Source organism: Nelusetta ayraudi, unplaced genomic scaffold, assembly GCF_046127955.1.
Source record: "Nelusetta ayraudi isolate G7.1 ecotype Tasmania unplaced genomic scaffold, CSIRO-AGI_Nayr_v1 ptg000041l, whole genome shotgun sequence".
In the NCBI taxonomy this organism is placed as follows: Eukaryota; Metazoa; Chordata; class Actinopteri; order Tetraodontiformes; family Monacanthidae; genus Nelusetta; species Nelusetta ayraudi.
Genome location: NW_027466091.1, coordinates 798,994 through 920,889, shown reverse-complemented (window position 1 = coordinate 920,889; position 121,896 = coordinate 798,994). Strand labels below are relative to the sequence as shown.

General features: G+C 45.8%; 11 protein-coding genes and 2 long non-coding RNA genes across 20 annotated transcripts; 6 read left to right on the top strand and 7 right to left on the bottom strand.

The window, feature by feature from the left end:
• Positions 1–3,236: 3,236 nt before the first annotated feature.
• hic2 (hypermethylated in cancer 2) lies at positions 3,237–15,032 on the bottom strand. Its single transcript, XM_076033272.1, has 2 exons — positions 14,709–15,032; positions 3,237–5,282 (listed from the first exon to the last, which is right to left on the bottom strand). The coding sequence occupies exon 2, from the start codon at positions 5,180–5,182 to the stop codon at positions 3,365–3,367; it is 1,818 nt and encodes a 605-aa protein (XP_075889387.1). The 5' UTR covers positions 5,183–5,282; positions 14,709–15,032; the 3' UTR covers positions 3,237–3,364.
• A 5,953-nt stretch (positions 15,033–20,985) lies between these two features.
• LOC142893121 (beta-2 adrenergic receptor) lies at positions 20,986–21,852 on the bottom strand. Its single transcript, XM_076033400.1, has one exon. It carries the CDS (start codon positions 21,850–21,852, stop codon positions 20,986–20,988), a length of 867 nt encoding a protein of 288 aa, XP_075889515.1.
• Positions 21,853–25,197: 3,345 nt separating this feature from the next.
• Positions 25,198–26,064, top strand: LOC142893120 (uncharacterized). The gene has a single exon (XM_076033399.1). The coding sequence runs from the start codon at positions 25,198–25,200 to the stop codon at positions 26,062–26,064; it is 867 nt and encodes a 288-aa protein (XP_075889514.1).
• Positions 26,065–28,581: 2,517 nt separating this feature from the next.
• il12b2 (interleukin 12B 2) lies at positions 28,582–32,869 on the bottom strand. The gene is made up of 8 exons (XM_076033268.1): positions 32,030–32,869; positions 31,482–31,563; positions 31,131–31,391; positions 30,951–31,053; positions 30,639–30,832; positions 30,325–30,473; positions 30,107–30,217; positions 28,582–28,885 (listed from the first exon to the last, which is right to left on the bottom strand). The coding sequence occupies exons 1-8, from the start codon at positions 32,036–32,038 to the stop codon at positions 28,793–28,795; spliced, it is 1,002 nt and encodes a 333-aa protein (XP_075889383.1). The 5' UTR covers positions 32,039–32,869; the 3' UTR covers positions 28,582–28,792.
• A 137-nt stretch (positions 32,870–33,006) lies between these two features.
• Positions 33,007–35,522, bottom strand: LOC142893041 (transcription factor BTF3 homolog 4-like). Of its 2 annotated transcripts, none has more exons than XM_076033269.1 (6): positions 35,404–35,522; positions 34,550–34,618; positions 34,156–34,269; positions 33,718–33,919; positions 33,569–33,625; positions 33,007–33,376 (listed from the first exon to the last, which is right to left on the bottom strand). In XM_076033269.1, exons 1-6 carry the CDS (start codon positions 35,500–35,502, stop codon positions 33,330–33,332), a joined length of 588 nt encoding a protein of 195 aa, XP_075889384.1. In that variant the 5' UTR covers positions 35,503–35,522; the 3' UTR covers positions 33,007–33,329. The 2 variants fall into 2 exon arrangements, with proteins under 2 accessions (XP_075889384.1, XP_075889385.1); XM_076033270.1 differs by having other exon boundaries at positions 33,569–33,622.
• A 308-nt stretch (positions 35,523–35,830) lies between these two features.
• Positions 35,831–39,993, top strand: utp15 (UTP15 small subunit processome component). Its single transcript, XM_076033266.1, has 12 exons — positions 35,831–35,997; positions 36,229–36,339; positions 36,482–36,574; positions 36,679–36,863; positions 37,215–37,393; positions 37,739–37,864; positions 38,209–38,344; positions 38,468–38,552; positions 38,743–38,898; positions 39,016–39,117; positions 39,201–39,334; positions 39,441–39,993. Exons 2-12 carry the CDS (start codon positions 36,250–36,252, stop codon positions 39,739–39,741), a joined length of 1,587 nt encoding a protein of 528 aa, XP_075889381.1. The 5' UTR covers positions 35,831–35,997; positions 36,229–36,249; the 3' UTR covers positions 39,742–39,993.
• A 163-nt stretch (positions 39,994–40,156) lies between these two features.
• LOC142893036 (rho guanine nucleotide exchange factor 28-like) lies at positions 40,157–75,648 on the top strand. Of its 6 annotated transcripts, XM_076033260.1 has the most exons (40): positions 40,157–40,644; positions 41,447–41,479; positions 43,233–43,374; positions 44,041–44,150; positions 44,475–44,661; positions 46,547–46,733; positions 48,045–48,246; positions 48,536–48,611; positions 49,847–49,893; positions 50,398–50,470; positions 58,956–59,077; positions 59,153–59,523; positions 59,993–60,167; positions 60,784–60,895; positions 61,160–61,255; positions 61,984–62,026; positions 62,926–63,015; positions 63,631–63,754; positions 64,950–65,094; positions 65,368–65,423; positions 66,468–66,525; positions 67,188–67,314; positions 67,736–67,866; positions 67,963–68,103; positions 68,574–68,824; positions 68,917–69,042; positions 69,133–69,250; positions 69,548–69,802; positions 70,337–70,413; positions 70,532–70,710; positions 70,807–70,901; positions 71,009–71,200; positions 71,454–71,585; positions 71,723–71,856; positions 71,957–72,004; positions 72,224–72,310; positions 72,453–72,617; positions 73,183–73,434; positions 74,008–74,350; positions 74,623–75,648. In XM_076033260.1, exons 2-40 carry the CDS (start codon positions 41,447–41,449, stop codon positions 74,808–74,810), a joined length of 5,490 nt encoding a protein of 1,829 aa, XP_075889375.1. In that variant the 5' UTR covers positions 40,157–40,644; the 3' UTR covers positions 74,811–75,648. The 6 variants fall into 6 exon arrangements, with proteins under 6 accessions (XP_075889375.1, XP_075889377.1, XP_075889376.1 ...); XM_076033262.1 differs by lacking the exon at positions 61,160–61,255 and having other exon boundaries at positions 40,160–40,644; XM_076033261.1 differs by lacking the exon at positions 62,926–63,015 and having other exon boundaries at positions 40,160–40,644.
• LOC142893042 (uncharacterized) lies at positions 50,477–52,207 on the top strand. Its single transcript, XR_012927638.1, has 2 exons — positions 50,477–51,118; positions 51,233–52,207. It is a non-coding gene; the product is annotated as an uncharacterized LOC142893042 (long non-coding RNA).
• Positions 75,649–76,161: 513 nt separating the features above from the next.
• On the top strand, positions 76,162–79,759 carry LOC142893034 (uncharacterized). The gene is made up of 5 exons (XM_076033258.1): positions 76,162–76,416; positions 76,939–76,996; positions 78,077–78,133; positions 78,990–79,074; positions 79,170–79,759. Exons 1-5 carry the CDS (start codon positions 76,348–76,350, stop codon positions 79,216–79,218), a joined length of 318 nt encoding a protein of 105 aa, XP_075889373.1. The 5' UTR covers positions 76,162–76,347; the 3' UTR covers positions 79,219–79,759.
• A 123-nt stretch (positions 79,760–79,882) lies between these two features.
• On the bottom strand, positions 79,883–84,055 carry ykt6 (YKT6 v-SNARE homolog (S. cerevisiae)). The gene is made up of 8 exons (XM_076033257.1): positions 83,818–84,055; positions 83,249–83,421; positions 83,075–83,157; positions 82,678–82,778; positions 82,481–82,585; positions 82,122–82,187; positions 81,701–81,802; positions 79,883–81,532 (listed from the first exon to the last, which is right to left on the bottom strand). The coding sequence occupies exons 2-8, from the start codon at positions 83,350–83,352 to the stop codon at positions 81,497–81,499; spliced, it is 597 nt and encodes a 198-aa protein (XP_075889372.1). The 5' UTR covers positions 83,353–83,421; positions 83,818–84,055; the 3' UTR covers positions 79,883–81,496.
• A 2,540-nt stretch (positions 84,056–86,595) lies between these two features.
• On the top strand, positions 86,596–96,798 carry LOC142893031 (LHFPL tetraspan subfamily member 2a protein-like). Of its 2 annotated transcripts, XM_076033256.1 has the most exons (4): positions 86,596–87,066; positions 88,919–89,000; positions 94,561–95,153; positions 95,641–96,798. In XM_076033256.1, exons 3-4 carry the CDS (start codon positions 94,772–94,774, stop codon positions 95,895–95,897), a joined length of 639 nt encoding a protein of 212 aa, XP_075889371.1. In that variant the 5' UTR covers positions 86,596–87,066; positions 88,919–89,000; positions 94,561–94,771; the 3' UTR covers positions 95,898–96,798. The 2 variants fall into 2 exon arrangements, with proteins under 2 accessions (XP_075889371.1, XP_075889370.1); XM_076033255.1 differs by lacking the exon at positions 88,919–89,000.
• Positions 89,790–91,084, bottom strand: LOC142893035 (uncharacterized). Its single transcript, XR_012927637.1, has 2 exons — positions 90,466–91,084; positions 89,790–90,319 (listed from the first exon to the last, which is right to left on the bottom strand). It is a non-coding gene; the product is annotated as an uncharacterized LOC142893035 (long non-coding RNA).
• A 704-nt stretch (positions 96,799–97,502) lies between the features above and the next one.
• LOC142893038 (secretory carrier-associated membrane protein 1-like) lies at positions 97,503–104,508 on the bottom strand. Its single transcript, XM_076033267.1, has 9 exons — positions 104,299–104,508; positions 103,321–103,401; positions 102,867–102,977; positions 102,312–102,420; positions 101,423–101,551; positions 101,170–101,329; positions 100,780–100,881; positions 100,549–100,666; positions 97,503–100,355 (listed from the first exon to the last, which is right to left on the bottom strand). The coding sequence occupies exons 1-9, from the start codon at positions 104,353–104,355 to the stop codon at positions 100,200–100,202; spliced, it is 1,023 nt and encodes a 340-aa protein (XP_075889382.1). The 5' UTR covers positions 104,356–104,508; the 3' UTR covers positions 97,503–100,199.
• Positions 104,509–121,896: the final 17,388 nt, after the last annotated feature.

The following is a 121,896-nucleotide window of genomic DNA, read 5'->3' as shown; positions in this document are numbered from 1 at the left end:
TTTTTTTCAGAGCCACACATGGTTCCATAATCATTCAAATGTGCTTTGGTTTAAAAAATAGTTTGTGGATTTTGGGTATGAGCTTTTTCTTTTCTTATTATTTCTTTGTACAACTTTGCAACTAGTTCTTAACATACTGTGTTACTCACTAAAATGTAGACTTGTTTTTTCGAGCTGCCCTCGCCTTTTGTCAAGGCTTTTTGTGTTAGTTGAAAAAAGTACCCCCCATTTGTCTTAAATATGAAACTAGTGATTTGCTTTTCCCATGATTAAAATACAGAAATTGATACAATACCATGTCTTACAAATGTAGCTGAGAGCCTGCATACACAGATGCAGAACAATCCCTGAAGTATTTGAATAGTAGTAGTAGTAGTACTAGTAGTAATAGTAGTATGGTCACAGTTTGGAGTTCGTAGGTTTCGCTTTTTTTTTTCTTCTCTCTTTGTTACGTCAAACAAGCATTCAAATGCCGCTGCAAACTCTCTTGCAGAGATGGCTAGAGATGTCGTACAAAAAACACCTTTTTGCGTGACAGACATTACGCTGTACTGCAGTTAAGTGCTGACGAGTACAATAACGTTTGAAGGCAATGCATTGTGGACTCCCTCTCGGGCTGGAAGAGGTCACAAGCAACAAATGGATCACACGATGGAGAACGTGTTTGAGGTTTTCTCAGGGGGTCGGGAGTGTGAGAAATTTCATCGACGTACCATGCAATCACTAAAAAAGAAAAACCGAAAAAAAAACAAAAAAACCCAGCAACTGCTTTGACAGCAAAGACGCCAACATCCAGCAGAAACTAAGTAACACCTTGGGAGTCCAGGACGCAGGTACCTTGAAACGGCAGGTGTAATGTTTTGTGTAACTGTAGCTGCATCCCTGTTTCAACACACGTGTCACAGACCATAACATGAGGACGAAGGAGGAATAGAATGAAAAACAGAAGACAATTTAAACACAATAGAGGAATGCCTATACCAAAAACTTGTAGTGAAGGGTTTACGTGCCACAGTGTCACTGTTGAGATACACTGGACAGGTTCCAGCTCCCATCTTCAGACAACAGAGCTGCTGCTGCTGCTGCTGCTGCTGCTGCTACCGACACGCAATTTGCTTACGACGAGCGAAAACTTCCGAGGTACGAAATAATTTAAAAATTGTTCAGTGATGGATTCTGAAGATCATCAGAAAGGGCCGCTGCAGTTGTCCAGCGCATCTCTGCCTCTCCCTTCTTTGTACAAGTTTTCACAAGTCTGGCTCAAAAAACAAGAAACTAACAAGCAACTCGAACTTCACATTAAAATTCCGATTATAGTTCCTAGATTTTTTTCTTTTTTCTTTTTTGGTCTTAACAGAACACATACAAGGTCATCAAGTCCTGTTTTGTTTTTGTTTTTTTTTTCAAAAAAAAAAAAAAAAGGTCAGGAAATATAAAGTGATAGAGGACTCTGGGTAAGAACAAATGAGAGAATACAAGCAAACATGTTTTGAGAACATGTTTTTCAAAACTTACCAGTTCGTTAAGTGGTAAAGCTCACATTATACCAGCCCACCAATCAGCACAAGCTTTACTTGCGAACCATAGGAACCTTCCTCAGTGTCAAGAGTCATTGGCCAAAACTCCATCAAGAGTGGACTTCTTTTGGACATAGAATATAAGTAATAATTTGTTTTATACAGCAAAAAGAAACTCAAAGTGAAATAATTTAGTATGCTATATATCTTAAGTACATCTTTTTTTAAACTTTGGTTATGAACTTGTCTAGCAATATTTGTTAGTTAGCTCTGTTCTCCTCAACATTCATAAGATCTTTGGAACACTATACACCTAGACTAACTAACCACTATTTGCTCCAGGCTGGAAGCTACAGTACACTTTGAAGTGGGGCCACACTGAGCAGGGCACCCGAAAAGCTATGTGTGACGAGTAAAAACGACCGCTAGGAAAACAATATTAATGCGCAAAAATCTTTGAGCATTAAAAACCTGTGTTGAGAGATGGGCAGGTTAAAGCATCGGGTGAAGAGTTACCATAATCTACACACTTTTTACAATTAATTACATAAGAACCTTTAAACTAATCAACATAGAGTTTGTAAGAGTAATTAGAGGTAGCAAGGTCACAAGCCTATAGAAATAGGCTCTTCTTTTTTTTTTTTGAGGGGAGGAAAGCTATACAGACAAAAATCAAAAGTACCCCACTGAACTGTAATGTTCAGTCTAAACCAACCTTTTCTCACCCACCCACCCCAATCAGACTACAAGCCCCGGTCCAAACCCCCTCCCCTCCACAAGAAAAATCCCAAGACTTCCAGTTTAAAACATTCACTTAAGCATTACAAGTTCTTGAAGTAAAACACGTACCTCGAAAGGGTTTCTCTCGCCTGCCAGGATTCTCTCCTGGGAGCACAAGCAAGCAAAACCACCTTAAAAAAAAAAAACCCAATGTAAATCCACCCCACATTGACGTGAGCAGCTGAATTTGTTGTCTCCAAAAGTAAAACTTGATCCAATGTCATCCCAGCATAAATCATCTTTTTTTGGGACTTTGACATAAAGCATGACCCCAGTTACTGCTCCTCCAACAAACGACATCCCAGTCACCAACATAAAGGATATAAAGCTGTCAGGGTAGAAATCATCTTCTGCTGAATTATTATTGCCAGTATTGTTTGCACAGGATTTTGGTTAAAATAGCGTTGTAGTACAAATGGGAGTCGTGACTTTCAGTTTGAGAAACAATTTTGGAAAAAAGAAAACGACAACCAAAAGATTCAACGCTCAAAAGGTCGATAGAAAAGGTTGAAAGAGGCCAAGACTCCCGAGGGGGGGTAGCTGCTGAGGAGCTTTAACTTTACATCAGTACCCACATTCACATTTGACAGACTTGCAGCCCAAACCAGAAGCCCGTGCCACTTCGCAATGGCTTTGTGACTTTGGAGAGAGACAGGAGCCGTTGTCCCTCCGGAACTCCTGAGAGGTGAGCAGATGTCGCACCGTACAAACGGCGAGTCGATCCTCGCAAACAACAAGATTCCAAGAAAAAAAAAAAACAAAACACCAAGAGCCCGCCGTGGCTTTCAGCTACATCATTCACTTTGAAAAAGGGGGGTTTCATAAGTCTGGAATTAGCATGTTGAACTGTGCGACGCCTGTGTGTGAACGTGTACATGTTGCCCGAACTTGCTGCCGAGATGGAGACTAGAGAGAGAGTGAGAGACAGAGAGAGAGAGAGAGAGAGAGAGAAAAAAAAAACTGAAAATGCGGAGACTTTTTTTTTTTTTTTCTTTCTTGTATTCCCAGAGTTCTTTGGCTTGATGCGTGGTGTGTGTGTGTGTGTGTTTTCCTCATTCTTTCTTTTCCTAAGAGGGCGACGTGTGCATTCTCAGGTGGCTGATGAGGTTGCGTTGCTGGGTGAACTTGCCGCCGCACAGCTGGCACTCGTAGGGCTTCTCCCCGGAGTGGACGCGCATGTGCTCGGTCAGGCGGTACTGCCGCGTGAAGCGCATGCCGCACTCCTCGCACGCGAAGGGCTTGAGGCCGAGGTGGCTGCGCATGTGGCGCGTCATGGTCCCGCGCTGGGTGAACATCTTGCCGCAGATGTTGCAGGGGAAGGGCCGGGTCAGCCAGTGGCTCTTCTCGTGCTGCCGCAGCGTGGCCGGGTCCTTGTAGCTCTTGCTGCACACCGAGCACTTGAAGGGCCGCGACTCGGCGGCGAAGGGCCCAGACGGGCCCATGGAGGCCGAGAGGTCCTCGGCCTCGGCCGCCGCCGCCGCCACCTCCTCCTCGTCCTCCTCCTTGACGAAGGCGCCGCCCTCCTCCTTGATGTACAGCTCGTCCTCGGTGTGCGTCTCCACGTGCGCGTTGAGCTGCTCCGAGCTGGGGAAGCCCTTGCCGCAGGGGATGCACACGTAGAGGTTGTCGCCGAACGCCGGCTCGAAGCCCTCCTGGCGGTACACGTAGTTGGCGCCGTGTCCTCTCTCTCCGCCTCCTCTTCCTCCTCCTCCTCCTCCTCCTCCTCCTCCTCCTCCGCCACCGCCGCTGTCTCCGTCGCTCTGCCCGCTCTCGTCGCTGTGCTCCTGGCCGTTCTCGCCGCCGTCTTCCTCGTCCGCCTTGCAGCCGCCGCCCGTCACCCCGACGGCGGAAGAGGAAGAGGAGGAGCGGCCGTCTTTGGGGACCACGATCACCCCGTTGACGAGGGGTCGCTCGTGATCGTCGCACTTCAGCCCCGACAGCTCCTTCTTGGGCCACTCGCTCTTGCGGGCGCCCTGCCGGGACTTCTTCTGGGGCGGGGGCCCGTCGGCCGGGTTGTGGGCCTCCTCCGGCGGCTTGGCGGAGGAGCCCAGCTCGGCGCTCTCCGAGCCGCAGTTGTCTAAGCCGGGCAGGGTGGTGGAGGAGTCGTCCAGCGAGGCACTGTTGGTCGTGGATACTGAGGCAGATTGGGGGGACTCCTGGGAGTTGCTGTGCGGGCTGAGGGCGTCGGTGGCCGTGCCGGCTGAAGGCGGGCTCTTTTTGGACAGGTCCAGGCCGAGGTCCGGTTCCCCGGCGCTGCCGCCGCTGCTGAGGTTGCCGTTGCTGCCGCCGCCGCCGCCGTTCCCCGCGCTGCCGTTCCTTGCAGAGCTGCCCACGTACATCTCGTCGTCCGAGAGCTTGTCCCGGAGGCCGTCGTCCGGCTGCGACTGGTCGGCGTCCGACGGGGTCGGCGGGTAGTGGTTTTTAGGCCCGGAGGGGGTGGAAGAGGAAAGGCGCTGGTTGGCGAGGCGTAAGCGACTGATGGGGCCTGGAGTGGAGGGTTTGCCCGGCTGGGGTTTCCCGCCGCCGCGCTTGAGCTTTTTCCTGCAGAGAGCAGCGAGGTCGTGGAGCTGGAGGTAGCTGGCTGCGGTTAAGAGGGCACTGAAATTCTGCTCGCTGCTCTGGTCCGACGAGGACAGCAGCTTGCCGGTGTAGATGAAGTCCAGGACTTGTCTGAAGACGGAGGGGTTGACCATCTCCGTGTCGAGGTTAATGAGGTTGTCGTGGAGGACCAGAGATTTGAAGTAGATGCTGCTCGCCGCCAGGATGTTCTTGTGCGCACGGAAGAGAGCGTTCTCCACCACGATGATGACGTCACACAGGAAGCCCTTGGCTCTCTGCTGGTTGAGTTGCAGCAGCAGTTGTTTGGCATGATTTGGCAGTTCCATTTCCACCTTCCTTGGTACCTTCTCTCTCGCTCCCTCTCTCTCTCTCTCTCTTTCTCTCGCTTGCGCTCTCTCTCTCTTCCGACACGAACACCGCCTGGATCTGAAAGAAAGGAAGCAAAGGGGGAGGGGAAAGAATCATGAGATGAAATATGTAAATTCTGGGATTCAGTCTCTGGAAAAAAAAAAAAAAAAAAATCAGTCTTGGGGCGCACGCAGCCCATTAGGTATTTCGTTTGCACAATGCAAATTTTTTTTTTTTTTTTTTTTACTTAATTCAGTATGGTCACAGGGTAATGAAACGCTTGAGAGCGGGTTTCAGAGCGAAACCTTCAGATAAAGGTGCCAGCCAAACCGGCTGAGCAAACCGACAGAGTGGAGAACCTGACAACATGCGTCTGCACATTACATTTACAGTCACACGACGCTGCGAGAACAGAGGGACGACAAAACAATAGTGGGTTAACAAGATGTGTTTGTGGTTCTGACAGTTTTCTACGGAAGAGAATCAGGGCCACAAGAAGAGAAATAAAACTGGAGGTCTTGACTGGCATATATACTACAGCAGTCTTTTTGAAAAAATATTTAATAAATGAGTTTAAATAAATAAATATTTAAATTAAACATTTCTGTGACTATACCAGAGTTAACCAGAAGTCTTCTTTTTAATCCGCAGTCCCTATTCCAGGTGCTATAAATGTCTTTCTAAGACTTCAAGATGTCAGATCCAGTAAGTCTAAAGGTGGCCTTAGTTTCAAATTTATAGTAAGTTACAACACAAAGAAGTAGGGAACACGTGCAATTTTGCCACCTCACTGGCACATCAACCATTTTTTCCAAACTTTTTTTAGAAACCACAACTACACAAGTACACACATCAGAGACTTTTAACTTAAACAGAAAAAAAAACAATGACAAAAAAGCACACCACGCCACACCATCACAATTTGCTTTGATCTTTCCATTTCCTCTCAAACCAACTGCTACCCAACATAGATCAAGTTCTGATTGAACACTTTTTTTGTGGCACAAAAGCCAAAGGGCGGAGGAGGCCGAAGGCTAGAGTAACAGCTTTTATTCAAAAAAAAAGAAGAGTTGCCCGCCCTTCGCTCTTCCTCCCCGTCTCTGTTTAGTAACTCCAGTTTCGATGGGGTGCCCTCTTTGGAAACCCGGCTCATTCTCGTCTCCATTAGGTCATGGTAATGTCAGCTCTGCCCTATTGTCTGGGGGTGGGGGTTGATGGCACAGCAGGGCCAGGGGAAGGGATTAGGTGACACCTGAGCAGGTAAAACTACACAGCAGCCAGTACAGAAGGAAGGAGAGGGGGTGGGGTGGGGTGGGTGTGGCCCAGATACGAAGACAGCAACACCTGATTCTCTCGACAGGCCCGTATTTATGGAACTGGGACAGATGAAAATTAGGAGCGACGGTGACGGCAGCACGGTTGAAGTTTGAGCAGACCGGCAGCGCCAAAGGCCGACGTCGAGCGCGTTTTAAAGCCAAAGGCAAGCCGGGAGAACGAACATGAATCTTTAATGCCCCCGATGAGAGCATGGTATACCGCATTATAGGAGATTATATAGTAATGCTTGATTCGGGCCATAAATACATGCGGAAATGTGCCATTTCAACTAAGTGCCAACCAAGGAGATTTAGCTACAACCGTGTTTCAGAATAAGTACCAGGAAAAGGGGAGTGGCTCCGACAACAACCACTGAGTGCCAGAGGCAGAGTCACCAAATAGACACTGACGGGAGGGGGGAAGAAAAAAAAACAAACATAAAATAAAAGGCCCTGACAACCACCAATGAAGGTGACAACACATGAAGGTAATTGGTAGGTGTGGACGGTGGAGACGACCCACAGCTGCAGATGAAAAAAGAAGAGAAAAAGAACGGGAAAAGAGGAGAAAAAAATAGCTAAAGAGCAAAAAATAGGAGAGATGTGTTGGGTTAAGACACGTGGTCGTGGTGTATCAAAATCAGCTGGAGTGATCATTACTCGCTGGTCCAGCTCCAGGCTCGCCTCCTCTGCTCTGCTCTGCTCTGCTCCAACACTGCCTTCCATCCCCCTCCTTTATCTCCAGTTCCCCACCTCCACCGGTCTCGCTGGGCACACCGCAGTCGCAGAAAATGGTTTTCGGTGGCGTCCCCAGGTGTGAATTATAACCACATATTCCGGAATGCATATCCGAGACCAGTTAATTGTGGTTCGTACCACCGGCACTCAGGGCCCGCGGACAGGACGAGGGTGGCTGGAGGAAGAATGGCCTCGGCTACGATGCCAGCCAGGAAGCCATATATCAGTCAAGTCTGCCTCTTAACACACACACACGCACGCACACACACGCACACCTCTGCAGGCTTTATGGGGGGATTCAAGAGGCTTTTCCAGCAGACCGACATAAAAAGGGGGCTGGGCTCTGAGTGGAGAAGCCTGCTCTGCTCTGAAGGAAAAAAAGAGAGAGAGAGAGAGAGAGAGAGAGAGAGAGAGAGAGAGCGAGCCCTCCCCTACCCCCTACTCTTCTCATCCCTCATTCCCCCCACCCCACCCCACCTCTCTCTCTCTCTCTCTCTCTCTCTCTCTCTCTCTCTCTCTCTCTCTCTCTCTCTCTCTCTCTCCCCCTCTCTCTCTCCTCCCCCATCACCCACTAACCTCTCCCCCTGGCCCCTCCAGTGCTGCGCTGTGCCGGCTGGATTCCAGGGAGCTGCTAATGGATTACGGCTGATCTATATGCAGCCAGGGTGGGACACGTGTAGGCCCAGCTCCCCTTCCAATGGTTCTACCCAGGAAAGCACGCTTAATACCACAGGGGAGGAGGAAGAGAGAGAAAAAAAAAAAGGGTCTGGAACCGTCATGACATCATCGCAACGCTCACGTTCTGGACCGTGCCAAAAGGTCGGTCGTCTGCACCGAGGTGGTGCGAAAGCCCCAGAACGGGCGGACAATTAGAAAGACGAGCCAACTGGAATGAAGTTTCCAGCTTTTGCGAGATCGACTAGGTCATTGGGATAGTGTTACGTGTCGGGCGCGGGCCGCGTTTCGTGCCGGGGGTCGGAAAACCCGTTGCTTTCGGGCCCTCTGTGGAGGCTGACGTGGAAGGTTTGCGAGATGGCGAGATAGCGTGTTGGGGAAGGCCGTGAGAAACAGCACTGGCTCTGACCAAATATGGCGTCAACGCAACCAAGCGGCCTTGGTGCCGGAGGGCAGACCAGGGTGGAGGTTGGTAGTTGAGCAGAGGCAAGGGGTCAGCGGACACCGTTAGCCGTGTTAACCATTTCTGTTAACCACAAGAAAGAAAAAAACACGTCTGTGGCTTGTTGATAGAGGAACCAGCCTAATTATTGTGGGAAAAAACACAAACACGGGTCTCAGTGGCTTTCAAACGTCTGACAAGAGGTTGGGCACGGCACGCGGTGCGGCGACGGTGGTGGTGGTGGAGGGGGAGGTCTTTAAACGAACATTACAGACAGGAGCGAGACAATGCTTTGGGGTGGTGTTGAAAACAAATGCGTATCAGCGGCCCCTGCAGTGAGTGAACAGCAGCCTGCTTTACATTAAGACGGCCACACCTGAGATCTGGATTAGTAGGGCGCTGGCTCCCTGGACCTCTTTTCTGGTCATGCATACCTTTTCCCAAGGAGTTTTTTTTTTTTTTTTTTTTTTTAATGGATTAAACAGTGATTGAGTAAACCTGTTTGGAGCCAGCGTTCCCGCAGCAAAGAGGTGACAGAGAGCAGCGGGCTGTGGCACTAATCTCCAGAACAGCGGTGGAGAGGCAGGGGAGAGGGCAAGAGGTGAGGCAAAGTCCTGTGGCGCAATAACAAAACACACCCTACCACTGTTAAAGGTCATCAGCCAAACAGCCCACTGAAAAACAAGGCGGCGCAAGATTTTTTATTTTTTCATTTCTAAATAAAATATTCAACCATGGCATATCGCCGTGGGTTTTATCGGGCGCAGGGCCGATTTAGACGCTACAAAAGTCAAAGAGGTCCCGACTGTGCCGGGCCACGACGGGCTCAGGGTCACAGTAGCGACTGTGAAAAAGACAAGAGAAAGGCAGCCAATCACATTACATGAGCAAAAAAAAAAAAAAAAAAAGGCCTCGCTGTGAGAATGTACTTATGGAGACAGTGCACTTAAACGCAGGCACATAGCACACACTTAAGTACACACAGCCAGAGAGTACGCCGGTGGGCAGGGGGGAGCTGGGGGAGGGGTTACAGGGAGGGGGGATGGTACAAAGCCAGTTTGAAATGCACCAAGCAACCACCTCCAACATGGCCGCTTCACGCTGCTCCGTGGGTAAGGCCCGTCTGCGGAGGAGCTGTGGGCACTGCACTCATCCAGGGTTTTCACGTCTAGTGACAGGATAGTGCGCGATACAGTGAAGAGATCGACAGCAACTGCTGCTGCTGCTGCCGTCATCGACGACCTGAAATGCCTTGATATGGAAAATGGAAAATGCAACTTCATGAATGTGCGGTAATATTTTAGACGCGTGGGGTTTGTGTTAAAATGCACTAGTGGAAAAAAAAAAAAAGCTTTACTGGCACAAATGTTGGACATTAGAGAACGTGTATGTATGCGCTGCAGTTCAATCAGAGTCGTCTCCCACGATTATGTACTTCTGTAAGCAAGCCACTGATTTTAATATTAATCAGTGTGATTATTGTACACTTGATTTCCATCAAACATGCAGATAAATGGGAGTTTTTTGAATGACGGAAATGATTCTTTCATTTCATAAACTGAACTGAAAACTGTTCAATGCTGAACTTGATGGATGTGTGAAACAGATTCAATTCTTTAATATCTTTATCTGAAGCAGGATTTCTTTCTTTCTTTCGATTGCACTGTGAAGAATTTTGTGTGAATGTTTTGAAAAGCATCGAATGACGCATCAGCCACGAGTTGTGAAGCCACGACTGGCACAACATATAATAGGTTGTCGTAGTTACTAAAAGCACGAGATGAAAAGGCGATTCTTGAAAAGAAAGGCTGCCAGAAACTGTATCTCTGTGACAAACAGTTGAATGGCTTTGATTCACAGCATCTGCTGCAAAGAATCCAGTGGAGTTCTGGGTTGCGAAACCTTCTTGGTTGCAATCTTTTCAGAAAAGCTGCAGGGGAGACGCCTCATGGCACAAAAGCAGAGAGAAATTTGGGCAATACAAAGACTAGTTTAAGTTATCGACACAGATTTTTATTTCATTTTTTTACTCCTTAATGCTACAGAACTGGTGTCTGACCCTTCAGTTGCACCGGTGAGATGGAAAAATACAAGAATCAGTGTCCCTACTCAGGTCGGGGTAGAACCTTCCAATTATGTCTCATTTACTGTCAGGCGGCTCAGCCTTGTTGCAGACAAACAAGTCCTGCCAAGGGTGCAGTGGAATGAAAGAGCTGCGTCCATTTCATCACAAGAGGGGGGCCAATGGTCACTACATACCCCAGATGTGCCAGTGCTGTGCAGCTCGGAATAAAAAAAAGGCACAGCTCTCTCTCTCACAAGCAGACAAATCCCCCAATATGTGCACAAAATCACCTGGTAAACAAGACCTTTATTATTACTTATCTCACCACGAGAATTACCTTTTCATTTTTTTAATGACGTCATAGAATCCAAACCTATTTTTAATAAGATCTAAACTGATAATACGTGATGAATCATTAAGATGATCCAGTAGGAGAATATAATAAAACAACATAATGGGGAAGAACACACTACTTTCCCAAGCATGTTCAAATCACCATCATTTAACTTCTGCTTTTTAAAGTCAGTGGGAGAATTCAGAAAAAAAATGCATCCAATTCAATGTGAAATGCATTATGCTATATTTTAGTTTTATCAATTTATTTGTTTACTCTCTTAACAACTTTACTGACTACTGAAACATTTACAGAAAAAGGCAAGTGAAAACAAATCAACCTTTCAGGTGCTTCATTGAATTAATGTCATTTTGTATTTTAACTGTTAAAGGTTAAAAGTAACAATCATTGAACGAAGAAACTGAAATGTAAAGGTATAAATCACAGGAGGAACTGAGAAGTGAACTGCTGCACAAAATGAAGATTTGATGATAAAAGTCTATTTGTGTTGGAATCTGTGGGCTGTAATGGTTTTAGGCACTAAAACAAGTCCATAGTAATGAATGGCAATTGTCAAAACCCTCTTGGCTGGCACAGAATTAGATCTACGATCCTTCAGCATCTGTACTCCCACCCGTCTTCGCTGTGTTGCCTTTTTCTTGGTCTTTCAAATTGGTCCCTGGAGAAATTAGATAACGGCTCAAATTAGACTTTCAGTGTTAGCAGTTAGATATTAAAAACGCCCTAAATCTGGCCGCTCACCCATGCCAGGGGTGAAGCAATCAGCCAGCTCACCAACAAGACTGCATCTTGTAAGATTAGCAAAATAGAGACCTTTGTCTTAAGAGAGTGAACTTAGTTGACAAGATAACCCCCCCCCCCCCCCGCCCCCCCGCAGCTCTACCAAACATCTGAGCAGCAGATCCACATGACCTGGAGCCTAACGCTGAGGCTGAGGACAAGAGGGCACGTTGGGTAAGGAAAGATCCTTCATACGGTCCAATGTTTTACAGAGACCCCACCCTCTACCACCTCCTCCTCCGCCTCCTTCAGCCTTTAAACACTACATAACCTTCTGGCTATCAGCACAGCATTCCACAGACCGTTTCTTCTTCTTTGTAGAGAACAACAAGCCTGCCCCGAGGTGCTGCGGCCACTTAACTAACCAAACTGAGCCAAAAAACAGGCCAGACAGAATAGCTGGATCCATATAGATCCCACGGCCTAGCACCATCCATAAGTCCTTGTCTCACATGTCAGCAGAACATATAGGCCTAAGTAGCCTTACTGCATTGTGCTGCCCACACACACCCATGTATAAGCTGCTATCACAATGTACACAGGATACAGTGCGTGTGTTTATGCTGAGGAGGGGAAGGCACAAGTAGGCTGAGGCAAGACCAACTGGCCGATCATGAGGATCATGAGGCGTGCGCACGGGTCTCGAGTTACCCTCCAGGTCCACTTTGTAGTTTATCGTGATCAATGAAAGCAGTCACACTCATCTGCTTGCTTGACATGTTTGTCTGAAGACTCACAATTAACTTGTTCTTCACCGACTATGAAACCAGTCGCCGCATGAGTTACACTTGACAGCAGAGATAGCTCGACTATCAAAAAACAAAACAAGTCTAATGGGTATTATTCATTTATTTGTTTATATAGATTTTTGGCCAGTGTATTCTGACCAGGGTAAAGCCTTGTTTTAAATCTTCCATAACGACTTTAATCATCATTCTAGAAGGAAAATTATAATTTTAAAAAAAGGGCTCCAGTAAACAAGTATTTCCTGATCGTTGATGGTGATTTCAGACTGCAAAGCTCGTAGATGTCGCGGAAGGAGATTGTAAAGCGCATTCATTGGCAGCGCAGCCACAACATTCTTCATCTTTACAATTTTTTTTAAAGGAGATTATGTTTAGAATGTAGAACATAATTCAGAATGCAGTGATCATCAAAAGTCCTACTGTGTGGTTATCATGCTAGACTTTGATCATTTTCACACTTTGGGCCTGCAGACTGAGTGACTGCAACCAGTTGGGTAAATGCAGGGAAAATATACAGGAGTTCTTTCATCTACATATAGAGTCCAGACACCCAGAGGGCTGAGAAGGACAAGAGGGTGTGACCAAACTGTTGCAAAGTGTCTCAGTATTGTTATTATTTTTCTTAAAATGGCAACTCCATGGATGGTTTATACTCTTAGGTTTCTTCAGTAAAATCATTTTTACACAGATGACATAAATGTTGTAAAATTGGATGAAGGCTTGGAGAGCGAACGCCACTGACGTGTGCTACGACAACATCAAAACACCGTCACTGACACACAATTCCTGTTATTAATCACACTATATTAAAGCACAGTTTTACATACACAGTGATGTACAACATTGGGGGGGCGGGGGGGAACAGGGGGCGGGGTGGGGGTCTAAAATGTACGTGCTTTCATTGCGTGCCGTTTCAAAACAAATCTAGTTAACCTCTTTTTAACATAAACTGATGATAGAAACTAATCACAGAAAAACAGCGACTGGGAAAGTGGCACATTACTGACATTCCTGTGTCTCCTTTCGTCTCCGCGGCCCTCGCTATTCCAGCGACACTAATTACCTGAGGAGCCAAGCTGCCTCCACACCTGAGAGAACGCACACCGTTCCGGGGGTAATGACAATTCGCAGTTGGGCCTGGGACGCAGAGTTTTAACGCAACCAAACGTTTGGGTTCCGAATTGAAATGCACACCGGAGACACTCAATTTTTACGTGACAGTGTCCCTGCAGAAAAAACAACAACAACAACACCCCAGCACGGCACTTCGGGTCTGGGTCACCGTGTAACGCTACACCCACCCACCCACCCACACACACACACACACACACACACACACACACTGTTAGGCGATCACAAAGATAGTCGATGTATGGCAAAACATAGCCCACCTACAGGAGGCAGAGACTCGGGGGGGGGGGAGAGATGCCCTGCTTCAAAACACCGAAACTACAAGACATCCGGAATGTGGATACTCGGTTCTGCTTCAAGCCGGTTCAGCCGTTCAGAAACGTTTTCCTCTGGTCAATGTGGCTCAGAGCTGCATCCGAAACAATGCAGCTCATAACACTGATACGTGGAGAGCAATTTATTTTTGGATTTAAAAATATATATATATATATATATATATATATGAAACAAACAAAAAAAGAGGCCGTGTTGTGATTAACGAATGAATAAACCAAACGCACCCAGGGTACCAAACCCAACACAAGTTGGTACTGGCAAGGTAACCATGTCGCAGATACGTAATTACGTCAAATGAATCCGCCCTTCAATTAATGAATTGATAAGTAAGCACGCGGGGTTGTTTCGCGAGAGGGGTGAAGAAAAAAAAAAAACAGACGCAGCACGTTCTGATTGCTTTTCGAGCTGCAGCGCATCCGAGCCGTTTGTGCTTGTGGACCCCTTGTGTGTCGTTGCCTTATTGGCTTTGCCAGCCTGCTTGTTATCACACACATACACACCGAAGGGGCATCGCTCGCAAGGCAAAAAAAAAAAAAAAAAAATGAACGAACGAGCGAACGAACGAACGAACGCACAACATTTTTCAAACAACCTCGCGTGGGAACGACCGCGAGCCGCACTCGAGCACACTGGAAATGGAGATCTCCCAGTTGGCCAGGCTGTCTGCTAGAGCCACGACAGGCACCGACGAAGCCCCCTTTTTTTGTTGGCACGCCGAGGAAAAACACACTCTCATACACACACACACCACCAGTATCAGCACCGTAGTAGTGCTGGTGGTGCCGAAAACCCCTGCGAGCCCCGCAGCAGCAGCGGCGGCGGCGGCGGCGGAGAGCAAAAGCAACCCGAAACAAAGCCGAATCGAGCCGCGTACGCGCTCACAATTGACGGGAAAGAAGGAAATAGTTTGGCGGAATTACCTCAATACATGGGTAGGCTCGTTCTCAGGCGTTCTTTACCATCCTCCTGCTCATCTCACAGCCTTCGGGACGCCATGTTGCAAGCTTATGACGTTAGGCTTCCTCACCCCTGACCCACATTTGAATAGAAAGCAGCCCACAGCGCTGCGCAGAAAACATCCCACTGTGGGAGGGTTTGGCCACTTTCTCAGCCCCTGGCAACTTTACCTGCAAGATGGCAGAGAGAGAGAGAGAGAGAGAGAGACGAGGAGAGAGAAAAGGAGAGGGGAGGCAGGCAGGCAGACGGACGGAGGCAGGGACATGCCTCGTTCACACTGCGCGTTTAAGGCCTCCTGCTCACAGCAGCAGCAGCAGCGGCTCACTGTCCTGTGCTGCTGTCCATGCAGGTCTACACTGCAAGAAATTACTGCAGCTGACGTTTAACGTCGAAGCGCGGTTGCTCATGATAATAATAATAATAATAATAATAATAATAATAATAATAATAATAATAATAATGTTGTTTGGGCGAATCCAAAAATCCAGTTTTACCATAGATAGATAGATAGAGACTTTATTGATCCCTTTGGGATGACTCCCTCAGTCTAGAAATAAAGATCAAGCTTCAAGGGTAGGAAATCAAAAGAAATGAGGAGCCCACTGTGTCACATCCCAAAACAATTGTACTGGCATGGAATTGAATCGAAAGACAATACACACGCGTCGCTTTAGTTGGATAAATAATAATATCTGCTCTCGTTGGCCAATGTAAACAATTGTGTTTCTGTAGTGAGTGGCTCTACTTGGAAAGGCGACGGCCATACTATGCCACCATTTATTTACAGTACAGTAGCGTTAGTTGCCCAGTATATGGATTCTTACGCTGCCATGACAGCTGGTATGAGAAAGACGTGAAATGAGGCAGGACACCAAAAAAATAGCTAAGATGCACATGAACAATAACACTGTTGTTGTGTAACAGTGGTTTGTTTGTTTGTTTGTTTTAGCATTTGGTGCCTCTAAAACACCCTGATAGGGCCTTTAAATGAACATGTGAGGCAAAGTTAAATTAGAAATGCTGCTTGCACCATTGTAGATGTACTTTTTACAGTGTAGCCCCCTCGAGTGGTCCTTTGTAAACTCGATAATTCTGATAGGTTGATTTTTAACGTTCAAAATGCAATGTAAAGCGTTTAATGAAATTGCGTTAGAACGTAAAATAGGCCTACAATGCAAAATAATAGAATATTCGATTCTAGAAATTGATTAATTGGTTGCACTGACAGCAATGACCGCTCAATGAATCATCAGTGTTTGACTAAAAGTGAAAAATTAACACATAGGAGACAGATTTTTGAGATGTAATATTAAAATAAAATGTTTTGGTTTTGTAAATTGGCCACCGGAAGTACGGCGATCACCTGACTCCTCCTCCTGTACCGCCTCCTCCACTTCCAAAACGGGGTCCCACCTGCATTGGCTGCTGTTCGTATCTTTGACAACCACCTAAGATTAAGTTGAAACTGAAGTTGGGGATTGAAATCCTTGTTTGTTACTTTCAAACTGCATCGGAAGTGCAAACTCAGCACGACGTTGAGTGACTTTAGTGTCGCGTGCTGCTTGCTGGCCATGGTGGTCAACGCTGCATGACTGCCGAAAGAGTGGTGCTTTGCCAAAGTGCTCTTCTGCCTCTCTGTGTTGTCCGAGAAAACTGCACCCAATCCCGGCAGGCTCGCCACGGAGTTACATTATCAAAGTGGTTTGCCATTTCAAGTGTTTCTGCATTGTTGGCTGTGCCCCCCCTGCAAAAATCAGGAAACGAAAGGTTTTTACTATCGCTGTCCGATTCCATGAGACCAGAAATGTTGGCTATCTATTTCATGTTTAAAATATTATAAATGGAGTTAAATGTAGTACTTTTCTTCACTTAACTTCCAAACTGTAGTGAGGCTGGATATTAGTACAGATGATGCATGCAGCGCAGCGCATAGTTGTGCTTGTACTGTCATGTACAGTAGATTAAAAGTGCCTATGGATTCAACTTTGTCACATGCATTATAGCCAAAGGGACAACAGTGTGAGAGACAAATGGAGTTAGCAGGTTCAGTGACGGTGTTGCCTGCAGTTTGCAGTTTAAATTGAGCTGATCTCTGTTTCATGGCATTTCTTTTTTAAGTATAGTAGAATGATTATTACTGTAAATCACCTTGCATGATAAACTGTTGCACTCACGTCAGCCATAAGCAATAATTCTATAATGTTATGGTTAACTTCTAATTCCACTGTTCTCTAACAAATATGACACCTGAGGATAAACTGTCAACCACTGACAAGATATGTTTTGTCTAACTTTTCCTGTCAGTCTTACGTGCTTCGTACATCTACATTACAAAACAACTCAACTTAGATGGATCTTTTAAACATTGTCACTCTTGACACCGACTGACATTTTATTTGTGCTTTTTCAGACAGAAATAATATTCAATGAAGATAAAAATATATATACATATATATATATATGTATATATATATACATATATATATATATATATATATATATATATATATATATATATATATATATATATATATATATATATATATACATATATATATATATACGTTTGTTGGGGGATACAGAACTACATTCTGCTACTTGTTGCATACATTTGTTCGTGACACAGTTTGTAATGACTTTTAGAAGTGTAGTTGCTCAGAAATGTGTTAAAGAAAGATTAAAATTTTGGTTTGTATGAAGAATATTTACATCCATTCATCGATCCATCTTCTATACCCGTTTACTCCTGCACTCAGGTTCGTGGGGATCTGCTGGAGCCTATCCCAGCTTTCATGGGGCAAAGGCAGGTTACACCCTGGACAAGTTGCCAGTTCAACAATATTTACAAGTTATTCTAATTATTTTTCCTAGTAGGAATAAGATTCCATGACAATATATATTTCCCAAAAAACATTGACTACTGTTATATGAATTTTTACTGTTTAACAGCAAAAATCCGGAAAGTGGAGGTGAAAATTAGCTGAATGGACGTAGATAGAAAAGGTACCTCTGGCTTCTGCTGTGTGCTTTCATTCATGTGTGTTATATTTATGTCTCAGTTATTCATATTTCTTGGCTTCATCATCGATTTTTATACAAAAAAAAATACACAGTATATTACGACGTTTACACAACATTTATCACCCTGGCACAATCAGATTTCATGTACACATACCAAATACAGCCGCTTGGCACTCACGTCACACATTCTTATTATTTCAAGTGACTTTGGCATGACTTCAATGCAGCGTTCATGTAGAAATCCTGCGAACTTGGACACTGCGTTTCGGTTTCCCGGTCCCTTTTGAGTTTGGGTTAAGCCGTCCAGTGTGCAGACTGATGAGGAAGAAAGAGAGAGAAATGAGAGAGATTAGACAGCACTAAATGGCAGCAATAAGCAGCACCTGTATGCAATGCATGAACCGCATTTGTAATCATTATCAAATCATAGTTTAAATTTCCCCTTCACAGTATACACTTCATAACAATAAATTGCATTGATATTAAAGGACAGTCATGACAATAGACATAACAAAAAGTCAAAATAATGTTTTTGTTTTGTCTGAGCCACAAGAAAGAAATCAAAATTTCTTCACCACAGAAGATGTTTTAGCTCCGAATGTGGCCAAAACTTGATTGTCCTCAACCTCACACCCTCACCTTCTGCACTTGCAGCACCATACTTTTGCGAGCAGCGTCGCTCTGATCGCTGCGCAGCCCCTGATGTACAGGATGGGCGTCAGGGTCGCGTTTATTCTGGGCAAAATGCGAACAGGGTCGGTGCCTTCGTTCCTGAAGCTGTGACAGTCTGACTGAAGAAAATCACACATAGTGACGTGAGTGTATAATGGGAGCCACGTCACCAGAAAAGACGCAGCCACCACTAAAATGAGACGCACGGAGGCGCGCTTGCCATCTCTCTCCTCGGAAGGAGGCTCCTTATCAAGCTGGTACTTGGCTATAATAAACAGTTTAATATTCAAGCCGATCATGACAATAAACATGAGTATGCTGCCCATAAATGAACTGACGGTGGTGATCCTTCTGGCTATCCCGGCCTTCAGCATGTTGTTCAGAGCCACAATGAAAAAGGCGTAGATCCAGTAGCCAAAGATGACCAGGAGTGTCCTGTTTCGGTTCATCCGCTGCGAGTATTTAAAAGGTGAAACCACCGCATGGTACCTGTCAGCCTGCGCTGCCACGATGGCCACGAACGACAAACCAAGAAATGTGGGAACAATGAATAAAGTTCTCGTTGGGGAGTCAGGAGCATCGCGTGCATCCAGCACGCCCACGTAATAGTAGGACACGCCGGTGCAGATGTCACTGCAGCAGGTGCTCAGCATGTACATGAAGCGGTTCTGACTGCGAAGCGCCTTGTTCATCACAATGGAACACAACACGGACACGTTGAGGAAAATGATGGATGCGGCTAAGAGGACGCTGAACAGGACGATCAGAACATTGCCGAAGCTGGTGAGGGGCATCACCAGGGACAAAGCCTGGCTGCCGTTCCTCATCTGTGCCGAGACGAGGCGTGTTGCTCCACCACAGCAACAAGGCTGAGGGGCTTTACATCCGCACTGATTTATGAAGGGAGCATAATCAAGTTGGCAGGTCGACCTGTGTGACTTCAGTCCCCCTGGAAAACAAGTCAACAAACTTTGGCAAAAACAAGTAGAGGTCAATGACCTAAAGAAGTGCTGCAATTAGCCCCAATTGTGATGTTAAGCCCTAGTCCTTTGAGATGTGCTGCAAAAATTAGCTGACAAACTAATCAGTCTGGAGTACTTATCAAAAGTCAAATAAAACAAAGTTAAACTTTTTTTTTTCCAATTTTTCTTTTTAAATGCGCTGCTCTGATTTTTATTTGTTTATTCATAAATGTATTTGTTTCGTTCATTAATTGGGGGTACTCAAGTACCACTCTGACCGAAAACACCAAGGAGAGTCTTCTCTCCCGGGCCATCACCCTTCTCATTTATGTGACACTTTTTAGGCTCTAAAACTAAAAACCTTTTCAGATTCATTTATACCGAAGAGTTGATTTGTGGTTTACAAAAGTAAAATCAAGACTGAGCGTTTCTCAGTGGTTCTGTCTTGTTGACTGTACCCATTATATCGCCTTTGCATATATTTGACAACTTTGATCAATACAGCACCGTCCTATTAATAGAAAAATAGCATGTCTTTGTAAATCATTGCAAAAAAAATGCATTTCTTTTCAGTTGGTGGTGCTTCTTTCGTTAATTTTATAAAAGAGAAACATTTGGTTTAACGTTTTACTCACAACAACCTGCGACTGAAAATGCGCAATACGGCCTTTGTCTTCAAACCAGAGAGCTGTGTGATGGTTGTGTTGTGTTCTGTTGAATTCTGCACACCTGCTGAGACATGCATGCACCTTGCTGGAGTGCTGTCTGCTGTAGTTCCAAGCACTTCAGCAACAGAGAAACAGCATTGAATGCAAAGTGCGGTCTGCTGTAGTTCCAAGCACTTCAGCAACAGAGAGACAGCATTGAATGCAATATATCATCTAGTTCTTTGTCTGTAGGTATTCTTGGCAGGATCAAAACAACGGTTGCTGAGAAATCCATGCACCCATTATACTTATTCTGTGACACTTTATGGTGAAAATCTGTTTCTGGCTGATATTTTGTGCACCTCTGACTGGACCGTTTGGTACTGATTTAATTCTACCATAAACACAAATTCAGCATGGACATTTGAAATCAACCAGATACACATAAAATGATGTAATGAGCAGATGCGTTTATTTTATAACAGGTCATATAGGAAACATTGAGGTCATCTCTGTTTATTTGAAAACACGTCATCCTCAGCAGCATAGTGTAATGAGACACTGATGACTAACTATTGCGACATCGTTATATGCCGATTATGGCGGGCCTGCAGAACTCGGCCTGATACCCGTTAATGACTAGCCTATATTATGTCAAACATCAAGACAGAAAGATACAATGTTTTCAAGTAAAGCACACACACAAAAAAAAACCAAATCATAATAATAATTTTTACTGTGTAAATAAGTTTCACAATATTTCTATATTTTCGTCACAGTCATGAGAAATGAATCAGTTCTTTTAGAGGCAAGAGGGTTTTTTCCCGCAAAGCTTTAAGGTAACCAACTTCAGACACTTAAAAGTGACTTCTATTATAATAACCAAAGTGAGATTGTCCTTGACCGCATGTTTGAATTTGACAGCAGCACTCACACTTTCACCCCCTCCTGCAGTTGCAGCGCCACACTTTAGTGAGCAGCGTCACTCTGATCGCTGCGCAGCCCCTGATGTACAGGATGGGCGTCAGGGTCGCGTTTATTCTGGGCAAAATGCGAAGAGGGTCGGTGCCTTCGTTCCTGAAGGTGTAACAGTCTGAGCTGACAAAATTACACACAGTGACGTGACCAAGTATCGGGAGCCACGTCACCAGAAAAGACGCAGCCACCACTAAAATGAGACGCACGGAGGCGCGCTTGCCGTCTCTCTCCTCGGATGGAGGCTCCTTATCCAGCTGGTACTTGGCTATAATAAACAGTTTAATATTCAAGCCGATCATGACAATTACCAAGAGCACGCTGCCCATGAACGAGCCAATGCTCGCGATCTTTGTGGCTACCCCGACCGTGACCAAGTTCTGCAGAGCCACGACCAGAAATGCGTAGATCCAGTAGCCACAGATGACCAGGAGTGTCCTGTTTCGGTTCATCCGCTGCGAGTACTTAAAAGGTGAAATCACCGCATGGTACCTGTCAGCCTGCGCTGCCACGATGGCCAGGAACGACAAACCAAGAAATGTGGGAACAATGAAAAAAGTTCTCGTTGGGGAGTTGAAGGCATCTCGCACGTCCAGCAAGCCGACGTAATAGTAGGACACGCCGGTGCAGATGTCACTGCAGCAGGTGCTCAGCATGTACATGAAGCGGTTCTGACTGCGCAGCGCCTTGTTCGCCAGAATGGAACACAACACGGACACGTTGAGGAAAATGATGGATGCGGCTAAGAGGACGCTGAACAGGACGAACAAACCATTGCCGAAGCTGGTGAGGGGCATCACCAGGGACAAAGCCTGGCTGCCGTTCCTCATCTGTGCCGAGACGAGTCGTGTTGCTCCACCACAGCAACAAGGCAGAGGGGCTTTACATCCGCACTGACTTATGAAGGGAGCACAATACAAGTCGACCTGAGTTCAATTCCCCAGGACAGCAAGTCAACAAACAATGGGCATAACGGTCAAGGGCCTAATGAGGGTGCACTAATTGGCCCCAAAGGTTATGACAAAGTGAGTTAGTTTATAGATCATTAGATCTTATTCAAAGTCAGATTTGTACGTTTTTGTATTTTCTGCCCTTTTTTTTTAAGACGCTGCACATAAAATTATTAATTTACGCAATGTCTCCCCTAACTCATCATTTATCAAAATTCAAATAATTTGGTTAATTGAAGGAGTCACCAGTTGTATAGAAAGCAAGAATCATGCAGTAGGAGTATTTATAGATTTTTTTCAAAAGAATTTGATACAATAGACAACTTATAAATTAATCAAATGGAGAAGTATGGTATCAGAGGGGTTGGACTGATCTGGATAAAAAGTTACATAAGTAATAGACAACAATTTGTACAGATATGCAAAAGCAGATCAACATACTCAGAAATTACCCGTGGAGTCCCACAGGGGTCAGGATTGGGTCCCAAATTATTTATTTTATACATCAACGATCTATGTAAGGTTTCAAAGAGCTTAAGATTTGTGTTATTTGCAGATGACACTAATATTTATTGTTCTGGAGAAAATTTGCAGCAGGTTTTGAAGAGGGTCACATCAGAAATGGGTAAAATAAAAGTTTGGTTTGACTTCAATAAATTATCATTACATTTGAACAAAACCAAGATTATGAAAGGACCAAATATACTGAACATAACAATGAAAGGACCATGACGTCGCCCGGTATGGCGCAGCCGGGGCCCCACCCTGAAGCGATGCCCGGGTTTGGGGCTCGCATGTTAGCACCTGGTGGCCGGGCCTTTGCCCACGGGGCCCGGCCAAGCCCAGCCCGAACGAGCGACGTGGGTCCTACCTCCTGTGGGCTCACCACCCGCAGAGGAAGCCGTAAGGGTCGGGTGGCAGTCGAGGCGGAGGGCCTCGACGACCCGGGCCTCGGAAGCAGCCTCTGGCTGTAGGGACATGGAATGTCACCTTGCTGGGGGGGAAGGAGCTCGAGCTTGTGCAGAAGGTTGAGAGGTACCGGCTAGATATAGTCGGGCTCACCTCCACGCACAGCATGGGCTCTGGAACCCAGCTCCTCGAGAGAGGCTGGACTCTCCATTTTTCTGGCGGTGCCCATGGTGAGCGGCAGCGGGCGGGTGTGGGCGTGCTTATTGCCCCACAGCTTAGCCGCCACGTGTTGGAGTTCATCCCGGTGAACGAGAGGGTCGCGTCCCTGCGCCTTCGGGTTGGGGACAGGTCTCTCACTGTCATTTCAGCCTATGGCCCGAATGGCAGTGCAGAGTACCCGGCCTTCTTGGAGTCCTTGGGTGGGGTGCTGGATGGTGCTCCGACTGGGGACTCCGTTGTTCTGCTGGGGGACTTCAACGCATATGTGGGCAGCGACAGTGCGACCTGGATATGCGTGGTTTGGAGAAACGGCCTCCCTGATCTGAACCCGAATGGTGTTCTGTTGCTGGACTTCTGTGCTAGTCACAGTTTGTCCGTGACGAATACCATGTTCGAGCACAAGGGTGTCCACCGGTGCACTTGGCATCAGGATGCCCTGGGGCGGAGGTCGATGATCGACTTGGTCGTTGTGTCGTCTGACCTCCGTCCCTGTGTCTTGGACACTCGGGTTAAGAGAGCTGTCAACTGATCACTACCTGGTGGTGAGCTGGATCTGCTGGTGGGGGAGGAGACCGGAAAGACCCGGTAGGCCCAAACGTATTGTGAGGGTCTGTTGGGAACATCTGGTTGAGCCCTCTGTCAGTGCAGTCTTCAACTCCCACCTCCAGGAGAGCTTCTCCCAGATCCCGGGGGAGGTTGGAGACATTGAGTCCGAATGGACCATGTTTTCCTCCTCTATTGTTAACGCAGCAAGACGAGGCGTGTTGCTCCAACACAGCAACGAGGCAGAGGGGATTTCCATCCGCACTGATTTATGAAGAGAGCATAATCAAGTTGGCAGGTCGACCTGTGTGACTTCAGTCCCCCTGGAAAACAAGTCAACAAACTTTGGCAAAAACAAGCAGAGGTTAATGACCTAACAAGGGTGCGGTAATAGGCCCTCTAAGGTGCATCCATCAATGACAGTTGTATTAAAATGAACAATGATTATAACACTTATAATGTATTCACATTGTATTATATACTCTACAATCAGAGATGTGGTAGACACTTAACTGTTTTGACTTTTGTGTCAGAGATTAATAAAATTTAACAAGATTTTAAATTAATCTTAAATTAATATTTTCCTCTGCCATGCTCATTCCAATAATGAACACCAGAGAAAACATTATCACACTTGAAATAATGTTTAAAGAAGAAGAATATAACCACTATGTCATCCATCCATCATGAACTAATGTTGGTTTGTTTTCGTTTTTTCTTAGATATTTTGTAAGTATACGTAAAACTCGAGGGGGCAACAGCAAAGTGTAGCGTTGATGTCACGTACTGTCTCCCGGCCCACCTTGTACGACAGTTGGCCATGGCTCACTGAGCCGCGGTCTACACCACCATCTGGTGGTAGATAAGTGCATAACCTTCATCAAGCCGTGCAGGATAGATCGAGAACAAACCCTGCAGTCCGCCATCCACCTTTAAGTGCATGTGAAAGAAGGCCTCTCTTATTTAAAAAAAAAAAAAAATATATATATATATATATATATATATATATATATATATATATATATACATATATATATATATATATATATATATATATATATATATATACATATATATATATATATATATATATATATATATATATATATATATATATATATATATACATATGTATATATATATATATATATATATATATATATATATATATATTGTTAAATGATCAGCAATTTTAAACGGAGAAGTGTTTGGAACTATACGTTCATTTGACTTAAGCAAACGAACACGTAATAGTTGCAAGTTTAAAGTTGACTTAAGTTTGTAACTATAAGCCTCCACCCCTCATCCTCCAAAAGAGTGTTCTATGGAGCTGCTGAACAAGTGTCAAACTAGTATCAAAAACTTAGATCAGACGCCATTGGGATACGTCGTTTAATTGGCCTTGCGTGTCAACATGGCAAAAGTGTTTATGCTCAAGCTTTGGCCCCCGGGGGGGATAAGGGGGCTCGTGCAGTTTTCCTTTGTTCATCGCAAGTGGGCATCGTTCATCCATAAATTGAAGGGGACGCGTCTCATCTGGACGGAGCGCCAGAAATGCTCCTAAACAACACGGGCCTCCTGTCAGTGGACTTCGACACTGCGGAGGACTTCTTCATCTTCATCTTCCACATCCTTTTTGCCACCAGCGCCGTCCTCGTCGCCGGCTCGGTGGTGGTCGGGATCTCCTCAACCCGATCCCTGCGAGGCCAGAACCGCTTCATATTCATGCTGAACACCAGCATCAGTGACACTCTGACCGGCTTCTCGGTCTACTACCTGGGCCTCTTCGACGTCAAGGAGGGCTACCCCTCGCGCAATGGGACCTACTACATTCTACCCTCGTTCCTCGGGGTGAACGTGTTGACTTTCCTATTCGCTCAGTTCGACCGCTACTTCGCCGTGTGCCACCCGTTCTTCTACAACCGCTACATCACCAGGTCCTTCGTCATAGGCACCTGCGCGTTTTGCTGGATATACACGTACACCATCCTCATCGTGCAGAACTTGGTGCCAATCACCAAGGCGGCCCAGATAAACGCGTTCGGCGTGATGACCCTTCAGATCATAGTGCTCGTCAAAGTCCTGATGACCATCAAGTTGTACATCATAGCCAGGAGCCAGCTGGTCAGGGAGCCGCCGAGCGCCGAGCGCGACAACAAGAAAGAGTCCCTGCGCATCATTGTGTTCGTGGTGATCATTTTCCTGGCGCTCTGGTGTCCGTCCTTTGCCAACATAATCGTTAGGCAGCTGACGAGGAACGGCTTGATATTCAGGAACGAGGCCACCAACCTGTTTGCCATCATGGCGCGCCTGAACGCGCTGGTCACGCCGGCCGTGTACGTGTGGGGCAGCCCGGCGCTGCGGGGGGCCGTGTGGAGGACCGTGTGGCGGAGGGTCTGCCACTGGCGCCGGGGGAGGTGAGCCGCGCATGGTCCCCGTTGGCAGGTTCTCTTTCGGAATGATAAATCTAATCCACGATCTGTCTTCTCTTATTTTTCAGAATTGGATTTAACATCGAGGGACTGTCAAACAAACTGAAGCCGCCTGTTTTAGCAGGGTCATGAGAGATATTCCGTCAATGCTGTTGGTTTTTTTTTTTTGTTTGTTTGTTTTTCTCCATTTAATGCGTTTCCACTAAAAACAAAAACAAAACAAAGTTATAATCATATATTTGGTCAAAATAACTTCTCGTATGCCACCTGCCGCAATGACCTTGACGAAAGGACATCCTTCAAAGTCAGTTTTTCCTGGATTAGTTTGGGAAAGGATGCTGGTGTTTTGCTCAATATAGTAGCTATTCAGCAGTCGCTGCGGACGTGAAATATTTTGGGTAATTTCAATGTTAGGCTACCGGATTCGCAACATATACAATATCTTATTTGACTCTGGTAAAGGCTGGTTAGGGCTGTCGTTTCGGTTTTATTAAACATTATAATATTGCAGCATGTACCTCCCATCCGAGTATGATTTCCATTATAGGGCTGGACATGTTGGGAATCTCTCTGTGTTTTCACTGCTGTTAACTCTCTACTGTCTAACCTCGCTTTCGTCACAAACGGGTCTGATGATAACATCAGTCACGCGACGCGGATTATACATGAAACTGTTTCGACTATAGCCTATTATGGAAGGGTTACTGGATATGTTCTTGCGATCATAAAGACGTTTCGCCTCTCATCCCAAAGGGCTGAAGTTCTGCTTCAGTTCTTCAGAAGCCTTTCGGTTGAGACCTGAAGCGTCTTCAAGATCACAAAAAAAAAGTCCAGTTGCCCGAACTTAACCCTTAAATCCAAAGCATGAGGAAGACGTGTTTTGTAAGCATGTTTTTTAAGTGACTACCAAATTATTATTATTATTATTATTATTATTATTATTATTATTATTATTATTATTATTATTATTATTATTATTATTATTATTATTATTGTTGTTGTTATTTGAACACAACATTATGAACATTTTTACTTGCTGTGCACCTTGCTATTGGTCAGTGCAAATGTTCAAAGAGACACCGCCGAGAAAACTTGTTACTTCTATCAGTACTATCACATTCAGTCCGATTTAAAAAAAAAAAATGTCTACAGCAAAAATAAGCATTGGTCTAAAGTCAAACAAACTGGAGCCACCTAAGTTTGGGGAAATGCTGAATATTCGCGATAACTTTAAGTTATGAACTTGTAACATATTGAAAAAGAATATTCTTGAGCTTGTTCGAAGTGAAAACAAAATGTGAATTATACAGAAGGATGATTTATCTCCAAGAATTATTGAGGTCATTATTTAGAAATTATACGTCTTCATATCAGTAAACAGGCTGCGCTCACAACATAAATACCCGCGCTGTTGTTTTGTGTTTACTTAGACAATAAAAATAAGATTCAATTAAAAAAAGAATAATAATAATAACAGAAACAAAAACAATAGAAGAAAGCCGATAAGAAGAAAATATCAGGGGGAGTTCATACACTTTAACCGAGGGATGATGTTAAAGCATTAAACTTTGAGTGTGTTTTACTTCTAACATTCTTAAGGGCAAAAGAGAGTAAAAATTAAACACTTGCGAGGATGAAAATTACAGCAAGGGGTATCACTCGTTTTCAGACATAAATGACCATGTCTGAGTCACGTGTCTTATGAAGTTAAACTCACAGTGATTGATATTACGGGCGATGTCGTCGCATTACACATTGAGTAATAAACATATATTAAACATTAAATTGCAATATCAAATCAACAACAGTGAAGTCAACTTTTCCAACGCTAAATTCTGTGGGGAAACGGCGACACTGTATATAAATTCTATCGAAAACAGAATAATTGTCAAAAGAGAAATTCAGTTGGAGAATTTAACACTTGAACAGAAAAAAAAAAAGAAAAAAAAGACGAAAGGACAAGTGATGGTACAATTTAGAGGTTAATCTCTCAGAGTCCCGTTTAGCAAATAAATCATATTATTCAATCAAATTGAATATTTGCAAAGAAAACGGATTTCCGCTGAAGCTCCTCTACAGTCCTTCAGTACTGAAGGTGCATTATTTCGTCGCTGGACTCCTAACCAATCCCACAACCCATACGTCATTCCAAAACCGAAACAGTTTTTAAAAAGAAAAAGAAAAACAGAACAGGAATAGTCACTAGACACGACGCTAGAGAGGCCGCTTATTACTCATTCCATTAGTCATTATTTATTAATGCCATTATTAGTCATTAGTGCCTTTACTGGACTTTCACGTGAAGTGCGACAGAAACAAGCAGGAAAACCGCATATACCAGACAGCTCAGTGATAAACAAACGAGACGTTCCTCCAAGAAACTGACGAAGCGCTTGGGAAGCGAGCCAACAAACGCGTTCCGGTCAGTTCCTCAGCGCATGCTCATTGCTGATCCGTTTGTTCACTTTGAAAGTGAGTTATATGCCTAAATACAAAGAGACAAAGCACCAAAGGTACAACTGTGTTGAAGGTTAGACAAATTTATTGCATGTTTTTCTTCGGCAACGTCAGTGGTACAATTTATTCCTTCAATCAAAACACGATTGCAAAATGTACAGAAAAATCAAAAACAGCAGCATTATATATTACATCAGCATGTTCTTCACATGGCCTCTTCTTTTTCTCTCTTTGACTCTGATGCTCCTCATTTTCCTCTTCTAATGCAGCCGGTTCAGTCCCATTCCCCACTGCTGACGACATTTCTTCTTTATCCTTTTGCGTTTACACAAGTTGTTTTTCCTCTTTCCCACCTGCAATAAGTTAAGGACAAGTCAGGGTTTTAAAATAGTGCATTTGTCCTTCTCTTCATCAATTCACTAGCATATCACTTGTCATGTTAATATGTCCAATGCAAGTAAATATAACCCCGATTTGTCAGTCAAACACTGATGGTGATCGCACTTGACGGAGTGGAACCTTCATATCACTCTGATTAGTAACAAACGTTCTGATACTCATTTACTAACTCTAGATACTAAATCTCATTTTAATGGGCTCTTGCTTGTCCTGTTTTAGATTGCAACCTGTTATTCTTAAACAAGGGAAATGATCAAGCAGAGTTGTGGCTTTTACCTCAATTGCCAAAGCCTTTGCAGCGTACTACACATACGGTAATTTTATGTTGCATTACAGGGGATTTCCATTTGTCATATACACACTTTAGCTAGGCCTCATGTAAATTAGGAACATGTTGCAAGAAGGAAAGCACAAGGGTCTTATAATAGCACCTGGTTAATCACCAGAATACAAAGAAAAACCAACACAGATAGGAATAACATTTCGAGGAATCAGTGAACGAATGACAGCCAGTCTAAGTCAACCCTTTGCTCACCCTTGAGTTGGTTGTATTAACCACCATCAATAATTTGTGTGCTTCTATTAGTTGCTTGTATAAAATCATTGACGCAAGTTGAAAATGGTTATCCAGGGATTCCCTCATTAGTCCGTAAAGGGATAGTTCAAAATCTTTATAATCTATAATCTCATTTGACTATAGAGGTAAAATGCCTCTTGAAAACCCATCAAATGCACAAACCAACAACTCTGAAACACTCTTGTGGACAGGTTCTGACCTGCACATTCACCAAGCCTATGAAATAATAATACATATACTGTATTGTATGTAATATGTAAAAATAAACAAATAATGGTTGAGGTTACTATGGAATAAATTATGAAGCCGTGATGTCTTTTTTTCATGAGATGCTTTAATGTGTTATGCCATGCTAGTTCTACAGATTTTCTCTGAAAATACCTACATTTAAAGATGTTCACAAAAATAAATAATAAACAATACATTAAATATATTAAGTAAGGTCATGACATACAAAGTGTATAATTTACGCTGTATTACCCTGGTAGAAAAAAGAATGTGAGCTTATTTTAAAATACAGTGGAGAAAAAGAAAGGAGGGGGAGTATGAACTCAAATTGACTGACTAGTTACGTAATCATTACATATTAGTCGGTTACATTTTTCCAGGCAGTCCACTGGCTCCAGGCCGACATCGCCAAGTCGTCTCTTGAGCGAACCCTCAGCTTGCTGACGCCCCTCGGTATCACAGGAGATGAGGACAATTGAAGCTATAAAAGGCACACAGGTATATCAATGAGAAATCAATGGATGTTAACGTGGGGGGGGGATGGAATCATCATCCAAGGGTCTGTCTTGGTGCCATGCTTTGCTGTACCTGTCCATTATCTTTCAACATGTATTGAATCTGGTTCTCAAGGCTAAAGAAGCTGTGAGGGGTTGACCAGGTAGCTGCAGGATTAACAATGACGTGCAGGCCCTGCTGCACCTCCTGGCAATTAACGATCCTGGGACTGTCAGGCTGAACTGGACAAGAGAGAAAAAAAGACGCATGTGAAAATATAATTCTAAGGTATTTTTACACTACTTTTGTGTATCTGACAATACTGAGAAAATCATTCTTTTAATTTGACATCAATGATGTCAAATTCGCTGTTTATGTACTGACTTTCAAGGCTTAGTTTTACTTACTGATGTCTCTTAGATAAAATCTTTTCGTCTTCTTGAAGATGGAAAAGTCTCGGATGGCCTCAGCTGTGACTTCTAGCATGGTGCTTTCCTCGATGTATGGAGACAAGGAATGGGGCAGTTCAAACTGGAATCCCCCTCCTGGGAGCCGAATGCTGCTGGTGTGCCACTGACATGACTGTCGTCTTTCAGTGCTACTATTCAGCAAAGCGAAAAGAAAAAAACAAAACAAGGTGTTGGACCATGTGACAGCAACACAGACAATGCTTGGGGGATCTTTTATGTATTTTTTGTTGTTGCTGTTGTGTGTTTTACCAGTCGTGACCAAGTCCTATGCGAACCGCTGTGTATCCGCTTGCAGTCCACTCACAGTTGAAGTTACAGTCATAAGACTTGGCCCAGCAATGGAAAGATAAACCTGAAGAGAAACACAAAGCAATGTAAACACGCTGTTTCCAGTTACTCCTGAAATGTGTTTGTGAGTAATTTTCTTACCAGGCTTATCTTCCTCCGTGGCTTCCAATAGAAGATAGACTGATGAGAGTTTATCTTGTCCCCTCCAGCAGCTGTACTCTCCTACATCCCCTCTTTCATCGACGTCCAATATGGTTAGATTTAAACCTTCCAGCCGGATGTTGTCACCTGAAATCACCTCCTCTGACCCATCGTGAAACTTCCACTCAATGTTTCCTTCAGTCTCTGTGTTGCAAGTGAGTGTGACGCTGTTTTTGTCATGCCCACCACCAACCACCTCAACTTCAAAAAGAAACACAAACATGAACAACATCAGATTCCATAGGTCTCAAGATATGAAATTAAAAATTGCCAACAGGACAGAAGTCTTACAATTTTCAGGAAACTGGTTGAGTTCATGGGATTTTGTGAGGTCAAATATAAGGAGCCCAAGTATCAAACTCGTCACTGTGTTCTGTAAAGCAAAATAATTAGATAAAGATTGTTTAAAAAAAACAAAAGAAAGCAATTTCAAGAAAATGTCTTAACAACTGCCCATTGCATTGAAAAAATGCATTAAATAGAAGGACAAAGTAAAATAAAACAGTAAATGGTTAAGAAAATTAGTTCAAATAAAAAGCAGTAAAAAAAAAAAAAGTATGGCAATGTCTTTCTGTCAGATGGAGCCGCCAACCTCTTGTATACATTGTGCCTTTTGATGATGAAGGCTTTATTGTCGTTGCAACACGTAAACGTGTACAACGAAAATGTACAATCCCCGTCCAAACATATACAGTACAAATACAAAACAACATGAAAGACAGGACTGCAGGATTAAGCATTTTCAGTGGGGAGGGGGGCAGAAAGAGGAGAACAGAAGGGGAGAGGAGGAGAAAAAAGGACACTCTCAAACTATGTCTCTCAAATTATGTTTTTCTTACCATCTTCATAATGCTGAAATGTTGCTGGTAAGTTGTTGGTGGTTGGAGTGATCCTCATGACAGTGTGCTCTGGCTGAGTGAGGCCTACTTTTATATACAGGGGTGTCCTCATTAAAGCTCCAACACTAGCCCCTGTCAAGGCTACAAGAACAGAGGCTATTGACAAATGAACGGGTTGTTCCGTATTTGCGTGTCATTTTTTTTTTATTCAAATGAATTTTGGAGATGAAGATAAGGGGTGTGAAGTGTGTGGAGTGGGGTGGGGGTTTACCGTGGTGGTGTGTCCAACGTCCAGTATTTAATTATGAAACCTCGTGTCACAGCCGCCTTTATTCATTCATCGATTCATCCATCCCTCTCATGCTATTTTAATCTACTTTATTGAAGGTTAAAACATTTATCAATTAACTAAAATTTAGACACTAATGTTAATCAAATTGTAAAAATTTCTCTAAATCTCAAAAAGACTCAAGGGTCAACAGGAATTTCCTGGATGACATCATGTGCAGGGGGCAGTCCAGTCATAATTCGCTAAAGGTCAGTGAAGACTTTCCGTCAATTCAAAACCTTGTTTAAGCTCACGCTTGTATAGTCAAATGCACTTCAATGGTACACGACTGCATGTGTATAACTTTAGCCAATACAATTAGCAAATGTAAAAACTGAGTTAATGTTTCATTGTAATTATGAAGTCATTAAAATATAAATTTTCTGTGAAACCTTTTAATAATAATAGTCCTGTTAGTTTCAGGTTTCACTTCCTTAAATTACTAAAATGCACAATGCATGTGCCCAACCTCTTGTGTCTTAATCAGAGGAAAACTCAAAAAAGCAACAAAGATATGAGTGATTTCATATGTACCCCTAGGAAAGCTTCTACTACATGTAGTAGTCTATGTTGTCACAAGGTGATGAAGACCCCTTTTTGTTCAGACAATGAAATCAAGTTTGAAGGAACAATTAAAAGAAAAATAAAGTTACTATTTAAATGTACTTTTATTACACGATTCATTTCATGATACATTTTCCATTTGTGGGAATCACAATGCAAGAGAAGGTGTGTGAGAAAGACAACGTTTTGCACTTTTCACTGGTTTAAATAGTTTAACTTGTACTGCAGAGCACAGCAAATCAGGCCACTACAGCGTAGCTTACTTCTTGCCCAAATAATAAAGACTACTATTAAAATGCCACGTACGGTGGTAGCCATAGAGCAAATAACAGATTGACAAACTATAAAACATTGCTGTGTCAAAGTACAGCAAGTCAAGTAAGGCTGTGAAATCTTAAATGGTGCTTCTTAGTTTGCTTCATTCTTTGATGCCTCATCAAAGTTTTCAACCAGATCTGCAGAAAAAACAAACAAACATACACATACATTAGAAGATTGAATGATGGAAAACAAAAACATAATTTTGTTAAAAAATAAATACCTGAAAAACATATTTGTTTAATATCATCAATACCTAATACAATTGTATAGTTTTCAATTACAATGCCATAAAAGAAAAAAGAAAAAAAAACTCAGTGTGTGCTAACCTGGAACCTCATCATCCTCTTCTTCAGCAGTAACCAAGGGGGTTTTGCTATCTCCTGCTGTGAAAAAAGTAAGAGAAACAGAAAAACATCAAGAACAGTGCATACCAATAATACGGATAGAAACAACTCCCTGAAGAGTGAGTGGGTACCTGGTTTTGGCAGAGTCTCAGCTAGTCTCCTGAGGCTGGTCAGACTGTCTGCTCCCAGCTGGTTCAGGATTCCTGGCAGCATCTCTGTCAGCTGCTTGTTCTCAGCGTGTCCAGTGATCGTGAAGGTGTTGGCAGCCAGGGAGGCCTGAACCTTTGGGTTATTGAAGTGGATCACTGTCCCCTGGTTTGTGAACATATTCACCTACAAAAGGAAAAAAAAAGGGAGTGATACATTAAAAACCCAATGAAAGTCACATCCTTTTCTTCTGTTATATGATGCTGATTCTGACATAGGAGAAGTTTGGGGTTCCGAATGGAGCATTTATGATTTTCAATATTTCATATAACATTTTACAAAATATGCCTCTAATGTATTATTTCAACAGTGTAACACTTCATCTGATTTTGCGCATTGCAGACAGCAAAGAGTTTATTTACCTCCTCAATGCCTGAAATGTTGTTGACTCCCAATTTCTTCAGGGAGAACTGAAGCTTCTTGTCATCCGCTGTAGCTGTTCTGTGAACAACCTTCTTCTTTCTGCGGGCTGAGCCCTACAGAGTACAATACTTAATTGTTACGAACCACTTAGTGTCTGGGGGGAAATGGTTAGTAACAAACAGGACCACCAAACAAGTTCCAGGAGCAGGTTTCCAAATTTAAGACGTTTTTAATGGTTAAACCTAAACAAACGGCTACATGAAAACAAGGTGGAACCTAAACCCCAAAGAAAACCAAAAACTAAACCTAAGAGCCCAGTAATTCCCCAACATACATACATACATACATACATACATACATACATATCCCAAGCAACTGTTTACTGCAGCTCACCTTGCCGCCAATGCGGACCTGCGCCTGCAGTTTGGCAAGCTTCTCCTGGTTCATTATCGATTCCTTCATCTAAATCAACACAAAAACATAAAAACACATTAATATTACATCTTTAATATTCTGTGTACTCCCGAACAATCCTCATTCACATAAAAACAGCAATGGCATCATCCTCGTGACACACGGGGGAAGGACGGCTTCGCATTGTTCCGTGAATCTTAGGAGCTAACTTTAGAAAGAACACGTTAATGGTGATACTAACGCCTCATAAGGTGTGAATCTCACGCTTGACTTCACACATTTGACGCGACTTTTTTCTGTGTCTTTTCTCAACGCCAACTAAATTTGAGACTCAAACTTTCCCATCCATTTTCCGGATAACTGAAACGATACGACGCACGGCTGCAAGGTATCCAAGAATAGCAGCACGCCTTTCAGACTCGACTCAGATTCTCCAGAGGTGTTTGGGCTAACTCGGGACTACACAAGACGTTCTCGAAAAGGGGAACAACTAACTCAGCTAAAAAAAAAAAAAAAAAAAAACCCAACATTTATTGCCCCGGCGTAACCTAACGGTGGGAAACCTTTGCCTCATAATGCTTTGTTTTATTCTACAAAATTGAAAAGTAGTTACTTTCTTGACGCCCTTAGAATGTCACAAAATTGACCCAAAGGATTCTTGGCTAGAGAAGCTAATGGGCTAGCTAGGCCTGGCTAAACAAATGATCTGTGAATGAACGATATCATGTCTTCTTCATCACTGTGACATATCGCGTCACACATGTGATGATTGTGCTAGCAAAGAGTGAAAATCGTACGATGCCGAGACCAGATAGAAACGAAAGATCACTGACCTGGGAGTGTGTAAACACGAGGTCCTCACAGTCGATGGAGGCTCGGAGAAAAGGAGGTATAGCCGGATGTGACGATCGATAACCTGTCGGACGCAGCATTTTTGATGAATTAAGTTAGTTCACAAGAACACAATTTTTTTTGTGGTAAAAGAGTTTTATCAGTTTGGAAATTTCCCATCACAATTCAGGAAAAAAACAAACATCATTTTTCAGTCGTACCTCTTGTTTAACAAGAAAACAATTGGTTGTTAAAAGACTGTTAGATGGCCAGTATAGGCTACAATAACAAGTCTACCATGAATATTCAATATTTATAGACTTTATGAATCTGTGAAATAATTTTAAACGGAAAACAAAACAAAATGTATTGATTGCGTTGTTCACGTTCATTAAAAAAAAATAAAGTTGCGCTGTTTGTACCGGAAGTCGTCACGTTTAAATATGGCGTCCTCCGGTGCTGCCAGAGACAACGTGATATCTCCTTAAAATGAAAAAGAAGTTGTTTTTCTCGGAAAGCCAGTATAGTTGCCATCCAGTTTTAAATTCTTGTATTTAGGAGGAGCAATCTTCACTGCTGAACCCTTTCCGTTAAAGGTGAGAGCGACTAAAAGTCAGGTTATTTGTAGAAAATGCTATCTAGCTAAAGTGAAGCGTGCTAATCACCGAACATGTTCAGTGAGACCCAAAACATCGTGAACGTCGGTTAAGAAATCAAATGTTACTTATTGGACAAATCACTTGTAATTTATCTTGTTTAAAAAAAGATATGTAGAATGTTAGATGATGCATAACTAACCATGCTGTGATTGTATGTCTTGCGGAAAGGTTTAGGCCATCAGAACCGAAATGGCTTCATTTAAACCTACGAAAGTCCAAGTGTATCCTAAACTTGGAGAGAAAGTTACACAGGACACTCTCTACTGGAAAAACTACAAGGTGCGTTTCCGCTGTGCTTTTTTTTTTATTTATTTTTTTTAATTATTATTATTTTTGCTTGGATATTTTGAGCCCGGAGTTCTTCATCTCTATCTCTATTTGTTAAATGTGTTTCGTTTTTTATATTTTCATCTCTTCGCAGCCTCCAGTTCAAATAAAAGAATTCGGAGCTATCTCAAACATAGATTTCTCTCCAGTCGCTCCACATAATTTCGCTGTGACAGCATTCTCAAGAGTAGGTGGAATCTAGTTATGAATTCATAATCATTTTGTTTTTCATTGTCCATTCCACCAAGCGTTGATGTGTCCTTTCATCCCTCACAAAATTTTCTCCTTCAGATCCACGTTTATGGCGCATTCTCCCAGGAGCCTGTGAAGACATTTACTCGGTTCAGAGACACCGCTTATAGTGGCAAGTTCAGGTCAGATGGTCAATTGCTGGTAGCCGGATGTGAAGACAAAGTGGTCCGTCTGTTTGATGTCAGTGGCAAGGCGGCACTCAGGACGTTCAGAGGTCACACAAAGTAAGCGTCTCCCACCTCTGTCTGATAACGTTGTCGCTGCCCTTTCTTGGGGCAGCTGACATTTCACAGTATTTCCACCTGTTTTTTTCAAAAGCATCTGCTCAAGTTATGTGGGAACTTGAAATATATGGCTGAAGTAAACCCGTGGGTGTTGAAAACGCGTCCATTGTTGTACTGGTGTGTAGTGGTTGCATGATGATTCCTTGAGTGATCCATCGACTGAATTTATGATGAGCTCAAGATTCTGACAACCTCAAAAAAAACATCAAACGCTTTTTATGGTGTTTTTGTATGCCTGTTTTGCTTGCTTGAGCCTTTTTCTTTCTTTTTTCTTCCTGTTTTTCTCCCCAGAGCCGTTCATGTAACAGACTTCACCTCAAGCCGCTACCACATTCTCACAGCGTCAGACGATTACACTTGTCGACTTTGGGACATCCCGAATGCCACTGAACTCAACACTTTCCAAGAACACACAGATTACATTCGCTGTGGTGTCCCCAGCAAGCTCAACACGGATCTCTTTATTACGGGTGAGCGGAGACCTTTTTTTTTTTTAATGTGAGAGGGAAAGTCAGAGTTCAATTTGTAAACTGGGTCTGTCCCTGGTAGGTGCATCTGTAATTTTTGCCACCTGAAGATGTAGCTAATTTTTCACACAGTTAAAGAAAAAAATAAACTTATTTAATGGGGGGAGGGGGGGGTCGTTATTCACCACAGCTATAGTTTTTTGTGCTAAACTTTAGATTTAAAAATAGCAGCAGTGATAAAAATTAGTGTCTAGAATATCAAAATTCTAGACTCCTCTGTGGGAAATGTACATACCAGACTTAAGTTGATCTTTGTGAACTAAGAAACAACACGTTTTATCCCCTTAGGCTCCTATGACCATACAATAAAACTGTTTGATGCCAGAGTGAATAAGAGCACAATGACGATGGACCACGGCCAGCCAGTGGAGAGTCTGCTCCTCTATCCCTCGGAGGGTCTCCTTGTCTCTGCAGGTAGAACAGTTGTTGTGATGCTGAGTAAACCAACATTGCCTGACTAAATGTATTTTTCTTTGTTTACGAAACAAAAAAGTGATTAATAGCACGATAAGGAAATGATCAGAAATGAGATAGGCGAAGTAATGATGGACCAGGCCAATATTTTAGTCTTCCTTATAAACAGATGTGATCATGACAACCTGGCAATGTCTGTAAAGGATGCATCCATTAAAAGCTATGATAGCCAGTGCTGTCTGCTTTGTGAAAATTACCTTGAATTTACCACCTAAGCTATGATTTTTATTTTTATTTTTTTTCTATTGACTGATGCATTGATGAATTGTCTTTCTGCTTTTTAGGTGGGCGCTATGTGAAAGTTTGGGACCTGCTGAAAGGAGGCCAGCCACTCGTTTCACTGAAGAACCATCACAAAACTGTCACCTGTTTGTGTCTTGGCAGTAACGGACAGAGGCTGCTCTCTGCTTCTCTTGACAGGTACGAGCAAAGTTTTATTCCCTTTGATTTAATTTTGTTTTAATATGCAGCATTCCTGTGTAATTAAGGAAACTAAATGAACAGATGGTATTTTAACACACCTTCCCAACCTTTGTATTTCAGGCATGTAAAGGTTTACAACACGGCAAACTACAAAGTGGTCCACAACTTCGACTATGCTGCTTCAATCCTCAGTCTGGGTTTGGCTGTAAGAAGTTTCTTTTGTAGTTTTTTTTTTTCTTTCTTTTTTTTTTTTAGCTCAGTACACCAAGTCCAGTTACTGAGTAATTCATAGAATTCAGCGTTGGGGATTTCAAGCTGATCGACACGTAATAAAGGACAGTTGTGAGGTAACACAAAGCTAAAATGCTGTGAATATTTGTCATTATTCTCACCAGCCTGACGATGAGACCATTGTTGTGGGTATGACCAACGGCATTCTGAGTATCAAACACAAGAAAAGCACTGATGAATCAGCAAAGGACTCGAGCCAAAAGAAGCGACGGCCATCATATCGGGTTTTTGTGAAGGGAAAGAACTATTTCCCCAAACAGGTAACGTCAGTCTGCTCAAAAGACTTCTCAAAATGTCTTTTTTTGTGTGATTTAATCAGTAATGTGAAACTTCTTTCTTGATTGTTGAGTCATTTTGTGACCCTCCTGTGGTTACAGGATGATTATCTCGTCAGCAAACCTGTGAAACAGTATTTGGCCAATTACGACAAGCAGCTCAAGAAGTTCAATGTATCCAAAGCTTTGGATACAGCTCTGCAGGTATGATGGTACAAGTATTTAAGGCAGGGACAGTCTTTCCTCGTGTTTTGGTGGCCTTCTTACCATTGTCTCTGATATTGCAGACGTGGGTAAGACACAGGAAGCCAGAGATCACGGTTGCTGTCATTAAGGAACTGGATCGAAGGGGAACTTTGAAGAACGCTCTGGCAGGACGAGATGAACAGCAGCTCTCGCAGTTGCTCAATTTCCTCATCGGGTGAGAAACCGCAACTTATTTCTGTCCCCTTAATGGTGTAAAATAATGTATTTTTTTTACACCATTTCATATGATTAATTTATCTTTTTTTTTTTGTCCTCTTCAGGAACTTGATTGACCACCGATTTGCTCCGGTCCTCGTCACCGCAGCTGACATGATCCTGGACATCTACCAGTCTGTGATTGGCCAGTCGCCATTCATAGACCGACAGCTGCTTCGTCTGCAGGAGCTCCTGGAGAGAGAGCTGAACTACCAGCAGGATCTCCTGGAGGTTATGGGCATGTTGGACACATTATTCGCTTCCTCTCTGCCCAGAAAGGAGGTGCCGTGCTCTGGTGTCAGCAGGCCTAACGGCTTGGCTCAGGAAGAAGAAAATACCTCCAGGGCAACCGTTCAGGTCACTTGAAATGTGGAACTATGTTGCTTTTAGGCTTGTGTAGAGAGTGCCTTTCCAACTGGTTTGAAACATCATGGAGGTTTAACTGAAATCTTTTGATACAATTTTAAAAGAAGAGACGTGTGTTAATGTGTCTGTGTGTCTTGAAGTCTCGTGTTATTCACGTGACTGTATGTTAATGTATGATCTGATGCATTTCCATGAAATGTCTGCTTTATTTTTAATAAGCAGATAATACAATTTGTCATACAAAACAAAAAATATTGTGTTTTTTTTTTTTTGTTGTTTTTTACATCAATACTATACCTGTATCAGATCTTAATTCCTCAAGTAGATCCGCCCTGTGCAATTAATTACCCATAAATCTGTTAGCTCGCCCCAGAATTATAGTGACAAATCAGACAGGTTTCAAACTCCTGGCTGGGTATCAGCGCTCTTTGTAAAATTACCTCAAACGAGTGAAATGATAAGAAAAGAAAAGAAAAAAAACAGCCTGTGGCGCTATATAAAAGGGTTTTATTCACTTATTTCAAAGCAAGTAAGAGTTTGGCAGTTCAATCTCCGACCACTTGAGGTCGCTGTAACCCCAAACAGTTTTGACTTTCTCAAATGGGGGAGTAATTTGCATTTTGTCAGACTGAGGACGTTGAGCACCGTCACCGAGCTGGAGGATGCTGCTGCTGCGCACGAACATATCATCCGGAGACTGTATGGTCTGCGAAGTGTGGAGACGGCGGAGACACGAACCGAAAGCCGCCTCTTAACTTTGGCCGCCTCCGAATCACTTGTATTAGCAATTAGCTCAAACAGCAGGTGTTCATGATTGAGGCGTCTCTGCGTTTGGCAGCCAGTGGTTTTTTTGTTTTTGTTTTTTTTCTCCCTCCGTCTGACGGAGTTTGAGCTCATGTCAAGGTAAGAATAGCAGCGCAAATGTTTCCTTATGCGTTCATGTTTGAACTCGTCTTTTTATTTTTAGTTTTTGCTCACAATATTTTGACTTGCTAGCTAAAAATGTTGACCTGGAAGTGATGATATGTGTCCTCGAGATGCTCTTCAGTTAAATAGGTCGTCATCAAAAGTATGGGATCATTTTATTTTCATTATCAGGAAACACCTTGCGTCATGTGACCAGACAGGCTGTTTGATTCACTTGCCACTGACTCCCTAAAATGTTGTGCAAATTGTACAAAATAAAATCGAACAAAAGTGGCAAAACCACAGGCACTTGTGGTTTTGTATTGTTACTGTTGTGTTATCCTATTAAATTAATTAGGTTCGATGCTATAATTCACTTGCATAATGCAATTTGCACAGGAAGCAGCTTTTTAATATATGAGCACATTTATGTAACATCCACTTTGAGATGTGCAGGACAAAGAACAGATCTACTTTCTGCAGGGACAAGAAAAAGCATTTCCCTGTCTAAGTTTAACAGGAAGAGACTTTGCATCATATCCTAAAACATTCGGCTGTCTGGAGCCCAAACGCTACGCAGGCTTAGCTATGAGTTGCCATTAAAATCATTATTTGTGTACCGGAGATCAAAAGATGATCTTCCAACTCTTGGCAGAGATAAAGTCTTATAATCTCTTCATGATTAGAGGGGCTGCCAAATGTACCCAAGAATGAACAATGAGTGGTCACATGGCTGCTGTACTTTTCCGTTTTGTCTCTCTGTAGTCAGTTCAATGTCTGCGCTTGTCTTGTTCCACAGATGGAGCTGAGCAGAAGGAAAGTGCCTCTGTATGTAAGTATTTGCCTCAGTTTCAGGACAGGCTTGTGCTGCTGATCGGGAGTTTTGGTCTCTATATATATTATATGTATGCATACACACACACACACACACGTCAGGCTCAGTATGTACACTGAAGTCTTTTATCTCAAAGGAGAGAACAGGTGGCGATCGCCTGTGTTTGAATTAGCTTTGGGTTTCGATGCTGGGTATTTAAGCATTCATTCATCATGTCAATCAAGAAAAATCTCATCCATCAGAACATCTGCATCAAAAGCGGCCGCTTGTCCTTTGAGTGTATCGCCGTCGCAAATCAGTAACTCTGCTATTCATTTGGAGCTATTTTTTTCTTGTTTGTATTTCGTTCACTGAAGACTTGGACTGTTTTGCCGACAGTCTGACCCGCCGTGTCCTTGGCCAGGTGTAACCTTGGAATTGATCTGCTGCCACGCGCTCGACAAACAAGAAAGTGTGGTAGTCAAATATTGTTTGTACGTTGAATGGAGATCTTACTTAACACAGTTTTCAACGAGAACATTTTCTTCCCTCCAGGCCCGAGTGTTGCTCTCACTGAACACATTCAGATAATTTCATGTTTTTCACACTTTGTTTTGAAACTCCGTGTGATGTAATGAACTCTGTTTGGTCTCGTCTTGTTTGCTTTGTGAGTAAGTGAATGAAGACGATGATGGAGTGGCTACAGATTTGACCCTGAACTCAAAGACCCTTTGGTTAGCTGTTGAACACCATCCCCCTTTTAGTCCTTGTCAGTTGAGAGCTTATCGGACAAATTAGTGTGAGTTTCACGGAATACGACAGGTGGATCGTTGTGATTTCAAATTAAGAATCAATGTTTCCACCGGAGTTAAAATTGTGACATGGACAGCAAGGTTCAGTGAGAGTGTCGCAGTAAAGGAACAGTAGCAGTGGAGCTGGACAGTATTCCCCCCCCCCCCTTTTCAAAGAAGTCCTGCGGGCTTGATGGATACAGGAACTAAAGCAGTTCAACTCAGTCAAATTGAAATGTTCTATCTGGCTTGTCAGGTCAACATTACTGTAATGTTGCCTCATTTACTCTCAACGTGCCCATGGGAACTAGCCACAATTGTTTATATAACTGACAACACATGATAACAGTAAATAGTTTAGGCTAAGATCATGGAAATTAAATTAATTAACATAGAAATATCTACACTCAGTTTGATCAATATTGTTCAAGTGGTGTCAAGACTTGGGGTAGAATTCTGTTGCAGGGAATACAGGAACATCCAGGGAAAAAAAACTCCAGAATAAAAGCACTTGTTCAGCTGCAGAAGCAAACCACCGAGAGTTTACCTGGCGCAAGTCTGTCGCCTCAGGGGTGGATTTACTGTACAGAGAGCCTGACATTTATCACTTTTTCACACCTCCACCTGACCTGCATCAAGGTAAAGTTTAATGTCGGCCAATCAGTGTGACCGTTGGGCTTCACATCAGATATGTTGGGGTCCGGTGCGGGATCAGGGCAGGTCTCTGCATGGATACTTAGACATTCCTGTTTTTATTGAGGGGCTTTGTTTTATTGTGCCCCCGAGAGGAATTCTGCCCTGAGATTTGGTGTTCTAGCCGAAATGTGGAGCCCTACACATCTGAAGTGAGTCCTGTTTTAACACGGCCCTTTATCTTTATGACTAAAAGGAGTCGTTCCACTCGAGCATCTCTCTTCTTTATGTTCCCTCTCCTCTCCTCTCCTCTCCTCACCTCTCCTCTCCACTCGTCTCCATCTCAGGGCCAGGCCAAAGTGTTCACCCTGCTGGAGGGCTTGGACTCCATGCCGGATGATGTCGAGGTCTATGTTGTTCTGGAAGGATCAACGCTGGTCCATGTGACCAGGGCCCTGAGTGATATCATGCTCTGCTTCATAGTTCCCGGTACAAACGCGTCAATATGTTTATCCCTGTTTAATGTCTGTATGTTCCCATGCTGTCAGTTCGAGGATTCAGTGGAATATCACTGAATTTCTGGGGGTAAAAAACAAGAAACAAACAGGTGCTGACATTAAACTTCAAATCATGTCCGTTTTTTCAATCCTGTCTGTAATGTATTTTGAAGCAATTTGTCGTACACACACGCATACACACACACACATGCACAGTCTGTGACTAGTGGTCTGGAGAAGAACAGAATCTTATCAGCTTCCTCTCAGAAGGGAAATAGCCTCATAAACAATATGTCAACATTATGGAGCCACTGTGTAGGCTGACACAGACAACAGGCAGTCGTGCTGCCTTGTAGACTCTCTGCAGAAGCTGGACATTTGAAAACGATCCTCTGTGTCTGTTAAAGGAAGAACAAGGTTGTTTATAAAAGATGAATATCTCAGTACATGGTGTCCTCGTCTGGGCATTCGCAGCATCTCTGGGCTGGAGGCATTTTCTGGTTTTCTATGCGACTTCAAAAATGCATTTCACTTCACCTTCTTTATGCATTTATAACGATATGTATATAACAATTTTATTCTCACTTGGTATTAATCTAGGGTTCAACAGATGACTACAGTTAAAAGACTATATATGACTAGTACTTGCTATCTTCAGGACACAACCTGGCTGAGATGGTCTCTGTTCAGGCTTACCTCTGCTCCAAGACGATGCCCCTCACCTGGGTCGGTGGAGCTGCACTGGAGTACGTCCAAGATGATGCTCAGGTACAGCGGGAATATGCAAGCATGAAAATACAATTAAATCAAGTTCTTGCATGCCCGGTAGAAGTTCGAGAGAAAAAAAGTTTTTTTGTTAATAACCATTTGTTAACTAGGTGATGACTTTAAAATAAGGTCAGCAAAAATGATAATTCAAATTTGTGTTATTTCAGCTTGTGATTCACTCGTGAAATCCTGAAAACATGTTGCAGTGAAGTTTACTAGTTCTAAAGACACTCACTTTAAGTGTAAAGCAACTATTTTTGCACTGTTTTGCACTTTTCACATAGTGCATCACTCCGGTGGTTTGTTTTCTGATCCCATTCCCAGGACCTGGCAGAGCACCTGGTAATCCATGGGCATAGTCTGACCTCGACGGATCACAAGGAGCTAAGCAGCCTCTTCAACCTGGGCCAGGAGAGCTCTCGCTGGAAGATGGATCACCACGTGGCCCTGGCCATGGCCAACCTCAACATCCCCCAGAGCTGGAATGTCCTGGGGAGCCACAGCGGAAACGGTGAGCAGGGGATTACATTCCAGTTTGAATCCATCACTTGTTGTTTTTTTTATTTCATACGTTTGTTTATATTTTATAATTTACATGTCACTCTTTGGCTCAAAATGTATTTACTTACTGGGCTGAGATAGTTTTCACTTTGTTGCCTCTCACCGTGCTGGACAATTTGTACTCGACTGGTTGACTTTCCTCTCGGCCAACTCATCATTCCGGTTTTTCCATGCTCACCGCACTAAGATCGGAAACAAACACGGTCACATGTGAGCTTCGTTTGAATTCATCACAGCCAATTAGGCGGCCAGTAATGTGGTTAATAGAGCCTTTCCATCTGGAGGTAGCCCTGGGCAGTGCTTAAATAATGTCACGGAGGAGTGTGTGTGTGTGTGTGTGTGTGTGTGTGTGTGTGTGTTGGGGTGGCAGAGGTTGCTTACCACGCCTTATTTACTAGATGCCACCATCTGTTTGTGCGACCTGTGTCTGTGCAGCGGAGCCATCTACATAAATAACAAACTAGATTTGCTTTGGCTAACCTGGTTACTGCGGTCTGCTGCATGGCCGAGTCTCCCTGCCAGTGTTTGCAGTTAATTGAATGGCGGAATTCTGACATCATTCTATTGCCGATCCTGCGCACGATCAAACATGGGTGCCTGATGCCGAAACCCTCCGATGCTGTCGCACTTGGGGTAGGATTCTGTTGAGTATGGAAGAGGTCATCCTCTTCCATACTGTTGAGTAGTTGAGGGCCACAAAAGGAGAATTTTTTTTTTTCTTCAAAGTTTCCAATTCGAGAATAAAGTTGAAATTTCGAGATTAAAGATGAAATTTCGTGAATGAAATTTTGCAATTAACGTCAACGTGAAGTAAGTCAAAATGTCGACAGGCTCTGCACGCAGTCTAGTGGAGTACTTCCGTTTTCACCAGTTTCCTGATTACTGTGGGTGAACCTCGTGGGATACATCTGTTTTCGGCAGTTTACTTTTAACTGTGGGTAACTGTGGGTTAATCCACCATTCACTTTATTCACAAAATTCCCACTTTATTTGTGTCGACTTCATTCATGAAATTTATGCCCTCTGCATGTGAAGGAAATTTAGATTGGCATTGAGTAACAATCAGGAGGATGGGAACCCCCACCGGGATATTGACAGGCATTTTGCACACTGGCCGGCAGTGATATTAGCCTTTCATGTCGTGTAGGGTTGTCAAGTGAAGGGACTGATATTTTTGTGCCAGTATGATTAATATTGTATTGATATTATTTCCCGTTCACAGATTTGTCGGTCTGGTCACAGCTCGAGGTGCGCTTTGCTCGTCTTTGACAGGGGTGCTGGATTCAGCAGACTGTCACATCAATAAAATTACGCGCAGCAAAAGCGAGACAGATTTCCAAGAGCTTCATTGAATTGGTGAGGAAGTCAAGTTGCGTTTTGGATTCTCCATAGGCTGTCAATGGGAGTCGGTGTCGTATTTTTGTTTTTGCAGTCGCTCCTCCGCGGCTGACTCACGGCCGGCGTGCATCTGCAGGATCTGTAACCAGGTAACTGGAGTCGCAGCTCAATGCGCTGCGCCGAGTGAAGCTCTCAGAAAGAAGAAGCTGTTACGGCTTTGCTGAAAAAAAGCTTTTATTACCTTAAAGTGGGTCAGTGGAGCAGAGGGGCTGTTCACGGCCAAAAAAACTCTTAAGTCGACATTTGGGTTAATTATCTGGGCGAGGTGGTAATGGAGCCAAGGTTTCTAACGCGCTCTGCTCTTTTTGCTTCGCCGCCAGCTTTCCCCCCCTCATTCTGAACCCTTATCCCTCATCTCTGTCTCGCTCCTGTCTTCCTGCAACCACCGGTGTTGTCGGGTCTTTAAGGTCATCTCATCATCTGCCCCTCGTCTCCAGAGCGCCGTCGTCTCCGGGAGTCTCCCCTCCACCTGGCTGTGCGCTGGGGGATGTGGCGGCTGGCCGAGCTGCTGCTCTGTCAGCCCGGCGGCCTGCTGGCCGTCAGCCTCCCCAACGAGGACGGAGACACGCCACTGCGGCTGGCGCAGGCGGCGGGAGACGCCAAGCTCCTGGAGCTCCTCACGCAGTAAGACTCCCGGGCCCAGAGGGGTCGCCAACAGCACCAAATTCACCTGAAGGACCTGGCAGAAAGGGGCGGGGCTTTAAAGCCGGGCACTGTCAAAGACATTTTGAGTGACAGTTGCCACCGGTGGTCAGAGTGGCCTCATGTTGTCCATGCATTTTTTTACACTAACATAAAAACACGTTTTGCTCTGAACTGCGATTCAGGTCACAGTCCTGAATAGGCAGCTTTTTAAAAAACATTACTTTTAAATCACTTATAGATATAGAATTTAGATTTTAAAAACTGTCCATACAAGCAGCAACTTGCTTTAGCTGGCACTAGTTTTACTACGAGCGTAGTTGGTGTCATGATGACTTTCTGACTGGTGGGCCGCAATGGCTTGTAAAATATGACAGAGGGGTCAGAGCAGGAGCGGATGGATGGAGTGTTTTGGTGACCCATCTCATATAGAATGGAATATGTAGAAAACATGTTTTAATGTCAATTGAAGTGTTACGACAAGATCTGTATCTTTGACGCCCCACAGCTCTTTATTGAAATGACTCTTAAAACACTGAGAAAATTGATTCTTTCAATTTCTTTACATTCGGGGGGGCCGGATTAGAAAGTTTAACGGGCCGCTTATGGCCCCCGGGCCGTAGTTTGCCCATCCCTGCTCTAGTGTATATTGTTTCTTCCTCGTGCTTCGATGTCAGACAACCATTTAACACACAGTCAACCCACCGCAGTGGGTGCAGGGGGTCAATCCAGGAGCTGCCATACAGAAGCAGGCAACTAACTACCTGTGCACGCACTTATATCTGCGCTTGATTGAAGTGTCAGTCAGGCCAACCCACATATCTGTCGACCGTGAGAATAAGCAGACGCACAAAGAGAAAAGCCGACGTGCACAGAGCGCGTGCTGCAGGTCCTGCAGCTGAACGTGCCCCCCCCCCGCTGAACCCGGCTATTAGCCCAAATACTTTGCATTCTTTTCATCTTTACAATACTGTAAATTTACTGCCTGACATGGATTTTTATGTACAGATAAAATGATGGACACATATTATAGTCACCTGTCAAACTCAGGAATGTTTTGTGCTCAATTTGGATCCATAAATCTTCAGGCCTGTTTACCAAAGCTGAAAACACTAGAACACCTTTGACACCAAGGTTAGTTTACGCTTTCTTACAAGCGGTATGGTTTTTAACAGTTCATATGCTATTTACAATCAGTTTCCACAACCAAACTCGGAAATATTTGAACAATCAAACCTTTTTTTTTTTTTTTGTCGTTTTGAATAATCCGTCCACTCTCTTTTTGTGTGACAGCCCACCCAACCCTCTGGCCACGCCCCCAGCAGGTCTGTCCCAGGTGTGGGTGGACCAGTCTCACTTGTTGAGGTTCAGCCACGACACGGGGAATCTGACGCTGACCGTTCGACAGAACCTGCGCTGGAGCTCCGAGCAGTGCCGGCACAGTGACATCCTGCTGCTGCGAGAGCGTCTCCGAGATGTCGACTTCCTCAGAGAGGTGAGTCTGCATCAGGTGCGCCGCCCTCACCCTATTGACTGGATGCATGCAAACAAGTCCAAACAAAGTTGCTTTGTTACAACCAGATGTGCAAACACACATGGAAACATTCAGCTGCCCGAGTCTCGAGGGACTTTGCACTTAAGTGCAAATGGCTGTAGTTTGCTGCCATTGTCGTGAAAATAATGTCAATGAGGGGAAGAAGTAAGCAGAAAGCATGAGTGATGCTGCCTGAAGCGTCACTTTGGCTCTGGTCTTCATTTTATTTTTGATGCGTCTCCTCCCACAGATCAAATCGCTGAGAAGGGAACGTGTGGAGACCGTCGTGGAGAAGGAGGAGCTGGTGGACGATCCCATGGAGAACGGTACCCCTGCACTCACCACCCGATGGCTCTGCTGGGCTTGAGTGGCTCTGATGAACTGATCGGTCCTAAATTTGCACCCTTTGAAGCTCTCTGGAATTATGAATCGCTTGCTCTCTCGCCAGCTTCATATAGGCGTTGTAATGCAGCGTCACTAAGCTCCCTGCTATATACAGTAAATGGGCTATGACTGCCCTCTGGTGGCGGTTTGAAGTTCTTGACGGTTCGTTAGAGAAAGTAATATTAGAGGATGATGAACATAAAAAAATGATTTAACGCAAGCAGGACCTCATTATACAGTCTGCTTCGTGTTATGTCGTTTGATTTCAAACTCTCATGTTGGCAAAGCAGACTTTAAAGAGCCGTTGCCTTTGGCTCTATTTCGGCTGGGAAAATATTAAATTAAAATCACCAACAGATTATAAATGATGACAAACCTCTTCCACTTTATTGTATTTTTTATGATACAAACTTTCTGTGAAACTCATTTAAAAAGCTTGCACATAGGTTCAGCTGGTCCTGATCATTAAACACCAAATCCGTTGTGGCAAAACAACGGAAAGTGTTTGTAACCGTCCACTTACGTAACGTAGCTAACATTACACCAATATTATACACAGAGATTGAATGAAATGTTTGCTTCCCTCACCGGCAGGATGAAATTTTAGGCCGATGAGCTTTGTGTTTTTCTTTCCGACCTTCGTCATCTCCTTCTCTTCCTTTGGAGCATCCTCTGAGCCTGTTTGCATTACTGGATCAGACTTAAGTGAATGTGTTTTTTTTGTTTTTGTGCATATAATGGAGAGACACGCAAAGGACACTGTTTTTTTTTCTCCCAAACTTGAAATCATTCTCTCTTAACTTTTACCCTAACCGATATATTCTTTACATTTCTCTACTACTTCCATTTTTCTAATGTACCTTTTCTCACGACCACCGCTGGCCAAACTCCACCAAACTACTGAATTCATCATGTTCTGGCTTTGTTCCAGGGACAAATCGCCGACGCTTTGTGCTTTAGATCTCGTGCGCACACGCTGGTCAAATAAAAACAGGAGACACCCGGGCCTGCGCTGCAGAGCTCTTCCCCGAGTTATGAAAAGACAGAAAGAAAAAAAATCACATGGCACATATATGCATTATTAGAAGCTCACAAACATCTGTGCTTACTTGAGGCTCTGTTTGAAGTGAAATGTGCGCTGCATGACTGCATCTGTGCATGTTTCATCTCCTTTCAGCGCTCTATACTGAAATCAAGCAGGGAACCTCCGCCGAGGAGGAAAACGTGAGTATTTCACCGAGTCAAGGAATGTGTTTTATGACTTTTCACGTACGCAGACAGCTGTGACCTAAAAAGATCTCCAGTTCTCACCATAAATCAAGGCGGAGTTTACAGCTCACCAGCGTTATCTGATTAGCTGATATAAACGTGGGCATTTCTCCTTTGGAAAAAAAAAACAGCTCAGTCTTATATCTATCAGCTGCTCAATTCAAATGATGGTTAAAACTCAGCTTCAGGAAGGCCTCAATGCCCCACATAGTTGCCTTCTCATTGTCGAGGTGTCGGAGCCGACACCTCACGCACTTTGCGAGCATAATCCAGGGTGCATTTCATGCTTGGGTGTGTTTGCACACGGCCTGGTTTTATGTGATACATGTGGTAACCTAGTTGATCTTTCACTGCCCACTGCAGGCGCTCGCCAAACACTTGTGTTTTCTTACTTTAGCCGCGCCGAGGAATGCTCGCTGCCTGCAGTTTGGTGAGCGTTTGTCCTGTTTCTCCACTCAGGACTATGAGGAGCCGCTGATGTTTTGCCTGAATGAGGAGGATGAGGAGGACGATCTGCTGGAAACCATCACCGGTAGAGTCTGTTTTATTCATTTTCTTTCAAAGTTCATCTTGGCTCATCAAGAGTCTCTGCAAAAATGGGATTATTTTTTTTTTCTTTCTCCCCGCATATTGGTATTCAGTGATACCTTCCTTTTAGCTCCCAGGGTTTAATTGAATCCAACTGCAGGAAGCTAGAGTGCAGCTCGGTTGCTGCATTTCTGTCCAGATCCAGAGATCCAAGGAGTATCAAGTGAGCCAGGCATTCTGTTTCTTATGTCTGAAACCCATCTAAGGTTGACGCGGAGTCAGTTTGTGTCACGCCGCTCTTGTTACAGCCTGTTTGCTGCACGCTTTAAGGGACTGTCTCAAAAGCATTTCTTTATATTTGCTGCACAAACGTTCACTTCAAGGACGGAGAGTCAGGTTTCACTTGTTCTTGCTTTACATTTTCACTGACGGCCGGCTGAAACTCATCTGAACCCCAGAATAATTTTAAAAATATTTTGTTGAACCTTGTCCAGCAGCCAGCTGGAACTCCAACCTCCTCTATATGAAACATTTCCTTTTTGGCGAGAGAACTTCCAGTGCAGCTTGTACGTCTCACAATATAACGACAGCCACCCGAATTCACAGTTGAAAACCTCAGCCTTATCTCGTCCCTCCGTCCTCAACTTTTCAGGTAGGTTGTCTGTTCCTAGCGCAGTGGCCGTAACGCCGAGGGTTTTCTATTTTAACCTGGCACTGGGAGCGCATTCCTGCAGCAAACCCTGAGTCATCCTGTTCTCGCCAACAGCAACAGGCGAAACGGCCATAAATCCGAAACGAGGTGGCTGGAGGTGGCTGGACTCTGGTCTGGACGGGAAGGGAAGGATTTGAGCTCGGGATCATCCCGCGGGTTAATAATTGGCTCGCTCGGCCGCGCAGCAGATCCGTCGCCTCAGCTGAAGAATGCTGTGGTTTCAATTTGGGGCTTTAGGCTTTATAACACTTGGCAGCGGACATCTGCAATCTCCACTTCCTGCGGCTGGTGTAGGTTTCTCCCGCAGTCCGCTGTAGACGTTTCGTGCTCGGCGCGGCGCACATGTGCGTCGACCGGGGGGGCCGCGGGGGGCGGAGTGCATGTGTGCGTCTGTCGGCGTCTGACTCGAGACTTTTCCTATTTTTTTGCTCTGTTGACTCTGGAGAAAAGCTGCCTGCCATCCACTCTCTTTCTCTCTCTCTCTCTCCCTCTCTCTCTCTGCCGATCAGAAGAGTCACGTGAATCCTGTTTGCGACAAGTTTCCCCTCAGTTTCCATGTTTGAATAGTTGGGGGGGACAGAACAAACATCTCTGACTGCAAATGACCACACATGTAATACTTCGGATTACAATGCAGTCCCGACCTTCCTGGAATGTCAGTCCCTCATTAGACATTCCTGAGCTGTCGGCCATAACAAGTGTCCGGCACAGGTTTTCATTTTTTTTTTCTTTTTTTCTTTTTTTCTGGACAAAGACTTGAGCGCTTTTCAGGATTCCAGCCTTGTTTTTATCATGCACACGATGCGGATCTTCGGCTCCGGCTAATGCGTCATCAGACAGACAGACGGGACCTGAGCTTCAGCTGGAGATGAGGAATTTGGAGCTGGACTGTTATGTTCCCGATGACTCCTTCCTGGCACCTCTCTCCTCTCCAGGTTAATGTTACTTCATCGCCCTTAGCGATATGCAGAAACGTTTTGCCGCAGTGTTTCATACGAGGTCTGTCAAAAATAATATATATATATATATACATATATATATGTATGTATGTATATATATATATATATATATATATATATATATATATATATATATATATATATATATATATATATATTTACTTAGTCATTTATAAAAAAGTTCAATTTTTCCAAGTCTGGAGCCTCTTCCACCTCTGCCCTCTGATTGCCCCTAAATTCAAATGGCCCACCCAAAAAATAAACTTTCTCCCCATACACACACACACACACACACACACACACACACACACTGACCTCTTTCCCTTCCTCAACCCAGGATGGAGTGGCCTTTGCTGTTTGTTCACTAAACTCACATTAAATTGCTGACCTGGGATGTGTGTGTGTGTGTGTGTGTGTGTGTGTGTGTGTGTGTGTGTGTGTGTGTGTGTGTGTGTGTGTGTGTGTGTGTGTGTGTGTGTGTGAGCGCTGCACAGCATTTAGACAGGGCCCAAGGCTATGGGGGAGTAAAAATAAGGAGTGTTTGTTCCTCACTGGGGGTTGCCAGGTCATTACTGAATACGCTTTTGGGGCAGCAGACTTCTTGAGGAGGTCGACGCAGCAGCAGTGTGGGAACGCTGTGCAGCAACAGGGTAGCAGAAGAGGAGTTGATGGGTTTGTGCTACGGACAGTCTGACAAGGTGACGGTTTGAACGCAGCGACTTTTGAGTCTCCGACTAGCGACCGACCGGAGGAATCTAATTGGGGAACGGAAAAAGGGGGATTGAAGCACGCGGAGGCTCCACAAAAGCAGCGTCAGTGTTCGCAAGTGCAGTGCCAACACCCCCTGACCCCCCATCCGCACCCCCCCACCCTTCGCACACACACGCCCACCCCTCACTCACACACACAGACCACTGTCTCCAGCCTCTCTCTCTCTCTCTCTCTCTCTCTCTCTCTCTCTCTCTCTCTCTCCCCCCCCCCTCCTTGTGTGCTGTTAAATTCTCCTTTTCTCTTTTTTCCACATTCCATCTTATACAAAACTGGATTTGGACTTTCTCCAGAGTTCATTTCATCCAATTTCTGGCCGTCCCATTGTCTCAATTTTACCGCCTTTGGTGTAAACCTGCCGATGCCCCTGGCCCTCCCGCCGAGACCCACCCACCTCCCCCCTCTCCCCCGACAACCCTGCTGCCCTCCTGCAAGTTGGCAGGAGGAGGGGGAGGGGAGTGGGGGGGAGGGTGGGAGGGGAAGTGCTGCTGCTGCTGCTGCTGCGATTGTGGGGGGTAAAAACGGCACCGAAGGAGAAAGCAGCGACGCTCTCACTGCACTGCTGTCTCCATGGTGAGGCTGCTAAACCTGGCAGCCTGCCGCCTCCCCCCCAACACACACACACACACACACTAAGATGCAAAAATAAAGAGCAGTGGGAGAATCCAGGACGACTCGACAGACGTGGCATCAGGCTCAGTGTGCCAGACACACTTTTCATCTGTGTGTGTGTGTGTGTGTGTGTGTGTGTGTGTGTGTGTGTGTGTGTGTGTGTGAGTTGGCATATCTGTGAGACAATCATGAACTCGCAGGGGTTAATGATTTCTCCCCCACCAGGCAGCCCATCTGTCCGTGTGCTTTTCCCCGCCGCCGGGTTCTGAAGTCGTTCCGATGTTTGACTTTGTCTCCCCCTCCTCCTCCTCCTCCTCCTCCGCCCCTTCCTCCTCCTTCAGTCGCTCTTTCCGGCCGTCAATGCACCCCCCCCACGGCAGGCCCTGTCAGCATGTGTCGATCTCTCTTCCTCCAGTGCGGTGGATGAGTGAGAAGGGGAGGCGGGGTGAGAGGAGGTGAGGGTGGGGGGGGCGGGTTGGAGACCCAAAGGGGTTGGCGCACATTTGAGGGGAGCAGTCGGAGGGAGACGGGAGGACGTGGACGTCGAGGAGGAGCAACTCAGCCTCAGCCAGCCAGTCAGTCAGTCAGTCAGCGAGGTGGAGAGCGGCCGGGCTTGCTGCTCCCGCGGCTCCGACCGGCGCACAGTTGGTTGCAGGATTCTGGGGGGAGGAAGGGGTCAAACTCTTAGGGGGAGGGGAGGCCCGGGGAGACGGAGTCGGGGGGGGGAAACATGCTGGATCACTTGTTGAGTGTCTTGAGAGCGTGGAGCGCGGCTGCCGTGTAGCCGAGACTGAACCAGAGCGCAGCAGCGAGTCAGCGAGTCAGACAACATGGACTCAAGCTGAGGAAGTTTCTGGCTCCACAAGGTCGCTTGAATGAAGAGCCTCTTGAGGACCGAGCCCATGGATTCAGACTCGGACTCTCCCTTCAACTACTCGTGGCCCTCTTTCCCCAAGATACGGATGCGCAGGAAGATGGGCAAAAAAGGTAAAACGCTTCGCCGGCAGAGTCGTCGCTTTTTCGCTTCTTCTCCGCCCTCGTCCTCTTTTCCTGACGCCAGGGCCGACAAGGTCACCGTCCCGGACGCTTTGGGAAGAGGACTCTCTGTCCCGCCGACTGCGGCGGCTTTGTCCCAGCCGACTTTTGAGCGCACGTGAGAGGCTGTCAGCAGGGAGGCAGCTAACGAGCACGCACAGACGCACGCACTAGTTTTGTTTTATTTGCATCCCCTCTCCTCAACCCATATCAAGTTCCAGATGGCCAACTGCACACCCCCCCCCCCCTCCCCCTCCCCCTGCCCTCAACCCACCACGCAGCCGACACCTCTCACTGTGCACCAGGCAACAATACAGTTAAAATTAGCCTGTTCCCAGCAGCCCACAGGCCCTCTTGCTCGGCTGCAGCAGGGTTCACCAGTGCGAGCCGACGGCCTGTTTGCCTGTGATGTAACCTGATATGTGACAGTTTTCTGGGGAATGTCAGATGTCTGCTCCAGGCTCACTGAACGGGGTCGGGACATCTTCACACCCAGACTGTCGCATTCACTGACCAGCAGCTGAACACGTACCCTTGTAAACTGTCCATGGGGCCCCGAGGCAGAGTTTTTCTACTTGCACGTCACGAGCTTGCGTTGAGTGTCTGTCACGATTTCTCCTCATTTCACATTTTCCGAGTCCGAGTTGGTGCTTTGAAACTGGCATCAAAGTTCCCTTTGCTCCCCCCCACCCACCCCACCCACCCACCCCCCTTCTGGAGCTCGCCGCGCTTAAAAATAGCGCCGAACCCGACCAGAGTGGTTAAACAATTCATTTCTTGTGTGTCTGTTTGGCAAGAGACGTGCACGGAGCAGGATCGGGTTACTGCCATGTCTGTGTCATGGCGCTGCTCCACTGCTCTTTCCCCCACTTTTCTACCACAGACCTCTGCAAGATAATCCCTGTTTTCGCTTTTTTTTTTTAAACCTTGATTGACACCAGTTAGTATTTCTTTTTTGTTTGTTTTCTTTTTGGGTTCTGCTTTGTTCCGTTTTACTCTGCTGGCCTGCGAGTTTCAGGAGAGCAGGAGCAAAACACCACACCACGTCCACTTCGAGAGAGCCGCCGACTTTTTTCTTCTCCAAGTGCACTTTGAGTCCAACTGCCGCCGCTTTTTAACTCTGCACCTGCAAAGCCGACTGTGATTTCAGGTGGGCGGGAGGCCACAGGTTTATTTCTCCAGCCTGATCGCTGCCCACTCGAGGGGGTTCCTTTACCCTCTCCTGGATCTCCGGTGCCGACCGGTGCGCTGAAATGTAAACGCGGCGATGTGATGCTTGGACGGGGACGTTTGACCGCAGGTGTCAGAACTCGCTGTGGGGTTTGTGGACATTCGCTGGACGGTTTCTAATTGTTTTCGTAAAGCCGTTCCCCGCCTCATTTTCTCAGATAACAGCAGCCCGTGTTGTTATTGAAACTTCTAAAAATGGTGATTGTTGTTTTGTTTAGAATTAGAACTACGCATCTAAAGTTTGGACACACTCTATGAATTGAATGTCTTTCCTTTCATTCTCATGCCTGTTGACATTGCAGTTTCTCACTGAAGGCCTCAAAACTACGTATGAACACACATGGAAGTATATAGGTAACAATAAAAGTGTAAAATAACACTTCAACAAAACACAAAATTCTTCAATGTAGCCACCTTTCACAAAATGCATATTTAGATTTAGTGAATGTGTTTTTCCTTGCTGCGTACTTACATATATCTTCCTCGTATATTTGATGTCTTCAGCATGAAAAATGTAAAACCTGCATGAGGTGTGTCCAAGCTTTTCACTGGTCGTGCATGTATTATCAATGACAGCATGTGGTGTCTGGTGGATGAACACTGACGCTCTGTTGATCTCGAATGCGTTTTTCGCGATTACAGCCAGTATCGTCCAAAAAGAAAAGAACTTGAGAGACCCCCCCCCCCCCCCCCCTCTCTCTCTCTCCTTCCATCCTGCCTCCCTACATCCCTCGCTCCCAGGGGTGTGCACAGGTTGAAGGGTCACACTCTGTGTTTAACTGCCCCGGTCTGGAAACCTGGCCCTGACTGCCGCCTTTGTCTCGCCGCCGCTCAAAAAAGCCCTTTTTTCCCCCTCCTGCTTCTTCCCGCCCCCAGGAGCGGCGCTACTGTACAGCGCCGGGCCCGCCGCCTCGGGGAATACTCCCCGAGATCGCATCACATCCCAAATATACCTCACGCGAGCAAAAAAAAAAAAAATCCGCGCAGGAGCAGCTCGGTGCGAAGAATGCCCTCTTTGAAGCCGCAACATGTGGACGGCGCTCTCGCCGATGCGAGTCCGAGGCACACGTTGATTTATTGCGCCTCCGCCGACTCGCTAGAAATCTGAACTCCTCCGCCAGCGATTTAGCCCTCCTCCCCACCCCCCCACCCCCCAATCAGCTAATGCTAAACACAGATTGCAGCGGCTGACAGTAATGTCCGCCGCCGGCCGGTGTTTATGGGTCAGAGGAGTGCGAACGATCGGGCCCCGTGGCAGCCAGCTGTGGCTTTTGGACCCCGACTCACAGCCGCAACCGTTCATTGTGTCCGTCAAGCTGCTTAAGTGGGGTCCCGTGAAACACTATCTGCTTTCAAACAGTGATTTGACCCTCATCCAAGAGCTGACCACCCCCCCTGCCCCCCTCACCCCACTCCACCTCCCCAGCCTAACTCTGTGGGTTTAATGTTGAGGCTGCAGCTAATCCCACAATACATAACAGAGGTCTAGGAGGGACTCTGTGCAGGTTTCACGGATCAGGGTTCAGGTTTTTGCACCTTGACGTGTGGCGACGGGAGCCCGCGAGGCGACCTGGACGTGGACGGTGAAGCGTTAACGCTGCTCTTGTGCCAGGCGGTAAGTCGGGAGATTTGCTGTTCGTGCGGCTCCGTATCTCGCTGCACATCAGCCGCTGGTGGGTCTGGCGTCCTCATCACTCCCCTCGCAGCCTCTCAGATTTACTGGCCCAAAGGAAGTGCAGCCAATTGTTGCTCTGATTTATTCTCCGCTACAAACACTGGGCTCATCTTTCTCCCCTCGCTGGAAGCTGCGTAAGCTGCGCATTTGCTTCTGTGAAGACTGTTGAATCTCCATTTCATAACCGCCCGGGAGAAGGGAGTTTATTTTTGCCATGTGTCTAGTGTGGTTGGAGCGTTAGAACTCTCCCTTTGTGATGTCACAAAAGGGTAAATGTACCTCACTGTTTTTGTCCAACAAATCATCACCTTCATCAGTAATTCTAAATGTTTTCAATGCATTAAAATCAGAACCTCAAAAGAAAAGAGACAATACTGTGACTTATTGATGTTCCGCCTCAAACTCGCAGTGGTTTCGTTCATTTAGGTCACATAATACATGGGTCAGCAAGACTGGTGCCCAGAAATGCAGATTTTACAATTTGTATTTGTGCTGTGCATCCAAAATACTTCAGTTAAGTTGATTTTCAACATTAGAAACAGATGAGAAGCGGTTGCTCTGCAGTTGTTTAGCAGTTCACTTTTGGTTTTAACCAAGTTGAAGTCTCAATGTCACTGTGTTTTCCCGAATGTCTTGATTCTCAAGCAGATCATCATGCATTTCACATGTTGCCATTCATACTGCGTCTGCAAAACACAGCATGTGCTTTAACAGAGTTGTTTCCATCATTGCCCGCGATGTTTTTGAATCGACAGTTTAACATACAACAACAACAACAACAACAACAACAACAACAATGGCGCATAGACTCATTTTGTGTGTATAATAAAACGTTCAACAAAGTGGTGATTGATTTGTGCCTGTGGAGTGTTGACTTTACTGGAATACTTTCCAAGAACTTCTGTTGTGTTTTGTACCCGGCTTCATCCCAGAGGGATCTGTGTGTGTGTGTGTGTGTGCGTGTGTGTTTTTAGAGCAGGAGTGTTTTCCCCCTGTTAAAGCAGTGCAGCCAGGCTGCTGCTGCTCACAGTGGCTCCACTGTGTGGAACGGCCGCCCTCTCAATGCTACTGTGTGCTCACCGGCAGTTATTTCCACTCGCGCTCAGTATCGAAGGGCAGGGTGTGGAAGAAACATGCCTACAGATGCCCACTCATGACTCCGTGCACGCCCATTGACGTCTGCTCGTGTGTGTGTGTGTGTGTGTGTGTGTGTGTGTGTGTGTGTGTGTGTGTGTATGTGTGTGTGCAAGCAGCCAGACGGTCTCATGCGCAGGCCCACGGTCCTGAACAATGACACGCAGCCGCTCAGGATGTCTATGTCATTTCCCGTGTTTGTGAGAAGTTATTCAGTGTTGCTGTGGAAACCCAATGCGTCGCTGAAAAATCTCTGCCACGCACGCACACACACACACACACACACACACTCCCCTTCTTCTTCTTCTTCTTCTTCCCTTCTCACCCTCTTCCTCTGCTGGCTGTCTCCACCTCCTCCTTGCAGAGAAAAGCCTGTCGGTGCAGGAGAGCCAGGCCTCGTCTCCCACCCTCGCCGCTGCTGCCAGGCTGTCAGCGATGATTCATGGCAAGGACAGAGTCTTCTCCGACGCCATGGTGGTCGACCAGGTGAGTCAGAAACTCTGAAAGTCTGAAGTCTGAAATCTGCGAGAAAACCACCGACCGTCGTTTTCACCCCTGTAGTTGGACGGAGCCGCCGTCAAACGCCGCTGCCCCGAGGAGGAAGACGAGGACGAGGTGGAGGAAGTCGCTCCCCTCGTCGGCAGCTCGCACTGGGACTGCTTCTCCAAGGCTTCTCGGAACCACCCCACCTCGCCGCATCACAGGGAGCGGCCGGGCCCCGGCGCGGAGGACGGCCCTAGGGGCTCCTCTCCCCGGGTGTCGCCACCGTCTCCGTTCCCTTCCTCGCCGTCTTTCCCTTCCTCGCCGCTGGCCTCCCCCTTCCGCCGCTTCGAGGGAGCTCACAGGCGCCCGGCGCAGCCCGCCCTGGCCGCCTCCCCCGCTTCCACCCGCAGAGGATGCAGCTTCGCCGCGGAAGGCAGCCGGGCCCTGAGGTAGGACGCTCCCCCTTTGAGGCGGTGAAATCCAAGGAACAATGAAGCCACTCGAGGCAGGACGCTGCGTCCGAACCACTTCAGAAGCACTTGTGTTGCGTCGCACGGGGGTAATAGACTCACGAGTGAGCGAGTAGCCAGCGCAGGATTGTAGCTGCTGCGGTGATTCAGGGTGTAAATATGACGGGATGTCTGGACACAATTGAGCCGCTGGTCTGTGCACGTCCTCCGCCTGTTTCCTCACAGCTGCTCTGTGAGAACTGAGGAGTGCACAAACGCAACACAGCTCCAAGTCTGTAATGAGCCCTTATCCAGGCGTGATGGCTGCCTGTCGCAAGTTTTAACATCAAGAGCTTCTGTATAACAATGGACGAGAGGGACAGGTCATTTTCTTTGTTTGTTTTTTTACTTCAGAGACCAGGGTTTAGGATTAAACAGGCACCTCCTTTGTGTGTTTTTGCCCCAACAGCCCCAGCCTGGAGTGCGACAGCGGAGAGGAGGACATGTTGGGGAGCCCGTACGCCTACTCGTCTCTGAAGCAGAACTCCATCCTCCAGTCCAGCTCGGGAGAGGAGCGCGACTCCTTCGACACCTCGCCGGATTTGAACCGCACCCTCTCCGACAGCACGCACGACGCCACCAAGGTGAGCGCTGGCACGGCGCAGTTTCCTCTCGTACCTTGTGGAATTGCCACCTGAAATTATTAAATTGAATTGTGTGTCCTGCAAAATGAATTCCTAACTTGCCCAATCTCCCAGTCAAATGTTTGGACCCGTACTTCTGATTTAATGGTTTTTCTTTGATTTTCATGACCATTTACATTGTAGATTGTCACTCAAGGCATCGAAACTATGATTGAACACACATGGAATACGTGTTAAACAAAAAAGTGTGAAATAAGTCAAACAAGTTTTATATTTTAGATGATCTAGAATAGCCAGCCTTCATATCAAATGTATACAACATAAAATATATGAACATGTTTTTCTTTTGCCACATTAATCCACATATCTTGGTCCTATATTTGATGTCTTCAGTGTATCTACAGTGTGGAAAGTAGCAAAGATAGAGAAGAAACAGCTGTGTCCAAACCATTGACTGGTAGTGTAGCTATTTTAAATCCCTTTTTTTTTTTTTTGAAAAACAAAAAACGACCCACTTTTGGATCGCGACCCACAAGTTGAGAACCGCTGCCCTAAACAGACCTGCATCATCTCTGCCGTGTTCTGTCCCCCCTGCTGATGTGCTTTCCTCGTCCAGAGGCCGGAGGAGGCCGAGGTCCGGCTGCGCTCCTACTCCTACTCCTCTCCCAAGGCCAAGCCGTCACGGCCGCTGCTAAACCGAGACGCCACCGTCAGCGACCTAGCAGAGGGTAAGCGACCTCCGACCCCCACCCCTCCCCACGCATGTCCTCAACCCCGGCGGGCCTCTGACCTCCCCGGTTCCCAGGAGCCAACTGAAAGGACACATGTGCCACATATCTGGAGCAGACAGGTGTCATAAATCAAGCAAACCCCTCACATAGGCGTATGTGCGACTGGGGGTCGCTGGGCTTTTGATGCTGTTCCGCTGCTCCTGTGTGTTTACAAGTAGGTGCGAGTGCTGCAGCACTGAGGCTGTACTCTGTCCTGTGTAGATGGCGGGTTCAGCAGCGGGTTCAGCAGCGGCGGCAGCCGCTCTCTGCTGCAGGCTCTGTCTCTCTCTAAGTCAGTGTCCCGTCTCAACCAAGTTAGTAAGTACAAGAGCCACATGAGAGCGCTGATGGCTGACGACCTGTCAGTGGAGGCGCTTCTTTTTTCTCTCTTTTGGGATGAAATCGGTGGCTCTCTCCTCGATCAGACCTTTTTTTTTTTTTTTTTTTTAACACTTCAATCCCGCCCGGCTGGTTCTCCGAAAACGTTGGGAAAAGAGGGAAAGCAAAGGCGGCAGAGGCGGAGAGCGCTGGAAAGATCCACAGTGGTGGAGGAAAAAATGTGGAAAGCAGAAAAATCAAAAGCAGAGTTTCTCCAAAGCTCGCAGAACCCAAACTTGTTTGAATTAATATCCCCTCCAGCCTGCCCAGCCTTTGTTTATGTGATGACTCACGCGTAGTCGCAGTCCTCTGCGCTGTGTCTTTAATATTGTGAGGCTTTGGAAAACACTCTCGTAGATCATGCGAAGAAGGAGGTTTTTCTACTCCAGCCTTGTGGTTTGTTGTGATTTGGGTAAATATTATGTTGTCCTCTTGGTGTTGAGTTTCTGTCTTCACTGTCCTCTGTTTTTTCTAAACTCCCGTGTTTTGTTCTCTCTCTGTCGGATCCGGATTACGAGGGACGTTCTTGTGTTTGCCTTTAATTAGTTTCTGATTTTGCGGGTTTTTTTTTTTTTTTAAGGCCTCCTCTGATTCGCCTGTACTCTTGAATATTTTAACAACCCTCACATTTCTGGCTCACTCTCTCCCTTTTCTTTCCTACATTACAGAGCAGAGAGCATTCAGCCTGACGGAGGGTCCCAGGGAAAAGAGGTAAAGCTGCTCCCTCAGCCCACCAGCTCGCCCACTGCCCACACGTTCCTCCCTTTTTTTAGACCTCAGCTCTTGACCAGCGGCTGGAGATTTGGCCGAGGCGGTGGCTGCGTGCGCGCCTCTGCACATTTATGTATCTCCTGTGTAAAAAGCCCCTCTGAGTGTGCAGGATGTGACTTACTTCCTGTCGCAGGGCCGCGGCCAGAATGCACTGATTACAGCTTCAGTTTGAGCTGCTGGTAAACAGCAGAGCTTCCCTGAAGCAGCGACCTCACGTCTTCTTGACCACATCAGTGACTCTCAGGCTGCCGCTTCTACGTATTCTAGCTTTTTGGAATAGAATCTAATACACGCGCTCAGTTAACCTCTGCTTTCCAGCTCCAACATGGCACACGTTCTTGTTTTTATTTTGCTGTCATTTCATCAATGCTCATATTCATTTTACAGCTGATTTCCTCATGTATTTATCATGCACTAATACATATTGTTTACTAAAGACCGTACATTGCTAATAGGAAGCTAGTAGGCAGTGCAAGGCAATGAGATCATTATAAAAGATTTTCTAGTTTTTCTTACAGGTTATGAGTGAATTGTATGATTCACTCAAAAACGGGATTTTAAACAAAAAATGTTCAAACAGTTGAAATGGAATAAAACTGAAATGAATCCCTCTGCTTCACGTTAAGATTTTTATTAACGAGGTTTATGAAAACAGGCTTTAGCACAAACCAGCGCAGTAATTTGGTCGCCTCATGCTCATTGTTCTTTTTTAACTATAACCTAACAAGACTCGGAAGTGTTTGAAGACAGCGATGCTCTTTAATTGTAGCACTTTTGAGTCCCTCCATGTTCCCGGGGAGCACAACATCCCGGTCTGAGGTTGTGCTATATCCATGCAGGGTTTTGGGTTTCCGTAAACGGGCCCAGTCAGCAGAGGAGGAGAGCAGCGCATCACTGCAGCATCTCACCCTCACAGAGTTCCTCAAAGAGTACGTCTTCCACCCAGATGGCCTCGCAGCCGTGCATGTGTGGCTTGAGTCATTCTAACTGCCGTCGTCGAAACCATCCCTCAACTGTCCACTAACCACATGAATCCCTCGCAGCTGTGTTTGGTCATGTGTCGACTTCTCGGCCGTTGATTGCATTAACACTTTCTTAGCTCAAGTCACTATGAAGGTTTTGAAGTGGCTGCATGTTTCTCTCCTTCTTTACGTCCCCATAGTAGCCTTTCACCTAGAAAACACAAAGTAACTAGTGAAGGTTGCTGTCACTTCTTGACACATTACTAATTGCATTTTTACCAAGGTCACACTATTAATAGAATCCACTCAAGTGCATAGTGACTCCCAAGCATGCCAAGCATGTGGTTAAGAGTAATAGCCTGTAGACCAGGGGTCTTAGAAGACTGTCTGGACATTGTTATATTCCAGCATGACTCCAGTGTAGTTGCTCCAACTTTCCTTAGTGTTTTGAAACTAGATTTTGAAAAAAAGAGCACTTATAAATGCTTGCGCATGTTTGGAATTAGAGCTTGCAGGCAGAGAATAATGAGAGACATTGAGGCAACACGGCGCCGACTGACTGTTTTTTTGACTGCGAAACAGGATCGAGGACGAGGAGTGGGACAAATACATCATCCCGTCCAAGGTGGAGTCAGAGAAGTACAAAGTCAGCCGGACCTTCAGCTTCCTCAAGAGCAGGATGTCCAGCACACGCAACAAAACAAAGGTACCACCACAGTGGAGTCACTGCAGTGGAAAATATGATTCCCGCAAGGCTGAGGATTCACCGTCATGGTTAAATCCTTTACAGTGGAACTCTTTATAAAGAGACGGCCAGAGCTGAAAGGCCTCCAAAAGCAGTAAAAGGTTTACCAGCCCTGAGAGCAGCCAGGTCAGGAGCCATTGTCCACTCACACTGCCTTTATTTGGCAAGGGAGAAAAATTCCCTCTCCTCAGGTCTTAGCAACAGGACCCAGTGAAAATATCCCCTTACATAACATGTAGAACCCCCTCTACCCTCTCTACCCCCCCTACCCCCCTACCCCACCGACACACACACACACACACACACACACAGCGTGAGGAACCAAAACACATTCCAAAGCTATATTCTTAATCTCATAAACATGGGTGCATGTGTCTGCGGAACGTGCGCCCGTGCGTGCACGACGCACATGACCGGTCAGGACAACAAACATCAGGCTTCCTCCACATAAAGTTCGGCGAAAAAAAAAAAAAAAAACAGTAAATAAACATTGCGACTATTGGACGCATGCAGCACATCCCCCAGGATGGAGCTCCGCAACAGCAGCAAAGTCTCCGCGGGACTTAGCAAAGTAAACAGTCACTCAGAGGCCCCTTCAGCTCCAGTGTCTCCACTTTAACAGGTGTGCTTCGCTTGCTGGCGGGCAGGCCGCTCACAGCCGCGTCGCTTCGTCCTCGGAGGACGTGCACACGTGCACTTTTTTTGTACATTAACTGTGGTGAATGTCGCACCTGGGCTTGTCGAACCTTAGCGTTGTGTCTGCGTATTTATAATATTATCAGAAATAAACATATCAAAACAAGAAAACAATGTATAATAAATAATAATAAAATGTAAATAAATGAAGGGAAATAAAAAATAAAGAGTGGAAAAGTTAGAAAATAAGATGGTATCGGAGTTTAGCAGTAGTTTCTTTCCCGTATTTTCCTGCTCCCTACCTCACTCTGATTCCCTAAACCTCTGCCGTGTGTTAGTGCATAGCTACAATTAGAGTTATTAGAATTATTATAGGCTCAATTTTCGAGGAGTTCCTACCTGCAAGATAAGATTCAGATGGTTGCCAAAGCTTTTGGAAGTAGGAACCATTCCTCCTTTCCATGACATAAGTAATAGTTTTCGGAGTCAAATTTGAAAATGTTTCTGACTCGCTTTTCAGGTGAAGGTGAAGGAGGTGAAGGAAGGGAAGGAGAAGCCCGGAGCCGCCAACGGACACCAGTTCGTCCCCGTGTCTCCCTCTGGCGCCGCCGCCTGTGTGGCCTGCGATAAGTCCGTTTCCGGGAAGGAGCTGCTGCAGTGCTCCAGTAAGCGCTGCTCTGTCAGTGCCGCCTTTGTTTTGTGTCTGCGGTCGCTGAACTGTTTAGGGTTATTGTAAATCTTTTCTGCACATGCTGCCTTGATTTCTGTTTGGTTCGGCGGTGATCTTGAAGTTAGCTCTCATACTCTCGTTACTGCTCGGATTTGCTTGAGGTTAGGAGTTTTATATTCATGTGGTCAGTGGGTTATTTTCTTCTGTTGATTGTGTTTCAAAAATGGCTAAATGTATTTGATTTTTTTTCTCTCGCTCTTGCCCTCAGTCTGCTCCCTCAACATCCATAAAAACTGCAGAGAGTCTCTGATACCCTGCGTAAAGGTAACCACCAATCCTCCCACATCCTAAAGGCCCGCTGTGTACAATGTAGTAGTGTGTAGTAGTAGAAAAGCACCATTCAAACGATTGATGGCTGACATTGCCCCTTTTTTGCGGGTGATACAAACAAAAATAAGAATTTGGGGTCCCTTTGTTCACACATCTTTTAGGGGCTGTTTACATGGAGACTGAGTTTTTTTTTTAAACCGCACATTTTCAAAAAACACTGACACACATTTACACGAAGTCGTATTCCAAATTAAATAATAAATAAAAGAATTCCTGTTTACACGGATACGCTGGAAACGACTGAAAACGATGCAGTACCTATGCCAGGTCCAGTGTGGCGCCGCAAGTTCACTCCCTCAATGCGGAAGAAGAAGAACACCTGAAGCACGCAGCAGCTCGCTAACAACATTAGCACCACTGAGAACAGAATGGGAGCCCGCTCGTGAAAAGACGGTGTAGATAAACGACAGAGTTGAACTTCTGCTTCGAGTTACTTTAAAGCCTTAAAAGCTCCATGTTAAGGTTGACTGGGAGTAAAAGTTCGCTAACATTTTAGTCATTTAGGTTTCCTGCCTCAATATTTCAATCCGCCAAACCCAAAAGAAAATGATTCTCAGGCACTGATAGTACTTTTGCTGCACTTATGATGCTAACCTGATAAACAATTAAAAAAAACAAAACAAAGTGTGTCAACAACTTTGGCTCCAATCTATTTATTTTTTTTCCTGTCACATTCTGCCAAAACAGCTGCTAATCTCAAGCCGCCAAAGAAAAACAAATCACTGAGTCACTGAGTCACGGGCAGGACGACAGCGACCAGATGGAGCAGGAAACGCAGATGCAATGAATTTTTACCGCCATAAATTTCCTGGCGCACAACAGAATTATCGTGCATGAGGGGTCTCGTAAATGTTTGCTACCTTCCTTCAGCACGTCGTGGTTCCAGTTGTGAATTAATTTGTTTCAGTTGCAACACGAGATTTACGTGATTTACAGCTGCTGATGTTTCTCCCCCCCCCCCCCCCCCCCCCCCCCCAGAAGCCGCAGGAGAGGAATGCGTTGCTGATGAAAAGCAAGACCCTGTCCCTCCCACCCAGTGAGTCCGAACTCCCCTGGTCTTTGATTAGGTTCTCACCTGTCCTCCCTTGTTTTTACTGCAGCATAATAAGAAAACCTTTGCTCCCCTTGCGGCCCAACCCCCCTCAAAAGTTACATTTTAATCCGTCTCAGCGGGAGATCTGGCCTAGATGCTTTTTTTTTAAGCACTTGTTTGTGCACAAAGGTCAAACGGTTCCTCTATATGGACATGAATGACTGTGGTCGGCCTCAATTACTTAAAAACGTATCCGTTATGGGGGCCATACATGCAAAATGAACACATGGTCACGCAATACAGATACTTGAATTCTTTTTTGAATGTGAAATCTTCCACAGTCAAACAGAAGCTCCCGCGCACTTTTCAGCTCTGTCTAACGTTTCGGTCGACAGACCTTCGTCGGGCATTACACACGGCATACTTGCATACATCCCAATATACATATAGGCGTGTGGTAGATGCAGTTAGCCAATCTTACCTGTCAGGTAAAACAACAGCACTTGTTAATAAGTGACTACAATTCATCATCCCATATTCTGGAGGCTTCCTAACGTGAAAGAATTTAAAAGGGACAAAGCATGATAGATATATAAAGGGTAAAATATTAATGTAAAATCTTTAAAGAAGGTGCGACTGACGGTGTTCTTGGTTTTCTCCTCCAGTCTCTGCCAAGGAAAACTCTGCCGCCTGCATTTACTCCTCCTCCTCCTCACTTCCCACGACGACCAGGGAGAGAAGAGAAAACATCGTCCCTCTTACCAAAAGCCTCTCCATCTCCATAGACAGCAGGTAGGAACACGGACGTCTGTGGCGGTGTGGTTTGGTGCTGTTGCTCCGCAACACAGTTCAGTTCCAACTCGGGATGCTTTTCTGCGCAGAGTTTGCGTGTTCTCCCCGTCGCAGCGTGTCAGGCTTCCTTTCACAGCCCATAGGCATGCACGCGATGCTAATCGGCCATTCTAAACACTCTGCGTCATCCTTCCAACAAACTGCTAACTCATCCAGCTCGCACTCACCGTAAAATAGTTGGGATAGTGCAGGGTAAGCAGTGTTGAATGGAAAAAGCTGATCGTGATTGTTTGCATGTGAGCTGTGGCTTTCGAAAATCTTTGGCTAAATTCAACCCATCGGGCGGCCGTCTCAAAATCAATTCCTTCTCCAGGTTTGCAATTTATCGATGTATTTATTTATTACTTCTAATTCTCGGCAGACGTCTGAGCGACGCCGCAGGCGTCGACAGCGAATGTGGCGGCACGGCCGGCACCAACAGCTCGCTGTCCGATGAAGGAACTCCAGTCACGGCCACTCCCCCGTCGGCGGAGCAGCCAATCACTGCGCAGGGTGAGAAGACCGACCGGCGCATGGTGACGTGCCACGACCTCGCCGCACCGCACTGCCCTGCAATGTTTGTTTTTTTTTGTGTTTTTCCTCCCGTAGATGCTGTGGATGCCTCTCTGCCCAGCGACCTGTCAGCTGACCTGCTGGGACTGGAGGTGGAGTCTTGGAGTCTGACAGTCAGTCCAGAGTTCTGCAAGCAGCACGACAGGCGCACTGTTAAGCGACAGGATGTGATTTATGGTGGGGAAGCCCTCCCACACACTCACATACACACACAGCATTATATATGTCCACTGCACGGCGCACACTGTGCCTCTAATTACACATTCCGTCCTTTGAGTGCGATCCTTTAAGGTAGTCTGGAAGAACTGCGGCCTTGGTTGAAGACATTTACATTTAAATCCTGATTTGGATTCCGTTTACCTAACTGAAAAGAGCTGCGTTGAAGGCATATAATAGACGAGCAAAGCGCCAAGTTGGAAGCACAAAAAACAGATGGATCACACAAACATCCCGCTCTGACCGAACTTGTTGAAAACAGTCGCCGGAGCAAATTCTGCGGCTTTGGAAGTTCCAGTTGGATTCACGCAAATTCCGTTTTTGCCAAAATGATTCCACCATCTGTAGAGGTTTATTGCAATTGCGAGCGAAATTACTCCCGACATCTGCAGCAGTAAACACGGCAACGATCACTGCTGGCCCCCATGCAGAGCTGATGCAGACGGAGCTGCACCACATCCAGACCCTGACGGTCATGTCGGAGGTGTTCAGGAGGGGCATGCTGGAGGAGCTGCAGTTGGATCTGGAGTGCGTGGCCAAGGTCTTCCCCTGTCTGGACCCCTTGCTGCTCTTTCACAAGAACCTCTTTGGAGCCATGCAGGACTGCAAGCAGGCCGCCACGCAACCCGAGAACCCCCGGAATTACCTGATCCAGCAGATTGGAGACGTGTTGCTTCAGCAGGTTGGTGGTGGGACACCCACATTGCGCTCATGTGACACCCAGCCACATATGTTTGTCATGCCTGTCATGACCCTTTTTCCACCCCCACTTAGTTTACTGATGAAAATGCAGAAAAGATGAAGCAGCTGTATGGAGAGTTCTGCAGCCATCACACTGAGGCTGTGAACGTCTTCAAAGAGCTGAAGCAGCAAAGCAAAAAGCTCCAAAACTTTGTCAAAGTAAGCTGTTGTCTATTGCTTTTCGATTTTTATTGAGAACTCGTGAAGAGCAGAGGTTCTAATTTTGGGTGTTTGACTCTCGGCTTCCAGCAACAGAGCAATAACTCTCTGGTCAGAAGGAGAGGGGTGCCGGAATTCATCCTGCTGGTGACTCAGCGCATCACAAAGTACCCAGTGCTGCTGGAGAGGATATTACAGTACACTCAAGGTACGTCGGCTTGACTGCGTCCTAAACAAACAATGATCACATGCGGTTTGATGTCTTAAAAGCTGTGGTGGCAACGGCCATGTGTTTCTCAACAGCAAAATGCTTGTGTGAAGTGAAGGTTTGAAGTCGTGTAATGTTATGGCCTTCTATGCAACTACTGTAAATACATCATCAACAAGAAACATCTTTTGTCAAAGTGATAAAATCATATAAACAATACATTTTATATCTCCGTCACGGCTCAATTAGTTGTCGTGCTCTTAATTTGCCGACTCTCGGCCTCTTCCGTGTCTGCAGAAGGCACTCAGGAGCACTCCGACCTGTCGGGCGCCCTGGCTCAGATCCGTGACATCATCACGGCGGTGGACCTGACCGTCAGTAAGCACGACAAGTGTCAGGAGCTGCAGGAGGTGCTGGCTCGGCTGGAGAACAAGAGCTTGGCCAAGCTGAAGAACGGCAAAGTGTTCCGCAAGCAGGACCTGCACAGCAAGCACCGGGATCTGCAGCACAAGGGCCTGGTCTACTGGAAGACGGCCACGGGACGACTGAAAGGTGCGCCCGCGCGCGTGTGTGTGTGTGTGCGTGTGTGCGTGTGTGCGTGTGTGTGTGTGTGTGTGTGTGTGTGCGTGTGTGTGTGTGTGTGTGTGTTGTGCTGTAAGGTTTTACCAATGAAGAATCACCTCACACATCTGCTCTGCTGAGGCATGGAGGAGTCTCATTGCTTTTCTATTGGCCCGTGCATGCCCATAATGCTTTGCACCTCAGTTGCTTACACAGCTCTAGCAGCGCAGAGCAACATGCTGGGTAGAACCAGGTGACACGTTTTGCGAAGCTGCAATTTTTCCATTCAGTTTTCAGTCTGACAAACTGTGGGAGCATTTTGGCTTCCCAGTGTCAATAAAATGAGAGAGAGGAAAATGTGGCTTCAATTTCAATATGCAGACACTGGCAGGCCGTTCTTTTCCTCCAGGTCTGTATTCGTCTCTTTATAGCTGCCAGAGAAATAAGAACTGCAATAAGTGTCACAACGGTGCAACATCACCACCGTGTGCAGCTTGCTCAAATTTGCTACTTTTTGCGCCGCAGATACCTTGGCTCTCCTGCTCACAGACGTTCTGGTCTTCCTACAAGAGAAAGACCAGCGCTTCATCTTTGCCGCCGTGGTGAGCTTCAAACTTCACAGCGCTGTGGAATCAGAGGCGCGGAGCCAAGCGCTCGGCCCGTTCCTCTCCATCCCTCAACCCGCCTTTCACGCGTATCTTCTGCTTTTTTCACCGCCAGGACCAGAAGCCTCCTGTGATTCCCCTGCAGAAGCTGATCGTCCGAGAGGTGGCCAACGAGGAGAGAGGAATGTTCCTGATCTCCGCCTCCTCGGTGGGCCCGGAGATGTACGAGGTTCACACCAGCACCCGAGACGAGAGGAACGCCTGGATGAAGCACATACGGCAGGCCGTGGAGAGGTGCGTGCCCGCCGCCGCGCACAGTGAATCCACTTCCTGTTTGTGTTGCCGCGCGTGCGTGCCACTCATTATCACCCCCGCCGGCCTGCTTGTCAGCTGCCCCGAGGAGGAGGAGGAGGAGCGCTGCGCCGAGACGGAGGAAGCCCGGCGAGCGGCCGAAGTGAGGGTGCAGAAACTCACCAAGTTCCAAGGTAAGTAAACATTCGTAGCCTGAGAATGTTCCATCCATCTGCGGTCACACTTCCGGCGGGGAAAGAAAAAACTGAAATAACATCAGCAACGCCTGGGTCTTGTGCAGAGACACTGCTGGGCCAGGACCAGCGGATCTGCAGCAGCCTGGAGGAGAAGCTGCAGCTCTACGCCGAGCTGACCGAGTTAACGCTCCACTCGCCTGAGCCTGTGCTACACCGCCACCTGCTGGTGCAGCCAGACACTGACGGCGAGACTCCGCCGCAGGCTTCTATGCTGCTCACGGCCGCTGTCAGAGAAGGTGAGCAACAATGTTTGTTTATTAAAAGGCTAATGGATTAAAAAGGGTTAGAGATTTCACATAAATGTTGCACATGAGATCACAAGAATCCCACTCTACCTGTTTTAACCTGTTGTTAACGTGTACAAATGGAAATAAATCTCTAATCTAACCTAATGTTATCAAGTTATTACTACCATTATTACATTAACATGGACATAAAAGTTTCACAGAATAAAAGTAATACAGACAAATCCTTTTTTTTTTTTTGCAGCAGAGAACCTGATCACCATTTTGCAGGCCCGTGACGGCCTGTCTGTCAACAACCAGAGCCCGCCTGTCCGAGGACCGGAGGGCTGCAGCTACAACAGTCACGGCAGCAGCGTGCAGGAATCTCCCTCCGAACGTGAGTCGCCAGCAAACTCTGTGCTTGTCCTCAATTTGGCAGACGGAGACGCCAACGTTGGGGTTCCACCTAAAAAGAACCACACGTGGCCCTGGTGCGTGGTGCAGGTTCTGACGACCCCCCTTCCCCTCCCTCAGCTGACTATCTGAGCACGCTCAGCATAAGCTCCACCTCTCTGGGCTCGGACAGCGAGCAGGCCGGACCAGACGGCGTGCTGTGGGGCTCTGCTGTCGACTTCAGACGAGGAGAGAACAAAGGGATGCTATCAAAGGTTCGGCTGTGCTTCCAACCCCCCCCCGCCCCCCCGGCCGGCGTTTCCGGGCCAAAATCAATGCGCATCAAAGTTCTGCTGCTAACACGCATGTTTCTAGGTGGCAGAGAGCGTCCAGAGCCTGACGCAGCTCCTCTACAGTCTGCAGGTGTGTGAAGGCGACGGCTCCACTGTATGAGAAATAGGACTCTAATCATTAGGATTCGTGATTGACTCATTAATCACCATATGGGAGTTGTATGTTACTTTTTGATCCGTATATTGATGTCTTGTCTTGTTCAAGCTCAGGGGTGACTTATCATTTTTACCTAATTATTTATGATTTTATGATTTATCATGATCGTGTGTATTCTGTGATTGTCTGCAGGCTGCCATAACTCTCCAAGACAGCTGCCATGAAGTCCAGAAGCTGTTTCTCCAGGAGGGAGAAGTACCTCCGCTCCGACTGAGCTTGGTAACAGTCGCATGACACACGTAGCAGACATAGCAGCTGATAGCTGTAACTTACGCACAAAGAAATGATGATGATTTACCCTTCTTGTAAATTCATTTTACTGAACTAGTCATTGGGTTTATGTCATGATTGACACATTCAGGAGCAGGAGAAGCAGAAGGCTGTTGATAGGAAGAAGGAGGAAGTAGAGAAGAAGAGCCTGGAGAGGAAGAGGGAGGAGGTGGATGAGGTGCAGAAGCGCCACGTGAAGCTGAAACAGGAGCAGCAGCGCTGGGACAAAGAGTGTGTGGCCAGAGAGAAGCAGCAGGTGAGCCAAACGGGTTGGTGATGGAGCAAATGAAATGCCGGAGCCTCTACTAATCTGAACCTGAGCCCGCACTGCACCTGCGTCCTGCACGGAGATGTTTTTTGTTTCATCTTTGGTTTCCGGCGATGCGTCAGGCCACCCTAAATACTCCCGCAGATCTTTAATCTGCAGGCCGATGGCTGTCTGAGGGTTTTTCTCCACACACCCACATTTAACAATGCTGAGGTTAGCCGAGGCCTCGCCCTTCTCTTTTGATTGTCCGCAGTGCCGTCAATGACAGCTGAGCGGACTTTCCACGTGCGCTAAATTTAACTCAACTGGTCTGTGAACATGCGAAAACGATCACGCCTCATTTGTTGCCGATTTTACCGGAAGGTGATTTGTCGTCGGTGCTCTTTCAACTCAAGATTATATTAAACACTGCAAGTGCCGGTAATTCAATTTATTAGCTTATTTAAGCATGTGTTTTTGTTGTATTTGACTAGATATTATTTTAAAGGCGCAAAGACTGGTTTCACTTTGTGACGCGCACGCCGCGGTTGTGCTGTTTTGGGTGCGCTTCCAGAGTGAGCAGGAGAGCGAGCTGGAGCAGCGGGAGCAGCAGTGCCTCCTGGAGGCCGAGCGGCTGCGCTGCGAGCGGGAAGCTCTGGAGCGGCATCTGCTGGAGTACCAGCAGAATCTGGAGCGACTGCGGGAGGGCCAGAGGAGCGTGGAGAGGGAGAAGGAGAAGGTGGAGGCCCAGCAGAGGCTCCTGCAGAGCTGGAGGCACAACAGGCAGAGCAGCCTGCCCGTCATGATCCCGCTGGACGGATACCAGGTAGGCAGATACCAAGCCGAAAGGACGACTTCTGGAATGCACCACCAGTCAAAAGTCTGGACGCATGAATTTATTGTCTTTTCTTTCATTCTCATGGCTATTGACATGGCAGTTTTGGTGTGTCCAGGAGGCGTGTCCAAACTTTTGACTGGGAGTGTATACTCAAGTCAAGAGTAGACATGATTGTAGTTTGTTTAGCCATTAATGAAACAATACATTTGTTGATCATTTTGGAAAAATGAAAAAGTTGTGACAGAATAGTCTGGACTGAGAACGCTCTGAACAGTGACCCCAAGGCAGAGGAACTCCCTCTAAATGACATCAGCGTAGTTGAAAAAGCTCCACTTCAAGCAAAAACAGGGATAATGTAATAAATGAATCATTTTGAACAGAATTTGTTTCTTTTAAAACATGAAAGTAATGTTAATATAAAAAAGCACATATTTATGTACAAATGTCAGGAATAAAAATAAACACTCAAGTAAATTACACATACCTGAAAAATCTACTTGCAGTAAGTACAGTCATAAAGTATTTCTCCTTGGTCGCATCCTGTGCTGCCACTGTGTGCAGGTCTCCAGCCACAGCCGCTCCAGCAGCCTCGACGGCAACTGCCCGGCGTACAGGAACACGGCGGCCCTGTTCACCTCCCTGCAGCATGGCCACCTGCGGCCCGGCGCCGCCGACGCCAACGACCGGCACCCCAGCAGCGTCCACTCGGCACCGGGCAGGAACCACGAGGGCCCGCCGCACGCCAACGCCAGCTACACCACTAATGCCGGCCTCAGCGCCAGCCTCTACAACAGCCTCAACACGCTGCTGAGCCAGGCGCACGGCAAGCAGCCCTACGCACAACGACCCCTCAACGACTGCAGCTTCAGCAGCGCCGTCTCAGCGCCGCCACAGAGGAACAACAGTAAGACGGGTTGCGTTGATCAGCCTCTCTGTGTTGTGTATTTATTACATTCCGGTCCTTACATCTTTACCATTACATTATTGTATACCTTAGTTTTTTTTACACAAAAAATTGTTGACATGTAAGACAAGGTTCTCCTGGTGTGAAAACCAAATGGCTTTTATTAATGTATTTATGGGCCATATGTTAAGCTTTTGCCAATACAAAAAGCATAAATCAAGCCAGATTTTACACACTGGACCTTTAAAGATTTGTGTGTCGCTCCCCTCCAGACTTCAGCCCACCCGCAGACAGGCGCTCCCTGGATCCCTGGGGGTCAGAGGTCAGCGGTTATGGACACTTTGAGGACGACTTCTCCTCGTCGCCCTCCCTCACGCCGCTCCTGCCCCCCCAGGCCTACCTCTCCCTGGAGGGACAGAACGGGGAGGACGTGGGCGAGGAGAACATCGTGTACCTCTGAGACGCAGGAGCGGCTCAGGTTCTGGAGAACTGGACCCGCCGCGAAAACGTCCGAGCACGTCCGAATGTAACGGAGCTGCGTCTGTGCTGAAAAAGGGAATCGGTGGAGGATGATTGTACACACTGTTAGACTACGCGTGCCTTTATCAGTGTTTGAAGTGGCCATGAATCTTCATGCGAGCAAAACATTTATCTGTAAGAAAAGAAATTCTTTATAAAAAAAATAATTTTAATATTTTCTGTATTTTTATTTTTATTTTTTGGCTCCCATTGCACTTTTTTGAGAGAAAAGGTACCTGCGAACTCCACAGACTGGGAGCTCCTGTGCCAAACATCAGGACATAAGTATTTCCTTTTATTCATGAGCACTTAAAACAAAAAATAAAATAGGATATTTGAAAATCTAAAGAAACACTTCTTCTAATTATGTACAGAGTGATATTTTTTCCATTGTGTGTTTTTCCTTAATATTGATAAGGAATTGTGAGTATCTCAAGGAAAGAAGTTACTGTCACTATTGTATAATTAATATGTGTAAAGTTGCATTGAAAGGCTCCCTATGCACAATAGGTTGAAAGAGGAACACACACACATACACATACACACACACCCTTCTCACAAGTGCCAAAAATCTTGATGATACTGTAACTGATTATTGTAAAGTTGGTTTTTTTTTTGTCAAATTTATCTGATAATTTATTGTGTGCAAATTGCTTAATGCACTGTAAAAAATATTTTGTTAATATGTTTTTGTCTCTTGTGTAATCTCTATAACCTGTCATTTGTGATGTGCCTTAATAATGTTGTGCTGTATATAAAGTTGTGATTATAATCATTTACATTTGTTTGTGTGTGTGTGTGTGTGTTTTTTCAGCAGTGGCTCAACCACTGACTCACAAACCTTCAGTTTGGCTGTTGCCAGAGTAAAATTATTTTTGTTCACATAAATTCAGAATATCTTTAAAAAAAAAAAAAAAAAACTTTAAATCTAATGCAGTGTGAGCGGTGGTTTTAAATTTTGCAATTTTTCCACTTAACAGGACCCTCATGTTGTTTATCTAAACAAGCAAACAAACAAAAACAACATACATAACAACATTTAGCCTTCTGTTTACAGCCTCCTGCAAACGTAATGTAGGTTACCTTCCGGCTTAAACCAATGTTTTGTTGGATCTTCAAAAAGGAGAGAAAAACAAGGCGAGTGAGTTAAAAACCTGACGTGTTGTGAACGCTTCTCACCAAACCAGGAGAGGTATTTGAACTGTGCCTCTTGTGACGTCAAACATTTCTAGTTTTCAGAACCGTGTGTAAGTTCAACCTTTGAAAATCAATCAATCAATCAATAAATCTCGTGAAATCACACGTGGTTTATAAGACGGAACAGCTTGTCGGTCGAACGGGATTGATTGGAAGTACGATTTGAAAAACAGGTCCATGAACGCACCGCGCGAGGGACGCGTTTTTAGTTGACAGTTGGCACGACGTGCAAACTTGAGCGCGAGTGAACTGCAGCAGCAGCAGCAGCAGCAGCAGCAGAGATGTGGCCGCCGGAGGTCCGGAACGGGAGCTGGTCGGTGGCGGTGGGCGGCAACCGGAGCACTTCCAAGGTGAGACACCGACACCCGCAGCAGCACCGCCGGAGGTCTCACACCGACCGGAAGTTACACACACACACACACACACACACACACACACACACACACACACACACACACACACACCGTTCCACACGCGGCGCCTTGATCCTTGTTGACACATTGTACGACTGAGTCTACGATTGGAGCTGGTAAACCAGCGCGCTGAGTTTGTGGAATTAAATGAATAATAATTAAATTGCATTTTTAGTCTCATGTCTTGACGTCGCTGGACAAACAGTTGCACACTTCCTGCACAGTTTCCCCATTTTTCTGCTGCTCCCCCCCCCCCCCCTTTCTGATTGTTTTCATGTCTTACCAAAGCTGTTCCTCGTGTGTCTATTAAGACACATACTTCACTTTTCTTACTAGGCTTCAGTAGCATGACAAAGTGCTTTGAACGGGGTCATCAGTGTCCTACATTTGGTCTGTGCTTTTCTCTCTCTCTCTCTCACACACACACACACTCACACACAGCGGTGTTTTGGCTTTCAGATGGTTGACCCAGATCTGCTCACTGGGCAGGTTTCACACACACTGCAGCAGCCAAACGGTGAGTCCTCTGCTGTTTCTCGTACAAATAATTCAAACCCTGTCATTTGTTGGTTTTTTTGTTTGTTTGTTTTTTTTTGGGGGGGGGGGGGTATTTTGGTTCTGACATGAAGCACGCATGAATGGTTGAATGAGTGGGTGGAGTGCCGGCCACGTGATACATATTTACATTTATCATTGATATTGCTAATATCGAGGTCACATCTCACGTCATTTGCCTCCTGATAAACCGGAGGAGCCACTTCACTGTCAGCACTGTGTGCAGTTTGTTTAGAGATGATTGGTCATCGAACAGCGAGGCAACGCAGACAGACAGACCGCTCATAGATACCTGGGTGAGTGAGGGTGGATGGGTAAAAAGTGCTTCAAGTGCACTGAGCGGCACTGACTGTCAGTTGCAGAGATCCTCTGCAGTAAACAGGCGACGTGTTTGCTTTTGCTGGAGCCTCTCCCAGCTGTCATAGGGGCGAAGGCGGGGCGGCACCCTGGACAGAGGGCCGGTTTACCGCAGGGACACACAGACAAACAACCAATCACATGCACACCGACGGAAAATTCAGAGTTTCCAATTCACCTCACATGCATGTTTTGGGAGTGTGGGCAGGAAGCCGGAGAACCCCGAGAGAACCCACGCAGATACGGGGGGGGGGGACATGCAAACTCCACACAGAAAGGTCCCAGGCAGGGAATCGAACCCACGACCTTCTTTCTGTGAGGCGGCAGCGCTAACCACAGCAGCGCTAACCACTTTATTTAGTTATATGTACAGTATATATGTGTGTGTGTGTATGTATGTGTATATATATGTGTATGTATATATATACGTTTGTGTGTGTGTATATATATATATATATATATATATATATATATATATATATATATATATATACATACACATATATATATATATACACATATATATATATATACATACATACATACATACATACATACATACATACATACATATTTATTTGTTTAATTATATACATATAATGTATGAAGAGTTAACCTCTGCTCTGTCTTTCTGCTGCGTCAGCGTTGCTGTCATGTATTCACTTCTCTTTTCTCCTCCCCGAAGCCTCTGCCACAGCTGCGGCGCGGCCCTCCGGCAAAGACGGCAGTGGAATCATCCACGGTGAGCAGCGCCAGCGGCCAGAGAGACGCGATCACACCCAGATAGAGCCGGTTTCAGTGGGGAGAGACCTGCTGGAACAGCAGGAAGAAGTTGTGACCTGCCTGGAATCAGTCGCGCTTCCCTGTTGCTGAGCTCCCTCCGTTCACTCCTGCACTCCGTCTCTCCCCCCCCCCCCACCTGTCAACTTCCTCATTCTGCTTCCTGCTCAACTGTGGTTTGGGAGCTTCAGCTTTTAAGCAGAGTCTTAAAAGCTGAAGCTCGGCGCCCGTGTTCCCTACAGATCACGGCGAAACCTCAGTGCCCCCCGCCCCCCCGCCCCCCTTGTTTTTCCTTTGACACACAACTTGTCACCAGCGAGTGGTTTTCCTCTCCGACTGAACAACGAACGACGTTCATTGGGAAATGGTTGCAACAGACGCACTGTGTCAGGAAAGCAGTCTTTCTTTTTCCTTTAGCAACTTTTTATGATGTCACAGAGGGCACCTACTGACAACAGGTGTTTATTCCACCCTATTTTTCTTTTCCACCCTTATGACCACTTGGCTTTCCAACAATGTGGAGGATTCAACAAAGCAAACAGTTTTAGCTGGAGGCTGTAAACACGTGGTTAAATGTACCCTTGTCTTTAGGTCTAGAATTGGGAACTTCTTAATTTTTATTTTTCAAAAACCAATTGCTCCAATATTTTCCAGGATAAAAAAAAACAAATAAATAAAACTGTGGAAACCGGCAGAGTGTGGGACTGTGGAAAAAACAGAACTCTGAATGACGCAGCTCAGTGACTCCTGCGTGCTGAGATGCAACGCATCAGACGCACGCCTGTTCAGAAAGGTGACTCTGTGCCATGTGATTTCAGGTGCCATCGCCGCCACCCTGTTCATCGCTCTCCTGCTCGTCCTCTACACCATCCTCTGGAAGTGCATGGTGTCGCAACCACAGCGGTACAGAACCAGCGCGCGGGCCGCCGCTCCGCTTTGTTCGTTACATTGACGTGTCTTCATTGATGGAAAGCGTCCCCCTCCCCTCCCCCCTCCAGGAAGCAGAGGAGGATCAGGCCGAGGCTCCGTCCCAAGAGTTCCGTGTGAGGATCCACTCTTTCTGCTGCGGCAAAAACTTTCTGCTCCCGTGGAGATAAAGTGAGCAGAGTGACTTTTACTGTGAATCAAGACGTCACTGAGGAGGACCCAAAGACTAAAAGTGGCTCCGCTGAGTCGAGGCGTCTCATCCAATCGGTTTCGGCTCCAGCGTCCACGTTAATGTGAACGTGCGTTTTTGTCAGGTCAGTTTTTGTGTGCGCGTGTGTGTGTTTTCCAGTAACCTCTGCAGGGATGAGGGGGTGGGTGGGGCCTGGGCTCATCCCACTGACCAATAAGCGGCATGCACACGTGTTTGAGTGACAGTTTTGCGGTTTATTCACTGCTACCGTTTTGCATGTTCCATGTTCTTTCCTCGTTCCATGACGCCCAATACGTTACAGTTTACAATTCTGAAAGATTAAAAGTACAAACGCGATTTGCAGGCGTTTCCATTGAACGGTGTAAAGGCTGTCTGAGTCCCTGTGGGCTTCATTTGGAGTTTGTTTTTTTTTTTTGTTTATTTTACAGTATATTTTAACTACCGCTAAAACTCTTGTACTCTTACTGAACTGTGACTTCTGTGTGTGTGTGTGTATTCTGTGAATGTGTGTGAATGTGAAGTATACACCTCAGAAAAATCAGAACACAACACAACCGCTGTCCTTTATGAGAAAGAGATTTATTTTTGCTCTACTTCAAAAGAGAAGCTTACACCGACTGTCTACTGAGATATTGCACAAAAGTTTACACAGTAAAAGCTTTAAGAGCGATTCGGAACACACGCACGCCGTACACACAAACACGCAACAGTGCTCACACGCAGGCACTCGACGTCAATGCAAGCCTGCGGATGTTGTGTATCGGCAAATCATACACACGTACGGCAGCGAGCGAGCAGAGGTCTATTAATACACAAAAGGCATCTCCATGACTCCAAGTGAAGAATCAACCAACCAAGCAAATACAAAGAGAGGTTGGGTGACAGTAGTAGTGGAGGGTGGGAACAATGTGCAGAGGAGTGTCTCACAATTACACTGGTATGTGACACCGCTTCTGTTATGTAGTCGGCCCGCTGTGGTTTTCTGAATAATCGTTACACCCAGAAAATACGCGATGCCAGCGTGAACACGGCCACAACAAACAAGGCTAAAAACCAACCGGTCAGTTCTCCAGGCCCTCGGAGGTTACAGCTTGGCCGAGGGCCCGCCGGGCTCCTGAACAGTAGAGCCTCAGACGACGATAAGACGACAGAACATTGAAAAGCAACTTTTAAGTCGGGACTTTTGCTTTTATCAAAGGCTTCGAGATGCGTCACTCATCCAGAGAGGGAATGTTTCAACATTTTCAATTCACACCAAGACGGAAAAACAGTGAAAGTGGGACAGAGTGTGTGGCTGATTCCGAAGGTTCAGTTTTGAAAATCAGTTTAAAATCACGAGTTACTCACTCACTGCCTTCACAGCAGCCAGCTGACGCCACAGTCCCTACACCTGTTGGGACTGACTCAGCCCTGGAACGAGAAAGTGACACACTGCCACCTTGTGGGCAACACGGGTTGTGTCTGCAAAGCCCCACCCCCGCTCCCAAAAAAGAAAGAATTGTGTAGTTTTTGTTCCACATTAAAATGAAGATGTTTCATAATCAATCTCGTCACAAGACGACACGCTGCCAAAATGATTCAGAAACAAATCGCGTTTAGGTTGAAAAACTGCATAGAGTCACTTTAAGGGAAACTAGGACCTTTTTTTTTTTTTGAGGCCAGACTGTGAGATTGTCCGTCTGCCAGAGTCCCCTTGCAGCAGAAGCACGGCCGTGGTTAATACTTTTCTTTTTTTTGTTTTTTTTACAAATGAAACCATCGAGATTAGACTGAATTCTGCACATTAGATGAAGACACGTCAAACAAACACCACCGATCGACGACATCACACAATTATGTCTTCCGCTGTTTGGTTTTTTTCCCCCCACGGCCGTTTGCCGTTCAAAAAGAAAAAAAAGAAAACAAATATTTAAAAAGAATTCAAACGTGTTAGTTCTTCCCCGGACCGACCCCCCCGTCGCTTTGTCAGCCACAGCGGGGAGGCGTCGCACTCGGACGGCCCGCCGCACCTCCCGCCTCTCTCTCTCTCTCTCTGATGGAAAGCCCCGCCGCCAGAGCTGACGGTGTCCGCTCCACCTTGTGTGTGGCGGCGGCCTGGCGGCAGGTGCATGATGGGAAGTCGTAGGAGAAGCGGGGGGGGAGGCAGAGAGAGGCGTGTCCACGAGGGGCGAGGCGGCGACGGCGGCATCACATGACTTCACAGCACGAGTTCTGCTTGCGAGCCTGCGGGGAGTCGACGGGGACACAAACATTCAGTCGGGAAATGAACTCCAACTCACAGCGAAAGGGTACGAAGTGGTCTCTGCACCGCGGGCGCTTCTGGTGTGATTCAGCCTTTAGAGGCAGACTGAGGGGTTTAAGGGTGGGAGGTAGCAGGGAGTGTGCACTCACGTTCTTGTAGAAGACTCTGGAGTGAGTGCTCAGGTGCTCCGACTTGGCCACCAGGTCGTCCAGTTTCTCCCCTCGCTGCAGGAGGCTCTCCATGGTGTTGTGCTGCGGGCAAAAGCGTTTCATCACCACATGGCGGAGCGACAACAAAAGCTCATCTTGAGAGCTCACACGCGCCCCCTGCTGGTATGAATGCGAGAATGCAACAGCAGGCGGTGCCTAGAGAGTGTTTGCATGGCTGTGAGTAGATGTTAAATGCCGATAATATTGCGCAAATGCGGAAAAGGTGCCGCGTCTTCTGAAATGTCACAGCCATTTACTCAAATGAAAAGTAGGATTGCAAAAGGACTGTTGATGCTGCTCAGTCCTGAAACTATTTTTTTTTTTTGGGGGGGGGGGGGGGGGAAACAAGGTAACAACTTACCAAAATGATCTTTGTCTCATCCAGCTCTGCTTGCACTTTGGTCATTGCATCTGCTTTTTTGGGGTCCTGAAAACAAAGACAAGGAAAGACGGTCACTCAGGATCGAGCCTTTGACAAATGAATGATCTCAGTAAAAATCTACTTTGCAGTGGGAGACTATGAAGAGCTGAAAAGCGAGTCACTTCTGAGCACACGTGTCTAGCTTAGCAGGCTTTGCAATGAGTCTGTCAGTGGTCTGCCCCTACTGTTGCCAAATATGTAGGAAAGCAAAGTATCGTGAATAACAGGGAGCGGTGAAAGGATTTGACAGAAGATGAGTGGAGGTCTTTCTAAAACCACAGAAAAGCTCACTAACGTACCTGGTATGAAGCAAGGTGAATATCTAAGCCTCTGTAATTGATAGTTTCAGGTTTACCAGAAGGCCAGTCTATACTGTCCACTTGCTTGGAGAATTCATCTAATACCTGAGAAAACAACAGCACAGGGACACCTTTAATGAACTGAAAATCAGTAGATAGAATAGAAGGTGGGCTCCTTTTTTAACAGTTTTTCACACCTTGTCCAGCAGCGTGAAACAAACTCTCTGTGGGTACTCCGAATCTGCAATAGCCACGGCTGCCAGGTTGTCATTTCTTACGTATACATGGCAAAGATACTCTGAAAGGAAAGAAAACAAAAACAACTTGTGAACGTAGAAATTGAATCTAAAAGCCTTAAAATGCTGCTGTGTGCACTTAAATGCGTTATAGTTAAATAATCAAGATGACATGTTAGAACAATGAATCCCACATGCATCCAATGTGCACCGAAGTTGCCTTTTTTTTTCTTAATATATAAGGTTCACAAATTCCTCTTAAGTGGGGAAGATTATATCAACTTTATAGCAAATTTAACCAAAAAGCTCTACAAAAATTTGTACATTTCTCTGACTGGACTCTTCCTGCATGTTTTACCTTGTTCCTTGACGGAGGCCCGACTTCCTTGTGATGATCGCTCTACAATCAAGGCACTGGTGAAGGTCATGAACTCTTGAACGCTGCAACAAAAACACAGCAGTCCTTGTTGGAAGAATATATACAAGTACAGCATACTGAACAAATGTTTTGTTTAGTGATGGAGAATCATACCTGGAGCGCTGAAAGAAGCCGAAGGAGGTGAGCTCGTAGGCCGCTTTGAGGAGGTTGGCTTTGGTGGCTCCTTTATGGATGATGCTGAGACTGTAGAGCTTCATGGTGTAACGGTTTCAGTTCTGGTCACTCGGGTCTGAACAGACACGATCACACGACCGCGATTACGTGCTCTAAACGGACACACAGGCACAATCACATGACAGCATTAGCATGATCCATAAGCCACCCTACTCAGCTACATTACCTACAAGCAACAAGGCGGCAATGCCAACTTGTGTGAAGTTCAGCTAATAGTCTATTAGCTCGAAATGAAAGTAGCCGCCCATTAGCCAGCTACCGGTAGCCGTTAGCCATTTAGTGACTTAGCACGACCAAGTTTTTGTCCTCAATATGAAAACGACCATACATTTTTGCTGATAGTAATGTGTACAACCAAAAGACTACAAGACGTTAAGGGCACAGTTAAACCAAGAAAAAGTAGTGAATGATTAAAAATCCGACGTCAACACAAAAATAACACTAGCTCAAGATGCTACATGTACTTTGTGAGGCCGGAGCTAACTCACCAAACAATTCCGCAACAATCCGTTTGTTTTTGATGAAAAAGAAGCTTCACTACGTTGTAATTCACGCCAATGCAACCCTCGGAATATGTAGCGAATTCATGAGGTAGTCTTAAGATAGTGTAGTAATATACAGTTAAAGAGTTGGCAAACGTTAGTTGGCAATCTTCTCCACGTCACGATCCCTGCACGGTCCTCCGGGGTAATAGCTCCGGTGGAAACAAATTCCGTCATTGTAGTCAGTTCCAGTCAAATCCTCCTAGTTCCCACGCTGGCTCTAAAGAGCTTTAAAAGGTCTGACAAAGGTACCATTAAAGTAAATAAAATAATATTTACAGGATTGTACCAATAACATTTTGGGTTGTAGGTAAAAACACAAACAAACAAACAAACAAACCAAAACACTGCTGAGAAATATTATTTTTGTGTAAACTCATCCATGGCTTCTTTCAGCAGGGTGTGTGCCTCTGTTTGGGTGACATAACTCGCTGTTATGTTCCTCTCTGTGGTGTTTTGTAGCGCCAGATCTAATTTCATTTAATTTATTTCTGACTCATGTGTGTCCTCCTATCCCACATCCTGCCTTCAAAACAGAAATCTCCTGTCTAGAAACACCGCTTGTATGGCTATGTGACCATCTATTGTTTGTTTACCTCACTGCAATGAGACAGTTTTAATTCCCGGTGAATCACGGTCAACGGACCAGAATTCCTGTATGTTCGCAGTCCCTCAATTCAATAGATCAAATTTAATACGGACAGATGAACTAAAATGGTGATGTTTTTCTTGCCTCGGACAACTTCAGTCCAATTGAAGTCAAAACACACATTTGCACTTTTCATTTTCTTTTTTTTCCCCAGAAACCCTGACACACACACACACACATGCACAATTAAAATTCTCCACTGTAAAACAATTACAGCTGCAATTATATTCCCAGGCAGACACACAGCATTACGACATTACTTTTTTTTTTATGGGGAAAACTTCCTCTCCAAAGCCACTAAACAACCGAAGATCATCTGTCCCACCGTCCCCTGAGCCCCTTCTACAATTCCCATTGAGCCACACTGCAGCAAAGAACATCCTTTTGCCTATGAGGCCAGAGTGCTGCCCTGACCACACTTCTATTTGCAGTCTTCACCGCCACCCACAGAGTTCTCACCAGGATGACACACACAGTCAGCTTGGGCAGAAGGAAAACCCTAAAGGCAGAGGCAAATGGTACAGTGGAGCGTGGAGACGACAAGTGAGGGACGACGCGAGGTAAGCAGACTGTAAAAAAATGTCAGGGGCGCCGCCAAAAGGTGACACACTAACTCTGAGACGTGGTCTTGACAGACTGGGAGGAGGCAGCGATGTTTTGATTTTCGTCTGGTTGGTCTATTTCTTGGCCAAATGCATAAACACGCCTCAGGAACGGTAAACAAGGTAAACTTAACATGAGACCAACAGCCACAAAAGTGGCCCAATGTTCAAGGCCAACAAAAAGAAACCATATCAGATGCTTTTTCATTTTGCATTCACATACACAAAATCAAAGGGAAATTTCCGTCATTTTACCTCAGCACTGTGTGGGCTGCATCAAGAGATAAAGTACTCTATTGTGTGCAGTTTAGGACTGTGGTCACTGTTTGCTGTTTCTGTTTTTAATTTTTCTTTCTTTGCAGCACAGCAACTTAGAACCTGGAGGCTGTCAAATGGACAGTTCCCTGGTGCCGAGCACTTTCCCAGCCAAAAACATTGTCATTTTCCCTGGGCTGTCTGTGGCCAACAAACCACAGTGCTGTAAAGTGGGCTTTGTTCGTCTCATAAAGCAGCAGAGAGAATTCTACCAAGAATTGACGGTGACAAAACTGAACAAGATGTCATCGTGTGCAGCTCAGCTTCACGAGCTCATACTTACTGTATGCTCAGGGGGGGAAAACCAACTTTATACGGTGTAAAAATCATTTCTTTTCCAGCGTGGAAGAGTCAATAGCATCTATTAGAAAGAAAATTTAAAGTAAAAAGTTTTAATGTTCATCCTGTTTTCTGATGACACACTCACAAATTTCTAAATAAACAGCTGCGATGCCAACAAACCCAGAGCAGGTCCACGCAGGCCCACGAAACACAACATGGCCATTTCCTTACAGGTGAACCTGCTCTTTAATGTAAATGTAGATTATTAGTATCAGTCAAAGTGAATATTAAACATTGTTTTTTATTTATTTTGAGTCTTTTAATTCTTTAAAACAATGGCAAAGAATATGCACACTTTCAATTTCTTTTCATACCAACAGATGCCCTTAAATGTTACACATTGGGTGTTGTTTTTCTTATTGAAATAACAAGATGATGTTCTAAAGCAAATATGAGTATTTTAAACATACACTATCAGTCAAATGTTTGGACACGTTCTTCTGATTTAGTGGTTTTTCTTTCATGACTATTTAAATTGTAGATTGTCACTGAAGGCATCAAAACTGAACAAACAGATATGGAATATGTATTAAACAAAAAGTTTTGGATTTTAGATGATCTAGAATAGCCACCCTTCATACAAAATACATATAGCATAACATATTTGGGTATTTAACATTGTTTTCTTTTGCCACAGTAACCCACCATTTGCATGTCTTCAGAAGTAAAGACAAAAAAGAAACAGGTCTGTCCAAACTTTTGACTGTTAATGTATATAATTTATATCTTTTCTATTTACAGATGCAAAGCCAGTAGTTTGGCAACTTTTATTCATAAAAAAAAAAAAAAAAAAAAGTTGAGAAAGTTTGTCTTTTGCCCTGCCTATAGAGCTATTTATACTAAAGAGAGTGTGTACATTTCCAGTCCAGTGAGACCGAGCCCGATATAACTTTGTCCAACTGACTGCCCCAAATCTCACCTGCCATCGACAAACGACTTATAAACAGGACGTGGAGAAGAAGCTGAGGCGTGGGTGGATGAATTACGACATTAACGTCACGTCTCTTGACTCGGTGTGAGCCATGTGGGGGGGGAGGGAAGAGAGGGAGAGAGGGCGGACAGGATGACGTCAGCGGGCAGTGGGATGGCTTTTGGTGAAGAGGGGGAGGAAAGCAGCAGCAGCAGCAGGAGGAAGAGGAGGAGGAGGACGTCCCGACCGAAGACACAGCAGAGTCTCGCTAAAGTGAAGGAACTCCGGAGCTGCTCCAGGTCAGAGAACCGAGCAACAACAAAGAACCGCCGCCGCTGCTCCTGCTGCTTCCTGTGCCGCGGAGCTACACACTTCCTGTAAGTTACAACCAGTTGTTTTGTAGTTTTTCCCCTCCTGTTCGTCGCACCGTTTGGCTGCTTGACACCGACCTCGTAGTGGTAAATGAAAGAGTTTCTGGAAAATACCTACACCTAACACACACACACACACACACACACACACACACACACACACACACACACACACACACACACACACACACCTACCTGCAGGCTTTTTTTGTTGCTTTTTTTGGCGGGTTTTTTTCTCCAGAATTTGCCCTCAAAGTTGTCGTTGCAGCCGCGAGCCCTGACATCTCAGACTGTGTCTTGGCTGCAGTGATGTGCAAGTTGTGCACCACTTCATGGGTCCTGCAACAACATCTGGCAGCAGTTGGTTCTGCACTAACGTGGTGCCCTATTAGAGAAATCACAACCGGGAGAAACCAAACCACAGTTTAAAAAAAGAGAGGCAGGCACAGCCTTTATTTATTATGTTAGTTCCAAATCCTGTCTTCTGCATGTCCACACAGCTTCTCCTTCTCTCCCTCCACCTTCACCCCCGTGTCCTTGAGGTGCGGGGAGGAAGAGGAGGAGGAGGAGAGCCACCCACTGAACCTTCAGAACTGAGGCATGCATGCACGGGGCGCCGAGCTAGGAAGTGGCGCTCCATCACAAACTAAACAAAACCAGGAAAGCGTTCGCAGTGTTTACTCGAGCTGGGTTCAAGGGCAAACTTCAAGTTAGAAGGAGGAGGAGGAGGAGGAGGAGGAGGAGGTGGTCTGGGCTCCGGCTCTCCCAGGTTGTGTCTTTGAGCAGCAGGATCCTCCAGGCAACAAAAGTGTGGGTGAAGTCTTTGCAAGCCCTCATGACAACGGTTGAAGGATTCCGGCGACGGGCGACTGGCTGGAAAAGTTGGCTCTCGTGTGGGAGGGAGTAAGAAAGTTCCTCGAAGACAGTGTGCGTGTTTTTCGTGGCTGCACGTCTGATTGATGTGCTGAGGTTTGGAGCAGCGCTGCAGCTGACTTATGTAACGCTGCCTCCTCGCTGATGAATTCCATCCTGTGCATATGTGGCCCGTGCACATCCGTGGAGTCCAGAAAGTTCTGCCGAGACTTTGCGAGGTGACATAATGACATATGGGAGGACGACATGGATGTACTGAATGAGTGAGACTTTGGAAAACTTGTTTTTGATGGACTTTTCATTATGCTACCTTTTAAGAACACTGGCCACCGACTCCTGAATTCTGTAACACTTCATCCACGCGATCTCAGCGCGATGACGTCAGCAGACACGCAGCAGTGAAAGCGCGGGGGGTTGGTGGGGTGCAGCTTGCCAGCGGGGGGGTGGGGAGGGGGGTGCAGTTTGCCGGTGGGGGTGACACCCCGCTGGGTTTGGTGCGTGGAGAAGGAACTAAATGCCGATTGATTCCGCGACGTCCCGCGTCCAAAAACATGGTGACATTGCGCTAATTTCAGTAGAGAAGAGGCTCATCCATCTATCTATTTACTTATCTATCTATCTCGATAGATAGATATCTATTGACCATGTATTGCTGGCTGGCAGGGGCTGTAGGTGGTTGTCCTGGATTGTCTGTTTTGCTGAAGATGCTGGTTGTTTTATCGATGCACAATTCGAGGCAATTCGATTTTACAATCCTGCAACTCTGGCATGTCAGAATGACCATAGAGTGTCAGTTTGATTTTGATGTTTTTTTAAAAAAAAAAGGTCCTGTTTTCATTAGTTTTTCATCACTTACGTGTGACTGTGAGACAACTGGGCATGTCAACATATGCGATCGAATGCGCAACAAGTGTTCCATCTCCGTGGTAACATAATATTGTTGCCTATAAAGCCGACAAGCCCCTGCAGGTTTTCATTTTTGCAGGGGAATCCATCACCGCTCGGCGGCCGCCTGCTTCCTCCGAGGTCAACAATCCAAACACTGATCTGAAGTGCAGTTTAATCAGGTAAACAAGAGCTTTTTCTGGAGAAGAAAGAGAGGAAGGCTTGTCTGCGCATTCATCATTTTCTTTCTTTCTTTCTTTCTTTTTTCTTTTTTCTTTTTTTTTTTTTTTTACAAACAAATGAGTTAGCAGAGGAGGGTGAGAGGGAAGGAAGGGAGGGGGGGCCGCCCACCTCGCTCGCTCCCTCGCTCGCTGCCTTTGTGCAAAGTGAAATGTGAGGGTCACCGGCGGGTTTTTTTTGTGTGCGTCAAAAACTGAGGGGCCACTCCAGAGTCAGTGTGGGTAGTGAGTGAGTGAGTGAGTGAGAGACAGAGAGAGAGTTGGGGACGTGGGGGGGGGGTTGTTGGCTGCTCAGAGTGAATAGGTCTGAGGCCGCATGGAGTGCACAGAGCGACTGAGGGGCCCGGCGGCGGCAGCACGTCTTTGTGCAGCGATTGTTGAGCCGAGTCGCTGCAGATTACGATGAGGAGTGAATTCATTCAGGCTGGACTTTTTCTTCTTTTCTTTCTTCTTTTTTTTTTGTGGAACATGCAACACACAAACGTTGTGCAGTCGGACAGTTGGCTGCGCTGAAACACTTTTCTTAGAGGAAGTCATGCGTTTTGATGCAATTACACCCTGGACGGGTGAGCGCAGGCTCACACCTTTCAAACGTGTGTGTGTGTGTGTGTGTGTGTGTGTGTGTGTGTGTGTGTGTGTGTGTGTGTGTTAGAAAATGTGCGGTTTGAGAAAAATCCCTCTCTGTGTAAACGGCCCCTGAGTGTGAGGCCTTTTAAACATTAGCTGCTGTGATTTGTTTTTCTTTTTTATTTAGTGGCTGCTCTCTGTATATATCACATCAGCCCTCGGATTCGCCGTCCTGCCGCCAACCTCTGCAGACTTTTCTAACTCCAGTTGATTTGTGTTGTTGTTCCTCGTGCTGAGAAATAAATCTCAAACCAACTCTGGAGCATTAAAAAGTTATTTAATGGCTGTCATCGCTCACTTTACGAGTCGTCTGATACCTTCCTGTGGCTTTTATTTACATATCTGTCGCTCACTGCTTACAATAGACTCACAAACCCGGCGGCCCCACTTGATCACAGAGTCCGCGTCCAGGCGCCCGGGTCGGAGGGAGTGTAGAAATAAGCGCTCGTTTGCCAAATGACGCTTTGTGTAAATAAAATCTGATTTGTTTTGCGGAGCCACGAAAGGAAGGATTGAGAGAAACTCGTGTAAACCAACGGCACTGAACTCTTCTGCGCTCCCGCTGTGGTCTGCAGCGCTGAGGCATGCTCGTGAAAGGAGCCTGGTGCTGCCCCCCCTCCCCCCGAGGCTGCACGCTGTAGGTGTGAAAAATAAAAAGGCAACTCATTAGCACCGTGCGCGGCCTCTCGTGTTTCCGCCTCGCACTTTGTTCTCCGTCCATCTCCGATGACGGAGGTGCAGGTTTTTTTTTTTTTTTGGTTTCAAAGATTCCCAGACTTGCCTTTGTGTGAATCCTGGAGGTGAAAATAAGAAGGCCTGCCGTCGATCCCGTCGCAGCCATTCAGCAGAACCCAGAACGAGCCGCGGCGCTGAAGATTTACGAGCCGTCACCTGCGGCGCGAGGGGCGTTTCCACCGGGGGCGAATGTCGTGGCTTGCCTGGCTGTTCTCGTCCTTGCCGTCGTGCCGTGACTTGACGGCACGCCGAGGTCGATGCCTCTGCGGCAACATCAGCGGGAGAGCAAGCGACTGGGAAACGTAGAGAGCCGGTGATTGATACACTGCCAGTTTCTGTATGCTCAGCGCAAGCCACCATGTTTGGTTTTAATACTGCGCCAGAGGCTCAGGTATTCCAGGAATGTGTTTGGTCCTGCCTTACGTTCACTCCTATCACACCGTATTATTTTTTTGTGTATCTCTACAGTCCTTTGGTAGCACTGATCCTTGAATGGGAAATCGGAGCTGATGAAGCGGCCCGTGTCCTCAGTGTTTCTGAGCCCTTGAAGGTCAAACACTCTGTGATGTGGTTCTGACTTGGGGAGTCGCCGTCCGGGATGATACAGATGCTGAAGCCAAGAAGAGTTCTCTTGGTTTGAGGTTTCTGGTTCCGGAATTTGTGTGTTCAGGAGGGGAAAAAAAGGAGCTAATTGAGACCTCCCTGCTCAGACCAAGCAAGGGGGGTTGGCTGGGTGTGCTGGGGCGGTGGGTCATCTGATCTGAGTGGGTGATCCAGCCGCAACATGCTTCTAAACAGTGGGGATCAGCTCAGGCTCTTCACACAGAAACTCACCCATGTTCAGTTTTCTCCCACGATTTTGTTAAAAATTCATGTCCATGAATGGAATGATTTGCAAGCTTTTCAGACTCCTTTTTTTAACACACCAATGTGGGTCAGCCGGGCCTTCAGTTGCTCAACCACCCTCCTTCAGACCTCATTCACTTTTGCTCCTGCTCGCCAGACTACAATGGCCAGCACTCATTACCTCAGCTTCTTGGCACTCCACCAAAGCCTTTGCTGACCAATTACTCCAGATTTACAACTCGCCGACCTCCTCTTGCTGACGGGCCAACCGACTGACCCACATACGCCTTCCATCCACTGCTCGGCTGCTTTGAAATGGCTGATAACACGCTTCATTAGCGGTGGAAAGATTTTGCTCAACGCACAAACCGGCGAAGTGCTCCAAGTAGTTTTTTTTTTTTTTTTTTTTTTACAGTCAACCTTGTAGTCCATGATTTTTTTTCTTCTTTCTTTCAAGAAAGTTTCTGTAAGTGCAAGGCGAGTAACCATGTAGCTAGCCCGGGATAAAAAGTTGAAGTTAAAAGTTGCATATTCAGCACTTTGTTGGATCTTTATTTTTGTTTTCACCTTACAATGACGGGGACTCCACATGTGGACGTGGACATCTGCAGCCCTCGGAGTTCAACCTTGTAAAGGCAGCAGTGAAGCACCGAGTCCGCCGTCTCTTTGATCAAGAGGTTGTAAATAAGTCGTAAGTCGCTGTGTCTCGTGCGTCGTGAAGTGCAAAATACTCCCCTCCGGCGCTCGTTTAAAACACACTGACCTTTGCCGAGTGCAGCTCCACCACTTTCCCAGACATCCGTCTAACGACCTGCTGTCAAGTGCAACGTCTTCATCAGCCAGGATTTAGTGACCTCTGTGTGCACGACTCTTACAAAGATATATGGAGTTTCTATCCCTGTTTCTACTGCAGCTACCTGGAATAGTTTTCAAATCCTTGTCCTGGATCACTGACTTGAAACAAGATGAAGGTACTCCTGAAACAGCGCCCTCAGCTGGCGGCGTCAGTGGTGGCGTTGTTAAAATTGTAAAAAGAAAATAAAAAATAAAAAAATTAAGATTTTTAAAAAAAATGATGCAGTCCATTTTCTCTTTACCATGGACTTTCCCTGAAAGAACTTTTATTTTTTTTTAATTTTTTTAGATTTACACATCACGGTCTACATATCCAATTGAATTTGCCCTGTAAGTTAATTTAATACGAACATGAAACCAGCATCGTTCCAGTAACAACTTGTCTTTGCTGGTGTGACTCACATCGACAACTGACAACTGCTGACACAAAACGGTTTGCTTTTTGTTGTCTTCCAACGGAAATGTGTGTGACGAACTAAAATGAGATACGGTGGCATATCTTCCTCAGCGACACGCTGCTGCTGCTGCTTCCTTTTAGTTTCTGACATTTCCTTTTTGCAACTGATAATAATGAAGCTCTCCTGGCTCACTTGTAACTGTCTTCACCGCACCGTCTTCAAAGAGGAGTAATTACACGTCGCGTGTCTGCCGACCGAGGACTCGCGTAATGTCTCCAATGAGGATGCAAAAGTTCCCTGAGAACGCAGCCGGTCTGGTGTCTCGTCCACGAGGAGATCGATGGACGGCTGGGAACTCTGCACGCTGGGCCCTCGAGTTGTTTCCCTCCAGCAAACGTCCGTGCTCGGACCAAGTCTGACCAACCAGAGCAGTTGTGCAGACGTTGTGAATGAAGCCCGCGTGTCAAGTGTTTGGAAGCCTTCATACCTGCTCCTCAGACCTCGTCACGCCTGCGACTTTGCTGTTGTGACCCGGTAGCGCCCCGAGTCTCCGACGAGCTCCGAGATGAATCACGCCGCCTGTCTGGCTCGCACCAGATAATCCTGCGCCTCTCTGTTGTTTGGGAAATGCCTCGAGTCTTTTTTCGCCTTGATCTCGCTCAGATCATATCAGACGGTAAACGGCTTGCGCGCGCGTCGGCTCCCCAGAGGTGTCGTGGTGGAGAGCTCACCAAACCCGCAGCATGTGTGTAACGTAACTCCGCTCCCTCGGGGGCCATGTGAGCGACTCGGAGCTCTTCATGGATGTTTGCACGCTGAACTTCCCATCACCCACAGAAGGACCTGTTGACTAAGAATCAAGGCAGTAACGTTATGTTGGAGCCTCATCGGATTGAAGCTCAGTCTCACTTTTTGGTTTCAAGCTGTTGAAGACTGGCGACAGTTTGACGAGGCACTTTTCCCATTTGCCCGAATCATGCAGAAAATGTTGAACTTCATTGACACAAACTTGCCACATCCTTCCACATCAAAGCCAGCCTGTTGTTTCTGCTGCTAACGGGAGTCAGCTGCAGCTGGTCTGTATGAAAAACAACGAGGACCTACTACTAATTACTGACCTCATCATGACCTCATAATGACACAGAACATGGCAAATACTGCAGTGACTCGGTGCTGCTCCAGTGTTTTCCTCAACGGCTGTTTTTCGTCAGAAGAAGAACGAATGTGTCATTTTCAAGGGAACATATCAAATATTTACTTCCCCCAGGTTGGCAACGTAAGCACTGGCTCGTCACTGACGGTGAGGCTTTCATGCTGCAGAGCTTTTGTTTGTTTATTAGACCAATGGACCGTTATTTAGGCTAATGGATGCTTCCACTTCATCCACTTTGATTGTGTGTTTGAGTGCGTGCCGGAGGTGGCCAGCAGCTTCACTAATGTCAACCTCCTCCTCCTCCTCCTCCTTGTGACCTCATCCAGCCGGCTCCATCATCCTGCGTTTAAACCGGAGGAGCGCATACTTTCCTGCCTGTCTCATAACGGCGGACGATGACATCAGGCAGATTCCCAGAAAACCTCGGCGCTCCCGTGGGACCGCCGCGCCTGTGTCGGCGCTGAAGTCATCGTGTAGCAACGGCGCTGGAAACACTGCTTTTGTTTAGGAGGCGCGCGCACGCAGAGACACTCTGACTCACGGCCGCGAGGACTGACGTGACGCATACGTTTTAGACACACAGGTGGATACTGAGTGCTGGTCTGAGTAGAAGACTACAATGCCATTCAACAATCTCTCTCTCTATCTCATAAACACACCCTCTCACACGTCACAAATACTCTGCCTCAACCTGGACGCTGTTGCTCAACTCACAGCTGCTGTGAGCTGATAGTGAATGTGAGTCAGTGCTCGGGGGGGATCCAGTAAAAACACCGGAGAACGTGATGATTCACAAAGAACGGGGAGGATCACGCAGTGCACGTTCCAGTTCCTCCTGCTTGACACACACACTTGTGCCTCTGACTCGTGCGCCCCTCTCTGTCCTCAGGTGTGTTTGAAGACGGCGCCATGGCCGAGGGGAGCTGCTTCGGAGCGTTGTAGCTCTCTGGGACGACCAGAGGAAGGTCGGACCTGAAGGAACGAGCCGACTCAAAGCAGTTGAATCGGAAGCGTCAAGACCGGCGGAACTATCTGGATTGGACCAACTGGACCTTTCAAAGCTCGGCTTTTCCCATTTCCTTCCCGCCTCGCCAGCCGCCATGTGCCACGTCATCGTGACGTGCCGCTCCATGCTGTGGACGCTGCTCAGCATCGTGGTGGCCTTCGCCGAGCTCATCGCCTTCATGAGCCCCGACTGGCTGCTGGGTTCCCCTCGCTCCGATTCGGTGGGGGAGCACCGGCCGTCCCTGGGCCTGTACAGCCGCTGCCGCCGCATCGGGGCGCGGAGCGTGAGCTGCGGGCCCTACGCCGACACCTTCGGCGAGGTGGCCAGCGGCTTCTGGCAGGCCGCCATGCTGTTCCTGGCGGCGGGGACGCTGGTGCTGGGCTGCGTGGCCTGCATCTCCGTCTTCAGCATGTGTTTCCAGAGCATCCTCAAGAAGAGCCTGTTCAACATCTGCGGGCTCCTCCAGGCCATTGCAGGTGAGCCAGCTGTGGGGAGGGGAGGAGGAGGAGCATGAGGCGGGGAAGGGGAAGGAGGAGAAGAGGGGGGAACAGGCGAAGGGAAAAGAGGAGGAGGAGGAGGAGGAGCAGGAGGAAGAAACGGAGGAGGTGAAGGAGCAAGAAGGAGGTGGAGGTAGCGGAGGAGGATGATGAGGAGCAGGAGGAGGAAAAGGATGAGATAATTTAGTTCAGTGTTCCTACCTTGTACGCTTTTCGGTTGGTTAAAATGAACTTTCTAAACAAAGTTCAAGTCCAGGTTCGTCGCGGCAGTTTTGCCATTACGTCAGACTGTAGGAATCCGTCCTCTCGTCACAAATCAACACCCCGTCAAATAAACCTTTATTAAACCAGAGATGAGTCATCGCGTCGCTTCACTGCCGGTGCTAATGTGCTTTTGTGCTTTCTGGCCATATGTTTGAATCCCGTCGGCTGAAAAACCCCGTTCCCTCCCTCCCGCCCCCTGCAGGCCTGCTGCTGATGGTGGGCCTCATGCTGTACCCCGCTGGCTGGGGTTCAGAGAAGGTGATGAGTTACTGCGGGCCCGAGGCCTTGCCCTTCCGGCCGGCCCACTGCTCACTTGGCTGGGCCTTCTACGCGGCCATCGGAGGGACGCTGGCCAGCTTCCTGTGCGCGGTGCTGTCAGCGCAGGCAGAGATCGCCACCTCAAGCGACAAGGTCCAGGAGGAGATCGAGGAGGGCAAGAGCCTCATCTGCCTGCTGTGAGAACAGACATCATGCCGCTGAGTCGTGGACGTTTGGATCGTTGAAGACTTTCTATTCCTTTCTGTTTTGTTTTTCTGTTTTTTTCACCTTTATTGTTAGCAGGGAGAAAATCACACGGAGATAATTGTCTCGTTTACCAGTGAGCCCTGGCCAAAAGGAAGCACGCAGATGACAGAATCACTTTTAGTTTTCAAGTCCACCTGAGGGCATGAAAACAAAAGTATATTGACGTACTAGTCCTGTTAGGGTGCATGTTCAATTGTACATTTGTCCAAAATTCTTTTTATTTTCTTGTCAGTGTTCTCAGCTTACCTGACAACAGCTTACGTACTCTGTTATGTTCTGTGTGTGCAAGAAGGGCTCGACCTGACCTGTCTGTGTTTGAATGGCGGTCCAACACCCGCTGCTTTCCTTATGAAATACAGCATAGTTTTGTCCCACATGGATGAATAACTGGCACCGGTTGCAGCGGCCAGGAGCTGATGAGTGGAATCTTTGCATTCAGTGAGATAAAGTGGACTAGCTTACTGTTGCACTCTTGGACTTTTGAGATATTTCCTTCCATGTTATGGTCCTGATAAATTTCACGTTTCTCACTTTTTCCAGCCATTCGACATTAACAGAGCACCATGTGGTTTTATTTTATCCCTTGTAGATGAGATGTGCAATAATTTTACTGTTTGCTGTGACAGCGGGAATGCTTTTATTTTTTTTATTACAATTTTTTTTTTTTTAGATAAGAATCTGCCAATGTTTCAATGATAATGTTGATTGTTCAGCTGCTTTTGTTACATTAACAAGAGGAACGGCGTTGGTGGTGTTACATGTACTGTGCAAGAGGTGGAAATGTGAGAGCCGACATGTTCTTAATTAAAAACAAACCTTTCTTGGTAAAACTTGACGTGCGGTGTTTGTGAAATGTCAAGGCTGTTTCAAGTTCTTTTCCGTCAATGGACACTTTCTACGGAAACACATCCATCTAGTGGTGAAAGAAGGTAACGCCACATAAGGTACGTCTGTTCAAAAAAATTTAAGACAGCTTTTTTTTTTTTTTTTTTTTTTTTTCAGAATAATGCTTAAATTTCGAGAATAAAGTTGACGTAAAAAAAAGACGAAATTTCGTGAATAAATTAATAAATCGAAATTTTGCAAGTAATGTCAACGTGAAGAAGGTCAAAATGTCGAGAATAGAGTCGAGAGGCTCTGCGCACAAGTCTAGTGGAATACTTCCGCTTTCGTCAGTTTCCTGATTAATGTGGGTGAATCTTGTGTGATACACCTGTTTTCAGCGATTTACTTTTAACTGTGGGTAACTGAGTTAATCCATCATCCAGTCTACTCGCCAATTTCAAGTTTATGTGTGTAGACTTTATTCACGAAATTTCGTCTTTTTAAAGTCACTTTTTTTACACAAGTTTTTTGATTTTATTCACGAAATTTCAACTTAAAACTCGAAATGAAAACCTAAATAAAAATCTCCTTCCTGTAATATTTTTTTTCTCTTCTTATGGCCCTAATACTCTTTCGTACATGTGTTTCGATATGAACAAAGTTAAGCTAAAAAAACAAACAAAAAAACAAGACAAATTAATTAAAACTCACAAATTTCTTTCAAATTTTATTTATCGTTAATACCATAAATATACAAAACTCAAACTATTCCACATGCAACAAAGGCCAGACGAGAGTGCATTACAATTTCTTTTTACATGTGATTAATAATGGGGTTCAGTTTTTTTTTTCTTTTTAACTTTACAGAATGTACAAGTGTCCCTCACAAATGCCTTTTTATTTTTCCTTCTGATTCAGTGAAGTAATAGTTACAGGCCAACAACCCCGTCTCCTCCTGGTGCACCACAGACAGCCGGGTGAACGCACGGAGAGATCGGCAACTGTGGTATGGTTTTTTTTTTTTTTACCCCCCACAAGTGTTTTATCTGCACCCACACGGGAATCATGTGGATGACTGCAGCAAAGAAAAGCGTGTGAAACATGGCAAAGGGAGCACATCACAAACCCAGACTGAAAAATGTGATTCTATCCGGACATTTGGTAGATTTCTCACAGCTTAGCAGGACAGAAAATAACACTTCTGGAAGATCACACACACACACACACACACACACACACACACACACACACACACACACACACACACACACACACACACACACACACACACACACACACACACACACACACACACACACTGAACACTTTTAAATCTAGCCGGTGTCACGACGATCATGGTCACCATGATCATCGTCGCAACAAAAACCACGAGTAACAGAACACACAACATGGAGCCAAACTAAACAAACAAGGTTTAAATGCAAAACAACTTAAATTACACCATAAATAAAAACAAACAAAAATACAATACATGATAATCTTTTGCACTAAATTTGAACTTAAAGGTAAAAAAAATGTCAAAAAAACAAAGCAAACAAACAAAAAAACAACACTGCCAAGTTGTAAGCTTATTTTCTGAGACCAACTACAGACCTTCCACTTCTTACAGGAGTATTTTGTTCACCGATAGCTGCAGTAAGAGTCCTCTCACTCACATCTACCTTGCACTATTGAGAGGTGCTCAAGCACAACACGAAGGTAGCCCGTAGTTCACCTCAGTGACAGTAGTTCTGTACAACGCAGCGCTGAGCAACACTAGTGTTATCGTACATAAATAAATGCATCGGTAAATGTGCATCGACGTTCGACCACCTTTGTCTTCTGTACCCCTGATGCCAGTCACCCAACACCAAACTGTCTTTTTGTATAAAAGCAAATGGACTGTTAGTCTATGTAAGTGTACATATACACAGTGTCAGTGTTTTTTTTACTATTCATTTATGTTTTCTTTTTTTGAAATCTCACGAGAAATCATGGCTGAAACACTGTCCAGGTCATACGCAGTGAGAGAAGGCAGGTCACGTCTCCGAGTTCTCCAAACACTAGCACGTTCAAGTAAAGGTCAAGCGGCTCTTTGATTCATAGCAGCGTTTTGTTAGTTGTGGTTTTCTCTTTCCCCCCAAGTGCAACCGACGATTAATGAGCCGAGTAGTAGCTGGAATCCAACAGACATTCAGGAAAGTGAGAGTAATATTAATGTTTGTCTCGTTGTAGTGCACCAGGTTTCGATAGAATCTAGAAAACAAAAAACGTCTTGGGGGTGAGAACTGGCGACCTGCTGGTGACCTGGCTGGGTGTTCAGAAAAAAACCCAAATATTTTCTTGTCAAGAAAGACGGCTGCTACGACATGCAATCACTTCACAGTTCACTGCCAACAGAAACCAGGTGGGAGGATGAGAAGGCAGACGCTCCCCCTGGAACCAGCTACCACGGGTAGCTAAACAAAAGGCCAACAGTGGACAAAACTGACTTTTGCCCAAACATGCATGCATGTCTATCATGCAGCCAGATCTCAATAGCCCCGCCCACTTTACACGACACTCCAGGTCAGAAAAGCGGTTTGACCTGGCAGGTGTCGCTGACCGGAGCTCTGAGGGAACTCTGGGTCAGAAGTATTAATTTTTTATTTATTTTTTTTACTTAAAATAGATACTATCAAGGATGGAGTTCAACAGGAATCTCAAAATAGAAGCACAGATATAAGACAGCGCAGCTCACCTGTTAGATCAGAGGACCAATCACTGGCTTATGTCGTGGTTGGGGGCTCCGGGGGAGTCAATATCTCTCAGGTGATAAAGTCACTCACACACAGACTGAGCCAATCAAACATGTCGCGCTCTCAGCGGGTGACCGAGAACAGCCGTATGTGCAAAATCGTCGTGATCGGTTTCTTTGACTTTTTTTTTTTTCGGAATCTAAGCTGCAATCGCCAGGCAGGAAGCGTTCGGAGACCCTGGCGATGGCAGAACGGAGGTACGCAAGAGCCGCGACGTCAGCTGGCGTTGGCAGCGGAGCGGGGGCGGGGCACTGCTGCACACCCACAGTCACTCAGTAGGTGTTGCTGAGGATCTGAGCAGACAATCATCTGACTGGAGAGCAGACGAGGGAGGTGGGGAAGGAGAGGTTTTACTGAATGGGGGCTTATTCGGGAGGAGGTGGACAACTCTGGAGACTCGATCTGATTCGTTTAGTCAAATTTTCTGGCCTTGATTCTTTGCCACTCGTCAACGCAGAAGTGTTGGCGTCACTCCCACTTGACCGGCGGCGCTCACACACGGAGCGAATGAAGCACCGCGCCGCGGGCCCAAGAGTTGTGCACCTCCAGCCTTTTTGTCTCGATGCGTGCGGTGTTACTGCATGTGTGAGCGCGCGCGTTTCGTTGTGTGCGTCTAAGGTTTGAAGGCCCCGCGGGCGGCGTTGGTCGCGGCGTTGGCGGCGGCGTTGGCGGCGGCCGTCTGGACCGTCTTGTTGGACATGACCCCGGTGGCAAACTCCTGCTGGGCTTTCTCGAAGCTGGCTCCTGTGGTGCGGTAGAGAGTGTGCACCTGGACAGAGCAGAGAGGGACGATAGTCAGTCGGCTGAGCACCCCCCTCCCTTTTTTGGCAGCAATACGCTTCCGTAAGTGTCAGCATTAATAGCCTCCTGCTAACCTCTGTTTGGTCAGTCAGTTGCATCTTTTCGCTGGGACACGAAAGCAAACAGTGCAGACGCGCTGGGCTTCACTAACGCTGACGTACCTTTTTGAACATGATGAGGGAGCCCACGGACAGAGCGGTGAAGAGGGCTGCGATCAGCAGCATGATGATGCCCACCGGGACGCTGGTGTTGAGACCGATGAGGGCCAAGATCCAGCCACTGGCGGAGGCGGAAAAAAACAGCAAACCAAACAGTCACTGTGAGTCAGTTCTGTTGCACAATGGAACATGCAAAGATGGAGCGGGGAAAAAAAGGCAGAAAAAAAGAGCCACCATGTTCCCCAGCCGGTGATGCCGATGGTCTGCAGGACGTGAACGCCGAACTGGCAGATGTAGACGAAGAAAAAGACGAAGAAGCGGAATGAACTGTCGCTCCTGCGGTGAAGAAGGAAGAAAAGTCGGTGAGAAAAAGCCAAAAACATTTTGATTTCATTTTTAAAGTAACCCGACTAACTTGTGTTGGCCATACACGTACATGCAAATGTTGCTTTTGTTTTTGCTTCATATACATTTATTCTATGTTCCCTGCAATTAGGGCTGTGCGATTAATCGATTTTAAATCAAATTCACAAATTTAGTTTTCAGAGAAAAGAAAAAAAAAAAATCAGGATTTTATTTTTCTCCAAATTCACCCCGGGCCCTACATGCGATGTTCCAGCTCACCTGAAGGCCCCGTACAGTGGTCTGTACCAGCAGATGAAGGAACAGGGGGTAAACAGCAGGAACCACAGCATGGCGAGGCCAAAGTCAATACCGTGAGACGCGTCCACGCAGAACAAGGCCAGGCAGCCAAACATGTTGACGAAAAGTGTGCCTGCGTGAACTGGGAAGCACAGAGAGCGAACACACGGGAGATTCTCAACGAAGCGCTGCAGTAAAATTGTGGGTCGAGTCCTTTTCACGTCGGCACACTTACACATCCAGAGGTTGTACATGATCTTGACGGTCTTTTGGAACTCGATGGGAATGTCCACGGCGATGTCGTGGTAGAAACACGGGCCGACGGGGAACTTCTGCGGCAGGGGGGGCCAGTTGTTCTTACGGCCTGCGTGTGGGGGAAAGGTCAGAGATCAACCACGTGCAGCATCAGAATATATTAGCAAAAAAACTGGAATAAATGTATAAAATTAGAACTGAAAGTAGGCATATTGACAATTTCAAGTTTTAATGAATTTTTTTAAATATATTTTCGGTGAGAGAATGACTTCCGCTCTTTTGCAATCCAGTCCACCTACATTTCTACGAGACCTCTGAAGATAAAGGGTGCAAAAACAGTTCCATGCTGGAAGTTTGTGTACTTTCAACAATTGAGCGTTACAAATTGCACTGCAGGAAACTTTCTGCTGTAGGAACTGTAGCCATGACACAGCAATGACATTTTGATGATTTAGCTCAGGCAGAAGCACCAATCCATCACAGCTTCCCCACAAGGAATGAAAGCGATTCTATTGATTTATCTCAAAGCTTTCCGACTTATTCTCTTGGTCAGAGTAACTGCTGTTTCACTTTCCTCTCACCTTTCTGCACGTTGTGAACAGTTGGAAGATTTCAGCGTTTTGACCATCGCAGACCAGCTTTCATACGTGAAATTACCTTTTGCTAAGCATGTTTGTGTGCATGTTTATCGGCCCTCTCGGCCTGGCCAATCATGAAAAAGAGGCATCGAATCTGAATGAGATCTTTTAACTTGGTGAAGGAAAGAGATTCAACCGGTTTAGGAAAAGACTACCATGAACTTCACGTTGAACCAATTCAGGCTGACAAGAGGTGAAGCAGTGGAAGAGGTGCGCGATAGAGCGACAGACCTGCACCTCCATGGGTCTGCAACTCTCTCTCCCGACGATCCAGCTCGGCTGCTTTCTTCTCCAACTCCTCCTGCCTTCTCAGCAACTCAGCCTGAGCCCGTGCCTGGTCCTGACCCACACGAAAACACACACACACACACACACAGAAACTCCCTTTAAACTGACCACCTAACCTCTGACAAAGGATATAATAACCCGCCAAGTGAGTAATGAAGGCATTTTTCCACTCAGGCAGGCTTAGATATGTTAGTCCTACAGGCCGAATGAGGTTAGAGAAGCAATCAGCTACTGTTGTTTGTCGCCTTGTCTCTTTAAGTTAGCGCTGAACTAGCTGTGCCGAGGGAGAGCTACAGGTGGAGAGAGGCCATTCAGTAAAACACAAACTAGCGTGCGCCTACAGACAGCAGCGTGGAAAACAGTGAAAAACTGTACCTCATTACGCTGCTGTCAGGCCGATAGGAAAAAAGAAAAGAACAAATGGAGATTAGCAAAACAAAAATAACAGACGCATAAAACATTTCACTATAACGTAAACAGGCTTCCTGCATGTCACACCTGAGTCTGTTGCTGCGAGTACGCCGGCGGCTCTTCCGTTGGCTTCATGATGGCAGGTTGTGTGTTCTGGGAAGGTGCGGGAGCGGATTTTGGGGCGCTGCCAGGGGCCGCCTGCAAGTAAGCCACCGTAGAAAAGACACCAGTTAATGTTTGTGTGGTCAAAGACACAATGGATCAGCTGTGTAATTAGGCCACTGTCGTATTATTTCCGTCGAATCCTCTGTGACCATAAGAGAAAAAAGGGAAAAAAGGAAAAAAAAATAGGAAGGGTTCGGGACAAAACGAGGTCACCGACTCAAACTCAAGCACACACACACACACACACACACACACACACACACACACACACACACACACACACACACACACACACACACACACACACACACACACACACACAGGCCTAGAGAGAGAGAGAGAGAGAGAGAGACAGAGAGATGCTGTTTAATCTGACCGTCCTGGCATCTGTGAAGGGGTTGTATTCCTCCAGACCGCCAGGAGGGACAGACTGGGTCACCTGCGTCACTGAAGGATCCTATTGGACAGAGAGAATAAGGACCTTTTAAAGGGGGGAAACGCTACAGACACACTATGTAAAGGAGGCACTTTTCTTATTTCTGAGGAGTTTGCTGACGGCCTGGGTACACAGATCATGATTAAAAAAAAACAAAAAAAAAACATTGGGTAGCGCCAATTTGGCGCAATATAAGACCTTTCAATTATCAAGTTTGATCACGTGACAGAAGTCGTCACGAGCAGCCGACAGCTGGTGAATTATTTCATTCAAAATCATGGCTCCACCTCCGGCCCCCTTTCCCAATTTATTTGACTTGCTCAGGTGTTAAATGGTGCCGGAGATTGCAGGCGGGCAGCCGGCGATAAATGTATGTTAACCTTTACAATTTTACAATGAGCTGGTCTCGAATGTCCGCAATTACATGATTGGCGGATGAAAAAAAAAAAAAAAAAAAAAAAAAAAAAATTCAAAACATCACATCACAAACGTGAACTAGCTCTAATTTATGGCTGATTTTTTGTTAATATATACCAAAGCATCGATTGATTGTCGTGAGTAAAGAGCCTTCGCAAGCACATTAGCCGACAACCGCCGGGTAGCTTTTTGCCGAAGCTGGCAGGTGCCAACAAATGTTTACTAACGCTCGAGACAGTTGGCAGGCTAACGTCAGGCGCCTTTGTTCGTAGCCGTCATGACCGTTATGATGATATGGACACCCCGCGCACACTAGTTTGTATTTATTTCATATGCGAGTGTTTGAATAAACTATATATACTGTGATAGGCTTGCCCATGTTAGCCTGTCTTATAACCCAAGGAAAGCGCCGAGCTAGCCGCCACAGTTAGCACGGCGCGTTAGCCCCGGCCTCATTGGGATTCGATGCATCGGTCAGCACAGCGAGCTCGCCTCGGCTACCTGGAAAGGATTGCTGAAGTCCGGGTCTGCAAACGGGTTGCTGTCAAAATCGGACATCGCCAAGCCTCTCTAAATTCCCTTTTTGCGTGGAGGAGATCCTTTGTAGTCACCGGGTAGGGGGAGGGGGGGCCGGGCAGATTCACGTCAACTAAACCCCCTTGTCTGTTTGCTCTGCCGCTTTGCAGTCTTGTCGACCCCCCGTCTGATGGAGGAGAGCCCCTCGGCTTAGCCAGTTAGCCAGCAGCAGCAGCACAAAAAAATGGCAGCGACGGCGGAGAAAACGCGACGAGCAGGACGTCACCGCTTCAGCACCACGGACAGTGTGACGTTCTCACAGGTACACATCTTCAAGCACGTCTTCAAGCACATTCCAGGGGCTGTTGAAGCACAGTTGTGACATTATAAAGGCTTTTATGTGGCGCATATATAATGACAATGAGTGTCACGTCGTTACCGTTATTATTATTATTATTATTATTATTATTATTTATTTTTATTTTGTTGCCTTTGACGCGGTTGTAACTAAATCCCAGTTAGTTAGTGTCTCGGGCAGAACAGCTGCCAGTTTTAATGCAGCTTTGTAAAATCCCAATGTTTTCCTATTACCTTAATGTTTTCCTATTGGCTTATCTCAGATAAGGTAATATGCTGTTATGTCTGAGTATTGTTTGCGCTATTTGCCATTTAAAAAAAATAAATAAAAAATAACCGCCACATTAACCATAAACCTAAGAGCAATATGTTACTGCATGTTTTCTTCAGCCACTGTCCCGAAGTGCCCTTTCTTTCTCAGTCTGACCCCACATTAACCCCTCCCCCATTTGGCTCTTTAATGTTAACATTATTTGACTACCGCTTTGCACGCCATCGAGATGAACTCCGGCAATAACTCGCAAGACAACAGGCTGTGCTTTTCCCTGTTGAAAGGGCCGGGAGTGAGGTTAAACAAAAGGCCCCCCCAATATGATTGGGGTACACATCACTTGTGAAATCACTGCTGGTAAAAGTCCTATCCGTGCAAGATTTTTTAGAAGAAAAAGGCATATTTAGAAAAAAAAAAAAAAGTTATTTCAATTAGCAAGCAGTGACTGAACTATTCCTTTAACTTGAACACTTGTTTCTGTTACTCCACACCAGCAAATATCTGATTCAAACATTATGGAAAAACTAGGTTTTGTTTTATTCATTTATATCTTGTATCAGAACCATTTAGCTCAACCAGTGCAAATCAGCACAAATTTGACATTCCTGTAACAACACACATTCTGTGGACCGTTTTACATTTTTTAGTAAGCTGGACAATGAAAAGAAAAACTACAGAAAAATGCAGTGTTGAATACGTTCTACACCTTCTCTAAACTTCAAAACTTAAAAAAAAAATTAAAGCATACTAACGTTAAAATACAACCCTTACGAACTGAATCTCGCACTATGTCTATTGTAATTTCTATTATTTTTACATTATTCCTGTAATCACATGCAAAACCCAGTACGTTATTGGCTTCTGTGTAAAATACCACAGCTTTCTCCTCCACTTAATTATACTGATGATTGCAATGATGGTAATGATGACGATGATGATGGTGATGTATCGAAAGTGTCTTTTAAGCCTGAGAGGAAGAAGTGGAGACGGAATCCCACGAGTGCTCTTCCTCAAAATGTTCCACTGACCTCTTCCTTGAGAGCAATTCTAGACAATTGACTGGAAATCATTTTATTTCATACATCTCCATGAAGTATCAGACCCCTGCACAGCTCCTGTTGTTTTACTGTAAATCAGTTGGCCAAGAACAGCCACTTGGGGGCGCTGCAATCCAATAGGTTTTCTGACGCCACTTCGCTGAATCCTTTCTCATTTGCCGTCAATTTATTTTCATTCAAACAAAGGGTGACCATGTGAAGAACATCACATCAGTTGACAGCCTGTAAATGTGATTTAAACATTTAAGCACCATTTACCCAGATTAGGCTTCAATTGAAGAACAAATGCTATTAGGTGGAAATCTTCGAGAACAAGGCAAACTGACAGAGGTAAAAGTGTTTAATTTTACCCTTTACACTGCCTAACCCTCAGTATTTTTTTTTTTATAGAACCAATGACTGATGTGATATTGTGGCGCATTCTTCATAAAATGTTTGTTAATAAAGTTACAAAACATGAATGAGTAACATCACTGTACACAAAACCACAAGTATTCCAACTAACTGGAGATTCATTACAATTCAACTGCAGTACACACACACACACACACACACACACACACACACAAAATGAGCACTGGTTCCTTTCCTAATCTCCTATTAATGGACCCAATCACAGACACTATGAATAATCAATGGCTAGTGGTCTGCAACCACAGCGCTGAGACCTTGAGTGAAACTGAATTTTCTTAATAAGAGACACATACACACCCTCTCTCAGAGCGTGCACAAACATGGGCGCACGTACACACACACACACACACACACACACACACACCTTGATACCCTAATAAGCACTAATACATTGGGGGGTTGAGAACACGTCACACGGCTTGTTTGCTGCAGAATGTGAAAGATAAACAGGCTGCGCCGGGCCTGTTTATCGGGCATCCGGGTGTGTAAGGATGTACTGTATGTCTAAGTGTGTATGAAGAGGGCTGGATGCCTGACTGTCCACTACCTGCTGCCTCCCTCGTAGAGGTTTTCGCTGATTACTCTGTGTGGAAACAACCTCTTTGGGTAATAGCTGCTACATTAGTCTCTTAACCAGCTGGTCATAGCCATTTAGAAATGTTCATTAGGTCGCGGAGCGGAGTGGATAGGTGTGATAGTTCACTCCCCGCTGTTGACTGTGGAAAGACGCCGGAGAGGAGACAGAGAAGAGAGACGGGCAATTTCGCGGCCAACATGACGACCGAGTGTTAAAAGCTGCAGCAGGTGCAATTATCATTACGTCGCCATGGGTAAGAACCTTGAGCATAATTAGATCTCATTAAGGGCTATGAGTGTTATTTTAGGGCTGGGAAAAGGTTGGATAAGCAGCACTTGATATTATGGGTTATTAATGCTGCAACATCTGGTGTCATTCCGGCAGGCCTGTGCATGGAAACCGAGTGTTGAACCCGTGTTGTCACCAAGAAGTAAAAATAATGTCTTGGGTGTGTGGATGTGAATATAGATTCTCTGTACGCATATGTGATAATATATAGCTTTTTATAAGATACATGAATGTGTGTGTGTGTGTGTGTGTGTGTGTGTGTGCACGCACTTGTGCGCGCGCCTATGCATACAAATCTGCCCATGCTGTTGGCCAGTCAGAGCACATTACCCAGCGCAGAGGTAAACAGCCCGCCATCGCCGGAAAAAAGCGATTGTTTCTCCATTTCCATATTAATGAGCAGATTTGTTAAGAGCCCGCAGGAAAGGGAGAAAATAACAGGGTCTTCATAGGGCACGACATTTATAAATAAAGCTGATGCAGAGAAAAATGGAAATTAAACCTTTTAGTTTAATAAATTTGAGGCGTCCGCTGAAAAGCGAGCAATTTGCATTTCCATTTGTGGCCAAATAATGAGAGTACAGGTTCCATGATGAGGCTGCGAGAGCCGCTTCTGGGTCTCAGACAGTCAGACAATCACTCCGGCGTGCAGCCTTCCACATCTATGTCATTAGCTCAGGCCTGTTAACTCTGCTGCTCGAGCTTTCTGAGATTATTTGGCGGGCTGGAGAGTCCCATTGTCAGCCGTGAATGTGAATGAGACCACGCTGGAAATGATGCCTTCTCCTCCATGCTTCCAACACTGGATGTCTCCCTGTCTCCTCCTCTGAATATTCCGCCATTTCTATACATGCGCGTGTCACTTTGAAGTGATATTTTATTGCGCTAAAACAACCTTGTCAGAAAGAGTCTCCGTCTTGGGCCTCGCCTCGGCGGCGCGAGTCGCACACACATGGCACGGGTTCTTTGCGCACACGCACGCACGGACACGCACGCACGCGCACACCAAGCATCACTGATTGAATTTATTGGGGAATGGATGTTGACTAGACCACTCCAAGTAGGCTAGATTGTTGTTGTTCCCAGATTGACAGACAGACCCAGAGCGGCTGATTGAAAGTGCCTTTTAGCTTGCTCTCACTGTATATTTGATTTGGCAAAATGGAAGGGGAGTCCAGTCTTTTCCCAGGATGCAAACACAATTCCCTCTGTTTGTGTGCTCGCGTGCGCCCGCGCATGCGCGTGTGCATGTGTGTGTTTGTGCGCGGGCCGCGCTTACATCGGCGAGTGCATGCTTTCGCAAATGCTGCATAAAATGTGCACCCTTTCAGCTATTAATTGAATAATGCAAGCACTCCTCTTGTCGCCTTCTCGGTGGCCGTCCCCGCCTGGCGAATCGACTGGATTTATCTGTGTTGTTTCAGCCAATGGATGCCATTTGTTCCAAATGTTTGACATAAACATGCAAAGAGCACAGGCGTGCGCTCGTAAAAAAAAAAAAAAAAAAGCTTTGACGGTTCTTGTTTCACACTCCAAAGGGACCCGGGGGTTGGGAGTGGTGGGGCGGGGGAGGGAGGGGGGGGGCTCGGAGCCTATCAAATCGTGTTGAGCTCCTGCTGAGGCAACGGCGTGTTAAAGTTCTCCTTCAGCCAATGATGTGATGACAAGGAACAATTGCCTCCATAAAAAAAGAAGGGAGGTAAAGAGAGCGTAGGATAAAAAGGAGAGGAGACAGCGGGGGGGGATGTGTGGCGTTCCGCTAAATATGCACACTTATTTTTTTTTTTGTTCCTTGTCCACGCCATCGATGGGACACATCTCATTGGGCGCCTTATGTCCTACCTCGCCACCATAAAACATATTTAGCTTCATGCATGCAGGAAATTCCCAGCAATAAAGGCCGCGATGGCCGACGCGGCCTTTATTGCTGCTGAATCGACCGCACCTCCAGCCACCGATGGCGCTAACGCAGCTTGCAAAGGGATAAAACTAACTCCGCGTCGGCTTCAAACTTTTTTTTTTTTTTTACAGGTTAGACGGCGGCAAGTCTCAAGTTTCTCCCTGCATCGGCGCAGAAGTCCGCTCAAATCCGCGTCCCCTGTCGTCCGCGCGTCGGTGTCTTCCGTGTGTTCGCATCGTGCTTCGATTTGCTGATTTGGCACGTCTCTAATTTTCCACCGTGTAATATTTTTGCCCTCCTGCCGTCCATCTGTTCTTATTATCCGGCTGAATTTGTCCGTCCGCGGGTATCAATAATCATAAACAAAGCCATGAGTCTTCACCCCCTCCCTCCTCGCGGCCCTCTGCCTCTTTGCACACGCAAAGACAGTCTGCGTGAGCCCGCGTGTAATTGTTGAAAAATCAACACAAAGCCCGGTTTAAGCCTGACTACTACATTGCCTGCACACATACACACACACACACACACAGACACACACACGAACGTGCCCATGGTTTTGCGGCAGCCCCTGCCTTGACTGAGTGCTCCCTCCTATTACAGACAGTAATTACCGTCAGTCACCCTGTGTGTCCATAACAAGCCGGCATAATGCCCTAATCAGGCCTGGATTAATCTAACCCTGTCCCTAATCACTCTAAAAGTGATTTATATTGTTTTTCCTGTTTCGAACAAATGAAATCTGTTGCCCAAATTAATACTGGCTTTTCATCACTGGAAAGTTAAAAAGCCAGTTACCGTCACATTCATGTCCTCCTCAGCCTGCGCCCGAGGACACACACACTCGCGCACACACGCAGGCACTGTGTCACAATGTCATGGGAATATTTGTACGTGTGTCGAAGGTGTTGTGGGCATATAGCTTAAGTTAATTAGCTTAGCAAACAGATATTTAAATATCAAGTATTTATACATACCCCACTGACCTACCACCCGCATTGCTCTCTATTTGCCCTCATTGTATTGTATATATCCCATCCATTGCACATACCTGTTTACATACCGTACTTAAATAGTTATTTAGACATACTTGTAATTTACTAATCATTCCATTGCTATGCCCTTTATGACTGTCAGCACAGTATGCAATTTGGACTTTATTGTATCATATGCCACTAATACCACTGTAAAATAATTACTTGGTTTTGCTTACATTAGCACCAGGCTAGATGCCAATATAATTTTGTTGTGTGTATTGTTTGAATAATCCATTTAAAAAAAAAAAAAATACAATACAATTTAAAATTTCCAAATCATTCAGAATACAAACACAACTTACTATCAAGGTACGTTTTGTAAAATGGGATTCCACAGAGGCTGTCTGTAGCTTATAAACAAGGGGGCCCAGACATTCAATAACAACCATACTGTTCACTACATATACATAATGACAATGAAATGAATCATCATCATCATCGTCCTGACATCAGTCGACTTGGCCATCGGCCTTATCAATCAAACAAATACAATTTGATTGCAACTGTTCTGTGTGTGAATCCAGCTTTGTAAAAGTATAACGTGGTTGTCCTGAGCCAAAAATATTGAGTGAGCGGCTTGTTCATTGGCTGACCTTGTGTGTGACAGCACACGGGTACTTTTAGGACAGCAACGGACATTCAATTTATTTATTTACTATTATTTTTAAAATCCATCAGCCAATTATTCCGACGTCAGAAAAACTCTCTATATTGTTCAGCACGAGGCATTTGTCAATTCTATCAGCCATTATCTTCCAATTTCTTGGTCCCGAGCTTTCATTTCTGACAGCATGCCTCCTATTTTGGTGGCTGCCTCCCACTTTGTTTCATTTCCATTGTTAAACAAATCAATTCCAACCCTGACTTACTTCCCCTTGTTTTTCATTATGAGGAACGAAGGCCGGACACGAATCATAACAGAAGCCTGAAATTTCCTGCTCACTGCGCCGTCTGTGCCCGGAATACAAACCGGCTCACAACACGCGCAGCAGTTAACAAATGCAAATTGTAAGCCAATCTGGCCGAGCTGGCTGTGCCGCCAGCTCCATATTCATTTCCTCCGCCCCACTGTTCGGCGCAACCTCCAATAAACAATCCGGGGGTTAACCTGAAGGGGAGAGGAAATGGAGGTTTGACAGTGTCCACCGCCTTCGCTCCGTCTTCTCCTCCTTTATCTCCTTCTCGTCCACGCCTTCCCTCACCTTTGCTCCTTTCCCCTTCCTCTGCTTTCCCCTCCTCGACTCCCCGTAGTCCCCGCTCCCTTATTCTCTTCATGCTGTGTAATTCTCATCTTACACACTCTGTTGCTCTGGACTATGAATAATGCATGGTGTGTGAGAAATCCTCAATGTCATGCTTGGCTCCCGGCGAGCATTACGGAGCTTGCATCTCTATTACGGAGATGAATAGGAAAGAGAGGGGTGAATATCGCCTGTGATACGCTCTAACTTCATTGTTTGTTTTCGGCATTAAAGCCCCAATCTAGGGTTTCTCCAAGTAAACATGAATTATGCATAAACATGGAGAGGCAAGCTGATGAAAACGATACTGTCAAAACTTCCATAATCCGCCATGTCGCCGCCGCCGTGGACCAGTTTTTTTTTTTTTTTTTCTGTCTCACAGTAGACATAAATATGGAAAAAAAGGAACAAAAATACAAGTTTCAGAATTGATTTGAACCTTTAGGCACATAGCCCTTGGAAACTAAAGTCAATCAATTAGAGAGCTGCCTTAAATTCAAGTGGATAATGCTGTAAAATGCAGCGCGCCAGCTTTGTGATGTGCTCCAATTCTGTAAGCTTTTCCACTTTGAATTCCGCTGTGATTTGTATTGGATTTTTCGCAAAATAATAAACCGGCAACTGCAGACAACGTGCCTTTACAAACACGGAGGATGGTTGTTTTTGCGAGCCTGTGTGTAATGTGGTGCCCCTCTGTTCTGAAATTGCGTTAGCAAGCTGAGAATTGTACAAATGCAGATAACAGAACCAAATCTTTTTTTATTCCTGCCCTGGGCTCCACACTTCTTTGGAAAAAAAAGTTCATTGTTTGGTTTTATCCTTATCTTAACAAATTTGGATTTCTTTTTTTCACTAAACCAAGAGTAAAAAAGTGTGAACTGTGTGAACAGCCGTGCATTTGTCTAGCACAAAACTTAAACAGGTTCCTAATTCCTCTTATTGATTTCCCATAATGGGGACGAGGCCATAAAGAGACATATTTTGGAACGTGCAGCCTCTTTCTTTTCTAACAGTCCCGCTGTGCAAGCGTTGTGCATAATCTGTGTGTTATACACCTGTGTGTGTGTGTGTGTGTGTGTGTGTGTGTGTGTGTGTGTGTGTGTGTGTGTGTGTGTGTGTGTGTTACTGTACAGTTCCTGTGCCATGCTCCACAGAGCCATGTTTTATGGGGTGTGTACGCGCGATAAAAGCACTGAGGAGTTAAAGTGCTTTTCTACCACACTCAAAGCCACGTGTCAGCACTAGATCACTAAATCCACACAATTCCCCCGAACGTTCTCCCTTCCGCTGATAGTCTATCATCCCCCTGTTTCAGGTGGCTGGCCACTGTGGCCGACGGGGCAGAGTCCTTGAGGAGATCATGTGTCTGTGGAAAGTACAGGACAGGCAGTGATGTTTGAGCTTTCAAACCGATGTCTTCTGCTCGTCTCTATTGCATTTCCTAACGTCTCTATAGAGAAAAAAGCAGAAGATCGCAGCTCGGCTGCCACGTACATGGTGGAAAAGAGTTGTTAGATGGATTTGGTTTTGCATGAAGTGTGAGACTCGTGAGCTCTCCATTTGTTTGTTTTCCCCAGAGCTTCAAAAAAGAATCCGAAAAATCAAATAAACCTAAAAAAAAACAACAAACCACAACCAAAAACAGTCATGGTGCAAATACATGTAGGGATTTTTTTCCTTCTTTTCCACATTTGTATTTTTAAACCAACAGCCTTATGTTTACTCTGATAAAGCATGTAAAATTATTTTCCAAATTCGTTTGATTATGTTTTTGTATCTAGAAATCTCTGACAATGTAAATAGACAGAACAGAACCTGTTCATTATTTCTAAAGAATGATCAAATTGATGATTGGGGTTTCTCAGTGCTTGCCACTTGTTAATTCCATTGATGTTGTTTGCGGTATTATCAGAAATCGGCTTGTCGTCTTGGTGGTCAAAGTGCTTTGCCACATTTAATTAGGCATGAGTAACAATTATACATTGTTGATGAGGATCAGCTAGTTAAAACTCTGCTTAGTTTTTTCCCTGTTCAGATTCAGATGCTGACTTTGAATCTGTTTTTTTGGGGGGGGTTATTTTTGTTTCTCTGCTGGAGATTTAGTACAAAAATTTAGCAAAGATATTTTTTACAATTCTTCATCTGCCCTTTTTTGTTCTCCTTAACTAAAAATTCTAAATGATTAAAAAAAAAAAAAAAATTTGAAAATTGAAAAGCAAAAATAAAACACGTGCGTATTAAAAACAATGAAATGATCTCTTATCCATTAGGGCTGAAATCCTGCAGAAATATCCCTGCCGTTTTGGAATCGCGGCTTCCTCTTTTTTGTCTTTTTCTCGCCCATTTTGGCTGACGCCCAGATGAATCACGCTAACGACCTGGGCCCTGCGCTGCTGCGCTGCTCGGAAATTAATACCTAAGGAATGGAGATATAGGGCAAATAGATGAGAATAGGAACCTGATATTCATTCTGGGCTGATACGTGCTGCGGTGCAGAGGCACACACTCACACATACATGCACGCACGCACGCACGCACGCACGCGCACACTCGCACACACGCATGCGTGCACTCTCCTATACTGCACACAGAGCCTGACAGGCAGGCTATTATCCCCCAGCCCGGGCTTCTGTAATTGGCTATCGCTTTTTACAAATGTGGCTCCGTCTGACTCGCATATCAGCTCCCGTCTCATCAAGCGTGTAGGGGTCACCATGTCCGTGTGTGTGTGTGCGTGTGCATGTGCGCAGTGTATTTGTCTCCACACTATGCTTATGTATGTATCCGGGGGTCACTGGTGTGCCCATCCCTCTCATGTCTCCATTTCACATGCTCATTTATGTCGGTGCTAAATGAGCCTACGGATGCGGAGTGCGTCAGTGGTCGGCTTCCCTTTAACACTGCCGGAGTATTTAGCCATTAGTCTCCTAATAGCGTCATTCCAGTACAGGCTTTAGCTGATGATAAAATATTAGCTTAGCAGCGGCCACCATTAGTCAGTCTTGACTCACCTTGGAGGCCAGGTCCCTTTTATTTCCCCCATATTGAGTTCAAACTGGCTCGTCGCCACAGCGCTCTCACGGATTCCTCTTTTTGTAGGTAATCTAATAGTCTGAGGTTAAAAACAAACTTTCAAGGTTGAATTTATTGTCAACTTCTCAAAAATGTACAGGACGCACAGAAAAAGTCGAAATGCCGTTTCTCTACTCTCATGAATAAAAAAAAATAAATAGAATATATAGACAATAAATAGACGAAATGCAACAAACAGACAACATTCAATGACGTGTGTTATACAAATACGAAAAGAGAAAAGTACACAGTAAAGTAAACAGTACAGTGTAGTTACAGACCAGTTGAAGTAAGTTATTTTCCCTGGGCTGGGACTTGATGAGTTGGTGTGAGTTCCCTGGCTGGGCTACTCGGGGGAGGAAAATGCAAAGTGTTCAGCATCCTGACCATTTGTTGGACAAAGCTGTTTCCAAGGCTTGAGGTGAAGTAGTGATTGGTGGTTTTGTTAATACATCATTCGTCTTGAAGGTAGAATAATGATATTCAACAGTGGCAGATGTTTTTCAAGATAGTGAAAGTGAAGTGGAAAGTCCAGCCAAAATGTTTTATATTTGTAAGTTGCTTCTTACATTTTCATGCCCCCCATCATTACTTCATAATGAAGTTGTTTACTCACTCCAGTCCTTGGAAGGTCTTGGAAGTGCAGTGCATTGTGGTCGTCGAAGGTCACGGTCTGTTTAGGGAGAGAGGGAGAGATGTATATCTCTAAAAGCGGTGTATATTTTTTCACTACTCAGGCGCTTCATCTCTGTGGCGGTGAAGTGGTCCTTTAGGTCGACTCCCTGAAGTCATGGCGTGATGACTTTCTTTCTCACCAGGCGCCGCTCTGTGGCTGAAATTACATCATGCATAATGGGGTTGATTTAAACCTATATTGGAGAAGGCAACTGCTTGCCTATCATACTCTTGCACCTTGTTAATCCTTAACCGATGAATTAACCCTCATTACCAGAGTTAGAATACAGATGAGCGCTCTCCCCTTCACTCTTGCTCTGCGTTGCCTCCCCTCTGCACCTTCCTCACCCTTCATCCAGCTGCCGGTGATGGGGACGTCTGGGGTCAGCGATTCTGTCCTGTGCGCCCCCCACCTCACTCCCCCGCCCTCCCCCCTTGATAGTTCCTCCTGAATTCAGATTATTCTGACCTTAGATCAGCCCCTTCAGCTGACCACCAAACCACTTTCCAGCCCCGGCCGATCCAACAGCCAGCTGCTCCCCCGGCAAAGTCGAGATTGCCTCGCGTCTCTCGTCTTGTTTGTCCATCTGTCTCTGTCTTGTCTGAACGGAGGGGACGGTCCGGCTTAAAAAACAAGGGGTGGGGGGGGTGGGGGTAGTCGCGAGCCACCAAGCGCCCCTCGGCGTTGCCTCAATTTCCAGCGACAAAGTAGAGACGGGCGAGCTGGGCGCTTGACGTGAAATGAGCTTTATCCTCAGGTGTCATTTAATCCCGGCCTTCCTCCCGCCTGTAAACAAGTCGCCACAGCTCCACTCTGCACGCCAAAGTCAAGTGCTCCCGGGCCGAGATTGCGGCGGAGGAGCGCGCGCATGCGGCCGTGTGTGTTTAAAGCCATGAAGGCGGCCGCTGCGTCTGCCGCCGGGTGTATTTGTAAAGCACGTGAATCAATTCCGCTCGGAGAATTTGCTCCTTCCATGAACGCTGGAGCCTGATTTCTCAGTTGCTTTTTGAACAAAGTCTTTTTTGTTGCCTCTGTTCTCTAATGACCGAACAACTAGATGCAGGGTGTGTGAATTTTTTTTCCAAGTTAAATCCACTTTTTCCTGAAGAACTTTTTTTTTTCTTTAACGTGCGTCTAGTTTCCTTCCCTCGCTGTGTTTTGTAAATCACCTGCAGCCAACGTTGGCTGACCGACTGACGGCCGGCGCCTCTTCCCGCTGCGTGTGACCTCCGTCTCTCTGAGTGCTCGCTGTCTCGGATAACATTTTGACATTCCAGTCTCCTCCCTGAGATGCGGCGATACCCTCGGACCGAAGGCGAGTAGGGGGGCCCAATGATAAGGCTTCACTCACAATTAGCAGGCAGGAGCAGGGAGGCGAGAGGGGGGAAATTGAACTGTCAGAGAGAGAAGAGAAGAGAAGAGAAGAGAAGAGAGGAGGAGCCGGTGGGGGAGGTGGCAGGGTGGGGGAGAGCCCGGGTAAGGGGAGGGGAGAGGGGGGGGGAGGGAGGTTGACCCCCATCCTGCAAAATGGAGCCCGTCATAATTTGTTCATTTGGTGCCCATCAGCCTGCAGCTTCCCTCTCTGACGCCGCTCCGCTGACCTTCCTCTCCTCTCCTCTCCCTCTTCTCCTCCACCTACCTGCCTCGCCTGCCGCCGCTCCTCACTCCCCCTCTGTTACTGTAGACGTGACGTGATGGTGGCGACATACATTGACAATTTCATTTGTTTTTTTGTTTTTTTTAATAAAGATCTTTTGTAATGCATCTAGCTTTTGGACAATAAATTAAAACGGGCAGATGTTTTTGGAGCTGGTCGTCGAGAGAGTGACCAACAGTGAGGTGTTAGGGTACTAATGGGGGATGCTAATGTTAATATTAACAACAACAAAAAAGCAGAGAGGCTTTGAGTAACTCTGCATTTAAATGTCAAATGCTGATGGGCCCTAATGAGATAATATAGTTGAGAGCAATTAGCCTGCTGGACATAGGGACACCATGCACATTGACAGCAGTAGACTCATGCACATCAGGTGTGTGTGTGTGTATAGACACACACACACACACACACACACACACAGCATATGCATGAATTGAGCACTGCAGGTACTGCAGTAGGTTCTTGATGTATTTGGACAACTTGGTGAGTTGTTGCTGCTATTTGGAAAAGCAGGCCAACTGCAGGGATGTTGTGCAAGATGCATGTATTTCATTTGTTCGTTCATTCATTCATTCATTTCTTGCAGAAACGTGTGTCTGCCACTAAAGGTTAACGTTAAGAAATTAGCCTGCACAAAATTCAAAGATATTTTAAAAAGTCCATCATGGCAAACGGAAGATGTTCTAGCAAACGTAGTTGCCATTTGGGCATAACTAGTATTTTGTAGTTTTATTATTATCTTATTATTTTATATTATCCCACATTCTGGGCCACTCAAAGTGTAGTGTGGGTGCTTCCTTTTGTTTGCAAATGAAAGTGTAACAGATTTTTTTGCTGATTTTAACTCAAAACCTGCATATTTTTCTTTTCTGTGGTGATTGACTCTTCTTGAGTCATATTTTCCCTTTACATGTTGTTGCATTCCAATGTTTTTCTTTTCTAAATCGATGTAAAGTGTGCCCATCTCTGTATCAGAAATAGGACTTTATAGACCTTTTGCAGCTTTTTTGGAATTTCAGCACCGTCACCAATAATCTCCAGGTTACACTGAGGACTCGGCTTTGATAAGACGGCATTTGTTTTCATCCCACTAAGTTTCTTTGTCGCTCGCTCTCCACACGCAGTGCGCTGCGTGCGAATTGCAATATGTCAGCAAAAGTGTGCCGCGTGCGTGTGATAGAGAGGATACAGGTGTTGTTAGGAAGCTCTGAAGGTGACTGCTGGCCTCATCCATCACCAGGCTTTCCTCAGGCTGATCCCTAATGGAGCTCCTCAATCAGAGCCGCTCACTGTCAGTCGCAGCGAAACAAAATGAGAAATCAGGCAACTGGTTGCGCATCCAAGGTTGGGAGTCATATACGAGGGGACAAAGTGATAAAGACCAGCTCGTGTCCGGCCTGTTGATTAGTATTGAGTGATCTGAGGTGTCCAGCCAGTCATGACGGAAGCCGGACATCATTTTAGACCAGGCCAATTCTTCAGCTCTAAGTCTTAGTATTCAGAGATTATTTCGACCTCTCAGACATTTTAAATTAACTTGTTTTGAATTAATTATTAAAGTCAGTGATTACTGGGGTTCTGATTTAGTGCACCAAGGGATTTGACTTTTGTTCCATGCAATGTTCAACACTTACCCAAATGTAGAGTGGAGATCGGCTTTGAGTAAATAGCCTGTTACAAAAAATAGTCTGTCCCAGTCTAATCTAGTTACCAAGCGTTAACACACTTCAATTTCACTCACAGGCCATTAAAATATATGAGGGGAGGAGCAACTCCAAGTGAGCATTCACTATTTTTTCATCTGTGTGTCCAAAGCCCCCTAATGTTAAATGCTGCTTCTGTCCTCACTTCACAGTCACTTGATTTGAGAAGCTAATATCCTGAAAGCATCTTTCCGCCATTTGTCTCCAGCGCTCATTCTTCTGGTTTTTAAAAGCCCAAAGCCTTTATTATTGAAAAGGCCTCTATTTGGATTTAGAGTCCGACAAAATTGCAGGGCGCTTTTCCTCTGAGTAAAGAATGAAAAGGGTTTGAGTGCCGTGGCGCCTAAAATAGGTCCATTATACCTTATGTCTGTATTTAGCTTGTAAATAGGCCGGTAAGAGGCGCAGGTGATTCATCGAGATGTGTCGGCATAAGTAATCAAACTCTTCCTTACTGCGAACATGTGAAGCAGATATCAGATTTTGTAGTTTTCAACGTATTTTATAGGAGCAGAGGAGCAGAATGAAGTTTTAAAAAGAATGTTTAAGAACTTCTGATTAGACCCTGAATGTTTTCATTCACAAATGTAACAATCATTTCCTTTTGATTTGAGGTAAATTTTTCACATTTGTACAAATACCGTCATGATGGTTGCACTTGATGGACAATGTGTCAACCTTATCAACATCAACCGCAATAGACTGGCCTGTTGTCTGTGTCTCTCAGCACCAAGTGCTATGGAGTCAACGAGACACAAGTTATACAAACACCAATGTGAAGGACAACAGATGGCAGAATGAAGTGGATGAGTTGCATAGTTGCTGCTCTGTCTTATTGGATGAGGTGGTAGCATCCAGAAAGATCGATATCTTGCCATAAGTCAGAAACAAGCTGTTGTTCAGTTTCAGCTCCTCAAATATAAGATGAAACCCAGTTCCTGCTGTGTAAGGTGATGTTTACCCAATGTGTTCTGTTTAATCCTGTTCCCCAATGTTTCGGCTGCAAATTCAGTTTGCAGACAGTGTGAAGAGGTTTAATCCAAAAAAATAAAATCCAAACTGGGTTCTGAGTGATTTGCAAAAGCCTCACACGGGGGACCACATTCACAATGAACCAAGTCAAGCGAATGCTTAAATAAGATTTAAATGTATTTAAACCATATTTTAACCATTTCTTAGTTAGACTCATTTTTTGAAACAGACAATTTCTTGTCAGTATAGAATAAATGTGAATAGTCATTCCCTGTAAAATTACACACAATTTGTTTAACTGGTCCAAAAATAATTGATGCAGGTCTCTTGCATCCCTTTTTGATTTTTGTCCTTGGGGCTGGCAGCTTGTGGCCTGTTGACGTATGTGGTGATATAAATATTGGTTTGCAATATTGATCCCGGAGACTCTCTCGCGAGTCGTGCATACGGCGGTTCCGGAGGTGGGCCTACCGATCACCATAAGTCAGTGTCTGACTGGGAACACCAGGGGTGGTGTGGGCTCCCTGCAGCCATTCATCAGGCGCGCTCAGCGTCCTCTTTTATTCACATCTTTTCAGGAGTTTCAGGACGGCTTGAAAGAAAGTAAGTTTGATTCCTGAAGTCTCCTCACGTGTCCAAAGTCTTTGTTTCCCACTTTATCCAGCCTCTTTGTTACCACCCTCCGAACTCTGCCTCTCTCGCCGAGCTAATGAAAGCCCCTCGGTTACAGTCCATGATTATCATACAGATAGGATCATATCCCATTGATTTTATGCAGATGATCACCTTTCTGTGTGCGCAGGCCTGATGGCGATAGTAATCTACAGAAGAAAATCAATTACCCCTCCTCGTCCGCCGGAGTAATTGTTTATTATTTTCCTATTAGACAAACTGTGCTGATCAATGTTTTGGAAAGATTGCCCATGAATACTATCAACATAAGCAGATTTGCCTTTGACATAGGTGCTAGTTTTCCTTAATGATGTGCGCAGTGGCGAAGCGAAGGCCCAGATTTAAAGCGCCATCAGAGACATATTTGTTCGCGTACCCACGTGCGTTTGGTGGAAGCGTCGTCGTTTTAATTGCTCACCCCTTTTTCGGTTTGTGACAAAGCAAAATTAGCAAACTGGAAGACCCAGAATCCCCCAGCAAGCCTGCACGAGCGCACACATCAGAGGTGAGTGCGTTCGGGGCACTCCAAAGCGCCCAGGTGTCTCACCAATCTGCCTTCGACGTGAATACCAAGTGGTCCGCCCGGCCCCGCCCGCGTGGCTGTCGATTGATCTAGACACAAACTAATCACTATTACTCACTCAAGTAATTGGCCCGGCCCAGATCACAGAGAAGCAGCCGATCGACTACTCTGGGGATCGATGGGCTGATCAGAAAAGGTGGCAGCAGGGAGGAGGACTGCAGAGGAAGGAGGAGGGATGTTTTGTAATGTGGCAGATAAATCTAACCGAACAACGCCGTGTTTTTGAGGGTGTGTTCCACCGTGTTGCCCATTTTAACCCCGTCACAGAAAGCGATTTGGCCTGCTCCCGCAATTTCCTTTTTAATCAGTGTGAGTTTTTCGACACTGCAACTGAAACCTGCCGTAAGTTCTAAATAAGTAAATCACCCTTCTAACGGTCGAAAAGAATCACACAAACATTGTCATTTCAAAATGTGCGGTCATTGGCAAGAAAAAGCAAAACTCATGTAAGTCCGAAGAGCAGGAAAATGACAGAAAATTTCATCAGATTTTAGAATATTGTTATTGTGATACTACCTACTGCAGCTGTACAAATAAAACAGTCTTATTTATCCTTTTATCTTTTTCATTTCCAAAAGGTGAGCTGAAGTGTTGAGCTGGATTCCTTTGGCTGCACAAAATCACCAAAATCCCTTTCTGAACATTTTGCGTCCCCCTGTGGGCCTGCCTCAACAAAAGTGTAGGTGCTTCCAATATTTCTCCCTTCAGTGGTGTTTACAGCTCTTAGACCCCCCGACTCTTGCCCTTCTCTGTCCCCCGGTCCAACCACGACTTCCCCCTCCGCTCTCTCTCCCACCGCTGGTCTTCCTCTCTTCACCGTGTTTCACCTCAACCAGAAACGCTGTTTTCGCCACTCTTCATTCTCATCTTGCCTCCTCCTCCTCCTCCTCTTCACACCCCCACCTCCTTCTTCTTTCCCGTCTCCCCTTCCCGTTTTCCCCTTCCCTCTCCCTCTCTGGTTGTTGATTGGGTGTCTGAGTGCTTGTGGCAGCTGTGTGTTGTGTGTAATAGAGCAGAGAGGCTAGTCTGAATACAGCGATGGAGGAATTTGTTTATGTGAGAGATGCATAGATGGAGACAGGTCTCCAGGCGCCGCCGGCTCTCTCCT

What these genes read in the sequence shown, in the direction of transcription:
- hic2 (XM_076033272.1), bottom strand. Translation starts at nt 5,182, where the DNA reads ATGGAACTGCCAAATCATGCCAAACAACTGCTGCTGCAACTCAACCAG.
- LOC142893121 (XM_076033400.1), bottom strand. Translation starts at nt 21,852, where the DNA reads ATGAGGAACGGCAGCCAGGCTTTGTCCCTGGTGATGCCCCTCACCAGC.
- LOC142893120 (XM_076033399.1), top strand. Translation starts at nt 25,198, where the DNA reads ATGCTCCTAAACAACACGGGCCTCCTGTCAGTGGACTTCGACACTGCG.
- il12b2 (XM_076033268.1), bottom strand. An exon ending in CACGGAGGAAGATAAGCCTG is followed by an intron (nt 31,054 to 31,130) that starts GTAAGAAAATTA and finishes GTTTCTCTTCAG; the next exon opens with GTTTATCTTTCCATTGCTGG. An exon ending in ATAGGACTTGGTCACGACTG is followed by an intron (nt 30,833 to 30,950) that starts GTAAAACACACA and finishes TTTGCTGAATAG; the next exon opens with TAGCACTGAAAGACGACAGT.
- LOC142893041 (XM_076033269.1), bottom strand. Translation starts at nt 35,502, where the DNA reads ATGCTGCGTCCGACAGGTTATCGATCGTCACATCCGGCTATACCTCCT. An exon ending in TCGTGTTTACACACTCCCAG is followed by an intron (nt 34,619 to 35,403) that starts GTCAGTGATCTT and finishes GTGTTGATTTAG; the next exon opens with ATGAAGGAATCGATAATGAA. An exon ending in ACATTTCAGGCATTGAGGAG is followed by an intron (nt 33,920 to 34,155) that starts GTAAATAAACTC and finishes TTCCTTTTGTAG; the next exon opens with GTGAATATGTTCACAAACCA.
- utp15 (XM_076033266.1), top strand. Translation starts at nt 36,250, where the DNA reads ATGGCTTCATTTAAACCTACGAAAGTCCAAGTGTATCCTAAACTTGGA. An exon ending in TCCTCAGTCTGGGTTTGGCT is followed by an intron (nt 38,553 to 38,742) that starts GTAAGAAGTTTC and finishes TATTCTCACCAG; the next exon opens with CCTGACGATGAGACCATTGT. An exon ending in AGAACTATTTCCCCAAACAG is followed by an intron (nt 38,899 to 39,015) that starts GTAACGTCAGTC and finishes CTGTGGTTACAG; the next exon opens with GATGATTATCTCGTCAGCAA.
- LOC142893036 (XM_076033260.1), top strand. Translation starts at nt 41,447, where the DNA reads ATGGAGCTGAGCAGAAGGAAAGTGCCTCTGTAT. An exon ending in ACGCCATGGTGGTCGACCAG is followed by an intron (nt 59,078 to 59,152) that starts GTGAGTCAGAAA and finishes TCACCCCTGTAG; the next exon opens with TTGGACGGAGCCGCCGTCAA. An exon ending in GAGACGTGTTGCTTCAGCAG is followed by an intron (nt 68,825 to 68,916) that starts GTTGGTGGTGGG and finishes ACCCCCACTTAG; the next exon opens with TTTACTGATGAAAATGCAGA.
- LOC142893034 (XM_076033258.1), top strand. Translation starts at nt 76,348, where the DNA reads ATGTGGCCGCCGGAGGTCCGGAACGGGAGCTGGTCGGTGGCGGTGGGC. An exon ending in GCAACCGGAGCACTTCCAAG is followed by an intron (nt 76,417 to 76,938) that starts GTGAGACACCGA and finishes TTTGGCTTTCAG; the next exon opens with ATGGTTGACCCAGATCTGCT. An exon ending in CGGCAGTGGAATCATCCACG is followed by an intron (nt 78,134 to 78,989) that starts GTGAGCAGCGCC and finishes ATGTGATTTCAG; the next exon opens with GTGCCATCGCCGCCACCCTG.
- ykt6 (XM_076033257.1), bottom strand. Translation starts at nt 83,352, where the DNA reads ATGAAGCTCTACAGTCTCAGCATCATCCATAAAGGAGCCACCAAAGCC. An exon ending in GTTTCACGCTGCTGGACAAG is followed by an intron (nt 82,586 to 82,677) that starts GTGTGAAAAACT and finishes TTGTTTTCTCAG; the next exon opens with GTATTAGATGAATTCTCCAA. An exon ending in ATGAGACAAAGATCATTTTG is followed by an intron (nt 81,803 to 82,121) that starts GTAAGTTGTTAC and finishes TTTTGCCCGCAG; the next exon opens with CACAACACCATGGAGAGCCT.
- LOC142893031 (XM_076033255.1), top strand. Translation starts at nt 94,772, where the DNA reads ATGTGCCACGTCATCGTGACGTGCCGCTCCATGCTGTGGACGCTGCTC. An exon ending in GCTCCTCCAGGCCATTGCAG is followed by an intron (nt 95,154 to 95,640) that starts GTGAGCCAGCTG and finishes CGCCCCCTGCAG; the next exon opens with GCCTGCTGCTGATGGTGGGC.
- LOC142893038 (XM_076033267.1), bottom strand. Translation starts at nt 104,355, where the DNA reads ATGTCCGATTTTGACAGCAACCCGTTTGCAGACCCGGACTTCAGCAAT. An exon ending in ACTTCAGCAATCCTTTCCAG is followed by an intron (nt 103,402 to 104,298) that starts GTAGCCGAGGCG and finishes TCTGTCCAATAG; the next exon opens with GATCCTTCAGTGACGCAGGT. An exon ending in ATCACCGGCTGGGGAACATG is followed by an intron (nt 100,667 to 100,779) that starts GTGGCTCTTTTT and finishes CGCCTCCGCCAG; the next exon opens with TGGCTGGATCTTGGCCCTCA.